General features: G+C 35.0%; 15 protein-coding genes across 38 annotated transcripts in view; 10 read left to right on the forward strand and 5 right to left on the reverse strand.

The window, feature by feature from the left end:
* Positions 1–889: 889 nt before the first annotated feature.
* On the reverse strand, positions 890–11,039 carry LOC140771678 (disease resistance protein RGA2-like). Of its 7 annotated transcripts, none has more exons than XM_073113491.1 (6): positions 6,681–11,038; positions 1,916–1,985; positions 1,772–1,830; positions 1,467–1,538; positions 1,252–1,317; positions 890–1,142 (listed from the first exon to the last, which is right to left on the reverse strand). In XM_073113491.1, exon 1 carries the CDS (start codon positions 10,367–10,369, stop codon positions 6,716–6,718), a length of 3,654 nt encoding a protein of 1,217 aa, XP_072969592.1. In that variant the 5' UTR covers positions 10,370–11,038; the 3' UTR covers positions 890–1,142; positions 1,252–1,317; positions 1,467–1,538; positions 1,772–1,830; positions 1,916–1,985; positions 6,681–6,715. The 7 variants fall into 7 exon arrangements, with proteins under 7 accessions (XP_072969592.1, XP_072969684.1, XP_072969504.1 ...); XM_073113583.1 differs by having other exon boundaries at positions 1,759–1,830; XM_073113403.1 differs by having other exon boundaries at positions 1,636–1,830.
* Positions 11,040–13,220: 2,181 nt separating this feature from the next.
* LOC140765969 (uncharacterized) lies at positions 13,221–20,804 on the forward strand. Of its 2 annotated transcripts, none has more exons than XR_012105252.1 (7): positions 13,221–13,710; positions 14,756–14,942; positions 15,052–15,302; positions 16,397–16,511; positions 18,549–18,641; positions 19,193–19,332; positions 20,332–20,804. XR_012105252.1 is itself a non-coding variant. In XM_073105327.1 (7 exons), the coding sequence occupies exons 1-7, from the start codon at positions 13,367–13,369 to the stop codon at positions 20,446–20,448; spliced, it is 1,251 nt and encodes a 416-aa protein (XP_072961428.1). In that variant the 5' UTR covers positions 13,223–13,366; the 3' UTR covers positions 20,449–20,803. The 2 variants fall into 2 exon arrangements, 1 of the variants encoding a protein (XP_072961428.1); XM_073105327.1 differs by having other exon boundaries at positions 13,223–13,710; positions 19,189–19,332; positions 20,332–20,803.
* A 1,827-nt stretch (positions 20,805–22,631) lies between these two features.
* Positions 22,632–30,058, reverse strand: LOC140766971 (plastoglobule-localized metallopeptidase 48, chloroplastic). Of its 2 annotated transcripts, XM_073106701.1 has the most exons (9): positions 29,805–30,054; positions 29,563–29,620; positions 27,348–27,415; positions 25,479–25,658; positions 24,161–24,257; positions 23,948–24,054; positions 23,298–23,431; positions 23,011–23,204; positions 22,632–22,920 (listed from the first exon to the last, which is right to left on the reverse strand). In XM_073106701.1, the coding sequence occupies exons 1-8, from the start codon at positions 30,021–30,023 to the stop codon at positions 23,087–23,089; spliced, it is 981 nt and encodes a 326-aa protein (XP_072962802.1). In that variant the 5' UTR covers positions 30,024–30,054; the 3' UTR covers positions 22,632–22,920; positions 23,011–23,086. The 2 variants fall into 2 exon arrangements, with proteins under 2 accessions (XP_072962802.1, XP_072962809.1); XM_073106708.1 differs by lacking the exons at positions 22,632–22,920; positions 23,011–23,204 and having other exon boundaries at positions 23,388–23,433; positions 29,805–30,058.
* A 7,057-nt stretch (positions 30,059–37,115) lies between these two features.
* On the forward strand, positions 37,116–39,322 carry LOC140761846 (uncharacterized). Its single transcript, XM_073099330.1, has 2 exons — positions 37,116–37,616; positions 38,344–39,322. The coding sequence occupies exons 1-2, from the start codon at positions 37,160–37,162 to the stop codon at positions 38,421–38,423; spliced, it is 537 nt and encodes a 178-aa protein (XP_072955431.1). The 5' UTR covers positions 37,116–37,159; the 3' UTR covers positions 38,424–39,322.
* An 818-nt stretch (positions 39,323–40,140) lies between these two features.
* On the forward strand, positions 40,141–46,303 carry LOC140760503 (uncharacterized). Of its 11 annotated transcripts, none has more exons than XR_012104404.1 (4): positions 40,141–41,857; positions 42,846–43,568; positions 44,531–44,702; positions 45,565–46,303. XR_012104404.1 is itself a non-coding variant. In XM_073097528.1 (2 exons), the coding sequence occupies exon 1, from the start codon at positions 40,154–40,156 to the stop codon at positions 41,807–41,809; it is 1,656 nt and encodes a 551-aa protein (XP_072953629.1). In that variant the 5' UTR covers positions 40,141–40,153; the 3' UTR covers positions 41,810–41,834; positions 42,704–42,838. The 11 variants fall into 11 exon arrangements, 2 of the variants coding, with proteins under 2 accessions (XP_072953629.1, XP_072953624.1); XR_012104403.1 differs by having other exon boundaries at positions 43,474–43,568; positions 45,565–46,301; XR_012104396.1 differs by having other exon boundaries at positions 40,141–41,834; positions 43,474–43,962; positions 45,565–46,301.
* Positions 46,304–47,621: 1,318 nt separating this feature from the next.
* LOC140764300 (uncharacterized) lies at positions 47,622–54,459 on the forward strand. The gene is made up of 3 exons (XM_073102789.1): positions 47,622–47,842; positions 49,843–51,512; positions 51,641–54,459. The coding sequence occupies exons 2-3, from the start codon at positions 49,847–49,849 to the stop codon at positions 52,006–52,008; spliced, it is 2,034 nt and encodes a 677-aa protein (XP_072958890.1). The 5' UTR covers positions 47,622–47,842; positions 49,843–49,846; the 3' UTR covers positions 52,009–54,459.
* A 1,721-nt stretch (positions 54,460–56,180) lies between these two features.
* On the forward strand, positions 56,181–64,242 carry LOC140780197 (uncharacterized). Its single transcript, XM_073125640.1, has 3 exons — positions 56,181–56,798; positions 60,001–60,438; positions 63,590–64,242. Exons 1-2 carry the CDS (start codon positions 56,410–56,412, stop codon positions 60,266–60,268), a joined length of 657 nt encoding a protein of 218 aa, XP_072981741.1. The 5' UTR covers positions 56,181–56,409; the 3' UTR covers positions 60,269–60,438; positions 63,590–64,242.
* Positions 64,243–65,132: 890 nt separating this feature from the next.
* On the forward strand, positions 65,133–72,361 carry LOC140758474 (phosphoglycolate phosphatase 1A, chloroplastic-like). Its single transcript, XM_073094663.1, has 11 exons — positions 65,133–65,496; positions 65,578–65,645; positions 66,073–66,165; positions 66,245–66,316; positions 67,254–67,325; positions 68,881–68,940; positions 69,074–69,126; positions 70,258–70,355; positions 70,909–71,008; positions 71,802–71,905; positions 71,988–72,361. The coding sequence occupies exons 1-11, from the start codon at positions 65,208–65,210 to the stop codon at positions 72,092–72,094; spliced, it is 1,116 nt and encodes a 371-aa protein (XP_072950764.1). The 5' UTR covers positions 65,133–65,207; the 3' UTR covers positions 72,095–72,361.
* A 701-nt stretch (positions 72,362–73,062) lies between these two features.
* On the reverse strand, positions 73,063–75,998 carry LOC140766955 (uncharacterized). Of its 2 annotated transcripts, none has more exons than XM_073106674.1 (2): positions 75,806–75,998; positions 73,063–75,364 (listed from the first exon to the last, which is right to left on the reverse strand). In XM_073106674.1, the coding sequence occupies exon 2, from the start codon at positions 75,290–75,292 to the stop codon at positions 73,367–73,369; it is 1,926 nt and encodes a 641-aa protein (XP_072962775.1). In that variant the 5' UTR covers positions 75,293–75,364; positions 75,806–75,998; the 3' UTR covers positions 73,063–73,366. The 2 variants fall into 2 exon arrangements, with proteins under 2 accessions (XP_072962775.1, XP_072962783.1); XM_073106682.1 differs by having other exon boundaries at positions 75,785–75,998.
* Positions 75,999–80,819: 4,821 nt separating this feature from the next.
* On the forward strand, positions 80,820–93,272 carry LOC140759780 (CMP-sialic acid transporter 4). 2 transcript variants are annotated; one of them, XM_073096445.1, is made up of 17 exons: positions 80,820–80,938; positions 81,128–81,254; positions 81,813–82,020; positions 82,767–82,883; positions 83,520–83,576; positions 83,753–83,830; positions 83,954–83,998; positions 84,490–84,549; positions 85,380–85,502; positions 86,219–86,296; positions 86,569–86,638; positions 89,100–89,207; positions 89,349–89,482; positions 89,549–89,625; positions 90,048–90,096; positions 90,181–90,244; positions 92,851–93,272. In XM_073096445.1, exons 3-16 carry the CDS (start codon positions 81,850–81,852, stop codon positions 90,229–90,231), a joined length of 1,218 nt encoding a protein of 405 aa, XP_072952546.1. In that variant the 5' UTR covers positions 80,820–80,938; positions 81,128–81,254; positions 81,813–81,849; the 3' UTR covers positions 90,232–90,244; positions 92,851–93,272. The 2 variants fall into 2 exon arrangements, with proteins under 2 accessions (XP_072952546.1, XP_072952537.1); XM_073096436.1 differs by lacking the exon at positions 80,820–80,938 and having other exon boundaries at positions 81,036–81,254.
* Positions 93,273–93,852: 580 nt separating this feature from the next.
* On the reverse strand, positions 93,853–97,957 carry LOC140762904 (PTI1-like tyrosine-protein kinase 3). 2 transcript variants are annotated; one of them, XM_073100886.1, is made up of 8 exons: positions 97,651–97,957; positions 97,412–97,535; positions 96,369–96,622; positions 96,166–96,292; positions 95,774–96,047; positions 94,983–95,115; positions 94,422–94,508; positions 93,853–94,178 (listed from the first exon to the last, which is right to left on the reverse strand). In XM_073100886.1, exons 1-8 carry the CDS (start codon positions 97,675–97,677, stop codon positions 94,044–94,046), a joined length of 1,161 nt encoding a protein of 386 aa, XP_072956987.1. In that variant the 5' UTR covers positions 97,678–97,957; the 3' UTR covers positions 93,853–94,043. The 2 variants fall into 2 exon arrangements, with proteins under 2 accessions (XP_072956987.1, XP_072956996.1); XM_073100895.1 differs by having other exon boundaries at positions 97,412–97,504; positions 97,651–97,751.
* A 6,773-nt stretch (positions 97,958–104,730) lies between these two features.
* On the forward strand, positions 104,731–107,181 carry LOC140763704 (protein FLOWERING LOCUS T-like). The gene is made up of 5 exons (XM_073102014.1): positions 104,731–104,971; positions 105,759–105,820; positions 105,947–105,987; positions 106,377–106,593; positions 106,844–107,181. Exons 1-5 carry the CDS (start codon positions 104,780–104,782, stop codon positions 106,869–106,871), a joined length of 540 nt encoding a protein of 179 aa, XP_072958115.1. The 5' UTR covers positions 104,731–104,779; the 3' UTR covers positions 106,872–107,181.
* Positions 107,182–108,215: 1,034 nt separating this feature from the next.
* LOC140765555 (vesicle transport protein GOT1) lies at positions 108,216–114,680 on the forward strand. 3 transcript variants are annotated; one of them, XM_073104897.1, is made up of 9 exons: positions 108,216–108,321; positions 108,878–108,931; positions 109,096–109,195; positions 111,053–111,144; positions 111,247–111,327; positions 113,354–113,451; positions 113,543–113,618; positions 113,708–113,753; positions 114,445–114,680. In XM_073104897.1, the coding sequence occupies exons 3-8, from the start codon at positions 109,168–109,170 to the stop codon at positions 113,738–113,740; spliced, it is 408 nt and encodes a 135-aa protein (XP_072960998.1). In that variant the 5' UTR covers positions 108,216–108,321; positions 108,878–108,931; positions 109,096–109,167; the 3' UTR covers positions 113,741–113,753; positions 114,445–114,680. The 3 variants fall into 3 exon arrangements, with proteins under 3 accessions (XP_072960998.1, XP_072960840.1, XP_072960916.1); XM_073104739.1 differs by having other exon boundaries at positions 108,218–108,321; positions 109,108–109,195; XM_073104815.1 differs by having other exon boundaries at positions 108,261–108,321; positions 108,890–108,931; positions 109,108–109,195.
* Positions 114,681–121,212: 6,532 nt separating this feature from the next.
* LOC140763981 (uncharacterized) lies at positions 121,213–122,503 on the forward strand. Its single transcript, XM_073102383.1, has 2 exons — positions 121,213–121,787; positions 121,989–122,503. Exons 1-2 carry the CDS (start codon positions 121,506–121,508, stop codon positions 122,340–122,342), a joined length of 636 nt encoding a protein of 211 aa, XP_072958484.1. The 5' UTR covers positions 121,213–121,505; the 3' UTR covers positions 122,343–122,503.
* Positions 122,504–141,360: 18,857 nt separating this feature from the next.
* LOC140760392 (serine/threonine-protein kinase OXI1-like) overlaps positions 141,361–141,410 on the reverse strand; it is a 1,846-nt gene continuing 1,796 nt past the window's right edge. Inside the window, exon 2 of the mRNA XM_073097326.1 lies at positions 141,361–141,410. This exon is cut by the window's right edge and continues 1,039 nt beyond it. The gene's annotated coding sequence lies outside the window, so the exon portion shown is untranslated.

Genomic DNA, 141,410 nt, shown 5'->3' on the forward strand with positions numbered 1-141,410 from the left:
AACCATGTTTTAGGAAAAGTGAGTATAACATGTGAAAACCAAGTTTAAAAAGCAAAACAGTAATTTGAACAATCAAAACGGGCATTAATATTTCTCAACCATGTTTTAGGAAATTCGGATATATCATTTGTAGATCAGGTTTAACGAACAAAATAATAATTTTACCGGTCAAAACAGGTGTTAATATTTCTTACCCATATTTTAGGAAAAACGGGTATAATATGTGAATATTAGGTCTAAAAGGTAATAATTTTAACAATCAAAATGGGTGTTGATATTTCTTAACTATATTTGAAGAAAAATGAGTATAACATGTGAAAGTTTAAAGGACAAAATAGTAATATGGATGGTGTAATTTGAGGGTCCAATAAGTAGCCATTCCAAAACTAAAAATAAAAATATATAGTCAATGGCAAAATAACAGAGAATACATTAAGGGTGAAAACGATTCGTATGCAAATCAGATAGTACTCAACTTACATCAGGATACATATATTTTACTCTGGATATGAATTTGAATACGTATATTAGACCGATAGCAAAATTTAAAACTATATCCTAACTAAACGAATACGAATATTTTTCTAGCATAGATTAAATATTAAACAGATACGAATATGAACCGGATATGAATTGGATATTAAATGATACAAATACAAACCGAATATTAATTAAATCTTAAATGGGTACGTGTACAAACCGGAAAATAATCAAATCTTAATCGGATACGAATACAAAATGAATCTATTACTAGTATCTATACATAAAAGAGGAAAACACACAATATCAACTAATAAATTCACTGCAAAAACATAAGATGCACACTAGCATCCATACATAAGATTTATGATTATGTACTCTACACATCTATTGCACAACATATGTAATATTATGAAGAATATGATATATCAAATAATGAATGCTCATTTGGTAAGATGCAACTTCTACACATCTATTGCAGTCTTACTGTCTTAGAATTAAACTAAAACATTTCATAACATACATGCTTAGACCTTTCAATAAATCCTGTCCAAATACAGTGACATTCAATAAGAATTAGACTTGTACTAGGATGGAAGTAGGAAAGGCCCTCAAAGAGTTGGAGCATATGCAAAACCTGGTGGAACAAGTTTCCTTTGATCCTGCATAGTAAACAAGGATATCAGATAAAGTTTAAGATATGGACATATAGAATAAAGAAAGAAGCAGAGTATTAAGGGAAGGCGTAGTTAAGAAACTACAGAATGTTACCTTAGTTGAGGGATAGACTTGAACTGTTTTAGTACATAACCATTGAAATGATTATTTTCAATGTTTCTGGAAAGATGAAATCAATTAGCATCACAAAGTGCACGAGAGGGATGGAAAATATCCAATTACATTGAACTTTGAATATATGTGGCTTACAGAAGAATAAAAAAAATCAAAGACATGCACACCGAAATAATTCTGCAGATTATGCTTACACAGAATGAAGGTTTGTCAAGGATCTAAATGAACTTGGAAGATCACCAGTAAAGTAATTGAATGACAAGTCCCTGAAATATTACCATGAAGAAACTAAAGAATTAGAAGGAACTAAAAGATCCAAAAGCAAACTTAGGACAACTTGAAATAACTAAGGAATAAAAAAACCTTCAAATTCATAGGTTCTTTTCAAACAGATTTAACAAAACATAAATATATATTTAGGTATGTGAGAACTTTGTCCTTAGAGCTGCACATCACATTCAATGAAATAAAAGCGTGGGATCCCACAATGTTTCTGTACTTTGCATGTCCATGAAAACATTGTCAATTGGTCCAGAGAGGGTGTTGCTGCTGACATTGCTGCACCATAAGAAGAAATTAGATCAACTCTAAGATTAAACTTCTTCCTCAAACCCAAACAGATAATTGCAGCTAATAAACTCACAAATTCTTGAGAAACTTTAACGAAGCCAACGATGGCGGAATGTTGCCCATGAACTTATCTAGCAAATTTTCTACATTCGAAGACCACAAACACCACCATGAGCCAACAACAATACCCAAATTAATACCTAAACAAGTACATAAAAATATAAATTTCAAGTCCTTAGAAGTGAATTCACAGTTCTTTGAAAGAAAAGGAGGATGGAATGTTTGAAGGCAAGAACCCATCAACCCCCAAACCTCTGATATTACTGCACTTGACAAATGAACTTAAATTAGCTATTCCAAAACCATATCTTATGGTGTCAAAGTTGTCGGACAGCTGGATACGGCGGATCATCAATGAGAGTGAAGGAGAGAAATGGGGATAGCATCTCAGTCGTCGGAATCGTCAAAGGACTAACTGGCAAAGTTGTCGCGTAGCTGAAGTGGATGGATCATTGGAGAAAGTGAGGGAGAGAAATAGGGATGGCGTCGAAGAAAGTGAAGGAGAGAAATGGGGATGGCATCAGAATAGTCAGAATCGTCGGAGGACTAACTAGTAGAGCCATTGGACAGCCGAAGTCAACAGATCGTCAAAGAAAGCAAGAGAGAGAAATGGGGATGGGTTTGAGAAGTGGCGGATGGTGATGGTGAAGAGGGCTTGAGAAGTTAGGGTGAGGGGTTTTATCTTAACGGGTCGAGTTGGTTTCTAAGAGTAGGATATTTGTTAATATTGTATAGCATATGAGTAAACGAATATCTGACTGTATCCATATCCAAACAGATAGAGTATACCATATGCAGATCCGGATCTGAATATTTTTATAAATTGCGATCCGTATCCGTATCTCTATCAGGGTCGAGTAAGTTATTTTGACTCGTATCCAACCCAATCCTACTTGGATAGCGGGTCGGATCGGATTAAATCTCCTTTTTCACCCCTATATTGCATACATAGAAGGGTAATATATAATAAATAGAATATCTAGCAAAGTTTTGATGAAGCATTGCATACCAATCAAACATCGCATAGCTACCTTTCCAGTATTGCATACGTAGCAATGATCTCTCTAGCATTGCACACCCAATGGTGACCTCACAAGCATTGGACACTACAGCGACCTCTCAAGCATTACATACCATGCCCTATAAGATATTGCATATATATAAAAGGATAATGCATATATAGAGTGTGATATTTTAGTAGTTCATCTCTCATCAATCTACTTTATATCTACAATTGTTATAAAAGACAACATTTTTTCTCCTTCTTTATCTTCATCTATCCCATTGAGTTCAAATTCATAAAATCGTCATGATTCAAAGAGTCTCCTTTGCACTGCCTACAGGGTCACCATTTTGCAACCATTCAACTAAGCGGACCCAATAATTTAGAAGGGAAAATTCACAGACTACTCATTTGTACACTAAATTAACAATCACCAGCACCATAGTCACAAATCAGTGAGGCAATTTACTCATCTAGATCCATGTGGAACCAAAGTTTTGAAACCATAGAATGTAAGACAATCTATTTAATGGAAGCAATCATATCTCAAAGATACCAATGATGAAATAACTGGAGCTTGTTAGCTTCATCCTAAGATAAATTTTAAGCAGCAAATTATTAAAGACAAAAACAGCAAATGATGCCATAAGCAACAGAAACTGATTGTACCAACCAGAAATAAAAAGCTGACATAAAGAATCACTAAAAAAAATGACATTTTAATGGTATATGCACACCAAGATTGTAACATCACGTTCCAGTTAAAAAAAAAAAAAGCGAGCACACGTGCCCGGCACATGCGCTGCCTTACCCTTTCCCCCTCCCTTTCTTCTTTTCTTTTTTCTTCTTTTCTTTCTCTTCTTTCTCTTCTTCTGTTCCCCCAGCAGCCGCCACTCTCTCCATTTTCTCTTCTCGCGCGCCGGAGCGTCGCTGGAGTTTGCCATCTCCGTGTATTAACTTGTCGATAAATCTCCTTCCAACTCATGAGGTTAATTTGGGTTAATAATTTTGTTAGTGCCTTCTCTCTTCCTTCTTCCTCATTGTCGGCTTCATCGGGTGATTAGTCGGCCAACGTCTTCGTGCCTTCCCGAGCTGGCCCCGACAGCTTCACCTACGCAAGAGGGAGTCATTAGCACCTTGCTTCGAGGCTCTCATAGCCTGGGAAACGGTGTGGACCAACTCCATGGCTACCGGCCATGGAGGAGCCTTTCCTCTCACCACCGGCCACCTTAGCTTGCCACTCGTGCATTCTGCACACTCCCCTCGACCCTTTCATCCTTCTAGCATGGGTCTTTCATTGATTTTTTTAATGACTCGCTGATCCGCTCCCCTCGTCGCCATTGAGCTCTCCCCTCCATGTCAATCATGCTTTCTCCCTGGTCGGCACCTCGTGTGCCTTTTCCCTTGGCCGGAGAGAAAGGCCGGCAAGTGAGTGGCCCGACTGTCGGTGTCGACAATCGCTGACAACCACTCCCTTCCCGACATGCCTAAATTGAGGATAAGAGGTTGGCTGTGAGGTTGGGCTAGGTGCAGCCCAGCCCATCTCAGGCTTGGGTTGGGTGCGGCCCAACCCATGTTGTTTGGGTTGGGCTGTGGCATAGTCCAAGAGGCTTTTAGGCATTACAAGGTTAGTTCCTTTAGGGTCTTGAGCCCAATCTGATGGACTTATATTGGACTCTTGGGCTTTGCAGTAGCCCAAGTAAAGTAATTACTCCCTAATTATTTAAAATTACTTTAGTCATGTTATTTAATTATTGTTGGCAAACTTGAGCCTTAATATTAATTATCAATAAGGAATGGTAATGTTAGATATAGTAATTGCCATTAATTAATATTAATAAATGAGGCAATAGATGAGAGTACTACTACGAATTGGTTTAATGGGAATTTATCTCTAATTGGAGTTTGATAACTATATTAGATGCCGACTATATTCAATAAAGTAAATTAACCCAATGTGGTATATTTTATTTATTTTGAATTGACAGTAACTAGTGAAACAGTAAACATAATGAGAATTATATTAATAACCGTTAATGGTGCATCAGACCGTCATAATTAAAATACCAACACTATTGAATTAATAAAGGTAAGAATTTTTGGATGGACCTACTCAAACCTATATCCGATGTCAGTAGGGTTATTTAATTATTTAGTAGTAGAATTGTTATACTCATGTTTTATTACTTTCATTATCGAGATGGACTCTGTGCTATGCAAGGATGATCCGTAGCGCGGTTGAAGTTGATTAACTTGAAAACTTGTCAGGCAAGTAAATCCTCCGTAGTCTAAGAATAATGTAACATTGATGTGATGTTGACTCTATAAATTCATGATATGCAAATCACATGTGTGCAAATAATTTATTTATTGTTCAACATTATCATATTTACTTTACTGCTTCATAATTATTTACAGATTGTTGGTGCATACCTGAGTATGATAACTTTGATGTACATGACATATAATTGATGATGTGATCATTATATTACTTGCATGTATTACCACGTAGTTAAGTCTGAACTAGGCAGTGCCCCTCACTAACTCAACCCGAGGTTAAGGATAGAGTTCATTGTATAGTGCCTATGAGATAAATAGTCTACGTCTGAGGTCATTAGCCTGAGTGGCATTCAGGCGATCACACTGCCCTGTCAGAGACTAGACACTAATAATATAAAACTATGATTGAGAGGTAGAGATATTAGACCTAACGATACCTGATAACGCAGAATCATGACATCCATTGATGAGCTTGAGGCTCTGGACTATCCTGCTATAGGCGGTGATAATTATAGAGAAGGAGACATGGGCTTACAACTGGAGTCCTTAGTCTGTTGGCCACAGACAACCAGTTATATGCAGCGTCGCCAGGTATGTACAAGCGATAGTACCACAAGATGTCTATCCCTCCTCGATATATGAGATAATTAGTAAGCATGTGTTTATGATGTGATGGATAGCTCGATAAGCATATTATGATGATTTATAACTATGGCTCTATGGAAGCATGAGAGCAAAGATTTGATAGTTTAAACAATACATATCATGTATTCCCTTATTATTATATATGAGTTGTTGATATGGACATGATAGACATATTACATTAATGCATTATTATGATCATGTTGTTATACATGCATATTTTGTAACATCTTTCCTTACACTATTTTTAGACTGTAGAACTGTATACTTGTTGGGCTTTATGCTCACCACCTTCGGTGAAAATGTTTTCAGATTAGTTGATGACCCTGAGTTTGCAAGGAGCTAGTAAAAAGTTGTTCATAATCTCTTTTATCTAGTTCACTGTGATACACAGGTATTTACCATATTTAAGTTATATGGATATGTATTTTGAAGTTTGTTGTGGCTTATGGTATTTTGGATTTCTTTTGTTGTATTATTTATAGAAATGTGAAGTCTTTATTTTGTTATTATGTAGAAACTTAACCAACAGCTCACGTGAAAACCACATGGGTTCCACCCATGTGAGAGGCACATGTATTTGGTGGCGAATGTTTCAAAAATGATCAAAGCTAAATTACCTAACTTGCAGGTTTTGCATATATTGACTCTCCTCTTGATTGTCCCTAGAGATGCGTTTTTAGATTCTTAAAGTATTGTACTAGTTATTTAGAAGTTTATCATATTTTGTGCATGAAATCACTATTTTAACATGTAAAAAAAAAAATTAAAAACTACAGAGAAAGGGATGATGTAAGCTTTCTTATCAGACAACATAAATTGAATTGGGTGAAATACTGGCATCTGGCGGTACCTGTTTAAGCCATCAAAGCAGGATTTCCTCCTAAATTAGTCAGAGATAAATATGGTTGGGATGTGAGCAATGTTATGTCGTTCAGGTCCAGCCTCATGATACTGCTCTTTCAACATAGGATGGCACTTCTCTACACATAGGTATTTGAGACACCGCAAAGACTCATTGCCCAGAAGTGACTGGAAGTTGGGGCAGTTGCTGACTATTAATTCATCAAATGAGAGGTTCTTCAAACATAAAGGCAAGCATTGGAGACTATTGCAACCTCTGAATTTTAGCTTCTTGAGGGATTTGAGGAGATGAAATGCCTCCTCCATATCGTTAGTAAAGGTCGCGAGATCATTTAAACCTTCGACCACCAGAGACCTGAGGGAGCTGAGGCCTTCTCTAGAAAGCAGCATCATGAGCAGCAAGGGGTTGTCAATGGTGAGAGAGTTGAGTGATGACAACCCCACCTCTTCTTCCACTAGCTGTTCAACTTGGTTAGCCACTGAGGTGAGCTTTCCACAACCTGAAACTACTAAAAAGTCAAGGGAGATGAGTGTTCGCAAACCTCCAATGGATCTCAGTTCTCCACAATCAGCAAGAACCACATTGTGAAGTTTAATCAAGTGTTGCATCACGTTGGCCGAGGGAAGGGCTGTAACATGTGGACATAACCTTATGGACAAGTACTGTAGTGAGGACAGGCCATGTAGACACCTGGATAGTTGCAAGTCTACAATACCACTATCATAGATACAGAAATTTACTAGTGATGAAGGCAGGAAGCAATCAAAAGGACAACAACCCATATGTAGTTCTCTCAAGTGCCTTAATTTGTCCTGTTGCTGTATGGACCATTCACTTATATTCTTCAGTTTTGGACACTGTGTGATAGATAGCCGATCTAGTGATAATGATGAAGAAGAAGATGATGATACGGAAGTAGGGAAAAATGCTGGGAGAACGGCCAATCCCACTCTACTGATTACTAGGCATTTGATAGTCGAAGGGAGCGCAGGAAGTTCTGTCAATTTAGAGCAATCTTTAATTTTGAACTTTAAGAGACAAGGAAACAAATGTGTATCCTCAACTGCACACCAATCAGTCAATTCTGGAAAATCTTTGAACACTAATTTCTCCAATGATGGAAATCCTCCACCGAAGAATTCACAGCCGACTCCTTTTATTGCATGCATCCGATATAATTTAAGAACCTTAAGTGACGGGAGTTGTCCAAAAGGTGGAAGCTCCTTCCAATTCCTGCAATCACTGAGCACAAGATGCCCTAGGGTGTCTAAATTAGGTTTTCCGATCAACCAAATTGGGGACAGGACACCATTGTAGCCTGTAACCTCAAGCTCTTTGAGATGGTGATGTGGTTGCAGCCCTTCCAACACTTCCTCCTCTACCTCATTTCTTGTGTTTCTTTCAGTGTTGCACCAAGATAACTTCAACGTAACAAGATCCTCTTTGTCTCTTAACCTCGCTTTTGTGGCATTCTGCTTACTCCCAACATTCTCAAGATTTCGTATCCAAAGGGATCTGACTTCCCTCATAGTCTTCAGCTGGCCATCCGTAAAACCACCCATCTTTTGCACACACAAAATTTTTAATTCCTGGAGACAAGTCAATCTACCTATTCCAGATATCATGGGGATCATTGATCCACTTGGAGCAATATCCCAAGCCCAATAGCAACCAGTTTCTTGATAATCAATGAGATGTCGCAAGTTAATTAGCTTGTTCATACTTGGTGGTAAGCTATTATACTCCAATCCTTGAAGAACCAGCACTTGTAGATGGTAAAGTCTGCACACTGGATCCGACAATGTCTTAATACCAGTATAAGAGAGATTCAAGTAGCGTAGGTGTATTAAATTGCTTATGGACCTAGGTAATGCTCGCATCCGATAATTAACAATATTAAGGACACGTACACTTTTCAGTTGTTCAAATACAACCTGAAGATGAGCTACATTAAGGTCAGCTTTGTGCTTGGAGAGGAGATTTAGGGTCCGCAGTTGCCTTAATACAGATGTGTCCTTCATAAGTCTGGCTACGTTATTAGTCGTCAAAGATAAATGACGAACATAATTTGGAATTTCCCTTGGTTCATCACCTTCAATTCTACAACAGTCATATTTTGAAACAAATTCTGCCACATCATGCAATAAGTCATGTACCCTATATAAGTATATTTTGTACCCAGAATGTGTTTGCAAGTATTTATAACATGGTTGAAAGAATGCCTTTGATATCAAATCATCAAAATATTTTCCTCCAATATTCTCCATTTCCTTCTTCTCATAGCCATGCTGGATAAGACCCTCTGCTACCCACATGTATATCAAATCATCACGTTTGAATTCCCAATCTTTTGGAAATAGGCTACAGTATGCAAAGCACCTCTGCAGGTGTGCAGGAAGATGTTGGTAAGTCAATCTGAGAACTGGCATAATATCATCCTGGCCTTGTTCTAGTTTCCATATATTACTCATCAAAATTTTCTCCCAATGTCCATGACTCAGATCACCTTTCAAGAGCCCGCCCAGGGTTTTTGCAGCCAAAGGTGATCCCTTCAGCTTCTTTGCTATTTCTTTACCTATAGCTACTAAGTTGGAATACTGTTCAGGGTCAGCGCCACCAAATGCGCACATTCTAAAGAAAGACCAATACTCCTCCTCTGGTAATCCCTGCAATCTAATTGGATCCATAGAACCCATTAATTTCGCAACCTTTTCTAGTCTGCTTGTTACAATGATCTTGCTTCCCTCTTTCCCACATAACAAGGGAGCACGGAGCGTCTCCCAGACTGTTCTATTGTTCTCATTCCATATGTCATCGAGGACGAGTAGAAACCTCTGTGAGCTTAACTTCTCTTTGAGAATCATTTGTAACTTATCTAAGTTTTCGATATCAGAAGAACTATAACGAGATTGAGCCTGCCCAAGGATCTCTCTTGTAAGCCTGACCACATCAAAACTATCTGAAACACATACCCACATAATTAGAGAGAAATGTTCTCTCACCCTCTCGTCCTTGCAGATGAGCTGTGCAAGAGTAGTCTTTCCAACTCCTCCAATACCGAGTATCGGAATGACAGACACATTTCCAGCAACATCACCAGATTTTGATTGTAGCAAAAACTTGATGATCTGCTCCTTTTCCTTCTCCCGACCAATAGGTTGGTCTGGCAGCATCGAGCTAGTGATGCGCCTGCTTGTCATCTCAGACATCTTGGAGCTGACGTCAAGCTCTAATGTTTTAAGAAAGTCTCCCATATCAGCAGCAATTCTTTCTAACTTATCGACAACATTGTTCAGCTCATTGACGTCCTCATCACATGAAAAAAAGATCCTGATAACAGTACGAATACGTTTGGCGGTATTGAACAAAGGTGCGGCATGGGAACTCACCTCATATTTGTTGGCTTCCTGTTCAAGAATTCGATAATCAAATGTGTCGAGCACATCGTCAGCCTGGTAGGCTGCGTCTTTTAGCCTCCACAACCATTGGAGCAACAAATAATTATGGATCTCCTGCCCCTCGGCCGCCACGATTGCATTCTTAATCTTAATCAGCAGCTCCTGCAACCTCTCCAGCTTGGCTCTGACATCCTTTTGCATCTTGTACTTGCCGCTCAAGAAGGAGCCGGCTCTGTTGATCATCTCACTGACAAGAGCAGACCCGAACAGCTCCGCCATTTGTTTGGTGCAATCTCTTCCTCCTCGCCAAGCAGGGTAAACTCATAGATAGAGCAAACAAGTTGCAGATAAGAGAGATATGGTCAGAAAAAGTCCTTGTCGGTTGGAAGTTAGAAAACGATGCTGCTAAGTGAAGAGCCAAGAGACAAAAACAAATAAATTTGGTGGTATCCCATCTCATCTTAAAAGAATAATCAAAAATAGACTCAGGGGTTGACTGAGGGCGAGTCGATCTCATCCATAGCGTAGGCGAGGAAATTACATCAAACTATTGCAATCTTCCGGAAAACAACGACGGCCACAAGAATATCCACTCAATTCGTTGCACCAAAAAAATAAAAATAAAAAGTTATATCCATTGGAACAACATGAATTCACAATAGCTAACTTGTTCATGCTTTGTAAAAACCAAGAACAACTCTGTGATAATTTTTCAAGTAAATTTACTTGGCATGGGCAAGATTAATACTCGGCTCTCGGAAGGAAAACAGATTTGATGAAAGCAATTTTAGTTACCCCGAGACATTGGAGACACTCGTACTCAGACAACAGAAGATAGTTTCTAACAAAACTTAAATTTCTATTTCCTCCTCGCAAGATCATTGGTTTCTACGATCGCAGGAGGGTTTCCTTGTGAACAAGAAAAGGAGGAGAAGAGTGGGTGGAGAGAGAGAGAGAGAGAGCGGAAGGGTCAGGTCGGGCCTTGCCTAGAGGGCTGTGATTCAAACCAGAGTCCCGCCTGGGCTTAAACCTCAGGTCTTGAATTTTTCTTCTTTTTAGGTTTTTCAACATAATTCATCCATACTAGGTGAGTGGTTCGGAGAATCTTTTAGATTCGATCCGAATATCCGATTCCTTATCCACTATTCTAAATTCTTTTGGGTTATACCCATATAGGTCTGAATTCGCCTCTCCATTTTCATATCTGAATGCATATCTATGTTCAGATAGTTTAAAATACCATAAAAAGAGTGATATAAAAAAATATATATATTTTTTCTTTTTATATGAAACTCTTGATCTACTTTCTGGATATATTTACCGATTATGATGTAGATTCCAGTAATTTACAAGTTGTTATGGATCCAAAAATTTAAATATCCGATTAATATTTGTACTTGTACTTAGTGGATGTGGTTTATGTTTATGAATCATGAAATTATAGGTTAATCATAACTAGACTAATAAGTTAGCCTTGCATAACATTGATTGGATAACAACATCAATTTTCCACACAAAAAAGATAGAAACTACAAGTTGTCCAAAGAGATAGGTTTAAAGCACTCTAATTAAAAAAAATATTAAATATATTTTGTCTCACTGTACTTATGCACAAAATCACTTTAACCCTCTATATTTCAAAATATCTTAAACCCATCCTTATGATTGAGACCGTCAGTTTTTCTATCAAACTTAGTCGAGCACTACAAATAATCAAAAATATCCTCTCATATTTGTTAGGCAAAACAGATGAGTTCTCATATTAGGTTTTTGTTTAACTCATTTTTGTCTTCTTCGTAACTAAAGAGGCCATGGGTGAAAAAGTAAGAAAAGAAAATGAGAGAACTTGTGGATATTCTTTAAAGGGAAAAAAATATTTATATAAGAGGAAAAATGATATTATTGTAAAAAAATGGATGATCTTACTTTAATTGTAACTCATTAAGTATAGGAATTACTTTTGGACTTTTTAAAGTACATAAAATAAAGTGACTTTAGTTATAACGACAAAGAATAGTATTTGCGTGTTTAAACGCAATTAGGCACGTTTGAAGGCACTACGATGAAAATTATTGGTTTGTTAGTGTTTTAACTTGATTGTTAGGGTTATAAGAGTGAGCCTCTATAAATATGTGGAGAAAACTCTAATTAGAGCTTATTATCTCCCTCTTTCTTGCTCTAGCCATTGGCACCCTCTCTCACCTCATTCATTTCGCCGTCTAAGTCTTTGGTTGGCTTCTTCTAACTCCTAATCCCATCTTCTACAGTAACTTCTCACCATTCACACCAAAAGGGCTCTACTAGCACCTATTTAGCAATTGAAGCACTAATAAACTAGAATTCATCTGACCTTCGATCATTGTTTGGCCAATATCTCCATATCTAGTCATCCAAACCCTGCGATTTTAGGTTCCTTAAAAAGATCTTTTCAAGAGCGACAACATATCTAAAATTCAGAGAGATCCAACGACTAGATCTTTCGCAATTTTCTTCAAAAGTCTTATCTTTAAACTGGTTCAGAACCATTAAGTATTGGAACAAGCCGGTTTATAACAAAATACCACTAAAATCTTTTGATTTTTTCAAAGTAATCATTATTGTTAAAATTAACAAAAACATCCAAATGACTAAAATACCTTGCTATGTTTAAGTTTAGCATGTAAACTATTTATCAATAATTTTTATCTCACATAAAATAAGATATATTTCGTTGTACTATGATATTGAGTATAATAATATGGATAGTTTTTAAATAATTTCTAATAATTTATGCAAAGGCAAAAATAATCTTTTTATCTAAATTTTGTTTTAGTCATGATTATACTAAGTTGACAATAATTTCGATATCAATTATGATATTTTAAAAAAAATTAATAGTAATTATGTAAAAATCTCTTAATTTTTAGGACCAAACATCAAAAAGTTCCTTACAATAACTACTTTATTTCCTCAATTTTTAGCTATCAAACACCCTCTAAATTGAACTCTTAATCTCAATCAATTACTCAGCTACAATTAAGTTCACTAATTTTTATCGTTATTCTTATCAAAAAGAAATGCGGATGCGGATAGGATAGGGTAGGATTTTACTACCACTATCCGTCTATCCGGTACGTTTTCACCCCAGACCCCTAACTGCACAGCTGATGTTCAAAAATCGCAACTTTGGTCTTTGGTTGGGGGGGAGTGGGAGACCTGCAAGAATCCTCGAGCCTTTCTTTGCCCCATTGTAACAACCATCAGAGTTGCGAAGAAGGAGAGGATCTCCGATCCACGATGGCGCCGCACGATATCCGCCGTCCGTTCAAGCGTCCAGCGATCTCCGACCAGCAGCGGCGGCGCGAGGTCGCCCTCCTCCGCCAATCCCAGCACCGCTCAGACTCCCAGAACCGTGCCCGCCACCTCGCATCCTCCCTTCTCTCCTTGCACGGCCCACCTGAACCGGAACACGAACCCGAGTCCGAACCGGACCCCGAACCCGAGTCTGGTTCGCCGGCGAGGGATTTGGACGTGGTCAGGGCCGCGAAGCTTAAGGGATCCGAGGCTCGCAAGTGGTTCGCTCGCCAGCTCATGCTGCCGGAGTGGATGATCGACGTCCCGCCTCATTTGGATCGTGACTGGTTTGTTTCATCCGTTCCGTTTCTCATATAAAGATTCAACTTTTACTTTTGGACTTTCTTCTATGGAACTGGAAGAAAAGCTCAAGTTGAGATGTTGAAAGAGTTTTCCTGAGGTTATCGGTTGAAAGTTTTTACTGGGTTTGAGCTATTACTTTTGATTTAAGTAAATAGGGTATCCTTTGGAATTATCATCATTTTTAGTTAATACGTAAGTTATATGAGTTTAGTGTGATTGATTTTAGAAAAGATATGGCAAAATGCCTTGGGATTTGGTGAAGTTGAAATTTTGGAGAAATAAACTGAGCTTCTAGGTTGAAGTTCTTGGTTCTTATTGAATATGAAGAAAAATATAACCTGAATCATTATCAAGGTAATGTAAGAGAGAATCTGAATAACAAATCTTCATCATTAGGTTAAACTGTTAATGGCATGGAAGATAAGTGTATTGTCACAAAATTATATCAGAAAGCACCTAAATTGAATAGCATATGGCGTGTGGCAAAAGAAATAGTTTATAGAAAGTTGTATTCCTTCTACATTTTGATATATGTTTGTTTGTAAAGTGAAGTGTATTGTCACAAAATTATATCAGAAAACACCTAAATTGAATGGCATATGGCGGCAAAGGAATAGTTTATAGAAAGTTGTATTCCTTCTACATTTTGGTCTATGTTTGTTTGTAAAGTGAATGTGCTACAAAGGAGTGGTTGTTCTGTTTTGCATGATTGGATGAGTTGAAATTGTGCCATGTGTTTGACTATGATTTCACTTGCCTTGAGCTGTTGCTGCACCAATAAAACTATATCCTTTTTCAGTTCCTTTTCTGTTGTAGCATGTTACTTTTCTATATGTATATCATATTGAGATTTAACATAAAATCAACACTTTCACCGCATATCCTTTTCTCTTTTTCTAGTTTGCAGTCCATCTTCTTCTGTTTATCTGGCTTGTGAGAAATGCAATATTGTTGTATTTTTGGAATAGCTTATGTTTCCCAAGTGTATAAAAGTACTGTTTTACAAATAATAAACAGAAATTCATATAGGTATGTCTTTTCAAGGCCAGCCGGGAAGCGATGCTTTGTGGTTTCTTCTAATGGTACAACAGTGAGTAGGCTCCGTAATGGCTCTATTCTGCATCACTTTCCATCTTTATTGCCTAATGGAGCTAGAACGAAAGACAATTCAGGTCCGGCACATTCGTACTCTATTCTTGATTGCATATTTCATGAGGTGAGATTTCCTTTTTGTAAGTTTCTAATTGTTGATGTTGATCATATGTATTATTAGTTTTCAGAACTTTAATTAATTCTATATTTTCTTTTGTTGTGACACCTAGCAGCCAGATGAAACATACTATGTTATAGACATGGTTTGTTGGCGAGGTTATTCACTATATGATTGCAGTGCAGAGTTCAGATTCTTTTGGTTGAATTCTAAGCTTACCGAAACTGGAGCTTGCAATCCTCCATCTGCATACCATAGGTACAGGTTCAGCATCGTCCCAATCTATGACTGCAACCCAATGGGACTGCATGCAGCATATTCAGGTGCTGTGCCATATGCTAAAGATGGTCTATTGTTTTACAACAAGTAAGTTCCAGTCGTCTTCACAATTATATGGAGTATTATTAAATATTGTTCAATAGCTAATGTTACCATATTATTCGTCGTACTGTCTTCTTTTGCCAACTAGCTGTTTCCATCCCTTTTACTGTCACTATGCGTCCATACCTGCAACAACTTGAGGTTGTAACACTTGTAACTAATGATTGCCCTTCATATTGTTCTAGTTTTTGAAAAGAAAAATTGTATGTAAATGCTTTTCGAATTGTATGTTCTTGTTCGTTTTTCAAATTGAAGTTTAAGTTGATCACTTCTGAATCCTGTTTTGATGTTCAGATTTCTTCCTGTATTCTAGAACTCATAATAGTCTTTGTTGACCCACAACCATGTCATGTTCATGTATAAAACTTACCTTTTAAATTGAAAAAGGATCTTAAATAATGATTTTCTATTTTAAATATAAGGCTTTTTGCCAATTATACTTTATATTTTACTTATTTTGTGATTCACATCCTATCTTTGAAGATTTTGTAATCTAACCCTCATTTTTTTCTATAATTCTCATTTAAGACCGTGGATTAACTTAAACAGTATTAGAAAAGGAATATTCTATTATAATAGACAAAATAATTTATAAATACACCTAAATTACTCTTGTCTTCATCATCTTTTTCTCTTCCTAAAGAATAAGAAGAAGTAAAGGAGGAGGAGGAGGAGGAGGAGGAGGAGGGGGAGAGGGGAAGATGAGGAAAGGTGCAGCGGCGGCAATAGCGACGATGACGACGATGGAGGAGGTAGGTGGGGAGGATGGTGGAGGGATATAGAAAATGAGAGGAAATGGTGGAGGTATTTTAGTAACTTGGTCAACATTAGTTAGTCAAAATAACGTTAAGTTGTAAAATAAAAATTATAGGGAAAAAGGAGGGGTGGGGTTACAAAATTATCAAAAACGTGATGTGAATCACAAAATAGGTAAAATGTAAAATGTGATTTATAAAAATCCTTTAAATATAAAATGCTATGTATGATATGAAGTTCACTAACTTCATATTTTTACGTTTTTAACATTTTGAAGTATACGAATTTCCTCTTCATTTGTGGCCTTATTTGCTCCTTCTCAGGCATGCCCATTATCAAACTGGCAACACACCATTAACATTAGTGTGGAAAGATGGAATGTGTAGCCAGTATTTTCTCGACACAGACAGCAAAGGACAAATTCCAACTCTGCAACAGGTACACGTACATTACTCACTCTGTACTCAATGCATTAAAGGAAGAATGCATTGTACATTCTTATTGTTTTCACAAGTTTGAATCCCCAAACTTTATGGAATAACTCTTCTTGCTAGGTATTTGGTTCAGTCAGTGGCAGATGGGCTATCACAGTCTACTCAATCATTCCCTAGAGACTTCTGACATTGATTTGTGCTCTATAGCAAACACAGTATCGCTAAGGCTAAGAAAAAGTCCATTAGTATTTGAATCTAGGATGGATATCACTTGAAGATGGTCCATTGCCATAAATATTGTCATACTTAGCATGTAAGGATTCTTCTCTCATCATTCTTAGAAAAATTCTCTAGCGGCATCTGGTTTTGGGTTTCTTTGAAGTCGGATGGAATTTTGCTACACAATATTGGCATGGTGATCTTCTTAGTGTGTTGGTATTTCTTCTTAGTGCTTTAGTATGAAAATATGTAGTGCAGTAAAGATGATACATAATTGCTATCACTTCATCTTTTGTCCTCCAATGGCTGTTAGAATATGTTTCTTGCAAGTTGCAACAGCTATTGAACCTCAATAAAAGATTAAAAAACATAGTCTCAACTGCTCCAAAGAAAGAGGCAGGTTTTTATCATCGGCAGGCAGCTAAATATTGTCCTCTTCACAGTGGTGCCAAAATGGCTGCCAAAGCAAAGTTGGACAATATGACTTTCCAGAAAAGCTGCAATGACACTCTGTGGGTAGAGAATTCTACCTTTCCGGTTATAGTTTAGGATCACACAATCTAGGAGCAAACGCCCCCAAAAAGCCCTGTAGACATGGAAATAGACTTAGACAAGCAGGTTTGAGTATAGTGGAGCTTGAGGTCTAGCCTAGCTTTGACCAAATGGGGTTGAAAAGTGAAACTAATTTTGAGCCTAAATATTCATGTTCAAGCTTGAACCCATGCCGTGTTTGGACATTGGCATGCTTGTCTACATTTGAATTAGTGTTCAATGAGTTTGCTACCATACATAAAAGACATTAGAGTAGAGGAAAGCAATGGATGGATAAGTAATCAAGACTTTCCCTCTAGTGAAGAACAAGGAGAATTGTGAAGAAGGAAACTTGAAGAGATTATATCTTTCTTCTCTCCTCATCTAATAGACAAGTCATTTGTGAAGTTTTCATTTGTCCCTTGCTCTAGTTTTTGTGAGTAGGAACCTCAATCATTTCTTGAAGAATAGAGAGCAATTCAGCTTGTAAAAGTTTTGTCAAGAAGTTCAAAAGACGAATACAAATGAGACATGCTTAATCTTATCCAATGGTGACATGCCAGTCATGTTCTGATTTATTTCCTTGATTCAAAATTCGATACTGTCATATTATTCATGGCCTGCAGACTTGAACTTTTAGAAAAAGAATGGTGAAAAGTATCAGATCTAAGATAAAGTTGATCTAAGAAGGAAGGAAATATACCACTGAATTTAGTTCAGTGGCATGGATCTTTGCAAATTGGCTAAGGGAAGGGAGGAAAAAGGACGAAGATGATTAGAGGCAAATTAGAGGACAATAGAAAGATGACTACAAAAGTCATTTCATTAATCCAACATTATCTATAGTATTTCACTGAATATAGCTCTCTTTGATGATAAAATCCCAACACTGACAGACCAAGCAAGAAATCTCATACTTTTCTGATTTTAATTTCCTTTCTGAAAATTTGAAAGAGAAGAGTGGAAAATCTAGAGGATTTGGTCGGCTGTTAGAATGGCAACAAAGATTGAGCCATCTTCTAATTTGCCCAATAGAGTACTCTACTAATTTTAAGTCATGTGAGTGTCTTATTGCTACAGTTTAGTCCAAATATTAAGTTATTTCTTTTTGGCTGTTAATGATGTAACTACCATTTACTAAAGCTAAGTTGTAAAAGATTTAGAGAACTTGTATATTATCCTAGATGTTTTGGCTCTTCAGAGCATGTCAATGACATCCGGCCAGCCTTCTGGCTATATGCAGTCCAACTAGTATATTTCTAATATTTCTATTTCCTTGTGTACTAATCAGATTGTCTTGGAGTTGCAAGATGATGGGAAACTAACTACTTCTGATGACCCTCCAGTTGTATTTGGGTGCTTTGATGGAGACATTGTTCAGAAGGTAATTTTAATTTTACAAAGCTTATTTTTCTAATGTACCAGCTGCAGCTTGCTATAATAATTTCATGTTATAGATACACTATTGTGTCTATCATAGTAGGTCCATCATAGAGGTCTCTCCGAGCTCTTAAAATTAAAGTATGTGATAGTTCTTATTATCTTTCTCTCACTCACTCTTCTATCTTATGGATCAAATGCAAAATCCATGCTATATCTGCAATAAGCTAGTGGATAAAGATCTCTTATGATTCGACTACAATTAGTACATTTCATATACTTGACAAAATGTGTCACTAGATCTACTTTTCAGTGCTTGGTTTTAGATTTCTCTGGGTGGGAATGTTAAGTCTGTTACATCTGCTCCAATGAAAGTTATATGATTAAAGGGTTCATTTTTGTATAACTTGATTCTGGGCAGTATGTTTAATGATTACTGTTTAGAGTCCTGAATATTAAATGAACACTCGTCTTTACACAGCATTTTCTTCTATCCATTTTTATGCATATTTTCCTTGAATTATCATAATTTAAGATAGATCTTTATGCAGTCAGGTTTACAGTCAGGAAATCTTCTTCGGTTCGCCATTAATGATGAAACTGTGAGTCTCGTTGAGGGCAAGCTGGAGATCAGTAACCTGCAATTTCTAGGAAAGGCTAATCGTGCACGGGCTTTTGCTGACAGCCACTCCAAGGTTAGAAAGAAAATTTGCTATACTCTGTGTGGCTGCTTTTCTAAAATGTAGATGAAATACATTATAGTACAAATTATTCTACCTCTGAATGGGTTCTTGGTTCAATTTGATGCTCTCGGCCTGATTGTAATTTCATACACAACTTAATCTGACTTGCCAACCAATAGATTAGTCAAATTTGTAGGAAAATTACAAAATTTTGGGGTTTTCCCCCTGAATGCTTAGTAATATGACACCAACTCTTAAAGTAAAGAGTCATTCGTAGGGTAGAGTAGACAGCCGTTTGGATATTCGGGATAGCTATGATGGTTGTGGTGGAAGTGCATGAGATCTCCAACCACACTACTAGCCTTTCATAAGGGGGGCTTCATTAACAAGGTTAGCCTCCGATACCATGAACTATTCCTCTATCATTGAAATTAGATCCTGGTCTCATAAAAGTGTACCACTATAAACAAAATCAAGATGATATTGACCAACCCCTCTTTGTGCACCTGAAAATGCTGAGATAAAATAGGAAGGATGTAAGGGAAAGAAAGGGCAGCTTTAACCCTAAAAGTCATCTTCATCACTCTTAACGGCTATTGATCTTAAGATATGCCACTTCTTTTTACAGGTTTACATGCAAGCAGTTGTAGGTGTATAAGTATGTTGATGGCTTTAATGAATCTAACCTTTCTAATTAATGACAATTACTTTCTATCCTTGATATGGATTTTGTGCCTGCTTAAGTTTCATCGGAGAACGAAAAGAATTAATTGGACAATGGGAGTTCAAGTTTTTAGTAGCTTTGGAAAGTTTGTGTTTATGCTGAATTTATACAAAATTATGCATGATTCTGAGATTTTACACAGAAGGACCTTTCAGGCGTTTAGACCAGTGGATGAAAGAAATACCCTCAAGTTGTTTGCTATGTTGCTGGACAGCTAGTGGATCAAGCTGTCATCAATCTGGTTGATTCATTCTCATCTCCTTTTTCTTTCTTTTTCTGTCATTCAGGTTTTGTTCCAGTATGCTGCTCGTCATTCTCCTCTTCGGATCGAAGATCTATCTGCATCCCTCCAGTCAAATCCTGTTGATGACAGTAAATCCACAGATATTGATATGGCTGGTTGAGAAGTTAGATAATCCAATAGAAAATGGTTGCACATCACTACATAATGACTCAAGATAGCATGTAACAAGTGAGTTGCGCAAGGTTGCAATGGAATATCTATGCCCCTAATATTGTATTCTGGGTGGAAGATCATCTTTGATTTTACTGGCTGAAGTTTTCAATTGGCAGATAAAGATTAAAAGAGAGTTTTATATTTTCTGATTACCGTGAAGTTTCGGTCAGATGGGAGAGCTATGGAGATCACTAGAATGTTGCTTCTTGGTTTTTATTGTAAAAAGATGATCAAGAATTTTATGGAACTTCTATATATATATAAAAAAAAGAATTTTATGGAGCAATTTAATGCAGATAGAAATGACATTTGATCTCTCAATCGTGACTTCTAAAGTATTGGATTGGTAAGTCTTGCATTTTGGTGATATCTTGCAAAAGTGGCCACAATTAAGCATGAGAAGATATTCTTTTTAGCATATAAACTATATTGCTAATGTTGTGAAAAAGGAAAAATCGTGCCTTACAACTCTTTGCAAATTATTTACAGTACTTGTAGAATAGAGGTTATATGAACTTCTATGCAAAATCAGGAAAACAAGGCTATACTATTACAATAATTTCTAGCAGCTTCCTATTGTTGTTCAAAATCCAATTATACCTACTGGATTGCTTTATTTTTTTTTATTTTCTTTTTAAGAAAAGTGGGAACTTAATAATGTTGATAGAATTTAAATTTAAAAACACTCATACAACATGAGTCTCTTTAGCTATCTATATACCACCGCATTGGTGTACATTAATGAGTTATTGTTGTTGTATATAACGATTTCTTATTTATTAGGATTTTATAGATCGGAAAAAATAGGTAATGTTGCGAAATTGAAAACAATTTGGTTTTTGTGCAAATGGCTCCCACTGAATTGAAATAACAGAATTATTTTTTCAAATTTATCCCACATGTGCAAATAAGCAATTTTACAAGAGAATATATGCAAAAAGAAAAGGAAAAAATAGAAAAGGGTTGAGCCTCATTTGCTCATTGCCATCAGCTATGCTAAAGAAACCCTACGGAGACAATGATGCAAAATAAAAGAAAAATCTTTAATTGCATCTTTTCCTTTTCCCCTTCAGACCGGATGGCCTGCCCATTTGGGTGTAAAATAAGAACAAATTAGAGACTTATCATGGGATAAAGCTAATTATGGTGTTTGTTTGAAAAGAGAATGATAAATATAATGATGTACTGAATAAAAATAAGAAATAATAATGATGTTTGATTGTGTTGATCTTACTGCTGTTTTCTTAGTTTAATGTAAATATATATATTTATAATTTTATCTTATAATTATTGTTTCGATAACTTATGGTTATTTTTGAAACTCCTAGCCAAGAAATAATTTTACTAAACTCATCATAATTTATATAAATGTAGATCTCGTCGCAAACTATATCAATACATTTTCGTTACATACATATAACAAAATACTACCAAGTATATTATAATCTTATAGCATTATAAAATGGATCTAACTAACCTTCGAAATGTGGTACAATACATCACTATAAATACTACATAAATTATAAAATCCACTTAAAATAAATAAATATTTGGATAAAGGGGTTTGAGAGGGGCAGAACGGTCATTTGCTAAAATGGGATAACTCGCCCCTTTATCCTAGTTTCCTTGTCCTACCTAAAACCCAGGATAGAAAATGCATGATAAACCCTAGGATTAAACATCCATTTAGTAAAGACTTTTTGGGATAAAGGGGGATTTATTTAGTATAGATATGAGTCAAAGTGAAGGAGGCCACTACCTTTTATTTCTTATCAGGTTTAAGAGGTTTCTCTTTGTGAAAAGATTAAATTCACAATTTAGTTCATAATTTGTATTAGAAAAATAGTATTAAATAGTTAATTTCTTTTTATTTATAGATTGAATTTGCTTATTTATCTAACATCTTACTTAGTAACATACTAAGTAAAAGTACACGAGTTCACTAATATATATATACACATGTATCGTATCGCATTTCTGTATCTTGTATCTATATCCATATTTCATAGGAGGTGTTTATCTCAAGTAACATACCTTTATCTCAGCTTACCAAATGGATAATGTATCCCCAAAAACTGATGACATGAATTTTGACAATTTAATAGTAAATGCACCAAATCAAGCTTAAAAGGCAAAAAGATATATGAATAATTTTCTATATATATATTCCAAACTCAGTAAAACATAACAGCAAACTACATAACATGAAAATGATTCTATTCAAACAATTGTGATTCTATAGGCCTATACAGAAGCCTCTGAAATGGAATATACATAGGCTAAGTATATGTACACTATACAAAGTATAACTTCCTTTATTCTACTTTTTGAATTGTATACCGCTGCGACATTGGTTATCCCTAGTTCTGGTACTTGAGCTGTTCCGTTTCCAGTGCAAATGCAAGAACATTAGAGAGGTCTGCAAAACACTAACCAGCCGTCAGTAACTCCATAAGGTTGGCTCTTATATGGCAACATTTCTGTTAAAGAGCTAAATAGATTGCATCACCTTTATGTATTATTGTACTATGATAGATTTAGATCCTTTGACCACAAAGGGCCATTCACTATACTTTCTGAGCAACTTATAGATGGATTGCCTTTTTCAGTAGAGATTTGAATTCCTGACTCCTTGACCAGTCATCGATTTCACGAGCTCGCAGAACAGGCAAAGGGTGGGATAGCTGTGTATCTTGAGCATTCCTGAACCACAAAGGAGAAAAATCCTCAAATGAGCTCTTATCAAGAGCCTAATGGAATTATCTTGCATTATTTTTTTCCAAAGATGACACCAACCTGATGTACCATCCAACCGGGCTTGAAGAAGCCTTGTCATATGAGCGAGCTTGATCCAAGAAAGCATCGACATTTAGCTGGTCAGAAAGAGATGGACATCCTCCAGCCAGTTTCATCAGAACAGATATGACAACCTCTTGATGGGACATAGAAGAAAGATTATTAGATATAGGATGATTGGTTGTTCTAAAAAGCATAGAGAACCCTGTCATATTTCTGGCTGCTACAAATCATGGAATCGATTAGTGTTAGAATAAAAAAAGGATGCTCTTGTAATTCAATACCCAAATAGGAATTTGCAATTCATATAGAAAAAGTTTCATATAAGTTCCAGTATCTGTACAGATGGATACTGTCCTACATCAGAATCTTCTGACTCATATAGCCCGTTAGCTGAATAAAGAAAATGGATGGCTACAGGATGAAAAGAATTTTCAAGTATAAAAACATGCCTGAATAATAGGGAAATAGATAAGTCACTTCCATGTACAGTTACAGGAGAAGAAATACAACATGATTTCCCTTTCCTTTTCTGTTGTTCACCATGCAGGAATCAAAGGTTTCACTACCACCTTAAAAATTAGAATGAGAGGGAGGAGAGAAATAAGAGTTTGGGTAAAATTTAGTTTTTCTTCAGGATAAAAAAGTACCTTAGAATCTTGAGCTACAAGAAGAGCTGCTCTATCACAAGTCAGCTCAGCAGCTCGGAGCCACCTATATAGCTGTTCTTCCAGAATACGACCAAGAAAACCAAACCCTGAAGGCAGTAAAATTGTGAAACTTTTCAGTACTCATACATTATTTGCAAAATCGGAAGACAGGATATCCCTCATCTGTGCAATTGGAAAATGCATAGGACCTACCAGGTACACTGTATGCTCCCAGTGTTAATATGTTGGCGAAAGTAAGCCATACCCCATGGTCGCACTTTAGGTGGCCCAATTCATGAGCCAAAACAGCCTAATCACAAGATAAACATAGAAAATATGACTATCTCATTTGATCCAAACCAGACTGGTTCTTATAATTCAATTGCAACATCAAGGGTAGGAAATTTCACCAACTTGGCTTACAGTCACAGACTCACTATTGAATATTGAATGTTCAATGATTGTAAGTAGTGGGGATAAGTAGGCATGAACGCATCTATAATTGCTAATGCCTATTGGATATTTCAGTCAGAAGTAAGCACAGTTTGATATACTAAGGATAAAAGTTAAAAAAAAAATAGATATTGGTTGACAAAAGGATATTTCAGAAAGCAGTAAGCAAAGAGAACTTCAGAAATCCAAACTGCAAATTCTGCATTGAGGCTTCCTTTTTAATACTTCTATCATGCATCCTCACTTTCTGATAGCCCTTGTCACGGCACTCATACTACTCAATCAAAGTGCAGAATTCCCATGCCAGGCTACAGTATTTAATGGTAAGCATGATTATACCTTAGTGGCAGCTCTCTAGGTTGGATCGCTATGAAAGATGATGCAAACCTGATAGTGCTGCACCTGTCATAAATCATTCTTTCCTTTTGCCTCAGTAAGGCAATCAACCTCTATATGTTAAGGACTTAAGGTAGTCAGTGCAATTACATGAAGCTTTTTGTCCTCCATTTCTATGAGCTTCAAATTTTCCGAGATGATCATTGTTTACAAGATTTAACATCTTAGTTATCAGTATGATGCTACTTATAGTCACCGATTATGACAAACATGTTGCCTCATATCCAGGAACTCCACTTTTTGTATGCTCCATTAGTTTGCACCTTCTTCTAGACTCTAATACGGACTTGTATGCATCAACATCTTCATTTTTCTCTATCATGATATTTCTTGATTACTGTATCAACTATCAAGATGGTGCAAGACTAACCCAGATGGTCACTGGATGGTGGATCCATGTTCTCCTTCTTCACATACAGTTTTAAGTTTTTAAACCAATAGTAGGCAAACTAGAACTCCGAATGGTTCATCGTTACACTTTGTAAAATCATAGAGAACATCGACCCTTCTATAGAAAAAATGTAAACAATGTTTGACAAAGAAAACTGTATGTAATACCTTGGAAGTCTATACTTGTCCTTGGATTTAAGTAAAAAAATTCTTAAGATGCATCAACCCCATCACAACTATACTAGAGAACAATATATTCTGCAGTTTAGGCAGTGGAAAGAAATTATGATACCTGTAGTTCTCTTCTAGTAAGAAGCTCCACCAGACTTGTATGGACGACGATAAATGGTTTTCTACCTCTGATTGCTAAAGTGTATGCATTTGGAACGGGATTCTGACGGACATAAAGATCAGGAGCCTCAGTGTTCAGTACTTTTGCAGCCTCAACCAGTAAATGATGAAGATCAGATAGCTGTACACAGATAGAGGAAACATAAGTCTTGAATAATAAAACAACCCTGCTAGACTCTGATGTATTAAAGTGGTCTATTGTATTTCTTGGTGGGTTAAAAGAATGAGAGACAATACTTGAAGCACCATGTTTGAGAAGGCTTCATATCAGTAGCCGAGTTGGTGTGGAAGTACAAGCTTGATTAGGGAATGACTCATGATGTGACCAACTCAGAATCTGATGAAACTTGGTATTTTGGCAAGTCCATATGAAAGACAAAAGGATTAGAAGTCATTGTGGCCTGGTCACAATGATGCAAGGACTTTTTTTGGCAAGGAAAGATCAAGGATTCCAGTTTCGACCGATCCCGATCCAGGTCGAAACCACCCGGGGTGTACAGGTGGCTGCAGCAGGCAACTGTCTGCTGACAGCAGTAGAGAGAGAGAGAGGGAGAGAGAGATAAAAAGGAAGAGAGAGAGAGAGAGAGAGAGAGAGTGAGGGAGAGGGAAAGATAAAAAAAAGAGGGTATAAGAGAGAGAGAGGGAAAAAGGAAGAGAGAGTGAGGGAGAGGGAAAGATAAAAAAAAAAGAGGGTGAGAAAGAGAGAGAGAAAAAAAAAAGATAGAAAAAAAGGTGCGTGGGAGAGAATGGATACTTTAGAATAACAGTTAGAGGAATAGAAAAGAAGAGAGGGAGAAAAATATATTTTTACTTTTTAGGCTTTATATGTGAGTAATTATTATTTCTCAACATTTTTAGGCTTTATATGTGAGAGTTTTAGAAATTTCTCAACATTTTTAATAATATTTAGAATTTTATTTAATTAAAATAGTCCGATCCAATACAGGCGGCCGATACGTATCGTTTTTCCAGACGACCGATCCCGATCCTGATACCGATTTTTAGAACCTTAGGAAAGATATGAACACCGTCACAAATGAGAGGAGTAATATATGAAGGTTTAGGGTCTTTAAAAGAGTTAACAGTAACTTATGCTTGGTAGAGGGCTGAATCAAGCCAATGGAGACTTAGAGAAACCCAAGCCTGCCCGAAATCTAACCAGGCCTCAATTACTAAGCCTGGTCCAACCTGTCAAGCCTAAAAAATCATTAACCCGTCCTGAAAACAAATAGAGCTGAGATAGGGGTCCCTTTGGTCAGGTTTGAGGAGCAGATCTATCATGATTATCTGATTCTCTCAATATATTTAATTATTTATCCACCAATGCTCATTTAAGATATGGAGATAATCAACAATGACTGGAGAAACTAGAATGAATTTTCCAGACAATGCTCCGCATCAAGATAAAATGCAGCTGAAGATAATGATTACCTCATTCTCAGAATGTAAAAGAAATGATAAAGAATTCAAGAAAGTGTTAGGACACATATTATATGGTTAGGTAAGCGCTGGGATTAATCCTATTCAATATGTACAAACATAAATTGCTACAGTGTAATTGACCAACTCTTCAGAATCAGGAAAAAGAGGTTTCTCAATCTACCAGCAGAATAAGCACTTTAGATTTGAGATGATACAACACTTGAGGGAGGTTGAGAACAATATTGTGTTCAAGGAATGAAACAGTATGATTTTCAATAATAAAGGCTGCATAGACTATAATAGCTTAGTTGCAAGTTGCAACCCATCTGAATGATTTACTTCTTGACATTTACAATCAAATCATATAAAAAGGAATAAAAGGACCAACCTGATTTTCTGAAACAAGTACTGATGTTCCTATATTCTGAAGAAGCATAACCTGTTCTGTAACTGGTCCTGCAGTAAATATAACAAATAATATGCTGCGTCAGTAAGTATTAGAGAAAAAAGGAAGCAAGGATGTACTTTTACAAAGAGCAGAATTAAGAACTTCAACAAAAAGGTAACTTATTTTGTACATCGACTAATTCTACAATGGTTCATCCCCCTGCTCCCCGACACTCATAATTATATTCATTTCAAACTGAACTCAGTTTAGAATAATGTACCTAGGATGAAAGTATTTAGCACATAGTCAACAAAGTCATGTTCTGAAGCTTCCTTATGGTTCAATAAAAAAATCTTCCTTTACAAAAACTAAGTTGTTTATACTAGACTGACTATATGAGAATTGCAACAGCAGTTAGCAGGTACCTCAAGTCCTCACTTAAAGTGAACTTGGTAAAACAAAAATGTACCTAAAAAGAAGTATTTGGCATGTAGTCAGAAAAGTCATGTTACAAAGCTTTCTATCTGGAGGTTAAGTTCTTCATACTAGACTGAGTAACGATCTAAGAAGAATGCGATATGCAAGAGCTGCTGCCCCAAAAGTGAATCTACGAAATCCCTGAAGTTGATGAAAAATTGTGAACTTCTGCTATAAGTTTACAAATACAGCTTATAAGACAATATATTAATATGTCTAGTAACAAGATATTAGTAAATGTAGCAACTATGTCAGATGGAAATCCACCAGTATATTGTGTATCCATGTGAAATGAGAAAAAAAAGCCAGCAGAATGCAGATTCTGCAACCTTAATACTAGACTACCAAAAGAAGGGCAAGGTTATTGGTCATACCAGTGATAAGTAGTAAGCCTACCTAGTGACTGGTGATGTTTGGTACTGTTGTTTGTAAACTTTTAGTTGGTGTGATAAGTGGTATATAAGATAGTACGTATAATAATAAAGAAGGGATTTAGGTGAATCATAAGGCATGCAAATACGAACTATTATTGAAACTTTAAGATCTAAGAACTGAATTTCAATTTTTATTATACATTGAACCTGTAACCAAAGTCTAGATAACACCAAATACTCATCCTGATAAAAATTAAAGTTGAATATACAAAAGTATAGCCATATCCAAATAAATTAGTTATCAAAGGGTGGACAAGACAGATAGATCCAACATGTCTCAACATGTGCATAGGAACAACGGGCCCCAACATCTGGAGTGTAAGAAATTGAGGCTTATAATCAGAGATTGGTTAAAAAGAAGTCCCAGAAAAATTGTTAGATTACAAAACAAATTCGTTGCCTTGATACCAAGTTGGTAGCATCTTAAATGTAATGCAAACTTGGAAAAGAAATAAAGAAGAAAAAAAAGATCAAAATGAAAAATTGCCTAGCTGGAATCTGATATCCGAGGTTATGCACTTCTATTCCACTAGATTAGATCAGCAACGGATCAAGGCACTACAAATTTCTACTTGTCATACTAAAGTAAGGAAACCCATACAGAAAGACTCTTGAATTTGTGAAAGGGTTAATACAATGATCATCATTTTGACATACTCATGAGCTTTAGACTTCAACATTTGCATCTAGTTGTCGCTCCTCTTAAGTTGTCATTATTTAAGAGAAGCACTTATAACAAATCTCTTTTCATAGGCAAATGTGACAAAGCTAAAATCTCTACCAAAATTGTGGGGAGAAAGAGAGGGAGTTTCCTAGTCTAGATTCTTTCTTTTTTCAAAAAAGGAAATATACCCATATTGTAGAAAGAAGAAGGAAATTAGCATTGGTAATATATGCTAAATAAATTCACAAAAGGCAAAAGTGTCCTATGTTTAAATCAACACAAAATATGGGAGTTCAACTCTTCAATGCATATGTGATATAGCCAGAATATGTGCAAATGATAGCTGACAAGGACCATATAACCATATAAATTTGTTAGCATCATATGGTCCAAAAATTCATTTTTAAAAACATATTGGTATATCCTACCAAATAATAAAGAACAAAAGAAAAAAAAGATCATCTGATCGCACAAGAAAGTCATTTTTTAAAACCATATTACCGTCAGAAAGAACAAAAAGTAAACGAGCTACAAATTTATCCGCCGCACCGATAGCATGATACGATCACACCACCAATTCGTCTCTAACAACATTGCTACAAGGAAAAACAACAAATAAAAAACTTTAATCATGTACTACCTAACAGAGCCTTGCCGATTTCATTAAGCCCAGGAATTGCCCTCAGAAGCAACGTATTCTGTACAATAAATACACCAAAAACACATATAGAAGCAGTGTTAGCATAGACTATTCTTCAAAATCTAACCCAAACTACCAAAATTGGAGATACCCAATTGAAAAAATGGCAATATAACTCAAAAAAGGTCCAAACTTGAAGCAAAAAACAAGAAATTATCGTCGACCCAGAAGTGGATATTTACTTGCTTATCAAGTGGGTGCCTGAAATCATCGGCATCAAGATCACGGAAGACCACCGGAGAGGCGCGGCTAACCGCAACCTGAACTCCATATCTCCTCCGCTTCGTCCTCGATCCAACCTTAACAGCAAGAGTATCCCACCTTCCACCGTTCGACGCATTGGGAACCGCGAAGCAAGGCCTGTGGGAAACGAGGTAGGGAGGAAGGAGAGAAGAAGCCATGCCAAGAGAGAAGAGGCACTCTAACGGTAGCCTCTACTTATTAATAAGTATTATACTAGTAGAAACTACGGCGCTTAATATTTGGTGGAACGAAAACAATATATATTGTACCCAAGATTGTACCCAGAGAGTTCTTTTTATTTGCTAAATTTGAATATAATTTTCCACCCTCGACATATCTTTAATTAGCAAAGTCAACTAGTCAAAACACCAAATTTACTAGACATAAAAAGTAAATACGGCGTTTTTGACCAAACTAGTTCTATTTTAAAATTATTTATCAAAATAGACGGCACATAAACTTAAATACCAAAAAGATTTTATTTTACTGTAAACTCTAACTAAAATGCTTTAAGTGTTAAATATTTTATTTATCTTAAAAATAAAATACTAATAAACATTTTTCTAAGTAGGGGTAGTATAGTAACTTCACTCTTCTAGGATGAGTTTTAAGGAATATATCACCTCTCTGTGTGTAATTTACTAGTATAGTTATTCTAACTTTTTTATACTAGCTTAAGAGAACTTATATCAGTATAAGTATTCTAATGTTTAGTTGTATTCTAATATAATATATAATAATTCAGTAAATAATTAAAATATCACTTACAAAGAGAGCGATTAAAATGATATCTATTCAAGAGTAAAATAGTAATAAATAAATATAAAATTATTATATGAAAGATCAGATGAGTGAGTAACTATTATTATACTAATATAAGCACCGGTTGTTATTTAATTGTTATACCAATATAAGGAGGTTTATATCAGAATAAGTCTATTATTATTTCACAAGTGAACGCGGTGAAATGTCTTCTAACTTTCATTTGTATGTGATCATTGGTTAAAAAAAAATTTAAATTCTATTAAAAGGTGATTGAAGTTAATTAGTCAATAATTACTCTGTTACCTATCTCATGTATGAACCCAAATCATCAACTACATCTTAGGGTACCATGTAGGGCTACCAAAGGATTATTCTTTGTCCCAAATTATTTGATTGGATAGGAGTGAGTTGGAATAAATGGTGAGCAATCTTCCATGAGAGCAATGTAAGCTTCACTATTTTTCAAAGGCAGCATGAGTTGATGAGAGGAGGTCCACAGATGAAGTTATGGTAGAGCTTTGCCCTTACTTCCCTTTCTTTGACTATTAACCTAAATGTAAATACTAGAACTTTTATGATATAATTGCTATATAAAGGATAATCCTATCCCAGTCAAATTAACTTGGATATGAATATGGAATATGTTTATTATCTATTAAATGTATTTGACATAGATAATTAGCTATTTCCAAGACCCAAATATATACATATATAAGATTTGGATACGGACATAGGTTAGTCGATTAGGGCCTGAAAAAGATTGGGCCAGGCCTACCCCAACCTAGTATTTATGATAAACTCACCTATTTATGTATTTAATTTGTCATGATTATCTATTTTAAATAACAAACTCTTTTTATAAATTTATAAGTTTTGATATATTTATACAATAATACACTAAAGATCAACCCTCTCGGTGAGTATACACTAGCGATTCTCAAAAGTAGGCTGAACCACTAGCGCTAATGGTTAAGGTAGTATACCTCTCTAACTAACTCATTTTTATGAGTTGGTTTGCCAACTTAATTATCAGAGAGGGCTACTAAATTCTTAAATTATAAATATATATATTATATGTGAATAAAATATTCATACTACATTGTAGAAAATTCTAAAATAGAGTATTATATCACTAAGAAAATATTCTTAAGCTTTTATTGATGAAGAGTTACGATACAAAAAATTATATGGATCATTCCACACTTAAGATGTATAATCTTGAATAACTAGACTGGCAAGACGATGAATTGCGACGAATAATAATACCTACAGTCTAATTAATATTATCGCTAGTTCTGTCGGATAATAACTCTATATAATTTGGGAAACTCACTTATTAATCCAACAAATTGGAAGAAAAAAAAAGACTTAATTTGTATTAAAAAGTTATTTTGAAATAAAAAAAAAAACAAACAGACAAACGTTCCATTATGCGGAAGAAATTGGTGTAAGCTGTGAACAGGAAACATGGTTTACCTGGTCAATCGGAGGCCCACAAGGTGGGGCCCAAAGTAAGCAGCGAATAAGATGACGCTCTCGATGTTGCGAAAAGGATTTTTATTAGAGTGCTCCAATTGGCTTACTCCATTATTGAGATAGACAGCCACGTGGGTAGGTGACAAGTGCTTGTCTTTATTTTGTCCTCCAACTGCTGCTTGTCCTACGTGGACTCCATTTGTTGCATCGCTATGCCACATATGACATACCACATGCCTTTTATCCATACCATCCCATCCCCCCATGCATGATGATTGATGCATGTCATCACATCCATGGGAGACGTACGCCGCCAAAGCGGGATCCAGAGTTCAAACGGAAGCCGCCAACCTGATGCTTCTCGGATCCGGATATGCTCACTGCCCGGTGAGCTTTATGCTGGAAAAGTACAGTTTTACCCCCCTTGTTCTCGTCAAGCTTAAATTCAATTTGTCTCTCTTTATATAAAAAGACTTAAATGCCCTTTTGATGTAGAACAATTGGTTGGGGAATTTATTTATTTATTTATTCTAAAAATCCTTACGCCTTATGCATTTTCACTTTAGATCCTCCTATTTCTATATTTTTAGACATTATAAATCCTTCGAATGGATAGAAGATAAAGATAAAATGATCTAAAGGTTAATAATTTTAATAAAAATTATTTTTACCATCGTCTCTCGAATAAAAAAACTAACAGTTTCATATATGGATAAAAGTTGTAAAAGATTAAGCATCACGAACGTAAGTTGAGAGGGGTACTTGAATTTTAACCTAACGTGAAAGTTAGGTGATTACTATTTTATCTTAAACAAATCTTATAAGGTCGGATAGAGGTAAAAATTATACATGTTTATTCGCCTCTTCCTTCGGTGCACTAAAATATAGTAGATTTGATAAGATTAGTTGTTTAATATGAATAAAGATTTATTAAACGATAATAAATATGATATTACTCATATCAAAGTATAATCATTTATATATATGTATGCAAAATCAATTTATAGATTCATATAAAAGTTAACATTTTAATATATGATTACATGTATATGAATTTTTTATAATTATCTTTTATCTTTATTCATCTTTGTGGAGAAAAAAAAAACTATCCAAATGTGGGTATGAATAGACATTTTTGCCCCTGAGGAGCTTAGTAGGATAAGGATTATATATATATATATATATGAGATGTGTGGGGTTACATGAGGGTTAGGTGTCCTCATGAGATTTAATTCATCATTTCATTATAATAAACTCACTATTACTTCTTCATCCACACTCATTGAAATTATTCCATAATTAATCTATTTAACTTCAATGGTAGGTTTCTTTCCTGTTTGGAAAGCCAAGTTTCTGCTAGACTTTTAATAAAGTTAGTGGCCATATGGCCATAGCCTTATCTTGTGGGCTAGAAAGTAGAGATCCTCAAAAGGGCATTGGATTGAGCTACACCATGGAACATTCTCAAAGTATGCAAATAAAAACAATGATATGATATACTATGCACATTCTTTTGACATAATCAAAGGGTTTTAGCAATGTGTAAAGATACTAACATGCCCTTTTTTCTTTTTTCTAAACTATCAAGTGGACTTCTTGAATTAAAAATCTATCAAGTAGACAATGGAGTTTACAGTATGAGAAACAGCCAAATGCCTCTCTTCTTTCTTTCTTTCTTTTTTCCTTTTATTTTTTGGTCTGAAGATATGAAAGGTTAAGTATGAACAAACCAAAGTTGACATTCCATTTGTCAAATGGCATACATGTTACACATGCCTAATGAGTTTGCAAGGAATAGTAGCAATCTCATTGCATTGACTCAATTTTTCAAATGTAATATATATATATATATATATATTATAGTTGACATTTGTGCTTATTTCTTAATAACTGAGTGTGGAAGACAATAATATTATTTTAATTATCTTCTGAGAGTAAATTATAGCCTCTTTTGGGCTGTTGTTTTCTTGGTTTCAACTTATTTTCTATATTTTTGAACCTAAGCAATTTAACCCTATATGATATAACTAAATCGTAACGATTAGATTAATTGCTAAATTATCAAGCAGACTATTTCTGTAAGATAATTAAGTCTTTTTATATCTTTGTTAACGGTCGACTAATGATTGTAACTTAGTGTAGAATATATAGAGTGTAACAAATGCTTAAATTTAAAATACATATGAGTACTTTAAAATTGAGTCAAATCATAGAGGATAAACTATAATTTACCTTAATTTTTCTTTTACACCTTTGAGCTCTACTGGATCTCCATATAATCCTCTCTTATGTAGGGTCATTGTTTTGTCCTTCAAGAATTCAATGCTATTTCTACTCTTCTGAATCTTAAATTATGAAAGGAAGCATAAGAGAATATCACAGCAAATATGAGCTGGAGAGTACTTTCTAGAGATTACTGCTGATGTTAAAAATGTATTTTCTTTTTAATTTTTCTATGTAGTACTTGTGAAATATAAGTACATGTTGTGATTTAATTAATCTGTGCCAATTAGCTCAGGTATAAACTCATGTGTTCATATGATGGCAAAGGATTAATAATTGCCTATATATATTATATATATATATGGACTTCTAAAGAAGTATCCTTCTAAGTTTTTTTTGTTTAGTCCCTTTGATTAGTCTAAGGTATTCTAATGACAGTCATCTTTTACTAATTAGCAAAAAAGAAAACAAATAAGTAAAGGGATTTATATGCATGCTAAATAATAGAATGTTCGGCATAAAATATTATTCCATCAGGTTTTGGGTGTTGTCTTAAAGACTTACAACCAGAGGTAAACATCGGTTTAGATAGAAAAGAAGTAGTAATAAAATTTAAACGAAAATGTTTACGCAAAAAATTTACCGCAAAACAACCATCAATTCATGCATAATTGACAGAAAATCTTCCAATATACACATCAAACTGGGAGAAGTGAAAAAGAAAAATCATCATAAACTCATGATATCAAAGATACAAGTAGCAACTTCACCCACTTTTAATATGATATCCTATCTCCAACTCCATCACCAAAAGGAGTCTCCAAAAGTGTGGAATAAGCAAAGCAAAGATAGATAGACATGGATCTCCAGATGGCTACCACCTTCAAAGTTAATTATTTACATCCATCATTCCAAGTACTGTCTACCTTCAGATCTGATTAGCTTCAGCTAGCATTCATCTTATACAATTAAGCAATTGCATGCTTGCCAGCCGGAAAAGTGGCCCAAAAACGAAAAAGAAAAAGAAACTAGTGAGGCAAGTACATGAGCCTCAAAGATTACAGCTGATAAAAAGAAAGACTTTGCAAAGATGCACCACCCTTTACAACCCTACAATTGTTGTTTCTCTTGCCAAGCTATTCCTTAAAATATGAATCAAAACATTTGAGTTTGGTTAATCTCTGTTGGCTTTTTCCTTGACAGTTGAAGCTTTTTTCTCCAGTAGGAACACCAAAATCGGCTTTTAGTTATACTGTCAACATAAAGAGGAGACAATCCTGGGGTGGGGGATGGGAGGGAATTAGAATACATAGATAAGATTAGTTGTAGAAGATTGTCTTCTGCTTAACAAAGATTTTCTATGAATATTCTCTAATCCTATTCTAACTAAATAATAAACTTTCGAAGATCGTTAGAAGTTTTTAGAGACTATATATAAGTTCAAATCTCGTCAGCGTGCGGCGGTCTTCATATCTTGTGCAGTATTAGTAGCTGTTCGGAGAGGTAAAAACTTAAACTTTTGAATCAACTAGTTATACAAACGGTCGATATAAGTAATTCTTTCTTGTTTAGCTTTTTTCTAATTAGATTTTCTATTAAATCAATTACTCTCGGATTTGATAAATTTATATGGTCAATGACCTAATAATAATTTATTATGTAGTTGTTTAAGGAGCTAAGCTGTATTCTTTAGATGGCTTCCAGTTCCATCACATCTTCACTTGACTTTTATGGTGCTCCAAGAGTATAAAACTCTACTAATGATTGGTAGAAGAAGGGTTATTAATTCTAATCACCCATTTGTTGGTCAAAAGCTGCTTAGCTAACTATCCACCTCTATTTTCCCTTAGTTTGATCAACAAAATGAATACAAACTAAAATGGATGACATAGCTGGCACATTCAAGTTAAATGGGTTGACTTTGTTAAAACGATAAACACCAACATGAACCGGCTAGGAATCCTATTAAGCAAGTCAACTCATATATAATCCAAAGTCTTTGAATTTCTGATTGAGATTTGGTGCAGAAGATCTCATGCAGATCAATTAGGGTGCACTGTTAAATACATACTAATACACCGATCATGCGCTATCTTATCGTCAAGATCATGTTCACTTTGATTCTACGAACTCCTGTATTCAATTTTGAACTAGAGTATAACTCTGAACCAATACTTAATACATATCCGACTGTCCTTTTGAATCAACCTGCACAAAATCATCTGCGGTCGTACTAAATCCCAACCCTTGAATTTGTGTCGAATTATTGTCGGGTGACCCTTAGTTAGGCTCATCGTCTTCCTCCTCTCTAATAATCAGGGTTACGACTTAGAACTCCTGCTCTGATACTATGCTTAAGCTTTTAGAGCCGATGGTAAATTGAAACTTAGGGTGTCTTACGTTAGTCAGGGCAATAACAAAGCCGCTGATGCTATTAGCCGTTTAACCATTTAAGATTACTTATGTAAAGAATGTAATTAACCATTTTAATCCCATTTAATTGAAATACATGTCTGCGGACTTTTTTTTAATAAAAAGGGGCCCAAAATCCAGAGTCGCCTCCTTCCGATGCCGTCCACGTCACGTTCCTACTCACCCATTATCATCAATGCATCATCCCATTCCATTCCACCTCTCCATCATGACATGCACATATCATACCATACCATACACCATACACCATACACCATCCCCATGGTCATTAACTCGTTACCCCCATTCCCCATTTAAATTCCGCTGTACTACACCACGAGAATAACACCCAGACCTCTTAGATAGAAAGAGAAAGAGAGAGAGAGAGAGAGAGAGAGAGAGAGAGAGAGAGAGAGAGATGTGGAGCTCTTCCTGTGAGGCAGACTCCCCTGTTTCTTTACCAAATTCTGACCCAAACCCCTTCTTCGCGGCGAAGAGAACCAAGAAGGCAAAGAGAACAAAGCAAAGGAGAAGCGAGGAGGAGGAGGCGTGGCCGAGGAAGGCCAGCGGCGGAGCCGGAGGCGGCGGCGTGATGCTCGAGGGATACGTGGCGGGCGCGTCGGACGGGGCGGAACAGGTACCGGACGGTAGAGAAGGCAGCGTGGCGAGGACGAAGAGCCTCACGGACGACGATTTGGAGGACCTCAAGGGGTGCCTCGACTTAGGGTTTGGTGGGTTCAGCTACGACGAGATCCCCGAGCTCTGCAACACGCTTCCGGCTCTCGAGCTCTGCTACTCCATGAGCCAAAGGTTCTCGGACGAGACGGAGACGAGTTCTTCGCCTTCCGTTGCCAATTGGAGGATATCTAGTCCAGGTAAACAACCTTAATTCTTCGATTGGTTTGTAGTTTCTATTCGAATCTGAGTGTCTGGATTTGGATCTGAGCGAAAGATTTCATTTTGGACTAGCGCTTGCTTTTCTTCAAAGCTTTGGTGGAACAATTGGTGGGTTGAAGTTTTGATTTCTCGTAAGGTGGTTGATTTACTTGTAGCTGAAGATAGAGATTTGGGCGACCTCAGATTGTAGATAGAACTTGTTTTGCGAAAAATTGATATATATTGGATTTGGATAAGATTTGGAGTAATGTTTCCTTTGTGTGCCTGTTTTTTAGGCTAGTTAGTATGTATGATTAGCTTTTGGCGAGATTTGCATCATATCTTTGACCTCTCATCCTTTTTCATCTCTCTTTGATCCTTACTGTTTCAGTTGAATGGAATCCTATATTTGCTTTTACTTATATTTGTAGTCTCTTTGTTCCTCAGGGTTTTTGCTGTGAGCTCAAGGTTAATGTCTGATCAACTCTAATACTTTTACTAGCTAACAAGATACTTTCAGCTAATGCTTTGCTATGGGAACAAATTTTCTTTAAGAATCTTTTTCTTTTGAATTTGATATCAATGAATCATCAATCTGTCGATCTAGTTATGACTCTCTTTTTTTCCCTGTCAAAAGATTTCCTTTACTTATTTAGTAGATTATATCAGCAACCACACTGCAGATGAAGATTGTTTATCTGAATCTTCCTTTTTCTTTGCTTTCAGGGGACAATCCTGAGGAAGTTAAAGCAAGACTAAAATATTGGGCGCAAGCCGTCGCATGTACTGTAAGATTGTGCAGCTGACAAAACACATTGGCAGTATTATCGAGAAGCAATTCTTTGATGAGTGAGAGCCGACAACGCAGGCTTTATACTCTACTGATCCTTGCTGCTTAATGCCATCCAGAATGCTGTGCATACTGCTCAGTGCCATCTGATGCGGATGATCAAATAGATAACATTGAGATGGAAGAAATTGAGAAATTTGATTTGATAATGGAGATTATGCATTAGTCTAATCTCCATTACGTATTCACAATTCTGAATATATTGTTTGATTTAATTGATCAAAAATGAATAAAAGCATTGCTTTCTTGATCTGAACAAATACTTTTTGTTCCATGGTATGATGGTTCTTATATCCTGAGAATTATCGCGTCAGCTAATGGTCCTCTAAATTAGTTTCCACTTTTATGATTTGTGCTATGGATGTGAAGCTCTCTAACTATACAGGATGAGTTGCACTGGATATCTAAGCAGTAGATAACTTGTTGCAGAGTTTCGGGCGCTGGAATAGATATCAGATCATATGATTCCCTACAACATGTTTTGATATATCATACAAAGGAAACCATCTGGATCTCAATGCCCACATTCTTGGCAATTCAGGCTACTTGATCATGGTCCTCACACAAGCAGGTCTTTGGAGGTGATACCTTGAGTTTGCTACAAGCTGGTGTGACTAATATGAGATGTTCAGCTGATTAAGATGGGTCTTTCTGAATCTGGGACCATAAACCTTTGTCCACTGAAGACAACTTTCCTGTGATTCTCTATTGGATTCTGTTGTTTTCCTCCCCTTTTGGCAAATGTCTATTCATGTACTCCAACGCAAGCATTTCTTTTGTTGTTAAGCTCTGGGGATCTTAGTGCACTTACCAGAAGAGCTGTGATGAACACAAACAGTGCATAACTGATTGCTTTTTATTCTGTTACTGGCATAAAAATTGTTTCAGCTGTTAGCCTCCTTGCAAGCTATTCCTTTAAATATCACTGGAAAGCACTGCCATGTCATACAATGCAGGATATTTGCTGTGAATTTCCTTTATGTGACCATGAAAGGAGATGTCTTTTAGATGTATCCATGTAAAATTTCTTCTTTCCTAGGATTTGTCATTAGCACAGGTAACACACATAAGGAGTGTCAAGGGATCAATATTTATAGGGAATCAAGCGAAATCGCCGTAGGTTTCAATGAAATGAGGCGCTACGACCTGTAAATAAAGAAAAGAAAAGAAGCGAAATCACTATAGGAGTAGGTGATTAAAAATGTTATTAAGATAGAAACAATAAATTCTACTACTAATCATCAGAATATGTTTATCTTCTTGTAGTCTTTCTCTAGAAGAAAATTGCAATTATATTATTTGCAGAATTATTTTTGAGTAATGTGAGCTTAATTAACATATATAATCCTCGCGGTTAAGAAGTAAGGTTGGCAATGTAAACAAACTGATTGCAATTGGCGGGCAGTGGCAAACTTGTAATTCACATGAAAGACTGATAGCAATAGGAGAGAGGAATTTATATTTTTAATTTTATTATATCAATGTCAGCATATCAACATAAGCAAAATTATAGATTTCCTTATTAGGAAATTATACTCTCTCAAAATTATGCCTCTTGCCCGTTGGACCGTTAGCGGGCTTAACCGCTGTAACTGAAAAATCCGAACCGCATCGAACGCCCGGTTCGTCTTTTCATGGCTTCACCTCTTTCGTTCTCTCGTCTCTTCACAATCCTCTCCATTTCAGATGCTCACGAGGCCTAAACCTTTCTCCCCTCCCCTCCTCTCCCTCGCCCTTCGTCTCCTCCACTCTTCCAAAACCCTAATCCCAAGAGCTCCTCGAACGCTTAAATCCCGCGCCACCGCCCGCCCCTCCGCCGTCGAATCCATCTGCTCTCTGCTCTCAAGTTCCTCCGACCCTTCCCAAACCCTAGACGATCTCCTTAAGGATTTCAAGCCCAAACTCACTTCCGACCTTGTCTTGGACATCCTCAGGAGTCACCGCCAGTTGGGTCGATCGAGAACCCTACAGTTCTTTTCCTGGGCTGGGTCTCACCTCGGTTTCCGCTTCGACGACGCCGTAGTTGAGTACGTGGCGGGATTCCTCGCACAAAGGGAACCTTTTGATGATCTCAAGCGGCTTCTCAAGACCGTGGCAGCGAACAATGGTCGGGTCTCGACTCGGACTGTTCTGATATGTATTTGGTCCCTTGGGAGGCAGGGGAGGGTTCTAGAGGCGCTTGCAATTTTCGAGATGATGGAATTGGAGTTGAATTGTTATCCAGATAACTTGGTGTTCAATAGTGTGCTCTATTTGCTTTGCAAGACGGAGTGTTCTGGTGGTATGATTGATGTCGCGCTGACTATATTTCGTAGGATTGGGCAGCCTGATGCGAACTCTTATAGTAGTATTATTGTTGGATTGTGTGTGTCTGGGAGGTTGGAGAATGCTCTTCAGATGTTCGACGAAATGCAACGGTGTAATCTGGCACCTAGGATAAGTGTAGCTAATGCTCTTATTGGGCAATTGTGTGAGATTGGGGGTAGGAAGGAGCTAGTTGATAAAGTCCAGGTTAAGGATTGGCGGAGGCCATTTGATATCTTGGTTCCTAATATTGCAACTAAGAGTGCCACAGAGACCGCCTTTGAGGTTTTTCGGGTGGTTACTAAGTTGGGTTTGTTGCCAAGCTCACATGTTGTGACTAAGGTTATTCTGGAGCTTTGCCGCTGGGGGAAGATTGATGAAGCAATTGAAATCCTGAATGTGTTGGAGAGTAGAAAGCCATTGTCTATTAATGTAAGCTACGCTATTGTGATAAGGGCACTCTGTGGTGTCCGCCGTATAGATGAAGCTTGTAATTTGTTTGGGAGGATGATACATCTGGGTTTAAAGCCGAAGCTTACAGTTTACAATGCAATAATATGTGCACTTTGTAAGTTAGGAAATGTAGTTGACGCGCAAAGCTACTTTGAAACTATGAATAAGATGAAGTGCGAACCAGATGGTGCGACATATACTATGCTCATCCATGCCTACTGCAAGGTTCAGGATTTGGATACTGCTTATAGGTTAATGATGGAGATGGTCGGATTGGGTTTGAAGCCACATTATAATACCTCCAGTTTGGTGGATGGTCTTCTAAGAAAAAACTGCAGGATTGATTTGTCACTGAAGTTGGAAAGGAAAATGGAGGTTCAAATTTTACATCTTTATTGCAAAGAAGGTAGATTTGAGGCTGCATATGACAAGTTAAACTCAATGATTGCAAAAGGTTTCTATCCGCCGGTCTATGCAAGAGATGCATTTGAACGTGCATTTCAGGGATCTTCCAGGTGGAAGATAGCCAAAGATCTGCTTGCGAAAATGGATGATAACGTTATCCAGAAAATTGCTCAAGCTTAAGGGATCAAGTTGCCTAATACTCAAGGTTTGGTGACTATTTATTTATTGGTAATGATTTCACTTGCTTGCATTTTTCTTCTTTGATTCTTACTTCAAACTTCTTGTTATTTAGACCTTAGACCCCTTACATAAGACATCTGCAAATCATAGATCCAAGATAGATAGGAAAGTTGGCTATATAAGGTTTGTGTATTGGACGACATATTTATCCACGTGATACAATGAGAAGATAATTTACGTATTTTTGCTTATAAAGTCAGCTTGATGCATGGAAGAATGCATTACTCTCATCTGTTGGCCTCATGTAAGAATATTCTTTCATAATATCTGAATCAGAGAGATTATGATCTTTATGAAGATTTAAAAAAGAATATTCCATATATACAGACTGGAATAAAAGGAAATGCACTCAAATTTAGTACTTAACAAGTGACTGGTAATGGGAAAAGAGTAAAATACAAACACATTGCAAATTAGCTCTTAACTGTAACACCTTTTCCGATTCATTGGATTATGTATTCGGTTAAATATGTTGGATCATGCCCTCCTAACCAAGTGTACATAATATGAACTTAGTTGATGTTTCTAAATCCCTTGATTGACTGATACCTGGGATAGTTTTGCTTCTCTTTTCTTTTTTTTTTTCAAATCATTGCTGTTTAGTTTAATTGCTACTTTCATGATACAGAACAGTAGGAGTTATGTGGATATTTTCTGATGGTTGAAGACTTGAAGTAAAGGCATAGATAATTTTCCACTATGGTTGCCCCATGATAGCATTGCTATGTTATGCGCATTGAGTAATGTGGTTTATTGACTTTATCAAGTACAAGATTTTTATCTTCATGTAATTGCATTAATTGCAAGACTGTTCCTTTTCTCTTTTTTGTACAGGATGTTCTGTGGGACCCAGCTTCAGGGTTGTCTATATTATTGTTTGAACTAGTCATGCCGGTTAATGTTATTGCTTATTATTGTAGGCTGTCATTTCTCGAAGGAAAGTAACACAATTTTCTTGATTCATCTACTTTCTCAGAGACCTCGTTACAGATATTATATGAAAAACAGAAACAACTGCCTTGCATGATTCCTCAAGTCATATATTTCATGTTGGATGTCCATTCATACAAACACGTGCAATTTTCAATGTGACTGCCAGTTCATTAAAAACTACATTCGAGTTCACCAACCTCCATAATGAGCTAAGTAGCACTGAATATTCTAGATTACTTTCATCCTCCTCCGTACATAATTTTTCATAATTGCTGTTGTGCTTGTACTGCTAAACAACTGCTTAATCTTGTCCATAATGGGATTAATCCCCAGCATCATACGTAATCTATTAGATTTATGGAATTTATCCTTTTCCAGTCTACAGAAGTACCCTTCAACTATTGTCCAAATACATTTTGCTCTTCTTCTGATAAAATTCTGGTCTCATTTTCTCATTATACTGATCTATATGGGTGCTAGTAGTGAATTTAGTGATTTCCAAGATCTATATGAAATCTGACAGCCTAAGGCGTTGGTATGAGAACAGTCTGACCAGAGTGTTGGATCCTCTTTGTTTTGCAAGTGTTGCTTTATCATGGCGAAATTTAGCTTGCTTATCACATTGAAACTTGTTTTTATTTGAGATTCTGGACTTCTCTTATCTTCTCCAGGAGGCATGACATCAAGACTCAGGATTGCAAAGCAAGAAGTTGAAGCTCAATCACAGTCATCAACTGACAGGAATGGGAAAAAGGCCAACTTTATAGTAAGCATATGTTCGGCCCCTTAGCAGGAGATGATTTTCCACCTCTTGAGGCTTTGGCTGGTCAAGATTTGTCATTGTCATCTCCTATATAACGAGAACTTGAATGAATTAGTCCATGGATTCTTGTCTTTGGATTGAAGAGGAGAACCATTAGCAGGAAATCGTCTGAAAGGGGGAGGGTGGAAGTTTATCTGTGGCACTATGACAAATTGTGGGCTTCACAGATTAATAGGAGTACCCATTTGGCAAAAGTGTCATGAGGAATCAGAGCTGAGTTCTTCCTCTATTGTAAGAATCCTCTCTGAGATGGCAAGTATGTCGGTAGGATTGTCTATCTAGGCAGTGGCCCCTTCTTCATGGGTGGGTCCATTTAGATGGGAGTTTCAAACACTTGGTAACTAAGTTCTTTACCCTCTTCTGCAGTTTCAATTTCATGACCATTGGAGTAGACTTAGGTTTGTTAGAAATGTCTTACTTTTCTTCTTTTCCCTTTGAATGTTAGGGTTTAAAATGCTTAAGTTTTCCATTGGATAGTTGCTTGAGGAAATGAAAATCCATACGTGGGAAGGGAAAAGAAGGGAACTTATAATGAATATAGATATTCACCTATAACTATATATTTACTTATACATCTGAAGTACATATACACGACATATATACACAAACACAAGTATCAACTAGCACAAACCCTTGGCTTTGAATGGAAGGTGCAAGAAGTTTATTGTCCTTGTCTTCTGCACACCTCATGTCGATTTCTGGAACAAGAGATTGGATCAGTTTTTTAGTTTCCAAGACTGACAACTGCAGACATGTCCTTTTTTTCCAATTCAATTAGGTCTATTAGTCGGCTTATGAATTTTCTAACAGGAACTCATTGAGGTTTCCATTGAAATGACTACAGAATCTTTGTTAACTGAAAATATCTGTTCAGAACACGCTCACATACATTATTTGTCCCACAGCTTGGAAATACTGCTGCATCTTTACTTCAACTGAAAGCCGTAAGAAAGTTCCCGGATGGATTCGTCTACCTTTATAGAGAGTTTCCGAAGGATCACGGATTGATGCTCATACTTTCTCAACTGAGGCCGACTCTGCATAATCTACTGTTGCAGTGCGTTCTTCATCACCTTGGTATATTTAACAAGACCCTTTAAGAAATGCTTTTATTTGCGTGAGCTCTTTAGTGAATTATTAGAGTATGCAGTATTGTTGTTAGTAAACTGATTAGGCAGATCTTTAAGCGTGACTGTTATTTTAACATTTAGATACTACTTCCAAGTCAAAAACCATGTTTTTGATCAAAGAGAAGATGTTAATTGTTCAGGATAATATGTGGTTGAAGGTCACCAATATCTGTTGCATTGCCCTTTGTATGTAGTTAGTTAATAAGGGTACTTTTTCTATAGTTTCTTGCAACTTTTAACCAGCCATTGTTCCAGTATCAACTCTTTGTAGTTTCTTGTAAAGTTATATTTTATCCTCTTGTAATTAGGCCTAAATTTATTTCACTATTTTATAGTTTTATTTGTATCATTTTTAGTCCAATGTGATTATATTCAAATTGAAACTCCGAAACTGTTACTTTCCATCATATTTGATTAATTTACGGCTTGAATTTGAAAATACTCGTTAGAGACAAAATTTTAGATAATTGGATAAAATTTTCAGCATAATTAAATTAATACTAATTATATTTCAAATGATAAAAACATACATATGTTCAATATATTTGTCATATCTTTATCATTTAAAATCTAATAGGTATTATTTCTTATGCATTAAAAAGGTTGTCCAATTATTTATGACTTTGTCACTAATGAATATATTCATATTTGATTTATAAATTAGTCAAATATGATTGAAAAGTAATAGTTTTATTTTAAATATAATTGTAAGAGTAAAGTGACAGAAATAAACTAGGGGGGTGAAGTGAATTTAGGCCTAACCCCTTCAGTATATTACAATTGATATTTAATGTGCATCTTCATTACAGGGCTCACCTTGCAAGCACTCGCTCATAGGCCACTGATAATAATATAAGATAAAGTTGACTCCATTGATGACTGGCTGCACGGGTTAAAAAAGTTTATGATCGGCAATACACGGGACGAGAGTTGTGCTTGTGAACAGTTGCAGTAGCTCCAGTCCGTATACCCCTTGAACCCTAGACCAATACACCACTCACCTGAGATTATCATCTGGCAACGTTGATGGACAATCAAATAAATGTTACAATGCTTTCAGATTCTGTCATACAGTAGTACATGGGCATTTTGCACCGCTGCTTCTGGTGGAGGCTGCATGCTTTCTTCACCTGGTGGCATTGCTGTGAGAGCTTTCATGGCATGTGGATTTAGAACAATGAAGGCTTCGATGCTGGAAGAGTGAATATGTCTTTATCAGTCCCAATATCAGTCCCAACAGCATTGCTTGTGGTAGCTCCCGTTTTTCCTGTTCATATTACATGTGAGCCTTATCATGAATACCTTGGTTTTATAGAAATAACCTTATCATTAATTAGAAGCTTCTCTTCTCTTATTATGATATTGCTGAGCAGTGATTTAACAATCATTTATTACAATGCTGTGTTCCAGATCTAATTTTGTATTTACTTGTAGATACTCAAGTCGTCTAGATTGGTTTTTTCAGGGCAATTTTTTTTGAAGTGTGAGATGTAGATTTCTTTCTGAACATCTTAACATAGTAATGACTACTGAGCAAGGATCGCTATGTTGTGCCATTAGAGATTTAAAGCTTATCAAAATCTATGTCTAAAGCTATCATGATCTCTGATGACTGGAGATGGTTTTGCAGAAATATTTATGCAACAAATACTTGTGTTCGGTGATGGGGCTTTTGCAATATAATTGAAGTTATTTTTTAAATTTAGCATATAAAATTGAGTATATATCTTTTCTATAGCTGATGTATATTTAATCATAATAGAGTGCATACAATTTATATAGATACTACATACTAAAATCTATTATTATAAGTTGAAAAATTAAATATAATTAAATGATGCTGCTATAAGCCTTCCTGAGTGAACAATCTTTAATTGTGGATGCAAAATGGTTCTTGATTTATTAATTTGATTTATGGCTGATCTGTTAATAGAATTTTTGCTCTATAGATACAATACCTTCTAATTTTCTTTTTGTTTGAGGAAAAACAGGTACCAGCACTGTACTCAAACCACTAAACCTGAGGAGGATTCATTAGAGTTTAATGGCCAGATAACAAAATTACTACAACTTTTAAGCTACTAGTTGTTCTCGTGCCAAATTTTCATCGGCTTACAAATGAGAATTATATTTTATATAACCATGTCTGATAGGAATAGTAGACTTTAAGTGAATTTCTTAAGCAGGCTGATGGTATTACATCATAAATAAGCTGTTGAGTTTTTTATAGTTTATATTTTAACAGGAGAAATTATTCTCTCCCATGGTTAAGTTTAAATTCTCTTCAATCTGTTACAATTTCATTTGTAACTTTTCTTACATATTTTGACAAATTTATAGGTTAAATTTAAAGATATTCATTAAAGACAAAGTTATATATAATTAAATAAATTCTATAATGCATCTAAAATAATACCAATTAAATTTTAAATGATAAAGATATAATAAAATAAGACATATCTTTAATATTCTTATCATCTAAAATTATCTACTATTTTGTCTTTAACGAGTATCTTCAAATTAAATACGTAGATTAGTCAAATATGATAGAAAAAATTATGTTATAGTTTAAATATAATTATAAGGGGATAAGGATATATAAATAAAAATATAAATGAGCTCAGGAGGTTGAATTGAATTTAAGCTAACTACACAGCCAAAATCTAGTTTACCCATTCCAATATGGCAAATTATAGTTTATATTCTTAGCTAAATAATGATAAATCTCAGTACATAGTAGCAAAGCCCTTGGAAAAGAAAAAAATAAATAAAAGAACTAAAGAATAAATCACAGCCGTCGATCAATTGTTGGCATCAATCCTACGACCAAGATTTACCAATCTCCACCTTCTTCTCCGTCACACTCCTTTTCCACTCCTCTCTTCCCCCATTCCCACCTCCTCTCTCTCTCTCCTTTCCCAAAGCCCTCGCCTGCCACCGCATCGGGCGCTGCCGCCGCCGCCGCGGCCGCCGCAGGAAAGAGCTCCGCCTCTTCGTCGCCTGCTATATTTATTCATCTCTCTCTATATATCTATCTAGCTATCTCGCTGTCTTTACATCTCGTTCCCCGTCTTCCACCAGTCCGAGGTGACAATCATTCACATTTATTGGAATTCCATTTTTTTTTTTCCTTTCTATCTTCTTTCCGGTAGTTCTTATGGTGCTCAACCCGGCTAATGGACGACCGTCGGTTGTAGTTTAGTGGTGAACTTTATTTATTTATTTTTGCTTCTCTATTAGGGGTTGAATTCTGTGCCGATTCGTTTGTTCTGTTTCAGAAGTTGAGAGCTTTGGTCTCATGATCGATCGATCTGGATGACCTTTTCTTTAAGTTAGCTCTTTCTTCAGTGTTAATTGTAACTTTCTGATAGATGTAGGATGTTGGGGAAGAAATTTTGATAGCTTTGAGTTGTTGGAGGATACAAGGTCTCAATGTTTATAGGCTCAACTCTTTGTGCAAGGAGCCAAGGACACAGATATGAGCGTTGGGTTAGTTATAATGTCTGTGCCTAACTCAATGGAGGGAAAGGAAAACAAACATTTTGTACTAGAACAGCAGAGAAGTCATTTTGCAGGGCACTGGAATAGTAGAAAACTCCTTTTGACTAAGTCATGTTATATTTTTTTCAAGTCGTGCATCATCATCATTATCTCCAACTCTTTTACTAAAGGTTATACCGGAGGACTATTTGTAGTAGAGGAGGGATTGGCAAAATTTCTGACAGCTTATTATCCTAATTCGTTCTACTTTTTTACTATAAGATAAAGTCGAGCAAGAGAAGGAATTGATAGTCAATTGCAGGTAGTGGTATGTCTGTCAATCCTTGTGAGTTCAATTCCTAACAATATTTATCTTGAATGAGAATATTTTGTAGTAACCTGAAGTGTCAGATATGCATCTAGTTGTTACTATGTGCCCAAGACTTCCTTTGGCATCAGTGTGAAGTTTATCTAATATTAGGATTAGGTCTGGGCGTCTGGCTGTAACTGTGTTGAGTCCATGTCATATTCCAAAGAGGTTCATTTTTTGACCTGACTGGTTAATGATCCTTATCAGTAGCTTGCGTGGTTAAAGGACCTCCATAACAACTACTATTGTGCTTTCCTGGTTATAGGATAATATTGCTGACTTAATTGAGATAAAAACTCATTGACACCTTAGCCTTACTATCACATTTAGTGATGTCCTCTTGAAAAAGGAGTCGGAGTGCATGAGGCTCCTGCCAATTCGAGGTCTAAACAGGCAAGATGTATTCTACCTTAACCTCATTATTGAAGAGGTTGTTTCCTTCAATGAACTCATGACCGCTTGCCTGTGGATTGGTGGAATTTTCTGAGAACGGAGAACCTATTCTTGCATTACACTATTTCGCAACAACTGGTCATGATCTCAGCGACGGGGTTTCGAAAATTGTTATGAAGCTTGATTCTTTGGATTCTTGAAGTTTGAACATGATTCTTGGATCATCTTATACTCACTACCTTTGAGTTGATTAATTTGTTTCCATAAGAAAAGGTCACACCTGAAAATGGAATTTGGAGAGCATTCTTAAGATCAAAAGTTAACTGCTATGTGGGTTAGTTAGTAGGTGGTTTCATTGTTGAGAATAATCTTGTGATGTGATGAATCTTCATTTAGAGAACCTTAACCTAGTGGTGCTTCAGTGATGGCATCCTTTCTGAGTTCAATCTTTGGAATTTTGGTAGTCATTTTTGGGTCAATTTTTAATTCCTCACTCCTCAGCCACCTAATTCTTGAACTCGTTTCTGGATTTCTTCTTGTGTAGCCTTACATGTCATGCTTTTTGTTGAACTTGCAATCAAAACCACACCCTTGTGGCTGGGTGCAGCATATGATCGACTATATAATATAATTTGATGTATTTAATCTCTTTGGTAGGTGGTTACTAAGGTAATGTTTGTCGTTCAATCTATTATTTCTGTATTTTCAACTTTTGGAGAGTTACATCTTATTTAAACTTTTCATTAGATCTAGTTGTTCATATCTGTCTCCTGCTTACTGATGTTCCAAATTTCCAGATTTTGGGTTTTTCCTGAACACCTGCACCTAATTAGGTTAAATGCAGGCTGATGGTGAGAGGACGGGATGCTTGCTGGGAGCACTGTGTCTTGGTTGATGCAACAAGACAAAAAGTTAGATGTAATTATTGCCGTCGTGAGTTCAGTGGTGGGGTTTATAGGATGAAATTCCATCTGGCTCAGATAAAGAATAAGGACATTGTACCATGCAGTGAAGTTCCAGATGATGTGAGAGATTTAATTCACAGCATCTTAAGCACTCCTAAAAGACAGAAAGCTCCCAAGAAGCCTAAGATAGATCAGGTACTCAATGGTCTTCAAAATAGTTCCTCTGCCAGCAGCGGTTTCAATGCCAATAATGCTGGATCTAGTGGGCAGCACGGCAGCACATGTCCGTCTTTGTTATTACCCCACCCTTCGACAAGTGCACAACCAACTATAGATGATGCTCAAAAGGAAAAGCATGATAATGCCAATAAAAAAGTTGCCCTATTCTTTTTTCATAATTCTATTCCTTTCAGTGCAACTAAATCTAGCCATTATCAAGCTATGGTTGATGCTATTGCAGAATGTGGAGCAGGCTATAAAGCACCCACTTATGATATGTTGAGATCAGATCTTTTGGAAAAAGTTAAAGGAGAAGTAGGTGAAAGATACAGAGTTCTTAAGGATGAGTGGAAAGAAACAGGTTGCACCATTTTGTCAGATAGTTGGTCAGATGGAAGTTCCAGATCACTTTTAGTTTTTTCAGTTGCATCACCCAAAGGAATACATTTTATAAAATCAGTAGATATATCATCTCGTGCAGATGATGCATACTATCTGTTTGAGTTGCTCGACTCTATTATAATTGAAGTTGGCATGGAGAATGTGGTGCAAATCGTTACAGATAGTGCAACCAATTATAATTGTGCAGCAGGGCTCCTCCTAAAGAAGTATCCGTCAGTATTTTGGTCTCCATGTTCTTCATACTGTATTGAGAAGATGTTGGAGGATATGAGTAAGCAGGAGTGGCTAAGCTCAGTTTTAGAGGAGGCCAGGACCATTGCAAGGTATATATACAGCAACCCATGGATACTAAATATTGTGAGAAAATTTACTGGAGGAAAAGAGCTGATTCGACCAAAATTGACGAGATTTGTGACCCACTTCCTCACTTTGAGGTCTATTGTAATTCAAGAAGAGAATTTGAAGCACATGCTTTCCCATGCTGATTGGCTATCATCTGTATACAGCAGAACACCTGATGGGCAAGCACTTAAGTCATTGCTGTTTCTTGAGAGATTCTGGAAATCAGCACATGAAGCTGTTAGTATATCTGAACCACTTCTGAAAATCTTGAGAGTGGTTGATGGTGGTATGCCTGCAATGGGTTACATATATGAGGGTATAGAAAGAGCAAAACTGGCAATTAAGGTACTCTATAAAGGGTGTGAAGAGAAATGTGTGCCAATCTTAGAAATTATTGAGAGGAGATGGAGCATGCAACTTTATCATCTACATGCAGCTGCCGCTTTCCTCAATCCCTCGATCTTTTACAACCCGAATTTTAAGCTAGACGCTAACATGAGAAATGGCTTCCATGCGGCCATGTGGAAAATGTTTCCCGATGAGAAAGACAAGATTGCACTTACCAAGGAACAACCTGTCTACTTAAATGCACAAGGTGCTCTAGGTAGTGAATTTGCTGTAATGGGGAGGACATTGAATGCACCTGGTATGGACCTAAGTTTTTGCAAATCAATATATGTTGAGCTTTAGATGACCAAGCTAAAGATTTTATTAGATTTATTGAAGCAGTAATTGGTTAGACAATCTAATCTCTTCTTTTCTCTCAATTGTTAGGTGATTGGTGGGCTGCATATGGTTATGAGATTCCAATCTTGCAGAGGGCAGCAATGCGGATTCTTAGCCAGCCATGTAGTTCGTACTGGTTCAAATGGAATTGGAGCACTTTTGAGAATGTGTTTATGAAGAAATATAGCAAGATGGAACTAGAAAAGCTCAGCGATTTAGTTTATGTGCACTGCAATCTCCGTTTACAGGCTATAAGCCAAAACAGAGCTGGAAATTGTAGACCAGTTGTATATGATGAAATAGATGTAAGTTGTGAGTGGCCAACGGAGTCTGAATCTTCATCACTAATTTTAGATGATTCATGGTTAGACAATCTTCCTTTTGGATGCAGAAGTAGCCCTTCAGCTTACGAATAATTGATCATAACAGCGAGCAAGAAGTATTTGCAAGCGTTGTACATGCATGACAATTTATTACTAATTCATAGAAATTACATATTAAGTAGTTATTCAAGTTAATATCTAACTTCTTTTCTGTGCTTTTACTTACAGATTAGTACCATGAGTCCATGACCATATATTTTTGAGCCATGTTCAAGTAGGCTCCCCACAAGTTAATTAATTATTCCTTTCTGGGTTTTTTTAATTTCATGTTTTATAGAAGATCTTCGTGATATTGTATGGAGTATGGACATATTTTCTTTTATCACTGTTGGCGCTTCAACATGCCACTTGCATGCGGTGGTCATGGGATCAAATTACGGACTGACAATTGGGGGTAAGGCTGCATACCTTGTATCCTCCCTGAGCCCAATTTAGTTTGAGCCTTGTGCTCTGCAATTTCTTAGATTGCTGATTTTTCAAAGGAAGTACTAGTAGCAGTTCTTCCTGAGTATTGATAATGCCTTCGTAAAAAAAAAAAAGATCAGCTTTGGTTTTTCAGTTAAGTTTGCGAGATACTATACCTTCACTTGCTTTCTAGAGGTTACTCTCAGGTGATTCCATTATGCTGAACTTGAGATGTTCGTCTGAAACCTCAGGTTATTTTATCTGTTTGGCTTGTAGATGATGTCAACCTTTTAGAACTTCTGTTTCCTTTTAGTTGTTATTTGAAGGAAAAGTCGATACTTATTTGGTGGTTTGATTTTCCTTCTTCTTGTCAAACTACTTAGTAACAAAAGAACCACTTTATCTTAGAATTGTTCAGCTTGTATTGCACATTACAAGATTACCTGAGATCCTCTTTTTCCTTATCCATCTCTTTTCCATTTTATCCTAGTTCTTGTTAACAGGTTGAAGGTTGTTGGTTTGCAGCAGATGCCTTTCTGTAGTATGATGTGCACTTCAGCATATGTGAGGTTAATTTTTTGGTAATTTCTGTACTGTTTCTTATCACATGCTATAGCATTTTTTTGTCAGGATTTCGTGGTGTTTCTTCTCATTTTAGTACGACATACATTTCCAAATCAGCATTCCTGAACCTGTAACTTTAATCGTCAATATTGTCCTTGTAATATTTCAGCTCTTCTTCTCATACACACTCAGTAGTTTGTATTGTAGGTTTCTTTTTAATTCTTTAGAGTCTGAAGATGTACAAAAAAGGTTTGTAACTTTGATGTCTTTTAAGTTTTCATTTGAATACTCTCATTTTCTAAAGCATCCCATACAAGACTTCCCTTTGTTGTGCTTGATGAGCTGCTTTTTAGTTATTGACTTATTTCTATATTGTATCTTCTCGCCTGTTATCCTAGAGTTCATTTCTCATAGGGCTTATGTGAATTTCTTAATTTGTAGGATTCATGTTTGCTATTCTTTGTTCTGCATTATGATTGTCAGATAAACCCTGCAATGCATCACTTAAGACCCAAAAGAAAGCATTCCTGCCTGTGACTTTTGGATGCTTCGCCTTGATAGCGATCATGTCTTTCGAATTTTTAGTTGGTTATCTGAACCATTATTTAGCATTATATGCTATTACTTGGAAATTTTTGAGGTGGATATTTTTTGCCAAACAAATTGTGGATACATGATTGCACAACTGCTGAAATATAAGTGAAATGTACACCGAAATTTTGTGGTGAATTCTCTTTAACACTGATTGCCCAAAGTTCAGATATGGGGCATAACAATATCAGTGATTTCCGGCAGAATTATATGCTCTTCTACTCAATTTAGGTTGACAACTTATGACATCTTGAAGAATAATCCACTCTCAGATCTTTTCAGAAGGCTGGGGGACTTCTAACTGACTTGTATCCTGAACCAGGTAACTGGGTTTTCAGTACTATGCATTCTTGTTAAGCATCAACTGCTAGGGAATTCATATTCTTCACTTCTCAGAAGTTGGCAGATGTTTCTACTAAGTTTTGATTCACTTTACTGTCTCTAGTTTCCAGCTCAAAGGTTAGAAGAGAAAGTAGTAGCAATACAGTCGCTCAAAGGAAGAAAAAGAGAGGCTCTTTAGAGAGCTCCCTTATGAAGACAGCTTACCTTTCCTATTAACAATTAAAACTTGAGAAGGAACAAACAAGGCCAAGTATGGAATCTTGCTTTGCCTCTTAAAGTAGCTCCAATATTTCCTATCTTACATGATAATGAAAAGTTGGTGATGCAGAACACTCAGACAGTGAGGTGGCCAACTTTTTATAATTGGTACATGGTCTCTCTCAGACTCATTATCAGGTTGCAGTTCCTTTTGTGCATGATCAATAGCACTGTGTCTCAATGAAAGAGTAGTGCCATGCTTACATATGCCAATGGGATAATGCTTAAATGGTTAAAGGGATATGAGTGATCTCGGGTCTGAACCCAGCAACAATGGTTTTAACTGGATACTATTAAGTTTTCACTTCTCTCTCTCTCTCTCAAAAAAAAAAATGCTTATAGATATTTTCTGTTAGGAATATTTTCTGTAGGAATAATTACAATATTTAAAGAATGTAATGATAATTATGATATATTGAAATTTTCAATTGCAATTATGTAAAAATCTCTGGATAATAATAACCATCGCTTCTTATTGTATAACACTTAGTAATATTCTCTACCTTTATATGTATTACACTTACATTCTGTCTTGATGGAGAAATGATAAGAGGATAGAAAATATTCTCTCCTTTTTATTTGGATATATGGGAGAAGGAATAAAAAACTAACAAATCTTTCTCTTTGAATAGAGAAAGCAAAAAATGATCATTAGTGACATATAGTAATAACCTATTATATAATACAAATATTATTTATTAAAATTACATCTTATATCACAAACTAATCTAATTATTAATTTATTCTTCATATCTATCCTATAAATCTGCTTTATATCAACTTAAAAAGTATTTATGATAATTTCATAAAAAATAAAACATATTTTTCTCATCTTTTTTTAATTTTATATCACATCAAAATTAATTACCATACTCTATTTGCAAATACAAGTAAGCATAAGAATAATTATTTCTACAATAAATACCTTATTTTGAAATAACAAAAAACATACTTATTTTATAATTAATCTTATTCATAAAGTAAATAAGACCACCTTTGTTTGTGTGACAAACATAAATGAGCATTTTGATCATTTGGGGTGAGAGATTAAAACTCTAATAGTATTACATTAGTAGTAACTATAAAGATTGATTTAGTACAAATAATTGTAGAGGGCAAAGTAATTTAAACTTATTTTCTCTTTTTATTTTATCCATCCAAAGTGTTACTCTTGTTATAGGAGATATCTTACTTATTAGTTGCATTTATAAAACACAACAAATGATCATTTAAAATTTAATTAAAAAACTTTAGCAAGGCAAGAAATCCTACAACAAGAGTAGTGCTATATGTCTGATGAGTATGAAATCCTACATGGTAACAATAAAAATATAATATACTAAAAAATAATAGTTATTATTTAAACTAAATAATTCAATAACAAATCTCATGCAGAATATCCTACATTTATAAGAACACTACAAATAAGGCATTTCCACTCCAAAAGAATAGCTATATTTAATTATATATGCCCATTTGAGGTAGGATTTAAACAGTGGTGATTTAAAATTAAAAAAAAAAAGAAGAAAAAAGTAAAAGAATGTACACATTAGCAAGAGGTATATAATATGCAACCGGTTCCTAATTTAATCCCCCAATTATCATCTCTCTCATGACCTCCTGCAAAACCTAGAACAGCAAACATCCATCCAGCCTGCTCTAGAAGTCAAAACGTGGCATGCACCGACTCCCGAGCCTATTAGGACGCGTCGTGTGGCCCACGTGGATTACTTGGAAAGCAAGCCCCCGACACGATTCCCGCTCCGAGGAAAAAACCATCACCAACTCCCGAGACACAATAATTCAAACAAAGCTATTAAAAAAGATTGAGGTATTTTGCATCTCGCCCCTCGTAATTTTGCCTTATTGCTGAAATCTTTCTTTTCATATAGGTGGGAAAATTGAATGTACCGAGTGGTTTTGCCTTATGAACTAGCGGTAGCGTATATAATTATAAACATAGAGGGGAGTTGTTTGTGATAATATTAGATTGAAGGTTCCAAATGAAAGAAAGCCAAAAAGAAAAAAGAAAATAAAAGAGAGTAACAGTCCCGCCTTTCCGTATAAAGCCACTGGCCATCTCGACCGTCCATCCTCTGGTAGTCTGCTTCCTTAGTCCGAATCCTCTTCCATGGTAGAAGACTTTCTCCAACAGCACGAAGTCTGAAGAGAGAAGACGGAGAGAGAGAGAGAGAGAGAAGAGAGACTTCAACCCACCACCCTTCTCCTACTTCCTTATTGGACCGAAACCCTAACCCTAGCACTAGAAGAGGGATGGAGGGGGAGGGAGCGGAGGAGGACGAGGCGCTGCGGGGCGCGGCGGCGCTGAGCCGGGAGGAGGTGCTCCGGCGAAGGGCGAGGCGGGTGCGGGAATTGGCGAGGTGCTATCGTCGGCAGTATTGGGCTCTCGCGGAGGAGGTAAGGGTAAAGCACCGGGATTACTACTGGGAGAACGGGAAGAGCCCCTTGGAGGAGGAGGAGGAGGGGGAGGGGGAGGAGAAGGAGGATGAGAGGCTAGGGTTAGGGGAGAAGGGGGAGAGGAAGAGGTGCGCGTTATCTGGGTGTAAGTCGAAGGCGATGCCGTTGACGAGGTTCTGCCATCCGCATATACTGTCGGATCCGAGGCAGACACTATATAAGGCTTGCAATTTTGTGATTAAGAGGTATTTCTTCTAATCTTTAGATGATACTTCAGTCAAAAAAATAAAACTTTAGATGATACTGTTTAGATCCTGGAGTTTTTCGACTTTTAGGTGTTTTTTGATGGCTTGCATTGCATTAGGTAGGTGTTTAAGGTGGGATTAGTTGGGTTAAGGAATTTATTTCATTTTTCTACCAATTTGTTATAACTTTTCTCTAGATGAGGTGGTCCTCTGGAATTATGGTGATTAGTTTTTTTTAATGTTGTTCTTAGATAGTAGTTGGATTTGGTCAAACTTGGCAGGGCAGCTCATGGTTTGACTTCATATTCGGATCTGGGTTACCTTATTAATTTGTGAAGGTCGTTGACATCCCCTATAGTCTATAGGCCCAATTTGTGCCTTAAGTGCATGATAGATAATTAGTAGGGGTGTAACTTAATTGGTTTCTGTCAGATACGTACAAAAGATTGGATCACATCTATTTAAATTTGTCGGATTTGGATTGGATTTTAATTGGATAGATAATTGTAATATTTATATCTGATCTATGTATTATCGGATCATGCTGGACTCAAATCGGATTCAAATTCAATCCGATAATATATCAGATTCGGATTCCTCATGAATAATTATACCATGATATAAAGAATACAATAATCTTATTCTAAAGCAACAAATCACAATTTTTGACACTCAATTATGATAGTTGAGTAGCTAAAAGTTAGAGCACGATATTTTAATTATCTCACTAAAAATGACGTAAGCTTACAATATTAAGCAAACATAATAGAAGTATGAATGTTATCTTTTGAGAGACCCAAAATTATTCATACTATGTAAGAATTAGAGTAATCTAAGAATTTAATTTACATAATTTAAGTATTGGACTACATAACCATTGTCTACAAACTTGAAAAAAATAAAAATAAATAAAAAACTCAAATATCCATCAGAGCTCCAATGGATATTGAGTCAAGATCTGATCCGGTAGGATCTGACAATATTCGACTTGAATCTCATTTATTACATGGATTGGAAAAATAAGATCCAAATTAGAGTTAATCAGATTTGGAGTGGATTCGTTAACGGATATTTTGAATCCAGTTACATCCATAATAACTAGAAAAGCAAAGATTAGGAGAATGGTAATCTATGAGATAATATGTGACCTGTGATGCTTTATAAACTCGTACTCATCTAGTATCCATTAGAAGAATAAAGGGTGAACCAAAACCACTAGAAGTTATTCAGTTCCTTTCATATGATTCAAATGTGACAGGAAGAGAACTTATTGCCTTTGCAGTGAGTCAGTGACAAACTTTTAGCGGTCGCCGCAACAAGATCTTCCTTCCAAAGTCCACCCTAACTTGATCATCAGGAGAAGAATAATAAATAATCATTTATTGCTCATTGGGTCCAATCTCGTCAAAGGTTTCTTAGCACTTGTTGATCATGTCAAGCTACCCTCTAAAACCAACCTTTCCCCTTAAGGTTGAAATTATTATCTAGAACTTTATAATGGAAAATTTGGATGCTTGAACCTAGCTCATGGTATGGTCACACTGCAGAGATTCTCAGCCAAGCAATACAATAAGACATGGACCTTACATTATTATATCTCATTGCTTTGCTACTCATCTGCCAGTAGGAGCAACACATGGTCAAACTATTGAAGCGGTTGCGAATGATTTTTTCTTGTGTCAATTGCAGTCAGTTGATTTATTACACATATTGTTGGATCCATGTTATCAATGATATGGGTAAACATATCAACGAGGTCTTGTGATGGTTAATTAAATATCTTGGTGTTCTTTTCCTTCATATGGATTTGTGATCTTGGGACTCTCCTAATTTGTTTCTTGATTAGAGAAATTTTCAGTTGTTTTCCTTTAAACAATAAACTCTCAGGTTGCTGCACTTAGAATCATATTGCAAAAAATCTCAGATCAATAGTCTATTTTATTTTGTTGAAACTCGAAACCACTTTTTAATCCTTGATGCTTTGGATTCTGAGATCAGTTTCAGATAAAGTAGACTTTCCTTTTGCTGTAAAGTTAAGTTGATGATTGCGTTCATCATAATCTAGGAAACATGGATACTTCAAAACTCTATTCCAATCATATCGGACACAATACTTGTTGGATACTTCATACATATGTATTAGAAACTCTGATACTTACTTTATTTATCCAATTTAATACCTCACATGCATAACCAAGTCGTGATTTATAGATTAAATATTATTTGCTCTCTATATAATTGTCTAATAGTTTATTTTTAAAGATTAACTGTCTTGATGAAGAATAAGTTAAAGATAGGCTTAACATACTGCCACAACTTATACAATAATAATCTTAATTTAATAAAACACAAATATACTCAAATATTTCTTTTTGTTTGCTGATATATCCCTATGTTGCTTTCAAATAGAAGAGCAATAGCAATCTACTCAAGTTAATTTTTTTATAATAAGGTTAAACTGATGGCAACATACATAATTATAGGTTTATATATTTTAATGGCACTTTTGAATGGAAGAGAATTAGCAAAACAATTAGCTGAGATTTCCTCAAAACTATTATCAATTTATGTGAAATAAGAATGTCTTTTCAATTGTGGTCTTATTATGGGCTTAAAGTTTAATTAGCAATTGTGTTTGAGGTAACAAGAATCAAGGAGCACTTCTTGCTCCTGACAATTTGTTTTTTACTGGGATACAGCATCCTGTACTTGGAAATTCCTCTCACTTACCTTTCCTATTTTCTTGATGTACTATCAATATTGTCTAGTGTATGATATCATCTGATTTTGAAAAAGATAACTGGGCAGAGGTGTGTGTTGGAAATGGTTGCAAAACTTGCACTATTTGTTATTGGGAGTGATTTGGATCTCTCACTTGTCTCGTCTTTATTAAAGTTTTATTTCTTGGATTTTATTCCCTTTGCTAATGTCTTCTACCCTTTCTGGCATCATTTGTGACAGACTGACTGACTGCTGAACAACTGACCTCCTGGCACAGAAAAAAAAATTGCATCAGTAACCACCATTGAAAAGAAATTGCAAGTTATATAAATCTGAGAAGCTTATTAATGCAAACTAAGTGGACTAACATCTCAATTAGGATCAGTTATGCAGTAGATCGAACAGCATGCTTTTTTTTTTTTAATCTTCTATTGTTACCCACCTAATTTACAAATATTGACACTATCTGGTTGAATTGCAGTAGTGCACAGAGTGGCCTAATTATTTGCGGAAAGCCTGTCCTGAGAGCTGCAATGCCATCATTCTGCCACGTACACTTTCAGAGGGCTCAGAAAAACTTTACACAAGCTTTGAAAAAGGCAGGCGTTAATATGCCGTCTTCAAGCAAGACTGTTCCAAAATTCAGTGCCCTAATTGCTGAATGTGTGCGCCAAATTCAAACCAAAAGGATTGAAACATTGAGTGATCCGGTAGAGAAAATGGCTAGTACAGATGCAAAAGCTGGTTGAGCTTCATATGTTCAGCAATGTGCTTTACAATTTCGATCACTGTCCCAACCTTTTGGCCTTGGACATTGATCAGATAGAGCTGGAATCAACTTGTTTGATGCAAACAACTGCAAAACAAGGATTTATAATGTCTATAAGGCTCGCAGAGAAATTTCACGCTATTATATGAGGTAAGATTGGAATAATTGTACTGTGATCCTGTTTAACTGTTGTCTCCTTATGTTTGACACAAATTCCCTTGCATTTCATCATGTCCTTAAATTTTGAGCTGTATATTATCCTGTATTCTGTAGTAAGTTACTTTTTAAGAGTTTATATCATAATTTTCCAGCTCTTGTTGAAGATTATATTAGTTACTTCTTCCTGCATAAGTCGAATTATTAACCCAATAGCAACTGGTCTTTCTAGATGTAAGAAAGCTTGCATGTTTTTTTAACAATCGATGATCCTAGTGACTGCTGAGTTCTCTTATTACAGTTTCTTGATGTCTTAGGAAGAAACTGATTCCAGATCCCATTGATTATGTTTCTCAGTATAATTCGAGCTATCAATCTTCCTTTGGTTACTATACTTTTATCTTTTGTTGGATTATTCAATGAGAATTATCTTTTGATTAAGGTATGTGTGGGCTGCAACCATGAGTTAGTCTTTGCACCGTATTGGGGAAGCATGTTCTCTCATTCCATCAATACCCATCTCCAATTTTCCACCTGTCACAAAGGATTACTTTTAATTTGCCTTTCATCTTGCAACACTAAGGTTTCTACCTTAACTTTGATGTTTTGCAAATTTTGAAGGAAGAAGAACCAGACCTGCCATTATTAATTTTGTTCTGCATGAGTAGGCAAGGAGGGGGAATATAGAATGCCTAATGTAAATAAATTTTTTCAATATTTTGAAAGGTGACCGGGGGTGGCGAGCAGTCACCTCACCACCTAACACCTAGGCAGAAGGCGGGCAATAAGGCGAGTGACAAGACGGTCTAGCATTTTTAATATAAATAAATAAACATATATAATACAGATTAATAGATAATTACTGATATACTTCAATTAATTTCTTCAACAAATAATTACTTTAATGAATTATTTCAATAGATAATTACTTCAATAGATATTGACCAATTTCAATTAGGAAATTAGAAGTTAAGAACTAACATATTAAGAGAGAATTGATCTATGGAAAATAAAAAATAAAAAAATCATTCGGTGTGAGAGACTGATAAAGTGAGATTGTGAGAGAGGGGGTGAGAGAGAGAGTGAGTGGGAGAGAGAGAGAAGCAATAGAGTACCATCCATTATGGGAGAGAGATTGAGAGAGAGTGGGAGAGATCGCCGCCCGATGCCGCCAACTGCTCACGACTTTGCTATGGGAGAGACTGGCCATCGCCCTTGCTATCGCCAGCTGTGGAAAGGATTTTTTTTATGGTTCGTCGGTGTGCTAGAGAGATAGAAAGAGAGAGAGGAGTGATCGTATTGGGTTTTTTTATATATAGGTTAGTTATTAATTCGATCCGCTAAAAAACTCGACCGACTATACTATTTGCTTAAATTATTGGCAGGCTGAAGCATCGGCCCACCTTCTTGGGCTGCCTTTTCCACCATTCAATACACTGATGTTTTTTAGGAGGTTCTTGAAATCAAATTGGAGTTGCCGGAATTTAAGATCTCATCCTTTAAACATGATCAAGTTGAGTTCCTTCAGGAAATGTTTTAGCTAATTAGAGTTGCCCTTCTAAGGTTTAACTGATAATTATGATTCTTAAAGGGAGGGAAACATTTGGGATTATTAGATTTTCAGACTTAATTAGTCTTAAATTGTTGCGATAGGCTCCTTAGTAATCTGTTGATGCTATTCTGTCCTGCACCATCCTAGTAGTTGATCTGTAACATTAATTTATAGTCTGTACCATTGATAAAAGACCTAGCAAACTACTGCTAAACTGACTTAAAGTTATATTTAGAACTACTTTTTCATAATTTCTAGTCTGTCAGACTTCAGCTAGTTTTTATAGGCTATCACAGTTCTTTCTAAATTGTCAATTCAAGTCTACTGGCAGAATTTACTGATTTACGCATGCCTAGCTTAACCAAAAGCTGTAAGAGCATCATAAATCTGTGCTGTATCTGGAAAATGAAAACTTCTTAAGTGAGAGGGCATTTTAGATAAAACATCCAGTAACAATAGCGATCAATTTTCTACCAATGAATGTGTTTATTAACATCTGTACGCCATTTAGTTTGTTTGTTAGCATTCTTTGTCATTCAGTTTGCAAGTCAACTCTTTCAGAAGTCATTATCTTCTCATTGTAAATAGTGCCTTTTTTTCAGAAGTCATTATCTTCTGTTTTTTCAGAAGTTGATGGTTTAACATAGTACTAAAGTAGGAGATCATGGGTTACTATTTATCATTTAAAACACAAACTTTTCTTCATTTAATTCAAATTCATTTCTCTGGCTTATTAAAATGTCTCAAGCCTAAAAGTGGGGTGAATGTTAAAACATAAAATATTTAAACTACTATCCTCTAACAACTTAAACTTTTTAAGTAATTGGTAAGTTAGCAGAATGAATTGGATATGGTTTTCTAGAAATATAGCTGAAAGTGATGATAATGTCAAATGGCAAATATGCTGATAAAAGGAGGTTTTGAAAGTAAGACTAAAATGTTTCTGGTAATGTGCAAGGGATATTATAATAGGGTGTAAAGGGTAAATGTGATATGGCTATCTTTATAGTGACATTTTTTATACTACTAAATAGTTTTGATGGTCAAAATGATATTATGAAGACTATGAGAGTAAACGTGATATTTTATGATATTTATGGAAAAGTATCAATGATTTTAAGGTTCTATGTGATTTTTGAAGAATGTAGAGGTAATTATGATATTTTTAAACTTCTTAATAACAATTATGTGAAAGGCTTTTTTTTACTGTCCCATCTCTTCTCTCGAGTAAGTACATTCTAGAATCTCTGGAATTTCAGCTGTTTCAAGAGTTACATGGTAATGTTGTCATCTTGGAAGTCAATGGATGCTCCAATAAGTCATCAATTTGCTCACCTAGGAAACAACTAGCTAGCCAGACAGTTCCATTAGTTATAATCTTCTATTTGTTTGGTGTTACACATGATTCACTTGCCCTTTATCCACGTCCTTTCTTTTGCATATGTTTCCTCATGGCATCTGTTTTCTGTTGTAACATCGCTATGGTGCGCTATCTATTGTTGGATGGTTCTCAATTTCTGAAATCCATGATGACCTTGTTAGACTAACTACATTATGTTGATGGCTAATTTGTTTTGCTAATGCATGATGCAGGTTTATCAAAGAACCAAATAATTATACACATTGATGGCCTTGCTTGTTGGAAGATGATCTATCCACTGCATGGCCATGTATTATAGGATGGTCAATGCTTTTCAAGCAATTGCTGTTATGGTGCAGTAGAAGAATTTTCTGGCTGCTATTCACAATTATATTCAGGCGACAGGGATAGCAAGATCAAAATGAAGGAAAGAGTGATTTCTACCACCAAATTCTGCTACTTCTGTATGGTTAACTATACTATGATGCCCGCTTGAGCACCCATTCGATGATTCTTTCCTCCAAAAACACTTTATTCTGAAGCACTTATGTATATTTTGATCTACGCTTTGTTGGAAGCCCAAAGCTCTATAGCAGGCGATCTTCATTGGTTATAATGCTGTAAAGAACCAAGGCAAAGTTGCTGGATGGAACTTCTCAACACTCGAATGTGTAAAATACAGATAGGTGAAATACTGTGGATACTGATCTTGTTACTGTATTGGATGAGAAATTGTACATGGCAATGTCGATAATTGTAAATTGATGACTGGATAATTTTATTTGTAGCAAATACAAGTGTTTATCAGTAATTTTATACTACCGCAACAGTGAAATTCTGATTATTTATTTATTTATTATTGTATATCTTTGAGAATTTTAGATCCAGTGTATTCACAGGTTTGTGGTGGATGTGTTATTCTGTGAACAAGTTCTTTATTACATTTTGCTAACGCTACTATTGTACATTGTTTTGAGATAAGAAACTAATTGTTTAAAGTTATTAACTGTCGCAAGTCTGCATACAAAAAAGATATGAAGACTACATGGGTATTTTAGCATATCTACATGGGTCACTTGTACACTTTTAGTCAGCAAAAAAGGGTAAAAGCTGCTAAGTTCTGCATTGATTTTTTGTTTAGGTATTGTCTATTACGGTACATACGTGGATTAATAGTAACCTGTTTTTCTCGATATAATTTTACTTCTTCTCTTCTTATTTTTTTAAAATTCATGAGTCCGAAAAATAGATATAAGTTGAATAAAGACCCAATCACTTTTAGATACAGAGACATTTAAATTTTATCAAAAATTTAGTTAATATAATAAATTATTTAGTCCAGACTTGGTATATCTAATAACAGTTGGATCAATAATAATAGTAGAGTTGGTAGGTTGTATTAATAATAACCTACTATGGTATTAAATTTTGCAACTCAATAATTTAGGCTAATTTTTTGTGCAAGACACCTATAGTGGTAAAAATCTCCTACTACTCTACAAGCATACAACGAAATGAGGAATTATAGTATGACATGTGGCCTTCCTCACCAATGAGGTGGGACTCTCAAATGACCTCGACCCCCCCTCTCTCACCTCCTCCTCCTCCTAATCCACTACACCCAAACTAGTAGCAGGAGCCACGTCTTCCACTCAAATTCTCCCACAAAAAAGGACTAAGAAATGTACAAAGATATAATCCATCCATCATTCATCCACACAAACTCATTTAAAACCACCAAACTCTCCTTTATAAACCCACTTGTTTAAAAACTCTCTCTCTCTCTCTCTCTCTCTCTCTCTCTCTCTCTCTCTTCCCCTTTTATAAGAACAGAGCAGAGGAGAGCTGAAGATGCTAATCACGAGAGTCTCCAACTCCTTCCTCTTCCTCCCCTCCGCCTCCTCTTCTCCTTCCTGCTGCAAAACCCTAATCTCCCCTCTTCTCCTCAATAAGAGGAGGCTCCTGTCGAGCCTCCGCCCGTCTCCCTTCTCCTCCTCGGTATATTCTTCCGTCAGTAGAAGGCTCGGAAGAAGGAAATCGTCCATGGCTTCGGACTTGGCGACACGAGCGTCCGCTCAGAGGCTCGAGAACGTTGACGAGCTCATAGATTCTGTGGAAACCTTCATCTTTGACTGTGATGGTAGATGAAATTGGTGTTGTTCTCAATTCGTTGTTCGGGAATTTTGTTGGGTTTTCTTTGAGTATTGTTGTTTTGGTGCAGGGGTTATATGGAAAGGAGATAGCTTGATCGATGGGGTGCCAGAAACTCTCGATATGCTGAGATCAAAGGTGAGGCCTTTTTAATGCTATTTTATCATCTTCTCTTTTTCGCTGGCAAAAACAGAGCTATTTCTGAAATTGACAAACTACCCCTAGGATTTATATTGGGCAGGGCAATCCAAACTGGCTAAAACAATGCTGTGGTTATTATTATTATTATTATTTGAAAAGCCTGTGTTTGATCTATCATAATATTTAGAGAACAAAAGACACTAAATACAGAGCAATTATTTAGCTTGACAAAAGTACCCCTCTACGAAGAAGCTTGAGTGCAGAATTTTGAAGGGATAAAGCAATATAACTGTTATGTAATTTAGAATAACTTGTGCTTTCTCTGTCAATTCTACCTTGTGGTTAAAATTTGTGTTTGGCTCTCTGGAGTGTTTTTCTTTTTCATCTTTGATGTGGATTGTTTTTTATGTTTGCAAATGTACAGGGAAAGCGATTAGTTTTTGTCACCAATAATTCGACGAAATCAAGGAAGCAATATGGGAAGAAATTTGAGACACTTGGTCTAAGTGTCAGTGAGGTGTGTTGATGTTTTATAGAATATATTTGCTCCTTATTTTGGTTTTTTATGCTATCTAATTGTCGTTTAATTCTTGCAGGATGAGATATTTGCGTCGTCTTTTGCTGCTGCTGCTTATTTGAAGTCTATAGACTTTCCTAAAGACAAAAAGGTATTGTTAACAATGAACTGACAATAAATACCCATTCAGCCATTCCTGTTGTCATTATATGTTATTCTAACTATTGATGGTAGAAAGCAGAAAATGCCCATCTAAATATTCAACTTCATACAGAGTAGATTCGAGAACTTTTCCTTCAGCTACCATTTGCTATTTGTTTAAACAACTTTCGTTGGTTTTGTGATATTTGGACTGCGAGATAGTGAGTACCTTACAATAATTAGGTAGGATGTGCTGTAGTCGTTTACGTCCATAAAATATCAAACAGTGCCATGAAAATTTGGAGTTAAATAAATTTGGAGAATGTGTGTTAATTTTGCAATTTTGCTTGTCTCCATCCTATATTTGTTTATCTTGATGTGGCCTAGATGTCTTTTTTTTATCTCATTGATATTTTGTTCATCATACCATTTTATTTACATTAAGAATTAAAAATCAGTATTTGTTTGTAGTGATCCTTGCAGTCAGTCTCTTCACTTTTTTTCTCTGTTTACTGTTCAAATCTTTTTCCTACCACTCTTTTCAAACTAATCATTCTAAGTATCACCTCGCTTTTAGCCCAGTACTGCATACAAACACCTTGACACAATGTTGTTGGACATTGTGTTATTGTAATATCTATGTTATTCACTGATAGCCTACTGCCAAGAGGCAGATCACTCATCATATGCTTTGGTTTAGTTGTGTTAGTTGTGGTCGTCTTTGATCTTTCTGTATAATAGATCAACCTACTCATGAACTTGTTGTTTGGTTTAAAAAAGAGTAATACATTTTTTTATTTTTCAAGATGTGCTGCTTGTATGAATAATGTTTGGTTTTATGTAGTTTCATTTTTCTGTAAACTCGGAGTTCAGTTTCCCCTGAATGAGAAGTACAGTTACCATGTGAAACGTAGATTAATTTGTCTGAAGTACCTCTTTAATTTCAGGTATATGTGATAGGTGAGGATGGAATTCTAAAGGAGCTAGAGCTTGCAGGGTTTCAATATCTTGGTGGTCCGGTATGTTTTAACCTGTTGGAGTATGAATATAAATAGTACGTCTTTAATGGATTAAATTAAAGAGTTAGAATTATCTGTCATCTAAATATCCACATCCTTGTCTCTTAATATGTAGAAATATATAAAGCTTCTTCTAACCTATCCACTGTCTTATGTTGCTTATGATGCCAGTATGATGAATTTCGTCCACTTTTCTTGTTCCTTCATATTCTCTGCATTATCTCTAGATTCTCTCTAGACTTGAGAAGATATCTTCAGATTTCTGATCTTTATAGATAGTAGGAAGAAAAATAATGGTCATTTCTTAGAGAATGTGTTATATTTGTTGTGACTTTGAGTAGATAGGATATTTAATGTGATATTGGGACTTGTTACTGATGGTCTAAATAAATGGAAGGAGTTTCACTGATCATGAGTGTAGACCATTGTACGCATTAGGGATGACAGCTTAATCATTGACATAGAGATTCTCTTACATGAGAGTTGAAGATATATTTAGTATTTGTCCACTCCTAATGTAAGCCTTGGCAGTTGTGAACCTCCTACGCCATACTATTAGTCTTGTCTGTCTCTTATGATTTCCTATCTTGTGGTAGGTAGAAGGGTAAGTTGAAAGTCATTTTTAACTCCAATCTGTTTATGGACTATAGGCTATAGATAAACTATGTTTTCACAGGCTTCCTATACATATAACATATAAGCATGGTTCCCTTACATTCTTTCTAATGATGTTTCCTGAGGAGTTCTGGTATAATTATTAGCCGTTGTTTAAGATTTTAGCAGTTTCCATGTTCTGTTATTGGGAGACACTTGACTATTTAGCAGTCTTGCCAAGTCCAGGTAACAATACAGTGGATATAAGTCAGGTGAAGATTAGCTTTCATAAGAAGCAACAGGAGACTTCGACCAGTGCAGTCTATGACAATGATCACGCATCTTGCTACATAGTTGGTTGACTACTTTCTTGATTCTTCATTTATATCTATCACATATGATGCACTATTTACTAGGGCCTTGTTTGGTTGGTGTATAAATCTTAAACACAAATAAAAGGTTTATGCGCATTTTGGTAAGGAAAAGGGTGTGATAACTTTATCACACCCCCTCACCTGAGAAAGAAAAGCATGCATAACTTAAAATTATGCACATTGATTATACTTAAGCATACTTTTAGGAAGAGAGTGTGTTTGGTGTGTTATTTACAAATAAGGGGGAGTTAATTCGCAAATAAGGGAGGGTTATGCATCAACCATATACTGCCTAAGTTTTCTTCAGGCGGTTAAGAGTTCACTTAGACATCACACTCAGTTGATCACTGTTGTACTTGCATTATGTCTCTAATTCATAGTTTGACATGTAGTCATGCTGACTTGATTTACATCAGTTAATAAGGAAACCTTGAGAGTGGTATACTTCACATGTCACTTCAGATTTACTTGATTCTTGAGATGCTAGTTTCATTTCATTCTTATACTATTCTGGTGATATTTATAGCCTCGGTGTGTTTGGAGCAACTGTGTAGGATCTTTCTAACCTTAACTGTACTTGTGCTCAGGAAGATGGTGATAAAAAGATAGAATTGAAGCCTGGTTATCTTATGGAGCATGATGAGAGTGTATAGTTCTACTCTTTCCAATGTCCTATTTTGCATTTATGACTCACTAATTTTCCTTCTATAGAACCCGGGGTGAGGATTTTTTTTTCTTCATCTGTAACATTTTAATGTATATGATCTTATTTAATGTTAGGTTGGAGCTGTGGTGGTTGGATTTGATCGTTATTTTAATTACTACAAAGTCCAGTAAGTTTCTGGCTTTTTTTCTCTGTTAAAAAGATCATCAATAAAGCACTATTTGTATATCATTTGGCAAATTATTCATTCCCTGAGATGTTCACTTGAAAATTTATCCTTGTTGTTTTCTCCTTGTTCCAAACCCTGTGCTATTTCCACGTAAATCTAACTTACTAATTTTCAGGTGTTATTTCTTAATAATTGTTCTCACCATTGAGTATTTTTCCTACTTTTGTTCTGCACCATAAGTTTCATTTTTTTTTCTGTCAGATATCTCCAAGCAGAGCTTCCTTGTCTAGACTACTTAATCTGCTATCATCTAGTTTGCATCAAAGGATCTATATTTTTTGGGCTAACAAGGGCTCTTTTTTTGTCATTTTATTATCCATGTTCATTGTTTTTGTTCTCTAGTTGCCTTGCATTTTTTAAACAACAGATAAAATATGCTGGCATTACTTATCTTTAAGAAAGATGGTTGATGCAGAAAATAAATTGTATCACTAGTGTCAAATAAATGTCCGGTAAACAATTGGTAATGGAAGTTTTTATTTAACAGAAAAAGAAAGAATAGAAAAGATACCAGAAGAGTCCTAAGTATGTACAGATGTTTTAAATATTTGACATAATTGTTTGATTCATTTGTTGTGTCACCCAACTAAATAAAATAGCCTGATGAAACATGTTATAAGGCTTCATATACTTTGTCCTGGCAGCTGATATGAGATAAAAGAGGCATAACACATGGGTGGGAACCCAGACATTGCTTAGTTATGCCTCCTTTAGTGGTTGAGTTATGACAGATGTAGAAGGTTACCTCATATAAGGTGTCCTGGGATTAATCATTGTGATGGTATTGTTGTTCGGTATTCTTTTCTTGAGCACTCTTTATAAAATGGTAGGTATCATTATATTATGAAGCTGTTGTCTCAATTCTTCAACTCATCAAAATGGTAGAAGGGTTCCAACTTGTTTTCTCTTGTTCATTTTTGGGAAGTTGCAATATATGGTAATAGTAAATGATTTTAATTGAAGTTCTTGCTTATTGATATCTGTCCAGTTTCTATAAAGACATTACATTATCCATGCTTTAGTGACCTTTCTCTATGTTCTGGACTTTACTTTTCCTTATTATTTTTAAAGGTATGGAACTCTCTGCATACGCGAAAATCCTGGGTGTCTCTTTATTGCAACAAATCGCGACGCTGTTACGCATCTTACAGATGCTCAAGAATGGGCAGGTTTGCCAGGCTTTATTGTCGTTAAAGCGACACTAGCTTTCATAATTATATGCCAAAGTTGTATTCCACAACCTAAATTCAAAGTTTTTATTATCTCGAATGGTTTATCCTGCTTGTATTTAGTTTTACTACATGTTCACCATTGTTTAGTAACTCCACTTCCAATTGATGGATATTATATAGCCAACTTCATGGGGGAAACTTGTTAGGATGTAATTCGTAAACTCTGTTCTTTTGAGTTTATTTTACAAAATTGATATGCATTACTTGTACTGCAAAGTGAAGGATGTACTGCAATGGGGGTGTATACTATGTTTTCTCTCTGTTCTTTAATGTTCATAAGATTCAGATATGCTATAGATTCTGTTCTAGTTTCACAAATCTGGCAGTCATACTAAATATTTGCATTACTCAAATCACTATTTCTGTATTTAGGATACTAGAGGCAATCAAAATTCAGTGACAACAAAAAAAGTATTCATAATTAGTGCATGATGATTGCTGCTCTTCTGAGTTAAAGGGCGTCGCTTCATGAATTGTTTCCTTGCTTCAGGTGGCGGTTCGATGGTTGGTGCTCTACATGGTTCAACCCAACAAGAGCCGCTTGTTGTAGGAAAGCCGTCTACTTTCATGATGGACTATGTATCAAATAAGTAAGATAATGACATTATTTCTTCCTTTTCCTTGATCTTGCCCATCACATGAAGATAAGAGAAAAATCATCAAACTTATTCTCAAAAAGCCTGTTATGAAAACAAATCACAAGAAAGAAAGAAATGAAATAGTACTTAAATCTGAACCAACACTCTTTATTCTCTTTTTGCAATTTGTTGGGGCCCTTCTCAGTCTTGTATTGGCAATCTGAACCAACACTTTCTTCTGGAAACGCCAGAAAGGATATGTGATGAAGAATAATAGTCTAGAAAATCAATTCTGTCGATATGAGAATGTCCACTTGTATCTACAGTAAATTCAGACAAAAGACAAAAGGAGGCCCATAATTTATATATGAGGAATCAAATAAACAACTAGAAACACTAAAATATAATTGGAAAAAAAGCTTGCCATGCTGGAAGTCCAACTGACCAACTTATTGTCAAGATTAGATTAAAATTTTCACATGAATTCACTGGAATATAGATTTGTATGTTAAACAAGGAAATAGGACTGACTAATCAGTACACCAAGTTAGAATTCCAGTGTGCTTCAGTGCACTCACACAATGCCAAAAGGGGTGCCTCTACATACACTTCTTTCGCCTTTTAGTTGGGCTGCTAAGATCAGTGATTTGTTCATCATGAATAGTTCTTATCTGTCTTATTTCCCTGTACTTTGGTTGCCAATTTGAGATTCAAACTACTAAAATTTCCAAGCTCTCTCTCATCATAAGGTACAGACTTGTATATATACATATGTCTGTGTAATGCTTACATAGGATTATTACAGGTTTGGCATTCTCAAATCGCAAATATGCATGGTGGGGGATCGTTTGGATACTGATATTCTGTTCGGCCAAAATGGCGGCTGCAAAACACTTCTTGTTCTTTCAGGTAACTCAAATCATAACTACTCACATTTAAATAACTTGTTACCAGTATGTCCATGATCATGGAGCTTGCTCCACTCTCACAGGTGTGACATCTCTGCAAATGCTTCAAAGCCCAGAAAACTCTATTCAGCCAGATTTTTACACAAGCAAAGTCTCAGATCTAGTCACTCTTAAAGCGGCTACAGTCTGAAATTATGAATATATTTTTCATATTTGATTTCTGGGAAGGCTTCCCTGCTAACTGTTCAGAGGCTTCCAAGATTGCAGCCATTTTTTAATAAAATAAATTATTCTCAGAAGAACATTACTTTGGCATGGTCCATGCGGGAGTCATATGATTGTGAAATTAGCAGTCAAGGGAATAAGCATCTATTTGAGCAGCAAATTTGCATTCATGTCGGCATTCATTGAATCTTGAATCTAACTGTAAAATTGATCGATTCTGAATTAGCCTGAAGGTTCAGATCTAGTGGATGCATGAGTCTTGCAAGAAGAGGAATTATCCTACTTTTAGTCATTGCACTTTAGGGCCTAAAGAATCAAGTGTGTGTTGTTTGTTGTGCAGATGTGATAACACCTCATAATTTCTACATTGGAAGTTTAGTCATAGACATTTACATTGTTTCGAATTTATATTCAACAAATATTAGGATGTCTTGGCTAATGAGATAATGCTCACATGGTTAAAGAGGCTTTCTGTATATGAGTGTTTTCGGATTTGAATCCCAACGGCATCGAGGTTAACTGAGACATAATTAAATTTCCACTTCTCTTAAAAGAACAAAAAATAGTATTAGGACATCTTGACGTCAGAAATTAGCAAATTTTGAGTTTCAATACATAGAGGTAGTTGCAGTGATCAATGCAATTTGCAATAGTATTCATTCTTCAAGATCTCCATACTCAAATGTCATGAATCAATGCTAGCCATGCCAGGTTCCCTTGCAAAATGACAGGCTTGATCTCATCATGCTCTAGCTAGGAGACTTAATAGTTACTAGTGAACCATCTGCTGAAAAAGTTGGAGAGCAAAGCATAACTGAGTTTCAGAAGAGAGTTGATATTTCCAGAACATCTAGAAAAAAGAAAGGAAACAAGAAAACTTATTGATAATGCAAATATTCTGATGATTGGTTAGGGAGAAACTGAAAAAAAGTGGGACAAATCAGCTACTTCATCTGAACTATGATATTATCACTATTAACAAAATGAACAGTAGGCAACTCAAAGAACCAAAAGGTAAATTGGTACTTGCTGGCTTGGAATAGCCATCCACTGATAAGTCATCGACATCAGTAACTTATCAACTTCATCTTCACCCATATGTACAAAAACATTAGCATATAAACAATCTAATAAACCTCATACAGTTATTAAACTTGAGAGACAAGGTGCATTAAATGAAGCTCTAAAGAATAGAGCCCAGGAAGACTTCTCATATTCACAAGGCAGATGTCAAACATTATTGAACTTTCATTTTCTTCAAGCTGTACATCAATGACTGCAAAGATTCTTGAATTTTTGTACCATTCATCTGCTTCACTTCTTGAGATGTGTGGTGCAAGCTCTGGAGACCACGACCTAAAGAGGCAATCATGGGAACTGAAGGCACGGACTCAGCTGCACATTCAATCCCATCTCCATGCATCAGAAGGCTGGAGCATGCAGCCATACTACAGCCAAATGTGAACCAAGGTGCAAACCTAACAGATTGGGTACGTCTCCTCTGCATTATCTCATAGAATGCTGTCCGCATAGCCAACAAGCTAGTTTTCTCAGCGGAAGCTATCACATGGTGAGTCACTGTACGAATTTTCTCTGCTGAAGCTGTGAACTTCATAGTGGATGTCTTTGCCCCAACATTAGCAATCCCATGAGAAAGAATTTTGGGCGGGGTAAGGATCTTAGTTAGCCCTATGGCAGCTGTTCTTTGTAATTGTGCTAAACCATATTTGAGGGCCACAGGAACCTTGTAAGTAGCAAGCTTAAAGAAAGTAGATGCATGAACAGCTTTTGATAGAGAAGATGCACCCAGAATTGCAGTTGCTCCTGCACCAACAGCAACCACAGGTTTATCAGTCCATAGCCCCTTCTGGTCCATGTTGTCCATTGATATTTCTTCATCAACATCGATGTCATCATTGTCCTCATAATGCGAGAAACACTGATCAGCTAAAGCTGCAACCTTTGGCGGAACAGGTGTGTTCCAGTGCCTTCTAATACCAGCTAAACAACTAGCATCAACTATAGCCACCACAGATCCAAACTTTCTGGCTTGACTTCTAATTGCTTCTGCAAATAGAACATGGGACTTCTCTTCAGAAGGAAGCTCAAAGAACTCCACATTTGTCAATTTAACATTCTCTGTCCTGTCAATGCGACATCGAGCAGCATTGTTCAAAGCTATTCTAAGACCCTCAATTGCAATTCTGAAGATGTAGACATCAGATAAAATTTGGCCATCAACTGGTTCACCTTCATGAATACGACGAAGCAACTTCTGTACTGAAACTAGTGCTTTTCCGATTGACGATAGGTCAGAAAATATATCATACAAATCAGCAAGTAAAGGGTAAAAAGATTTTGCAAAGGATGGAGCTTGGTAGCTAGTCAGTGATTTCCATTCCTCTGGTTCTGGTTCTGAAGCAGAATCTGAAAGACTTGCTTTCGATGTCAATATACCAAGAGATGGAGTCAGTGACATCACCATTTGTGATTGGAGAGCATTGGTGAGGCAAAACCTCCTAGTATTGGAGTAAATAGCTGAAGTGACTTTTCCGGGAACCAAGCAACTTGTCTGTAGGTGCAACCCTGGGTTTTCATCCCCACTTTTAGGATTACCTAGTGGCAATGTATTGAAAGCATTGTCATACGGAGATTCAAGTAATAAGAAACAAGAACCAATCTGCTCTGCCGCATTTTTGGCAGCCAAAAAATGACCGTAAAATCCAATCCCGAAAATCTCCTGCAAGACCTGGCATCCAGCTAGTTTCTCATACTGATCTTTATTCATCTTTTCCATGAAACACCTTTTGAGCACTGCGAGAGGTGAAGTTGGCACACTATTTGCTTGATCATTTTTTAAGTACTTCTCCTCAGCTCGGATATCAGCTAGTGCCGACGGGGCAACCTGAGCTACTACAGCTTTAGGCTGCACTTCTTTGATCAGATACTCAGCATCTAAGGCAGACAACTCTGACAAGTTCTGAGCAGCTAAAATGTATACCACAACATGAGAATCGGGTTCACGGGCAGCAAAAACAAACTGCTTCGTCTGGTCTGGGATTGAAAGCCTCTGAACCAGTTGTGTCGAAATCTTCAAGTCATCGTGTTTGAAAACGGAAAATGGCCACAGGTTTTGCAGGTGGGAGAAAATTGCAAATGCCATGGGTATGACATAATACAATAATAGGATGCTCCACCATGAAAAACCAGAAGCTATCTACATCCTTCTCAAGTTCTGCAAACATGAAATGCTACATCACTTTACAAGTACATACCATCCAATGGGCTTAAGATGAAACATGACCCAAACACTTAAGAAGTTGGTTGGACAATAAAATAACAACCGTGGTCTCCTCTCATTTACTATGTCCCAGTGTTTGGTGCAATTCATGGAAAGAGAAAGGAAAAAACCAAGCAACGTTGTTTCGCAATTCACATAAGAGCAGATCATCACAGAAACGAATCGATGCTGTTTCCACAATTCACATAAATATTCTTGAGAAAAAAAGGTGGAATTTTTGAACCACTATATTTCGATCTCTAACAAAACAAACATTCAATTTTGGAACAAATAAATCATGCATAATAACCTACTTGGTTCTCAAATTCTAATGAAAACCTATCAAGAGAAACTAATAACGCAACCAAAGATGACCTTTTCGAAAAGAAAACGTACTGGTACTGCGAGGGCCGAGCGAGATCACGATGAGACGGAGGTTACGGATAGAAGCAATCCGATTACGAACGAACGACGCAAACAAAAAGGGAGGGATGCGATCGGAGAGGATGGAGGAAAGAGGGGGAGATAAGGGTTCTGGCGCACTGGAAAATATTGCTGCTTACTCTTCTCTTCTTCTGTAGGAGAAGCTACGAGGAGCCCGTCGTTTCGGATCCGTATCCATTTAGAACGGCATAGAGTCAGCGCCGACTTTCACGTCTTATTATATAGCCGCCGACTTACCTCTAATGCCGACATCATGGTGTTTAATGACCATAGCAAATCAATTATAATAATTAAAGTCAACTTCTTCCTCTCCAATTATAATAATTAAATTTACAATGCAAAGTGGTAAATTGCTTCTTTTTTTTTTAGTAAGAACTCCTTAATTATTTTTTTGATAAGTATATATAAAAATCTAAACCATTTAGTAGATGAAATGACAAATATATTCTTCCTTTGAAAGTAATGTAAGAAAAAAAACACATTAATTTTTTATAATTATTTTGCTATTAAATATATTAAAATTTAGTTGTTATTAACTCTTTCGAATAAAGTCTTATCTATAAATATTTTCATCTTGTTTAGTTTGAGGTAAGCCCTGGACTCGATTAGTTAGTCTCACTTTTTAGTCTTAATTTTTTTAAAGAGTAAATTTGATTAGAAATAAAAATGATAAAAAATATTTTATTACTGAACCAGTTTAGAGGCGTCCTTAAACTCAAGCAGACAAGCCTTTAAAAATATTCTATAAATTGTACCACATACGAATTGATGAAGATGACATCTTATAAAGTGAAGAATTTGTGAATTGTTTGGAAGCATAATATTACTTAGGTTTTAAATTAGCTTCTCTTTTATGTGTCTATGGACCTTTTTTTAATTTTAGAATTATAATCAGTATGTAATTAGTAATTAAAAAAAATTTAAAACTCAAACATTACAAAACTTTTAATAGATTTATAATGGGCTGAATAAATTTAGGGGTTATAAGTGTTTGGATAAATTTAAAAGCCTCAAGCATCTATATATACACCTATTTGCTTATAAAAAATTAACAACAACGACAATAACATCAAAATATTTTTACTTCTCTCCTTTAGTTTTTTTTTTCTTTTTTCCCCTCTATATATATTATTTTGATCGGACCAAAGAATTGCAACTATCATAGAAAAATGAACTTCTGATAGCGTCACTTTCCTTTAAAGCAGTTACACTTCGACATATCTCACAAGTTAGAGTTTCTAAATTTTACTATTATTTATATAAAATAATATTTTAATTTTCTATTTTTCTAAATATAACTAGATTTACTCAGTTACATATGTTACATAAATATTATATGCTAAATTTTAAAAATAAAGCTAACAAGTTATAAGTCATATAAATAAACCAATTCTATTTGATATATGGGTTGAACAACTAAGTCAACCATCCTAAGAAATGAACCACAACAAATTTAAATCATACACATATAACACTTTGATTAGAAATTCACCAAATATCAACTCTAAATCTCAATACCCATAAAGAGAAATCAAACCCCTACCCTGAACTCCGAGCATTTCAAGAATAAAAGCGAGAGAAAGTGCAACGAAGATGCGAACTAGAAAAACCACACCAACCTAACCAGGTTGCCTTGGCCCATGATTGTCTATAATACATCATCAAACCAATGCTTTTTTTATTATTATTCCATAACACTAAACGTTGATACTGACTCCTAGTTAGTAAAATAAGCTTAATTCAACCAGTCCTCATCTATACCATTCATTGACAAGTGTGAATTTTGACTGTTTCAATGGAATGGAAACAATTAGGGAACTGGAAGGGATTTTCTGCAGCCCCTACTGCAGGAATTAAAATCTTAGTTTATATTTCTTTATAGATGTTAATACTCAATGTTTCCTTACTTACATTGGGAGATTCCTTCCTTCAAAGTTGGCAATGCAGGTGCAACATCACTTAGCTTCCACGATTGCATAATGGCACTAAAGGGCCAGGAAAAGACCTTCTAAAGTACATACAAAACGTCCTACGTCTTTTTTAATTGACAGGGATGTGAGCTTTGTTTGTCTTGGTGTTTTTGTTTGACTTACTTTATTAACACATGCACAAGGAATTCATTGTAATTTTCTTTTGACTAAGCTAGTCCCTTTCTTTTTATTAAAATTAATTTAGTATTTTTATTTTTAAATAATTTATTAAAGTTACAGTAAATTAGATCACATTTAGTAATAAGTTTTAATATATCAATATGACACGGCTCTCCATGAAGACTTTATCTTCAAGATGATGATAATATGTCACGTGTTGGCATATTATGAACCATTATATAGTTGTAGGCATGTAGGTATACATACATTTAACTTATTAGATGCGAAAGTGATGCTCCCAATCTTGTACTTTTATTTTAGAGTTAACAATTTTGTACTTTGGTAGGCCCTTAGTTATAAGTGCTTATGGAATGGAAAAATAAATGCAAAGATGCATGCACTTGATAACCAAGAAATATCTTCTTTTTTTAAAAAAAAAAATTATAATGAAAAAGGGAAATCAATATATTATTTCAAGCATGATTGGAAGTTTTGATTTTAATATTTTGACTTTTTTGGCTTTATTAAAAAGAATAATAATAATATAATAATAATATGTAAGCTAGCAACAGCGGTGGCAAAACTTGATCCGACCCGATAACCCGACACGATAACCCGACTGTTAATCGGGTTTGGGTTTAGATTAATCAGGTTCGGGTCATAAACGGGTCAACCCGCCTAACCCGATTATTAATTGGGTCGTGTTCGGGTTTATGCCTCTAACCCGCTTGACCCGTTTAACCCGTTTAAGTAAACGGGTCGGACAGGTCGGGCGGGTCGGGCGGGTCGGGTGGGTCGGGTGACCCGTTTAACCCGTTTAATTTTAATATTGTATGAATTATTAGGATTGTATTTGTGTAATACACCATTTATATATAATAAATCAGTAAATATTAAATTTTATATATAATTTGTATTAAACGGGTTAGACGTGTCGTGTTATTAACACGACCCATTTAAGTATACAGGTTAGACGGGTTGTGTTAGCGTGTCGTGTTAATTTGACCCGTTTATTAAACGGGTTAGGCGGGTCGTGTTCGTGTTTACTAAATGCAACCCATTTATTAATCGGGTTGTGTTCGTGTCAAGATAATGTTGACCCGACCCGAATCTGATCCGACCCTAACCCGCTTAACCCGACCCGATTGTCACCCCTAGCTAGCAATGAGTAATATGCAAGTCAAATTTAGTAGAAAAAATTGTTACTAGAATTATTTCAATTTGCAATCATGGTATCCCGAGATATAGGTGACATATAATTTCAAAAGGAATAAGTCACATGCTATTACATGGCACCAACCTAGAGGGTGAAAATTGATCGGATTAATTCTAATCCGACTAGCTATCTGATTTTATTCTGATCAGATTTGGATAGAATTTTTTTAAAAAATTTGGATACGGATTTGAGTACGGGTTGGATATATTTTTCGGATTTAAATACAGATATTGGATATCCATTTATCCATATATTTTTTTGAATGATTTACGGTTTTTAATTTACTTATTTAAATAATAAATATTAATATTGTTACTCATAATATGTTATATATTATTTATAGAGATTAATTTCTCTAATTTTATATATTTGACATACAAAAAATTTATTTGTTGTAAAACTCTTAATATTTTTGTATTAATTATATCTAAAGAAAATATTATAATTCTTTTAAATTTAACCGATACCCGTTTAAGATCTAATTCTATATTCGTTTACTTAGGATATAGTTTTAAATTTTACTATCCATCAAATATCCATATCCGAATTTGTATTCGGACTAAAAATATGGATCCGGATATGGGTTGAGCACTATCCGATTGGTACGCGTTCCACGTTCCATTTTCACCCGTACACCAACCTCTTATAAAAATAAGAGAAGGCCAATATAGTTAACACATAGGCATATATATTTCAATTTGAGCACATGGAAGAGTTCTATAAATTCGAATCATACAGTGATCTTCCAAGCCAGGTGTATTTAAAATCACAAAAGAAAGAAAAAAATTTATAGCTCATCCAAATTTTACTTTAAAATTTTCTTAATTTCTTTGATAAAAAACATTATATCTTTAGCGTATAAACATATAATATATTTTAAAAAAAATTTAACTAAAAATAAAATACTGAACTAGGGCTACAATAATAAATAAAATAATATATATAAAAAAGTACTAGTTTGGTAAAAAAAAAGAACTCTGTAGGCTGTAGTATCATCCTAAAACGGAAAGAGGGGTAATTCCACCCAACTCCTTCCTAATCATGAAAAAGAACCGACACGTCGACGTCCAAGATGTCCGGCCAATTTCGCCTTTCAATCCGCTCTTTCCGGGAGCAGATCCCCTGCATCCCAGGCTGCAGGGATTTCATCCGGTACTTATTAAAAGTAAAGCGAGGAATTTTCATTTCACACCCTGCATTGTTATCTTTTCTGATTCCGAGACCTACTCTCTGTTATTTTGAGTCCTTTTAGATCACAAAATGTGTCCAAATAATTATTAAACCATCCCTGGTTCATTCAGGGTCACATCAAGCCCTTAAGAGGAGAGAGAAAAAAAGAGTCTACTATATTTTTCTAAATTAATATATCTGTTGTCATTATCAGCTTCATATATTTTATAAGAGAATTCATGATTGGGAGATTAATTTTATAATTTATAATTTATAATTTATAATTTATAATTCGCTTTTTTATATGAGTGATTTATTATAGTGTGTAGACTATAAATAGAAGGATAATAAATATTAGGAGAATAGTAGATAGTTCAAAATCTCCATTTCACCTTCCTTCAAACTTGCCAGCCAATAATATGCTGCCAAGTAGGGAGTACCCCAACTAGCTTACTTTCTGCAGCAATGGTTGGAGACAATCCGCCTCCCGGAGAGAGGAGAGAAGAGGAGGAGAGACGAAACCAGCGCGCACGATTTTCCAAGCAAAAGCCTTCTCAGAAAAAAAAAAAGATTTTCCAAGCAACAGCGACGCGGCACCAATTCCATTCGGTGAGTTAAAAAGAATTAAAATTGAAAATATATAATCCCCCTCCTTCCACTACTCTCACCTCACCTCCCGCTTCTCTTCTCCTCTCCTCTTTTGAGAGGATATTCTCCCCCCCCCCCCCTCTCTCTCTAGTTTCTCTCTCCTCCATTTGGTCTCTTATTTGAATCCGGATCTCGACAACCCTTCTTTAGATCTGGATCCGTCTCGTAGATGCGGCGGCGCAAGTCTAACCCTTGAGGATCGGAACGCGTGATCCCGAAGCGGAGTTTTTGGTTTGGATTAGATCTGGTCTGGAGAGTTGAATTCTGCATCCCCGAGGTAAAGATCTATGATCTAGATCTGTATTTTACTCAGATTTAAGTTATTTTCTTCGTTTTTTCGGTTAATTTGATTCTTTTCTTGAAACCATCGATCTTGCCAGTTGAGATGGAAGATCTGAATAATCTTTTGATGCTAATCTAGATCAGCCTTGGAGCAAGAATATGGGAGTCATATATTACCGGCACTTTCGTTTCCACTTTGTTCCCGTTAAATTTATTTTTACTTCATTATTTAAATCTTTGTTTTAACGGGAAAATCTGAATTTACGTGAAAATATGCATATCTTTCTTTGTTTTATTACTTTCATCTTCTGTCTCTTATTAGCATTTTATTGAGTCAGATTGGAATTCCAGTATGGTTTTCAACTTTTCACAACAACGTATTGCTACTAAGAGAACTAGCTTCATAGTATATATGGAAGCAGAAAATCTCTTAACAAATTTTGATCCCTTGAACTATAAGCAAGTTCTAATGTAATTTCTTCGGGGTTTGATTTGCTAATGGTTTCCTCTGATGTCATACCTGCACCTTGAACTTGGACTTTCATTGCTGTAGTTAAAAGTGTTCTACTTGGTGAACGCTTTCTTTCAAGATGCAAAGAAACGGGGTGTTGGAATGCAGTGTGTGCCACTCCAAACTACATGCCCCAAGCCCCAGAACAGTGTCAAAGGCATATGATAGGCATAGGAGCAAGATATCAGCTAAGTATCGGGCTCTCAACTTCCTTTTGGTGGTAGGAGATTGCATGTTGGTTGGTCTTCAGGTAATCTACATGAAATTTCATGATCTTAAGTGCACTGAAAAGTGAATAGCAACTTTTGTGTATCTTACCATCTAAATATGATGGTCTGTTCTTATCTTTAAGTAATATTTGAAATTTCTCCTGTCCTTTTTCCCTTATTTGTACTTTTGTAAGGGTACAATAGTTTTTTTATGATACCATTCTGAAATTTTTTCTCATTGTTAATTATCTATGGCAACTATTGATTCAATCTCAAAATTTAATACACTGGCCACATTTTAAAAATTTTCTTATTTCGTAAACTAAGCTATTCTGCTTTGCTACTCAAGGACCTCAGGAGAATGAAATATAAGGCTAGCTCCCTAGTGGCAAAGATGTAAATGGCACATCTTTGTGTCCAAATATAGAAACTATCTTCAGTCCATCAATTATACTACTTCAATGGTATACCTTTTTCTTAGAAAAGGACTTTGGTTCTCCTCTCATCAATCTTTCCCTCCCTTCCTTCCCCCCTCCCCCGAACATTTAATCATGCTTTATTATTAGAAGGATTCTTACAATGATCCAATATGTTGATGATGAACTCTTTAAAGTGTGATGTTTTTCGGTTTTCCAAATTCTCCATTGTGTCCAAGCACTGTCATAAATCAACGATAGCCCCTTCCCTTATCTTCTTTTTTCTTCTTTTTTTAAGATAAATTTCTAATCTTACTGAAGAGAGTATTACTTTAAGGATTTCAATTGACATGCTTTAATATTTGTTGCAGCCTATTTTGGTATATATGTCTAAGGTGGATGGCAAGTTCCAATTTAGTCCTATCAGCGTAAACTTTCTGACGGAGGTTGCAAAAGTTATCTTTGCTATAGTTATGCTAATATTCCAGGTTTGTTCTAAAGTTATTGTATTGCTTTTTCACTTAGATATATTTTGCAGGTCCTCTTGGAGATGCTTATTTATTCATATGCCTCTAAAATATAATATTTGTACTATGTTTCCATGCTTGCATGAGCCCTGCATGCGTGTCTCCTTCCATAGTTCTTATGCTTGCATAGTTGCATCTGTACTCGTACAAAAGTAGATAAACTGGCAAACAAACTCCTTTAAAACTTCTGTGTCCCTGGGTGGTGCATGGTGTAGATGTGCATCTCCAAACTTCTTACATTCCCATGTGTATTAATATTGCTTGCATACTCCTGTAAATTCAAAATTTTCGTGTTTGCTCCCAGTACTGTCAGTAATTTATGTAGCTCAGAAGTGTGTACAGAAGAGAAGTTTTGAGGGGAGTTCATGCAAAAGAAGATTTTTATATATAAGTGATTGATTATGATATGAGAAACTGCAAACAAATCCTTTTAGAAACTGCTGTACCTGGGTGGTGCATGTTGCGCATATGTGTCTCCAAACACCACCAGATCATGACTGAGCACTGGGATTTGTTTCTGCTGTCCCATTGCCGACTTTTTATTATTCTTTATATAAGGTGGGATTGGTGGTAATAACGACTTTTATTATTCGACAGGCTAGAAATCAAAAGGTTGGGGAGAAACCTCTTCTATCTGTTTCTACGTTTGTACAGGTAAACTATATGGTTGACCAACAAATAATATCCTGGCATTGTGATTTCTATATTGTTTGCATATTGTTGATTGACCTCTATCATTTATATTTATTCTGATACATATAATAGTTTTCACTTTCCGTGGTTATATCTGCTACCGTCTGATTGTCAGGTTATCCAAAATTTTCTTTCAGGCAGCTCGTAATAATGTCCTTCTTGCTGTTCCTGCTCTTCTGTATGCCATCAACAACTACCTAAAATTTACCATGCAGGTATTTAATTCTTTACATAGCTGTTAAGTCTATATTACGCGATAATGTTTCTTAGACCACAATGATTGGTATAGTTGGAGCTTTATGTTATAGTATCTTACTTTCTGTTATTTGTTAATGCAGTTATACTTCAATCCTGCAACAGTGAAAATGTTGAGCAATTTGAAGGTACACTCTTACATTACTATCAAAATCTGGTTTATTCTGAGATACAATGATCTTGTCTATTTTACTTGGATGAGCTTGGTGGTCATTTGATGCTTCTTGAGGCATTACAAATGATGAACTTTATATCTGACTCAACCTTGTGAAAAGTGTCTGCAGTATGCGGGCAGTCAAGACACCACATAACTCATATGCAATTGGAGGGAATTACTTTCCCTTCCTTTCTCTTCTTTTCTCTTGTCGATCCAAAGATTACTAACAGTATGAGAGTAAATTATTTTCTCTTCTCTTCCTTTCTCTTTTTCTCTCTCCTTTTATGTTCTCTTTTCCTCTCTCTTGCTCTCTCCATCCTAGCCTAGTGTAAAGGTCTAGACCCTGTAAAAGATGCATCATATCCTTTTTCCTTTTTCACTTTTCTTTTTCTCATACTATTATGGTTCAAACATTGCAAATACCAAGTGTGACAATTTTTCATGTTCTGTGATTCTCTGCAGGTATTGGTAATAGCTATCCTCTTAAAGATTATAATGAGAAGGCGGTTCTCGATAATTCAAGTAAGTTTGAGTTTCAAATATTCATTGGATACATTTTCCAATATTTAATTTGTTAACTATTCTAGAAGCTTAAGCTGTTAGAGAATCGGTGATTTTTATCATTTATAATCTAACATTTCTTCTCATTTATGGGCTTAATTTTGATGCGGATGGATAGAGGTTTTTCTATATAACTGGAGAATGGTGATTTTCATCTTTTACATTCTAACATTTTTTTATTAATATTTAAAATGTTATAATGATTCTTTAATGTTTGAAATATGTATGTGGTCATTTCTGGATCACTCTTGTTTGAGATGAACTTTCACATCTGGTAAGGATGGGTTATCTGTGGGAAAAATTTGGCAACAGATAGCTTGTTCTACTTATTGTTTGTTTGATTCCAAAAATCATGACATCTGAAACTCTGAATTAGGAAGATGTTTGGCTGCTGTTGCGTTTATCTATTTTTTTTCAATTATTATTCTTCTGATTTTCATATTTGGAAGTCGGAATTTGTTGGAACTGAGGAAAACTTGATTCTGTTAGGTGCAGAAGTAATTTTGATAGGGTTTTGATGCCTCCTCCCTCTTATTTTCCCCAAGTAAAAGACTGATCAAGGATGCATTATATTTTCATAAAAGTAGAAGTAATACAAGACATGTCCTCACATGGAAATGACATTGAAATCAAATGGCATCATCTTACAATAAAAATTCATACAAAGGTTTTAAAAAACCAACTTGATTCCAAACAGGCTGAATTAATACCTGTTATTATATGGATGCGCTTTCTTTGACCTTCTATTTCGTCTAATATATTTTATTGTTCATTCTTTTGTTGATGGGCAGTGGGAGGCTCTTGCTCTCTTGCTTATCGGAATCAGTGTCAATCAACTCCGATCCCTACCTGAGGGCTCTACTGCAGTTGGTGTTCCAATTGCAACAGTTGCATACATATATACATTAATTTTTGTAAGTCTTTTAGCTAGAGATTTGTCCATTTAATTTTCTGACTCATTTTCTTTCTGTTGTACTTTATTAGATAATCCAGTGACTTTGTGAATGCCTTACCTTTTCTCTTGTAGTTACTAGCAAATACCTGACACATTACTTAATGTATTACTTTGTGAGCTACATGGTCACCCCTACACTTCTTATGAGTGCATAGATGTAAATAGAAAATTATTTGCATTAAAATGTCTGCTTAGAATGTTATTTGACTTATTTCTGTCCAAGCATAAACTTATATTTGCCCATTCATCCTGGAATCTTTCTGAGTCAGTATGCTTCTCTAAAGTTTATTGGTATTTCTGTTTGCTTTAGAAATTTGAAATTTCCATGTCAAGATTAATAGATATCTTTTATTTACTCTCGAAACTAGAAATTGGAACTATTGAACATATATTCTTGATACTTGAAGCATAATAGAATAATTTAGAAGGAAACTCAAACTGAGAAATAATTTTTGGTATTTATTGGAGTGCAATATGCTGGATGACAAAAATTATGTAATCATTATTTAAATTTCTCTCACACAATTCTAAAAGACACGCATAAGTAACTGGTTTATGTGATTTGCAAGTTACAAGCTAGTTAATTTGGTTTGAATTGGAGGTTGTTGGCCTTCCGACAAATTTTATTGATGTTCATGTGCCACAATATGTTTATGTTATGCCATGAAAATGCAGGTAACTGTTCCATCCATGGCCTCAGTTTTCAACGAGTATGCTTTGAAAAGCCAGTTTGAGACAAGCATTTATCTTCAGGTGACTATTTAGTATGTCCCCCGCTCTCTTATGAGGATTATTGGAGATTGATTTACATTCAAACCTTTTATCTTCTCCTTCCATTATCAGTGGGATAAGGGTTAAAACTTTGGGATTAGTGTTTTACAATCCAAAGGCACAACCAATGGCTCAATATGTGTTAGAACTTTATCGGAAGTTCTAATGTAAAGTTTATAGTCTACCTCTTATATATATACAAATATATATGTATGCATATTTATTTTACACATTTTCCTAAATGTCATTTGCAGAATTTATTTTTGTATGGTTATGGTGCAATATTCAATTTCCTTGGTATACTCGGGACTGTGATATATAAAGGTATGATATCTTCTATGAAAATTCAACTTTTCTTATGAAATTTTGCTGCTTAGACCATTTGCAACAAAATAATTGTATGCATGGTGATTTGACATCTATGAACTATTATCTTTTTGCTGCTTTCATGTGTGATGCTTCGACCATTCATGATTTATGGTGGATGCATAGACTTCTACATAGTTATATTCGTATTATGATAAAAGCCTTATTCTAGTGTTTGTATAGAAGTTAATTGTTCTATGGCACTCACATCCCAACGTAATATGTGGTCATCTTGCTGAGTTTTTTAAAGAATATTATCCTTTATTTTCTCTTGCCACATGCAATTTTGAAGGATATGATTTTTTGAGATGTCTGGTAAATATTGGGCCACAGTACTCTAGGCTGGATTTGAGTTGTTTGGACTTTGGAGGATACTAGATCTCAATGTTTTATAGGCTCAACTCTTTGTGCAAGAGCCAAGGACGCAGATATAAGTGTCAGATTAGTTATAATGTCTGCCTAACTCAAAGGAGGGAAGGAAAACAAACATTTGCTACTAGAACAGTAGAGAAGTCATTTTGTGTGGTACTGGAATAGTAGAAAAGCCATTTTGACTAAGTCATGCTATACTTTTTTTTTCCAAGTTGTGCATTATCATCATCTCCAACTCTTTCACTTCAGGTTCTGCTAGAGGACCATTTGTAGAAGAGGAGGAATTGACAAAATTTCTGACTGCCTATTATCCTTAATTTTGATGCTCTACGGAATTTGTTCTACTATTTTACTATAAGATAAAATTGAGTAAGAGGACTTGATTGTCTGTTGCAGGTAGTGGTATCCTTACAATCCTTTTGAGTTTGATTCCTAACAATATTAATCTTGAATGAGAAAGTAACCTGAAGTGTCAGATGTGTATCTAGTTTTTTACTTTTTACGATGTTTCAAAGACTTCCTTGGCATCAGTGTGAAGTTTATCTAATAGTAGGACTATATCTGTCTTTAGCTGTGTTGACTCCATGTCATATTCCAAAGATTTTCATGTTTGACCTGACTAATTAACAATCCTTACCCATAGCTTGAGTGGTTAAAGGACCTCAATTACAACTACTATAATGCTTTTAGTTGAGATAAAACCTCATTGACACCTTGGCCTTACTATCACACTTAGTGATGTCCTTCCAAAAAAGGATTTAGAGTGCATGAGGCTCCTGCCAATTCTAGGTCTAGGGAAGGCAAGATGTATACTGCCTTAATCCCATTATCGAAGAGGCTGTTTCCTTTTCCAAACTCATGACCGCTTGGTATATATGATCTAGACCTATTACATGCATTCTGTTTTTCCTTCCTCAGCTACCTCAATGAAATTTCTGTGCTGAGCTATTGCCTGTTGTCTTGATTTCTCCTTCGGGGAAAAGAAATTGATGATGTCATGCCACTATTTGTATAAGCAGAGGTACTGTTAGTCTATTAACGAAAAGATTGAGTAAAATGGACCTCCCCCTCCCTAATATCATTAGATTAGGGAAGACTTAATTGTGAACTTACAGCCGATTGTAAATTGGTGGCCTTGATGGTGAGCAGCAGTACAGTGTAGGCAGTAACTATTGGTATAGGGTTTAAGGTCTATTGAGTTGTATTTCGTCTTGAAATTCCTTAGTTTGAGGCAAATTGGTGTCAGAGTTACTAAGGTCAACCCAACAGAATCAACATATTCTGGGTAGCCCCCCTCTTTTCTGTTTGCACACAGGCACAACATATGGGCATGCCACAGGTTAGCATAGGTATTGCATGGCAATCAATTAAAAAATATACCATGTGATATTAAAGGTTGTAACTAGTCACAAGCATTGTTAATTATCTGGGGAGTCTTCTCAATACTGAGTTATTCTTCTCGCAATCCATATATTTCGGAAACTACTTGTATGGTGATAGGAGACTCTAAATTCTAAATGTTCATTAACTTTTGTCCACTTTGGTCAAGGCGCCTCATTTCCAGGTAGCATGAATTTGGTTCTGCCTTATCTCAGTAAGTTGTCCAAAACTGTCAGCAGATGTCCAGATAATACTTAATTAAAAGTTTTTTTTTTATAAACATATCTTGCTACCTCCTCACTTTCTTTTTATACTTCAAATTAACTATTGTAACAAGGTGAAGAAGGTGCTAGTATCTCTCGGGTCTGGTTTTGTGGATTAATTTTGAAATGGTAGTCTGCAACTGTTATCCACTCCGTTCCTCAGGAATAACTTCATTTTGCTGTTCTCTTCATTTTGAAATATGTTAACTCTACTCCACACCATGTCTTAGATGAAATAGTTAAATATATTGGTAGTGACCATAGATCTTAAAGCAACTAATAGAACCTGCACATCTTTTTCACCAGTACAATTTTCTTTTGGCCTTTCAATTGTTATGCTTCTTTTACTCATGTCTTTTCTTATATGCTGTTGTAAGTAATATCTGGCTTCTTGACTGTTTTAGGGCCTGGCAGTTTTGACATCCTTCAAGGACATTCCAAGGCTACAATGTTTTTGATTTGCAATAATGCAGCACAGGGCATTCTTTCTTCATTCTTTTTCAAATATGCAGGTAAATTAATGTTTTAGTGTTTTGAGTTATTTCTCATTTCCTTTTGTTGCTAAGAAGCAGTTCTTATAGAAAGATCTCTAGCCACTAGACAGTATTTTTAGTTTCTGATCTAATTTTGATTATTTTTAATTACATCAACAGACACAATTTTGAAGAAATATTCATCAACTGTTGCCACTATCTTTACTGGCTTAGCATCTGCTGCATTATTTGGTCATACTTTGACCATGAACTTTATCCTGGGGATCTCTATAGTGTTTATATCGATGCACCAGGTAACTGCTGCATTTTTGCTTTGCCTCTTCCCTTCCTTGGAATTGCTGACATTCATTTCTTTTCAGTTCTTTTCTCCTCTTGCAAAAGTCAAAGATGACAAGCAAACGGGAACTTTAGAAATGCTGGATGCTCAAAATCACAGGTGAGTATCTTTTTGTTGGTGCGCCTTTCCTTTTTGTCATCATCTGATTTAGCAACTTTATCATATTGATATAAGCTTCTATTGCAGTTCTGCTTGTTAATATGTTTTTGCTATGCACTGGTGCTTTAGGTTATTAAACTAAGGCCTCGTTCTGTCCTATCCCCTTGACTCGAAAGAAAACTCTACTCCTTGCCCAGGAAACTTAATAGCCTCTTTTGAGAAATTATGCCTTCTCTCATGCTTCATACAATCTACTTTGATCTATCTACTCAATTGCACTTATAGTAAAGCTAGTCAGACTCTGTATGGAAGAGATCCCTGATATCTCATCATAAATCAAATTTTCGAAATGTTACCATGGTTTGTTGTCCTTCAAAATTTTAATTCTTTCATTGTTCCTTACTATGTTTTCTGTTTTACAGGTCAAAAGAATCTTCTTTCATAAATATGACTGCTGGTGCAGCTGATGATGTAATAGACACTATCAATTTTTGTTTCTGTAGAACTACTTGAACCTTTTCAGATGATAACCCTCAGAAGTTTTTCATTTTCCAGGCTAGCCACCGTGTTGAACCTGATGAGAGACAACCTCTTCTGCCGACCTGATTCACTTTACAAGGCATGACTCTTAATCCTTAATATCTTGTTGGGCCAAGAATGAACTGGTTTTTAATTATTAAGAAATTATTTTAGTTCAAATTTTTTTAAATGTTTATTTAGCATAAACTTTATATTTGGGAGATAACACTAACACCTATGTCATACTTCTTTCTAGTTTCTGCATTAAAAGTTTACTAATAAAAAAGAATAAAAGCCACTTGCAAATGAGCAAAGTGAGATGGATACGGAAGACCTTCTGGAAACTTCTGATTGAAAAATCTTCAGCTAAAGCCCCTTAAAAGTTAGAACTTAGCAGATCAAAGACATATAAGATAACCTTGACATAATTTTTCTTCTTTTCCTCAAATTCGCTGCCCTCATTGCCTCATTGGTGAATACAGATGGAACTTTTGTACCTTGCCCTATCTAAATCAGGATATTTTATTTTTTTACCTTTTCTATTCTATAGATCCATTAATATAAGAATAGTTATCTGGCTGTCTAAATTTGATGGCAGAAGACTTGTTTTGTTAGACGCGAATGATAAAACTAAAAGAAGCACACTAGACACTTTAGTGACATCGACATTGTATCTCTGGAAGCTATAAGGTTTGATCTGTTATGGGGTTCTAGAGATGTTTGAATCATGTAGAAAGTCCTGTAATTGTACTTATTATTCATGTCAGCATAACTGAACTTTTTTATCCTTGCCCTTGCAAATTTTTTATTGAAGTATATTTCACTGAACTAGGAAGCATTCTGTTAGCAGGTTTCTAGAATCAGTCTGAACCATATGTAGAAGGTCCTGTAGCTGAAGATTTAAGTCTTTCTAGTTGGCATAATGTACCTGTTGCTCTTAATGCATATGTTCTTCATTTGTCACGACAAAACCATCACAGCACATGTTACTTCATTTCCATGATAGAACAGATCATATTAAGATTGAAGTATTGAACTAAATTACTTTATACTGGTAATTTGATATAACATATATTAAGAGACAGGATTCCTAAAAATATTGTTGACTAAGGGATGGATATGAGACGTTTTTGTCAAGCAATTAATGAAAAATATAGGAAGAAGCATGGATATGGACACTACGATACAGAAGATTTTTAAAAAATATGACACAACATGTTTTAAGACATGGCAAAATTAATCAATAAAAACATTATAGATATATGTAATTAAATATAGTTACATATATTATTGATACATCTAAAGAATTATTTTGCTAACTCATAATGCATATTGAGTTATATACCGGTATGCATATATCTATTCATGAGAGAAAAATAAAGTGTGGACTATACCACAAAGATATCTTAACAAGTCACATATGATAATGATAATATGGGTCTTGAGATTGTGAAAGAGTTCAATGAAATCGGAATTTATTTTATATTCTTTTAAATATTGGGTACTTCTTAGAAGTGTGACACATATCAAAGGAGTGCTGGACAAATGTCGGTGTTCGACAAGTGTGGGAATGGACACAGGATGCTATTGCCTTGAAGCTTTCATGCTTTCTAGCATGCAGGGTTTGAATATTAAATACTCATATGCTAAAATATTAATGATTATAGAAGAAGAATATAGGTTTTTCATAAATTTTCCAAGATTATTTATACTTAAATACCTCTTCTCCTTCGTAATACTGGCTCTCAACTAAACTTTGGAAGGCATAGAGTAATGGGAAACTGCAATTTATATCCATGTGATTAGGCCAGATATATGCAACTGCCAGACTTCTATTTTAATATAGAAAGACTAAAATGTCCTCTTTATTGTACAACTATTATCTTTTTGTGAAAATCATTTTTCCTTCTGCTTCTTTCATCTCATCTTTTCGATTTTTACATTTTATACATTGAGAATGCAATTATTCCAAAAGAAAATAATATAAAGGGCAAACTGGTAAAAGTTTTAATAATTTAAATAGAAATTTGTCTTCACTGTTAGTGTTAAACTAATGGTTTCACATATATTAGAATTATAAGTGGATTAAGTAATACAAATGGAAGTTCAGGAAGTCACTTTGGAATTTGTCCCGACTACAAGAAGATAAAATATATTGTCCTTTGAAATAATCATTGATTATTACAAAATACACTATTTAGTATTTACTAGTTCTATCTTGATGTTCAAATCCAAGTCCAACATTGTGTCCCATAAGAGAAGAATCAAGCAAAACACCTTCTTAGAGAAGATGATTAGTACAAGGATGATTAGAAGAGGCTAGGAGCACATTGTGCTAATGTCCTTGGAAGTAAAACTGTTTTCTTATACTAAAAATGGCTTCTTGCAGTGCTTATTTCATATGTATGCTTGATGTGAGCCCAAGTTAGGATATTTGCTCTATTTTAAAAGACAGTTATTTTGTAACCTCTGGAGATGTTTCTTGCTGGCTTCAGCATGGTGGAAGATTGGAATGCGATTAATTTTTGTAATCTGAGTAACCTGGTAGACTACTTTGGATGATCTAACAGCATGATTGTGTTTCAGCCTCATGATTCAATTATTTCTCATGCATCTTTTTTCTCCAACCTTTATTTATTGTAATATAAACTAGTTTTCTTTGACTTGATAGCTTTTCCTTATTTTGCTCTCTTTTATGTGCCACAGGTACTTTAGAGGAGATTTTTTTTATTGAGATTGCTACAGAGAGCCAATTATATATAGAAAAAGTAATTGAACCCTCTGTGAAGGCAACAAAAAAGCAAGTGTCTATACTTTTTGAGCCTAATTACAGCGACACTGTTCTCTTGTATCTCTTCCCGAGGAAGGATGAAGTGTAGTAGGTTGATCCGGGATCATATATCTTATATAACTAGGGTATTCAAAGGAAAGCAGATGAGCTATTCTTTATTTACTTCTTAGATTCAACTTTTTCCTCTTCTATCCAAATGGCTTCTGGTTCTCAATCTATCTGAATTTCTAGCTCTTTTAAATTCACTTTTCATTATGTAAAAAATTGGAGGCACATAACATTACCTCTATTCTTTTATATGATCAAAAGAAACTTGGATATTCATTTATTCTATTAAGACCCTTGCTACTTCGTCGCATCTTCTCTGTAAATCTCTTGTGGACTTCCAGTTTGAGTGTTTGATCATATCTGGACTGGGATCTCTAGTCCAAACATGAAATGGGGAGGATCTTTTGCAACAACATACGGTGACATTAATCTCAAATTAAATATGATGTTAAAGAGTTGAGCTGCATTCTTAGAGGTTCTTTAATTACCTGTTGTCTGTCAGTGAACTATGATGTGAAGGTCACGTGAAAGCCAGCTTTATGCTTACATTGTAACCTTCTCCTGCCCCCTGTGATATGAAATGCTTTTGGATGTGGTGATATGATTTGCTGCGACATAAAGATATCTGTCTTTCTGATTACATCGCATTTTTTTATAACATCTAATACTCATCTCTCAATGAAACAGAAGCATAATCAATCTCAAAAGTTGGAACTTCCAATCCTTGATAATCTGCGATAGTATATACATAACTTTTTTTTACTTCAGATGCATTCTTCCTCATGCTTAGTGGACAAACTTTGGAAGAAGGTATTGAGTAGTAAGATCCAGAAAGAAAATGAAGGAATTAAGATAAGCATTTGCTCTCCTCTAATCCAAACAATCCAATTCAATTCACTCTTTACATAGTCATGTAAAGCATACATTTGTGCTACATGCAAAGATAAAAATTAATTAATAGTATAAAATCGTTGAATAAATTACATTCTTTTCATTACACTGGATGAAATATATTAACAGAGAAACATAAAAATATAAGAAAAGATGTCAACATATATGCTCATGCATCAATATTAGGGAGAGTATCAAGAGTTGGAGGATCCTGCAGTAAAGATTCTAGTGCTCTGACTACTCTGCTCATTCTTGGCCTGAACTCAGATTCATATTGCAAACATTGGGCTGCTACTTTCGCAAGCTGCAGGAACAAAAGGGCTTATTTCTTTCAAAGCATAACAGTCACATAAGTTTGGTGGTGAAATATGAGATGCATTTGGGTGTGGAAAGCTATAATTAATTGCCGCTCACAAAGAAAAAAAAAATTGCATAGAAGCATGATCACCTTCCATGTATACTTGTACTAAACTGAAAGTGATCAAAGGCAAACACATGGGTAGAGAGAGAGAGAGAGAGAGAGAGAGAGAGAGAGAGAGAGAGAGACCTTAAGAGCTCCTTTTGCTGGATATTCGCCTTGCAATCTTGGATCTACAATCTCTGAAACCAAATCCTCTGCCACCTTTGCAGTTGCCTATATTCATTCATAAAAGCATAAAGGTGGTGATTAATATTAAATTGTATAATGTCACCCATATAAACTTTCCTTATATAGGCTTTTAATGAAGCATATGGGGATGATATAGGAATACAAGGGATTGTAAACCATGCTTCTTATTCGAATTTTGAAATGTCTTCTCATAGTTTTCATTCATTTATTAGGATTTCCTTAAAGAAAAACGCACTAGCGGTAATATTAAGTTTGAAGAGAAAAAATTCAAGTCTGATAAAAGAGAAGAATAGCAACTGCTTTAGCTGGAAGTAAGAGATTGCTTGTGTGAACTATGAATCAAATAAATTTTGCAAGAACACCTTATATCATTCAGTAGATTGTGGATTGGAGCAACAGAAATGATCTGCGAGTACTTTCCAGTTGTTCACTTCCCTCTGATTCTTCTTAATGCAGCTCATAGGAAATGCAGAAGGAAAAAGGATAATAGCTACCCACCCAGATAACCAGACTCTGGTTGCCTTTAGGCTTTGTCTGATCAATTGGCTTCCTTCCTGTTAGAAGCTCCAAAATGACAACGCCGAAGCTATATACGTCGCTTTTCTGAGTCATACTGAATGTCATAGCATACCTACAATAATTTTTTTTGATAAATTATGATCATTTAGATCACGAAAAAAAGTTTTAACTTTGAGAAATTCTCTGCCAAAAAAGATACTTTCTTTACATCTAAGATTCTTTTGATAAATTCATAGATGAAAACAGACATATTTAACTCTCCTATAACATGTTTAAACTATTTATATTCATGATTCATGCTATTGATGATAGAAAATGATTTATGATACTTAACAGTACTTGTCCAAACAAATATATCAGCATTTGTCAAACCTGATCCTGCCTATCTTCATTGACAATCAAACAAGAATAGATTATGGATTGCGAATTGCAATATAAGTAGGAACAGATGGAACTATGAAGAGATAATACAGAGATCGAAGCAGAAATATATTCTTGATGAACAAGATCACTTAACACATGAAAGTAGAGTCCTTTTCTCTCCAGCTAATATCATTATGCATTTATCATATTTAAGCTCATATTTTTCGACATTTTGGGCACCAGAATAATCAGTTTGCAATAGTGCACTATTAGTACATTAAACACAGCAAACGAAAATTACAAAGACTTTTGACACTAGAATTGTTCGTAAAACGCATGCATATTTATAAACAAGAAGAAAAAAAAAAATCTGATTTAGAAGCATTCAAGGTAGACATTGAAATTACTCTGGTGCCTGATAACCGAAGGTTCCCAAGATGCGGGTAGATTGAAGACGAGCTGCCATATCAGGGGACTGATTGAAAAGATTAAAGTCAGCAATCTTCGCGCTGAAGTCCTCAAATATAAGAACATTGCTAGATCTGATGTCCTTGTGTATTATAGATGGTTGAATCTTCTCATGGAGATACTCCAAGCCCTTTGCTGCATCTAGTGCAATTCTCACTCGCTGCCTCCAATTAAGCACAGGCCCAGGTTGTGAGTTTTGTACACCTTTTCTCCCTGTAGTTGCATGAAAAGGAAAATTCTCATATATATATATATATATACATTTTTCTCCTAGTATCAAACACAAAAGATGCTAGAGGGAAGAAAAAATATCAAAATTCTAGCTTCATACCATGCAAAATGTCATGTAAAGAACCACTACTAGCGTACTCATACGCCAACAGCAGTAGATCCCCTTTCACATGATACCCCAACATCTCAACAAAATTTTCATGCTTTAGTCTTGATATAATTGATATCTGATATCACAAAATAACATGTTAGCTTGCAAATTACCAAAAATTTCAAGATCAATAGACAATCATAATAATGTACCTGGGTCATAATGCTGGTACTGTTTGCGCGCTTCAGTGGCTTGTCAATTTTTTTTACAACAACTTGCTTCTTATTTTCCAGAATGGCATAGTATACTCTTGCATATGGTCCTTGCCCAATTAAAGACTTTGAGCCAAAATTGCTAGTCTTCTCTACCAGTTCTTCGAATGACAATTCTGGTACTTCGATAAGGAGTGGCGACTTCTCCTGGTCACTTCTGGACATGGGAGAAACTTCTGAGCCTTCTATATTCACTGATATAGTAGAAAAAAAGGAAATTGGTGATTATGGGGTATGAGAAATATTTCATCCGAAAAAGTTAGGGAAGCCATTTAGTACAAATAGTGTTTGAAGGAATACCATAAGAATCAACATGAAAATCATTTACTACCATGGCATCTAGTGTCGCATAAGGGATGATGCTGATATAACATATGATTCAGAGTTTTCTTATTTAAAATTGCAGCTGAAATAAAGTTAAAATACTTCATTTGTGGTTTAAATTTGATTGTATAGCAGTAGAGCCATTTCTGATGAGACTAATCAACAAGTTGCTTTCAGTTTCAGTTATGTTTTGAATCTATCATGTTAATTATAAGTTTCTGGTCTGAAACTAACCACTGAAAAGGTTCGAGGAGAATGAAAACATGATAAAATGAAGCTTTCTGATGCCATTTCTAAATTAAAGTCTCATTCACCTACGGCAGTTTTTGCCGCAGAGTGGTGCTGAAGGTCCTCGCAAATTGTAAAAGTCATTGAAAAGCACTAAACTTCTTCTAACACAAGAATAAAAGTTAGTACATGAATCATGCATTATAAGGCACATAATTCTGGATGCTGAGATAATTTATCCAACTCTTTCTGAATCATTAAGTTGACTTAATTGCTTCATTATTCTGCATGGGAATGCTACAGACAAATAGCAATAAAATGTTCCAGGAATTTCCTTGATCCAAATATTCCATTACTGCAACTACTAAAGGCATGAAAGGAAATCTGATTAAAAGTAAATTAGGAATTAAAGAACTATAAAATAAATATACCATCTCCATTCTCATTGGGCTTCTCAGGCTTCTCCACCTTGAATTTTCTACTCTTTCTCGATCTTTTGTACAACCCTCTCAATCTCTCCCAAACTGTAATCAGAGGTTGGAAGGTCAAATGAACCTACAAATAAAATCCACAAACATTATAACAACATGAAGAGAACAAGACAAAGGATTAAATATAAACACTGTTTATGATCACTGATTAAAAGAAGTCGAAAAGAAGCTACGATTACCTTAAAGCCATGTAGTTTATCCTCCATCAAGACAAAGGATAGCTTAGCGATTAAGCAAAGAAGAAGATGAACTCTTCGAACTTAAAATGAGAGGAATAAAAAAAGGGAGATTGAGTGGAAGAATTAGGGGTCAATTAATGCAAAACTGTGAGAATTCCGCCAGGTTTCGAAACTAAGTTTAGCGGGCAACGACGACACGAGGAAGTGGGTTCCACTAATTGACCAATAGCTTCTTGACATGACCGAATCAAAGCAATTTTTTTAATACGTCATAAGATTTTGTCAAACTTAATCCGAAGCAATGAAACTTGCGACCAGTTCATCTCTCTCTCTCTCTCTCTCTCTCTGTTCTTTTTTTCTTTTTGGGTAAATAAGACTAGTTCATCTTAAAAAAATAAAAGCTATGGCCTATGGATGGAGAGAATTGGAAAAGGAAATTAAAATAAATAAGATTTATCTTTTACTGTTTAGATATTAGGATAAGAAGAGATTCATTCATGTATGTCACCACTAGACCTCAGCATGAGAAACCCACCAACCTGTTAAAAAAGTTTTATTTGACCCAATGGGTTTGGCTATCTATGTAAACAAAAGTTTAACCTCAGTTAAACTTTGACTCGGGCCGGACTTCATCGTATTTTGCTACATCCTACATCTTTACTAATTACAAATCGACCTATAATTTTGCTAATATATGCAGAGAACACTCTGCTGTTAGATCTGTTAGTTAAACCTAACTAAACCTCTGAGTATAAGTTAACTATACTAAAAAGTAGGAAAATACTAAGGGCATTTTAGTCATTTAAAGAATATATGTATTTTAGTCATTTTAGAAATAAAATAACTTTACTTAATAAAATATTCTCATGATGTTAGTTCTTTATCGAGTCGGGCTTTCTAATATTCCAATGGGTCGGGCTTCGGCGGGAAGTAATTAAAATTACATCAGATCTAGGCCTCATAAATTGTATGCATATGTCTTGTTACCTCCCAAAATAGTGTTAATTATACCCTAAAAAGTATTAAACTATTACCTATTTTCACATAGATCCTCTTTTGTTTTTTTGATGTTAAAATAAAAAAAATATCAAATGATTATCTTTCTCTTCAACTTCTCTCATTCTTAAGAGTATCTAAAATTAATCACATGATGGTCACTAAATAAATATTTCTAGGAGTAGCACAAAGATGGGGGTTAATCATAAAACCAGTAAAATATAGAGTGTTATTGGAAAATTCCCGGAGAAATAAAAGGAGATTAAAACTTAAGTACGAGTAGTAGGACTACTCACTCAAGCTAAGGTGGACTTAACTCGAGCCCAAGCATTTAGCCCGGCTCAGGTTGGGCTTACATGGGTCTAACCATTGGAAATTACCAACTTAATTCCCTATAAATATTGTAATTAGTTGTGTTTGGACTTTGGATCATATTCTAAGTTTTTTTTATTGGAATTATTATTTACAGAGCAATTTAAATCTTATTGTCTATAATGACTCTTCACCCTAATAATTTGGAAACATGTTGGCATAAAATAAAAATTTGAATAACAAAAAATACCTTGTAAATATTAATGGTAACCAATTAAGGGGGTGGGATTTGAACTTAGGAGTATTCATATATTATGAGCAATTTTAATTATCTGAGTATAATTTCATTGGCCATATTCTAACCTTGTATTACTTATGGTATTTTTCTCTTTTTTCTTTGCATATATATTGTTATAATATCTTCTTCTTCTTTTTTGTGTGTATATATACCCTTTAAAACTCTTTATATTTTTTTAGATACCCCTTAAAGTTAATTAGCTATTAAAGTTTAAACCATTTAAATATAAAAAGATAAAACTATTCTTATTTTAGTTTTTATACATTATTATTAGTTAAGCCTATATATATATATATATAAAGAATACAATTTCTAGTATTCATATCCATCTTACTGTAATCCATTTCAGATTATTAATTGAATACTCTAGATCATATTATCCAATACCACAATAATTATCAACAAATAATACATAATTAATTAAATGCATCTGTGTTTCTAGCCTTCTAGCTATTACAACAAAACATCACTTCTAGATATCATTGGACTTCTTTTTGTGAATTAATTTTGTTTTCAAAACTTATTAAATATTTTATAAGTCTATTCAAGATATATAATTCAACCAAAAAAAGAAAGAAGAAAAGAAGATAAATAAATCAACAAGAGCATATCCATTTAGGTCATGACCACCTAATCTTAATGACATCTACAAAACACCAGACCAATCTAATGCACAACATGGTACGGAAGATGTCACAAGAGTCTTCCAAGGAGAATATATAAATCCTTAAAAATCCGTGCAAGATGAATAATGTAGATCACCTTTTATCCACAAAACAGTATCTGAACAAAGAATAGTCATTGAGGAATACTTTTGTAGTAACCTTTTGTCAAAAGCATATTTAGGCTGTGTGGATAGCTATCCATCCACTTCCTTTCCCTTTGACAACACTGCATTGCACATTGCAGAATTCAAAAGACACAACAGAGAATCAATTAATGGTGAAGAAAAAAAAGAAGTTATCATGAATTTTGTGCGATATCGTAAGCTTTGCTTTCGACTGCTAGGTGCTAAGTGTTGTCGACTATCGAGCGTCGTTAGGATTTGAGCCTGCAAATACTTGATCCTGTCGACAAATACAAGATAAACTCATTAGAAACCTACGACGAGATTTGAGTTCTAGATCAAGCTACATACTAAGGTATGATAAAAGGATGCTGTATCGAAACATATAGATGCTGTAACAAGAATTCAGAATCATTTTGCTTGAGGAAAAATTGGCCTATAATTCAGGAGGCATTCGTCAACCATAAACTATGTACGTAGCAGGTCTAAAGAGATTCCACATCTTTACATGCACCTATGTGACAATCTTTTCATAGCCTACCACAAGGAGTTGGCATCCAGTTACATGCAATTTGTCATGGGGTTTGGTGCAAAGAACCACTACAAAGTCATAGTATCTTTTCTTTATAGACCTTTGCCTTCTCTTTATAGTATTTTATAAACATTAGATCTATCTAACAAATGGTATCCCATCTAACAACTTAGGAAGGCCTTCATATTTACCTATCATAAAAGATATTTGAAGATGTAACAAAAATGGGTTCACTTTGGAAATCATAAATGCCCAAAGGAAGGTAGCTGGCCCAAATTATCACATTTGTCCCTGGAGTACTTCTACTATATAACTTGTTAGAATTTAAGATTTATAATAGGGTCTGGGTGACACTCTATATCTTTTAGTAGTTCTAGGAATTGAAAAGTGAGTATGATATTTTAAAAAACATGGAGTGCTAAATTGATGCTTAGTATTTCTTTTTAACAGAATTAATAGATATTCAAAGCTATAGGAGAGAATGTAATCTTTTGAAAATGTAAATATGATATTGTAAGACTTTTTAAGTGGAAGATATTAAAAACTCCCATAAAAGATTGATAAAAAGAACATTACAATGTGATCAAGCCAGAACAACTTCCTATGGATTGCTTAACTTGTGAGATGTGATAACTGCTCCCTACGAAATAAAAACATGTTTGGATTTCATAAGCTATTCTTCTACTCAGAGATTGTCTTCTTTCACACACACACACACACACACACACACACACAAAAGAGGGATTGTGAGAGTAATATTTACTTTCATTCCCAACCATTTTCTATTAAAGATCTTAAAGTTAGCATCGGTTTTGTCCTTCTCCTTTCCAGAGCAAGAGAGAGTTTAGAGGCCAATATAGAATTGCCGCCCTCTCTACAATCAAAATTCAGACATGAGGTTATCTATTCCTGTTTATAAATTGAAAAAGAAACACTAGCAGACATATATTCATATTCTTCTCACTTTCAAAACAAATTAAAGGCAGCTTGACCAAGTATCATTACAAAATAAGAAATAACAATGCAGGCAAAACACAACTATAATACTTTTATATATGTATGAGTTGGAATGTAAATCTAGGATTTATCCTACTATTCAGGCAATCTTTAATCACACCAACTTGATTTAGCTTATTGCCGAGAACTATGGCTTATGACGTGTTAACTTGTTTCCTCAGTGTAATCAATAGAAGGCTAGAAGCTAAACTGAATCTCAAATATAAGATTTGATTTTTTGGGCCCTAGTTTATCTTTAAGTTTAGATTGTTTTCAAGGACTGGATCATCAAAAAGATGGTTGCACTAAAACTCAGGTTAGATTAATCATTAATAATAAACAGTGAATCAGATCTGAGAATAGCTTCGGTTAATCATTCATATCTTAAAACTTCTAGAGTCGTAAGGCATCCCTTGATTATGGGCTTTAAGTTTTATATGCAGATTTAATCACCGAATTGTTTTAGGCTATGTATGATGGAGGCAATTTAATATTTGGATTAGTGGAAGCCATTGGAAAATATATTGGTAAGGAATGATTCTTGAAGGCCATTTAAGAATAATATAGGCAAGGAATTATTCTAGAAGGCCTACATGCACATTTACCTACTACTCATTTAGATTACCTCCATCCACGTCCTAGGGAAACAATAAAAAAGGGCAGGAGAATCCATGGCCATTTCAAATTTAAGAATAGGGCAGCAACCAGAAAATATTAAAGATATAGGTCTACATTGTGAATGTACAGACCTCAATTTCACTGGCTTGGAGATACTTTAGTATTGCTTCCCTTTTTGATGCATCACTTCTCTTTCCATGTCCTTCAAAGCAGCCTAAGTATGTAATTGACACATCAGTGATGGGGTATTCTGTGCTTCAAAAAGTTGACGTCATTGATTGCTAGTAGCATCTAATCTTTAGTACATTTGGAGGTAATTCATATCATATCTGTAAGGATGGAGTAAAGCACAATCTAAATATACCAATTCACCATGGGAATAAAGCAGCAGACTGAGTCAGCAAATTCTAAGATGCAGTAAGATGCTTGTTTGAAGGTATATTGCTAGACATATTGATAAATATATAAGGGGAATATACCGCGAGTATTACACAAATGAAAAGAGAGTCCATTACAAGTAGGTCAACTTGAAGTGATTTTTCACAATTAATCAATAAGAGAGGTGGTGATTTGGGAAAAGCTCATGAAAAGAGGAAGAAACAGATTAACCTAAAGATTTAAAACCATTAAACATACAGAAATTTTGAAGGCTTCAACAACTTTGCTAGCGAAGTACTCTAGGAGACATACAAGCAGATATACTAACTATTTTACTTACACTAAGAAAATTGCGCAACTTCAGATGAAACTGAAGAATTATGGAAAGTTTCGGGAGAACTAATAGACCGAGATGTAAAATAGTAGCTTCATTATATGATATTACATGCAAAACAAGATTATGAACTTCACATATAAATTTGGAAAATTTCCAAAATTTGATCATGGATATCTTATAATTGTGGCTAGATGATTACTGAATACAACTCATCGAATAATCACTGATCACATAAGAAGTAAAAGATTAATGCATTGAACATAATAGGAATATTAAATAATGCCACTATTGACTTTTATGCAGATAGGTTACTGAACTGCTCAAATACCCCTGATATCTGGATGTAGATCAAATAACAAATACAAGTTTATGTTTCATTCCATCAATTTCGTTTGATAATTAGCTCCAATGATAGGCTCAAGTATGCTACTACACTTTCCAATAGAGTAACAAGAACAATGTTTCTTTCATTAATTACTTACAGTAGTTAGCTCCGAGTTACTCGTTAAATATTTCAGCTTTGACTAGGCCTTCTAGTTTGGAAGAGGGAAGACTAGACTAAATCACCAGCTACGGTTGAGCTGAGGGACCAATAATGAAAATATTTAACTCCTATTGTGACTTCTTGGATCAGTGAAGGATGTCACTTAGTGTGTGACATTAACACTTGCACCATGCAAAGGTGTCAGCTCAAATTAAGCAAACAATATCTCCAATAATAGGGATAAGACATCACATGTCTTGCCCTTTCTGGGCCTTGTGATGGCAGGTGTCTGCTAGAACATTTTTTTTTTTTCACTCTTAAAGTAGATGGAAGTTACTTCGAAGCAATACTTGAAGCATTGAGTGTTGGAGTGGATAACTTAGCAGTCCAAAGAACAAAGTAACAACAAAAAGAAAGGAACCAAAAGTGATGTATCAGAATGTCATCATCCTATAACTAGTAATTCCCTTCAGTGGCTTTTGCCAGCTGAATATAACTCCCTAGATGTTGAATTCTAGAAGTCGGAGTAAAAGCCATACACCTGTCTTAGATGATCACATGATGCACCACTTAGGGGAGACAAAATTGTGTTGTATCTTGGGACAAATCACTCACAACCCTACACTTGTCTTAATCATCAAAATAATTCACCACAATCTTTTCAATTGCACTTCTCCATGAATTCTTTTCATCTCACAACTCCTTGTAACTCATTTGGTACTACACAATGTTTCATCCTCTCTGCAACACCATTCTTCGCAAGTCACATTCCACTGCTTCTATCTTTGAAGCAAGTGCGGCAATTATATCCTGATTCCATACGAAATTAAAGAGGAAGGAGAATGTTTTGCTAGAACTGAAATCAAGGTTCTGATATGACAAACTCAAAACTTGGTCTAAAGAATCTTCATGAGGAAAAGCCTCTATTATGCTTACTTGCCCCATGAGACTAAAACTCCCTTTTCAAGAGAAAGAAAGCACGGGGATAAATGGATAGACTGCCCTTATAGTCAAAAGGTAGCCCACTTTTTACTACTGAACCTATCATGCCTTCATGGGTTACAAGATTTGGAGAATAAGTGGAGGTGGGGGTACAGTAGATTTTATTCACATGTGGAATTGGTATGCCCACTACCATTTGTGGAGGCCCTTAGGGTGGAGAGATACACACATCTCCAGTGATAGCGACCAAATCATTCTCTAAACAGAAAGTAGATTCAAAGGCCTCTGGAAAATTAAGTCATGACATTTTCACTGGATGCCTCATCATTCAGGTTGTGCAATATAAATAGAGTTCCCTTCCCCCTACTATTTCACCAAGTTCACACACAAAGCCATTCGAACTACTCACTTACTCTAGTATTCTTGTCCATACAATCATCATACTGACAATGTCAAGGGATCCACTTGTCGTTGGCAATGTTGTTGGTGACATATTGGATCCTTTTAACAGGTCAGCATTGTTGAGGGTGATATACAACAATAAAGAACTAACCAACGGATCTGAGCTCAAGCCGTCGCAAGTTGTGAATGAGCCAAGGATTGAGATTGGAGGGCGTGACATGAGGAACCTTTACACACTTGTAAGTTATAATCACTTAGTTACTTCACTAGCTTAGCTTAGATCAAGCTATGGTCTAAATAACCCAAGTTCCATGAACCCGAATCCTACTCACTATAATTGTAGAACAGATAAGCCAAGCACAACCATGGCCCATTATCTTGCAGATTCTTATTTCTATGACAAATCACTTTTTTTACGGAACAATGGCATCAAGAATAGGATTTTGATGCTTTATTTGAATTCCTCTTCAAATATCCTGGACTAATAAGGCTGTTGTTCAAGTATGTTTGTCATATGTCTGGATAAAAATCTGTAAACTTCTTCTGTTGTCACCATCAACTCCATATGATTTACTGGCCGTACCATCCAAATGGTTGCATTTTATTAAAAAAAATCTAGCGATTCCCTAATGATGATCTGGTGACAACTTCAAAGGAAATATGGAAGAACTGTAGGCATGTCTAAGTTGATCAGTAATAAAAAAGTTTGACCAGTTCAGCTCATTTTAGGTGTCCTCAGATGAGATACTGAATTGATCGCAATGCTAATTATTGAAACTAGTATTTCTGTTTTTTAATTACTGAAGATACTTCTTAGACTCTGTCTCAATCAAATGAGATTGTGCTTTCAGCTTTATAGCTTGTGGAGAACATGCATTGCTATCTTCGATGCAATATTTCACCATGCGTACTATGATTTACAGTAATACCATCTTTAGTTACTTGATTTATAATGGTTGTGGTTGGAGCTGTTCTTTGATTCTTTCTATTGTTGGAGAAAAAAAGACATGATTATCTTCTCATTAGGTGATGGTGGACCCTGACTCACCAAGTCCAAGCAATCCAACTAACAGAGAGTACCTTCACTGGTAATCCCAAACATTCTATTTTCATAATATTTGGGAACTTACTTTTGTTCACAATTCTTTAAGGGTTGTTGCCTACTCCTGAGAATGGGAAATCCGACGTCCACTAAACTTCTTTATTTCATGTAGGTTGGTGACAGACATCCCAGAAACAACTAATGCCAATTTTGGTGAGTGAAGTACATTTAGATCACTTAGTGAAGCATGTGTCCATACAAATTAATGATAATCATACTCCTTTTTTCGATGTAGAAATTTATTCATAATTTGACTGTATCCACCACAGCTAGCATGTAGAAAATGCTTAAATTTCTCATTACACTGGAACAGAGCATGGGTTGTTCAACTTCCTAATGGTGAGGTAACTGATGTTTCATATGTTACACATAAATCTACAAAATATTTGATGAAAAAGGGCTTTGAAGATGATTAAAATGCACTACCTAGTTCATGCATAAGCATATTATGTGAATCTTTAATAGCATTTATAAACTGAAAGTGCGAAGGTTTTGTATAAATAGATACCTTTTAATTTTGTTGCGTATTTACCATGGTTTAGGAAATGAAGTCGTCTGCTATGAGAATCCTCGTCCAATAGCTGGAATACATCGCTTTGTCTTTGTACTTTTCCGTCAGTCAGTCCGGCAAACTATCTACGCACCAGGATGGAGACAAAATTTCAACAGTAGAGACTTCACAGCACTTTATAACCTTGGGCCACCCGTTGCTGCTGTATTCTTCAATTGCCAGAGGGAGGGTGGCTGTGGAGGTAGAAGGTATAAGAGACAATAAATAGAATAAATTATCTTATCTTGTTCCTGCATAGGCAAGAAGCAGTAATGCAACAGGAAAGATACACCCATGCCAGTACATGGATTGCTATACATAACAATAAAACTCCAAATGTAGCTCAACCAGACTGAAGCTCATAATACTTGCCAAAGATTTAAATGTTCTAAATGTGTTAGAAAAGTTATAAATTTACAGATTTTGTGTAAAGACTGAAGAAGGTTTGTTGGATGAAAGGTACCAAGCTGTCAGAGGATGGACCTAATGATCAGTTTAGACACAAGATTTTAGAGGATGGTTATACATATACTGGAAGTGCAAAGAACAAAAGCATCGCAAAGAGTCTGGATTACGGGGTTATTTATCACATGACATTAAAAAGTGTTTATAATTAATTGTTCTCTAATTTTGTTTTTAAAGGTGTGCAAGTTGCCCTCTTCTCTGAAGTGAGTTTATCTGTAGAAGTTTCTTGCACTCCTCCCCCCTATAATGAAGGAAGTGAAGAAATTGTATCCCAGTTGTTAAATCTGTTTCCTGTTTTAAATTTTTAATACATGCCAATTGAATATTGGTCAGATATCCCATTGATTTTAGATTGAGATTGGATTTATCTTGAATAATTGTAAACAAAAAGAAGAGGGCAAAAAGATCTCCAAATGGCTCACGAACCAAAGTGGTCTAAAATTTAAATTTGGTTGTCAGGTGAGATTTATCCCAACGTCTCTAAATGAGCTAGGGGCTGATCCCAACATTTTTTTTTATCAATATGAGCATGAAGGCTAGATTTAGGCTGGATAAAGGACTAATCCTTTCTAGATACAGAAGTACTTAGGCTCCATCAAGTTTTTAGCTACTTAGTCTAGACTTTAAGCTATATGCGTTGCCGAATAATTGTTTCGAACCAAACACCGCCTAGACCTACTTCAAGCCGTTGCGTTGCCAAGCTGTTCTTCGAAGTTAACCGCATTACCGAACCATCAACTAAATCAAGTCAAGCTACTAAACCACCGACCACCAAATAATTTCTCTATGATATTTATTTAGAATTAGAGTTGGTGGGCAAGATACATACTAACTCTACTAGAGTTGTTTAGTCTTATCCCAACATTTTTAAGAAGGCCGAAGAAGCCATATATCTATAATTTGACTCCTTTTTCAAATATATCTATGGATAAGTTACAAACTATCCTCATATATTTATGCCTAAATATCAAACTATCCACCTAATAAATAAAATTATTATTCTCTCCATTGAAACTTAAACAAAATTAATAAATTTGTTTAGAAAATTTTCTTAAAAGATATTTTCCCACCGAAATGGACATAAAAAAAGATCACAGTTGTCCTCATTCCATTAAATTTATCACCATATCTCATCTTTCAAATTTATAACAAAATGCATTTTCTCCTTTTTTTTTTTTTATCCTCTCTTACTAATATTTCAAGGTTCAAATTTTAGTTATTATTTCTCTACCACTATGTAGCTCCTTTAAATAGGTCACCATAGAATTAAAATTAGCTCAATCATCTTTAAAATATGGGCTCCGGATCCGGGTCCAGCTCGAACACCACCCGTGTGTGGACTCCGGATCCGCCGCACAAACGCAGGCAATTAGCTAGTTGCATCTTGCGTCGGGAGTTGTGAGTTGTGCCCAAATTGGCGAATTCCAGAAGCCTTCCGAATCCATCCCAAGTTCCCTCGCGATTGTTGTGAGGTATATGGCCCCAATCTTTTCCTGTTTACAAATTTCTGTTTGGTTTCTACTGTCCAGTGTTATCGATCTTAAATTTGGAACCTTGTTTTGGGTACTTCTAGTTGAACTTCTTGTGCATGAGTTATTGAATCAACGGTTGGTTTGGCTTTGATGTGTGACTGAGTTTAATTTCCCAGTTTGGATCTAAATTGAAAGACACATTCATCTCCTTCTGGTTTATCTCGGTAATTTCGTGTGCTTCTAGTTGGTAGAACCGTAGAATCTGTTGGGAGATAAAAGAAAAAGATGGTTTAGGAATGTTGGGACGAATTCCTTTGCTGTGGATGTAAGGACGATTGAAAGATCCCGGGGAGTTATACGTTTCTGTAGTGACTAGTGATAATAGAGAAAAATGATTAGAGTTGAAAATACTTGTAATATGTAAGCGGCCACTTATTCGTAAACTTGTATTATTTTCTATGCAGGTGCATATGAGGTAATGAATATTGTACATAAATTTTTCATAGTGACAAACTTGTTTTTTGGACTGCTATTTCAAATGAAGTTTGTTCGACAGATCAATTGACAGAGACGAAGTGTATCTCTTCTTCAAGCTATCTATTGGAGAAAGGTTAGTCTTCAAATTCAAGCTATTGATCTGACTTATGTAAGCAGTCACTTCTTTCTCTCTCATTGCGCCTTTTGTGCGGGTCGGAACTTACCCGACAAGGAACTTCACTATTATAATTTATTTGCCACTCCATGTAATTTCTTGGAGTCTTGATGTTTATGCAGTATGTTTTACAGGTTATATAGGCGCAGGAGTTGGCCTGAATTGTATGAGCTTGCTTAAAAGTTGGTGGCACAATGGTCTACGAGATTAGTGAAACTAAAAGTGAGTCCTCTGTTATGTATTCAAAAGCTCATTTAAGCCTGTTATCTTTCTTCTCCTTTTGCCAAAGAACCTTCTTTTTGGTACTCTTTCTTAAGGAAATATGAAGAAATCTATTTTCTGGGTCCTGCTATTCTTATTTCGCTAAACATCAGTGTTAACATGGATCTTAGATTGATATGGTTTTGCATCTTTGTGCAAATAATCAATGTCTTGTTTTGTAATTATTAAGTGGAATTATATATTTTTTATTTGTGAAGGAAAAAGAATGTCACGTACTTTAGTAGTTGGACTAGTGCATAAAATGGAGTGCTTTTGATCATATTTCTTGCTCCAAGCTTCATTTGTAATATTTGACAACTACGTGAGATATGCAAGTTGCAATGCTTTCTTTAAACAGATAAAATAGTTGACAAGCGGATGATGAAGTTAGATGCATTTGATAGGATTAAATGTAACCTGTCTTATTACCCATTTGACATATGTTATGACCAAGCATTTTTCTTCATTCACAGCAATAATAGAAGTCCATCAATTATTTTCCTTTAGGGAATACTTGTACCATTTGCTTAGACAGGTATATAGAATACATCATTCCTTTTCCATAATTTGAGCATGTATGAACATAATATTGTAATATATCATTTTGTTCATCTTTCTCAAAACCTTCTTTCTTTTATTCATGAACAATTCCCTAATGATGGAAAAGGAAACTAGCAAAATGTTTCTTCATACAAGTATTAAGTCCTTTCATTTTAAATCTTTACCATGAACAAGGTTTCCACATATCAAGACATTTATTTAGAGCATTGTCACATCTTGTGAATTTGAGATTGCATAAGGATGGTGATATAAGGAATAATATTTATTGTTGCAAAAGATACCTCATAAATGTTCCTTTTGGAACAATATGCAAGGAATAATTTTATTGTTGCAAATAGATACCTCGTAAATGTTCCTTTTGGAACAATGTGGTCCAGTTAGAATATTTTTTTTTCTTTTACAATAGTATCTTAGTGAACAATTCTACCTAAATTTAACATGTCTACCGATTGAAAGAAACAATAGGCTCAAATAGTACAGATGCAGATGTACATATCTTACAAGCTACCGGAGATGGTGAAACTGCTGCTTAATTTTTGAGAGAGCATGTGCCAGTATGTTGGTGGAAGTTTCCTCTTGTTATGTATTTATACAGATGTACGTATCTTATAAAACTACTAGAAGTCTGAGATGATTCTTGGAACATGCTTATGGTGTTGATAAAGTATAGTGCAGTCTTAAATATTGAAGTAACTGAAAGGTCCTTTGGAAAGGCTAATTTTCTTCAACTTCTTACATAGCTTTGGTCCTTGTATATCTTACAAGTCTTTAATTCAATAATCAATATCTTGAAGCCCATGAGAGGTGGTCGGATAGACTGGAAGTTATAGATTCCACATCAAATTAATTAGATGTAGTTGTTGGACATGTTTCATACAACGTTAGTTATTTTAAATGGACCTTGAAATATGGGATCTTTAGGGCAGTTATAGTGAAAACGAGTGTACAAAGAATAATTATTAATATTGACTATTGTTGATAACAGGCTATCTTTAGATTCTTCTTTCAATATCCAGTTCATTATATGATGAGTATGTACATACTTGAGGAATATCTTTATCCAAAGGTGTCCCAAATCCTAAGTACTGACACTGAATGCATATCAATGAATGAAATTTAGATGATTCAGAAGAAAACATCTCGTTTTATTTTCTCTATTTTCTCTATTTGTTTATTTCTCCTTTATCACTAACATTCTAAATCTTTTGCATTTGACATTGTGTCTTTGAATTTTGCTAAGAAGGTTTTGTAATGCAGAAATTGGCATTGGTCTAATAGGGTTTGCCATCCTCTTCTCATTCCTTGGTGTCATTCTCTTTTTTGATAGGGGCTTGCTTGCTCTGGGTAATGTAAGATGTCATGTTCTTCTTTCTTATATATGTTTTGTTTATGTCCTTTTCCTTAGGGCAATCATAGTAGGCATATCATTATGGCATACTTTGTTTTGGCAGCTATTTTTCTTGTCTGGAGTAGGCATTCTGCTTGGTTGGCAGTCTACATGGCAGCTTTTCACAAAGAAATTATATCTTAAGGTAAATCCAATAGATGGTTCTGGAATATATGGCTACTTGGCTGTATTTCTGCTTTTTGTCATGTATTTTAATTAAATTACTCACTGTGTTTCCTGCAAGATTATCATTATGGAAGTGTTATATTGACCTTTCCTTGGGTATTTCAGTTTTTGCTTTTCTTATCCTTTCTCCCTGAAAAAAGCTCCAGTGCCCCACGATGTATGCAAGACCAAATGTTGGAGTTAACTTAGTCTGCTTGATTTTTCTAAGACGGGGTTAGTGCATACTATCTTGGACATGAGAGTGATGGCACAACTCTTTCATCGTGAGATGCTCATTGTGCTTCCTACAAGAGCATCATTCAAGTGAAATTTTATTTACTTTTTCTCCTGTGTTTCACTTTACTTATTTTTTTCTTTTTCTTTTTCTCTTCCCTTCTCTGTGCATGGAGTTCTCTGATGCACATAAGACCATTTGTCGGAGTTAACATGGTGGGTTGGACATTTCTAGAATGGGCTAGTACATATTATCTTGGATTATAAGAGCAATGTTAGAACAGTTTTATTTTGAGGTGCTTACTTATTTAGCTATATATGTACATTCTTTTCTTTTTTTTCTTGCTCAAATGATTCTAATTTTGAGGTGCTTATTCGTAAGGTATACATATAAGTTCATCTTGCTGTTTATATTTGCAGCACATCTATGCCATATGGTTCTCTTTAGTGCATTTTATGATCATCTGTCTGACTGGTCTGACTGGCCTTTTAAGGTGAACCATTTACATCCATTTGTTATTTAGATGATTCAATGCACTTGTATACATATACCATCTAAATTGATGGGTGAAAGAGCAAGGATACATAATCTGGTAAGAGGATGCTGTACTGTGAAGAAGGTGAAATTGGGAGGTTCGTAGGAGATAAGCACACGGTAGAGTTATATCTGTCATTAACCATCAGAAATGATGGAGACTTGATAGATAAGAAAGTAAAAGAGAGTGAACGGTAATTGGAGAGGAGATTGTTAACTGAACTGATTGTCGGATACAAGTTAAAATGATGAAGGGAGAAGATGGGAGAGGAGAAGTGGGAGATAACAAGAAAGAGATGGGAGGTGTTACTTGGTGAGATGGTAAGGTTCACCTGTTGAATCCAAGAGGTCATAATTCAAATCTTGGAAGTCTCTTGGGAAATATGGATAATGTTGCCTACATCTTCCCTCCCTAGCCCCTCATAGGCAAGAGCCTGGTGCGCTTGGACACCCTTTTTATATGTAAAATGCTAAAGATTTTAATATATATGTTACTATCTCAGATGTTATACATACATATATATTTGAGAGTTTTGTGCAGTAGACCAGTGTACTTCTGATCCTGTTACTAATCTAAAGGACTTTAACCTTTCCTCTGCCTCTGTCCAAATTCCATTATCCATTTTCAGTTGTAATGGCTCTTTTTCGAATTCAGTCAACTTATTTACTCATGTCTTGAGAGGAGGGGAATACCGAAAGTGAACTGGGAGGAAGTAGTAGGAAAAGACACTGCCACATTTAATTTAATAAAGAACCTTCACTAAATAGAGCTGAATGGAGACTGGTCCATATAACTGACTACAAAAAGTTGCATCTAAAGGTTATACTTGCTTTTCTCACTGCTATCACCACTTCTTAACTTCCTAGGCTACCCTGTCTTTTCCTGCAGGGTCGTGCTTATATATTTTCTCCTTGTACTTTCCTTTAAACCACGAAAAAGATCTCCTTAATGTTTGTTAGGCACCATTCATACTATGTTGCCCTTTGCTCAAGCATCTCGCCGTCAATTACCACAAGTTCAACTTTGGAGTGTTATAACTGTGTGCCAAAACTGCCACATTCTTGATTAGCTCATCTGACATCTTTTTTTGCAAGATTCACCTTTTGTCTGCATGGTTGCATCCTTTTCTAATTGGGATAAGCATCCTGCTCTTCTCAATGTGTTAGTAGGAGCTTCCCTTAGAATGTTTCATGGTTTTACTATTGGTTTACTGATATTTTGCTTGTCCTACTGCAGGGTTCTATACCTTTTTTTGTTGGACTGTTTCTGATATTTGTTCGTTGGCCTATTGTTGGCATCATTCTGGAAATATATGGTGCTATAGTTCTCTTCAGGTTATTTATGCTTGTTATCAGCTTATTCTTAATTAAATGCTTAATAGGTTCTATGATTCTAACTTTTTCTTTCCTTTATAAACTCAAGCAGTGGCTTTGGGCCTTCCATTAAGGTTTTTCTTTCTCACATACCGGTAGTTGGATGGCTTTTGCAGTACCCATTTCAAGTAATCTGGCTGTTACTTGTGTAACTTTTTTTTTCTTGTACACTTAATTCAACCATATGGATTGCATCCTCACTCTAAAATTCTCGCAGTTGTTTGATCACCTGAGGCGTCTGATTGGTTGAAGGCTTATACAAGGTAACCTTTTGTAGCCTTTTCTTTGCCAAATAAAGTTTGTTTTGTGATGTTGAAGAATCTCTTATCTCATATTTATTACAAAGAATTTTTGAAATAATTGTCTAGGTATAGAGTTTGTATCTTTGTGTAAATTTAAGTCGTACCATGTTTTTATCAATCATTAGGAGATTGTATCAGATGCTGGATAGCACCATGATTGCAGATTTCTGAATTTTAGCCTTTGTGGTGCGAAGAACTAAGGATTAATTAGTTCCAGTATCATTCCTCTTCTAAATAGATGTTACAGAATATAAAATTTGACTTGTCTTTTCATGGTCTTGCATTGGTAATGTCATATGCCTTGTCACTAGGTTGCAGCCTAAATCATGAAGTCAATGGCTGTACAGTCCAGCCAATGCGCTTTACGACCATTAGCTCATGCCACTATGTCATGCCATAAGAACTGTTCCTGAAGTAATTCTGCAAATGTGTTCCTCATATTTGTTTTTGTAAAAGGATTTCTTAAATGCTTCTTGGAAGTTGGCACTTACATGCTGTTGTCCAATGAGCATTTGCTTTCGGCCAGTTCTGGTTTATTTGATAACTAGAAACATGGCAGTGCAAAGGGATTATTTGAAGGTTTTTTTTGCAATTTTGCTCCTAAAACATGCATCTATATATTGTATAAGAGAGTTTAATTGCCTTCTTGCAGGGAAAATTGAAGGATTTCACTTTTGCTTCACTCAAGCATATTGGAGTTGTAATCATTCTGATAGAAGAAGTAGAACTGTTGTTTTGTCATCATGACATTGTGAGGTTTCTTTATATGGATTGCTAGATGTAATTATTTTTTCCCCTTCATATTTCAGCTCTTGCTATATTGTACTTTTTTGCAAGTTACAAACATCCTTGTTGGATAAATTTAAACCTGACCATTGTGTGCTTCAATATTTTCATTTTTCCTCTTCTAGAGGCTCTTATTCCTATTTTACCTCACATAGGCTAAATACCTTCCATGGATACAACATTTCTGGTAATGGGGTTAAATAATGCTTCACACATCTCTCTTCCACACAACCTTCCACTTCTGGGAGCCTTCTGCACTGGGACACCTTCATATATAGGTAGACTGTGCAATTGTTATTCTACTAGGTCATCTAACCGTAATGCTCATTATGCGAAGACAATATTACATAATGCCAAAGGTTGTCGTCATTACCAACTTAGTGTCATACTGTCAGGATTTGAAGTAGATGAGTAGTTTATGATGGTAAGACCAATGCGTCGCACCTACGATGTTTGTTTTAGCATACTTTTTGGCAGCTTCTTCCGGTGTAATGGTCAGATCTCACACTCTTAGCTCTTTCTCTGCTAATAAGTGCTGGTGTATAGATCCAAACTAGATTTTAAAAAACATAGATAATGTATACTAATGATTACCATACTATTGGGTTTTAGGACTTAAGATTCAGGCTGGAATTTTTTGCTACATCAAGATAAACAAATGGTTATTCCACTTCAGTGTATGAGTTTCTATTTAATATGTTTCTTCTTTTACAATCATAATGCATGCTACTATCCTTTATTAGTTATAATTTCCAACACAATTCTTAAAATTTCACTTGCTCATCAAGTTAGAACTTAGAAGGCGCTCCATTATGCTGATTTCAGTTTAATGCTCTAAGAAGCTGTTCTTTTCAAGTCAATGAGTCATAAATATCCATGTAATAGTTACTACTTTAAACATTCTTCTAGGAACATTGGGAACTTATGTTATTTTTTAGTATTCGGCTCTCGAACCATAGCTGTGTTCAGCCAAAATAGTAAACATTACTATGAACAGCATCAGGTACCTAAAGGCTCCAAGGCCATGCACCATTCCCTTGAGTCATCCAAATTCCATCCCAATGTGCCACACTGTTAGCTTTTTGGATATATTCACTTTGTCGGTGTGATCTTTTCTCCTCGATTCCAATGGATGTTAATGTTCCAACCAAGCAGTTCATAAGAGAGCATACACTAAAAATATGTCCTATTGGCCTCAAACCTTGCTGACTGAATGGGAACTAGTGCAAGAAAATAGTTCTGTGGTCGTTTCTGTAGGATTTTATCAGTTCTCTCAACACTAGATATGGCTTTTCCTTTCCTGCAAATTTGACAGCACTTTCCTATTACTGCAGTACTATAAGTAGTTTATTTTCCTGCTGAAAGCTATTTACTCCTTGAATTGTCGAAAGATTGTTTACTATTGACGTATAGGTTTATGCAAACCAAGTAGATACTAATATGGGCATGTTCTCGCTGTAATATGATAGTTCCTGGTTCCATGACCTCAAATTCACAGGGTCATTTGATATGTTCACTTTTTTCCTTCCATAACTAATTATCATTTGCTTGCAGCTCTATGATGATACTTATGTCTTAATGTGGATGGCCCTATATACTTAGGACTTTGTGACAACCTCATATATTCCATTTTTGAAATCAGTTGTTCTTATATGACTGTTTGAGTTTATAAGTTGAAATTTCCATAGTTCCTGTGGCAGAGAAGTTCAGGTAATAAACCTCAGCGGGGAGGTCTGTTAAGGTTCTTAAATGATTCCATTATTGTTGCCTGATTTAAGCAGCTCAGTTGGGCAATTACTACTGTAACTTTTTAAGGTATGACTTCCCATCCCACATGTGATTTTGTGGTCTGCAGGAATGAAATAGACAAGTATTGACTCATCTTTGCACAGGTAGTGGTGAATAAATGCTGCATTTAAAATGAGGGTGCCTCTAATGTGAATTTTTTTTTTTTCATTTCTGCTGTTTGGCTGATTGATGCATATAATAAGATAGGTGTTGAATTAAATGCAGTAGAAGTGCATGCAACCAAGTAGGATTGTAGTAGGTTTGTTTTCAATGCTCTGTTCATTTCCTGGTAGCTGAAGAGTTTTGATGAGGATCATGGAGTAGTAAAGGAGAAAGCCTTTATTCAATTCAGTGATCACCATCACTCTTGAGTCAGCTTATTTCTTGGGAAGCATTCATTCATTGCTTCATAACCATGAATCACCTTGGTATTTTTTTTTAAAGTGGAATTTATAGTGACCCTCATAATTTCGATGGTTTTATATATCCACAATTAGTAAGGTGCATGACAAACTTAGGGAGTTATCTACTAAGAGTTTCAGATCTGTAGGAAGACCAAATTCTTTCAAGTGACATCTTAGAAAATATTGTGTAGAAGAATATATGAAAACACCTCTGTTGAGTTCCTTGGAGCACCTTTTGTGCCAGTACTGTTCTGCTTATTTATGAACTGAAATCTGAATCTAGAGTAGATTTTGCAGCCACAAGTGGAATAACTTATCTATGGATTAAACAGAAGAAGATTGTACTAGAAAGGCATCCCATCAGATCATGCCTAAGGTGAAATGGTTTAATGTTATGCTATTACTATGGGTTGTCTTTCTTGTTGATGATTTTAATGTACAGATGGAGAATCCTTAAATTTCAACGAGAAACATGTGGAACAATAATTTTTAGTCTAAATTGCTCTTAGATCCCTTAAAAGTATGATCCTGTATTACTTATATAAGGAAAAAAGAAAAAGAAAACATGACACTAAGACCTCATAAACTATTATAATCCCCATGGGATTTTACAAAATTGTGTTCTATTCTTGTGTGCATTTGAATTGGAGAGGATGGGAGGGAGAGAGATTGGAAGATGTCGAGAGGTAGAAGAGAAATTGAAAGAGATATCAAGATAGAGCGTGCAATTGTGAGGGGGAAATTTGGGGAAAGGGGATAGGAGAGATTGATGAAGATAGAGGGAGGGAGAGAAGTTGAAGAGAGATTTGAGAGTCTTTGAGAGTTTTAAGGAAAAGAGAATGATAGGAACCATCTCACAATGGAGGTTGCTATGAAGAGAGATAAATGCGAAGGGAAAGAGAGGATAACAAAAAGAAAAAAGAAAAGAAAGCAAAATACAATCATATAAGAATTTTACAAATCATACTATATTGTACTTATTTTGTGGTTAATATCTCATCTCTAAATATATTTTAATTTAATCTTTCTTTTTTCTCAATAATCTTTTTTATTTAACATTCTGATATTATTTTGACTAACTAATATTAATCAAATTATTAAAATACTATCACAGTCCCCTTCTCTCCTCATCTTCCCCTGTCCTTCTCTTGGTCAAGGGTTTGCCAAAGAAGATGGAGCTAGTTAGTTGAGCATCTCAACTAACTCTGATCTAGAGATTAAAACTTTTGGCGTAGGATGGAGACGTAGATAATTTATAAATTATTTAGTATATTATAATAGAATATTTCTTTGCTAGTGCTATTCAAGATAACCCGCTGTGTTATATAAAAATTATAAAATTTCCTTTTTTTGTTTTTCTTTAGAGGGTATAAATGTTAAAGTGGGAGAAGGAAGATGAGGATAATTTCTCTGAGTGTAATTTAGCCTAGTTCTTATATAAGTGGGATAACATAATGCAGTCAGACATGATTGTCACCCCTAACCGAATGATTGAATCATTTTTGGCTCATTCTCCAGCCAACTAATCTACCTGTATTAAATTGAAGAGTGGGGTGGGGTAAGAACTTGAATTATAAATAATGAGATATAATATCAAACATTAAATGGGTTCATGTTCCAACAACCAAATGGAGAGGTGGATCCATTGAATGATGCTGGTGGCACTGGTGAGTTGGAGAAGGCTCCATTTATTCTCTTCTATTGCCATTGGCCCAGTATACTGATGGATAATTTGAGGTTGCTCTTGTTATTAAATTCTAGGGAAATTTATCCAAAACATCTTTATCTTTTGGTTTTATTATCATTCACATTGTGTTGTGTCATATTTATTATATAATTTTAATGCCTTAAAATTGCTCAGATTTAATTTTACCTAATAATAACCACTAATAAAATAGAGAATAGTATGTTACTTTTAAAAATTAAAAAATGAGATATCTAAAATACCTCTCATTTGAGTTTAGAGTTTAATCCTCTCTTTAATTTTATCTTAATAAAAAAAACTTATTTTATAAGAGTGTTAAAATTATCTTTTAACTCATCTAAATTGATAGGGTGTTCTGAAGACATTTTAAGTAAAATATATATAGGCTAAATTATAAATGACTATACTGCAGTGTGAATAATAATAAAAACATAACATACATAAATTTTCATAATTTCTAGGTAAGCCTTCTCTTCATCTTTATGAGAATCTACTAGAGATTTGACCATGGTCATGAATGCCCATCCACAAAGAACAGTACCATGATTTGATGGTAATAAATAATGGAGGCTTCAATGATGGTATCATGGCGTCTCAAAGATTTTAAGACACGAGGGTGTTTCATGTGACATGACAAAATTCGTTTATTTATTACTATGACTTTTTGCGTGTAGTACATTTTTACCCTTATATATCAGTATTCTAAGTAAATTTAGAATTTTCACTATTGAGGAATTTATATAAAAAAAAAGAAATTCAAATTCCACATGATTTTCTACATTCTTTAGGTTTCCAAACTTTTAACTCTATGGACAATTTTTTTAGGTCTACTTGAACACACTCGACTTAGTATACATTACCCTTTCCACCTTTGTATTTACTCCTAATCTTAGTAGGGATTTTTCTTTCCTACCCTCCTTGCACATAACACTGCCGAGAGTGGCATCAACAGCTCTTTTCTTTTCTCCCATTTCCTAGCCACTCGGATTAGGAGATGGGAGGAGCCTTTCTTCCTCTCAGTGCTAGTTTTCTCTCCCTTTCCGTCTTCTTCAATCTTCTTTGATCTTGCTGCTGAATGGGATGATCTTATTTGTCTTTGATGAGGCGTAGAGTAATAGAACTTGCTCTTGTCTAGTTTCTTCACTTTTGCTCGTCTCTTATTAGAGTCGTTACGAGGCCTCTCACTAGCGTCAAGTGTTGAGGCCTCTCACGGACATCATATAAGAAGAGTTGGAGCTAATAGAAGCTCGCACTCCTCTCTTCACTGTCCTATTCTATTTAGCTTGGCTAGTTTGCTCAATGAAAGTGGATGTCGGACTTTTTGTGGTCTCTCAGTTTGTGCAGAATTGGTTCTTACAGAGAGGAGGGTGCCTTTCTTTCCCTTCTCCATCGACGTGCCACAATAGTAGTCTCCATTCCATGTCGGGGTTTACAATCGAAAAAGGATGTTATCCAAACGCATTTCAAGTAGTTGTAATAAAACCTAACCTGTTGACCCTTTGGCTTTTTCAGCGATATGTACATATCTAAGTAATTGTCGCTCTGTCAGACCATAATGAAAACGCAATTCTGTTTTTCTTCTAATTTTTTACTTTTTTGTTTATTAGTTTCTCTAGCATTTTTTGGTAGTGCTACAAGGCTTTGCATCAGCATGTGATCTCACGGAGCCATATGATCAATCATTTTTGTGTTTGTATTCTCACCTAGGACAGCTTTCTTGAAGATCTTTGGGCTTTTCAAGCCTCTTGTCATGTTCTCTTTGTAATGCTGCCGACGATGCCAAGTTGAAAGCTTGTTTCCAAGGTGGCCGTCCTATTTTTTTAGCTCTTATTTGTTATATGAGTGCTTGTAATTGTTATTATTCGTTTGATACTATATCTTACTATTGTTCAATATGTCTTTAGTCAATTATGAGACTTGTGTTCAAGGTCATCGTCTTGTCTCTTCTCTCTCTACTTGTGTATCAAGTTGTAACTGAACATTGAAATTAAAAAGAAGGGACGAAAAAAAACCTCCTACTCCATGTGATAACATATGTGCAAACAAAAGTGTCCATCACTTGCATATGTACTCTTGTAGGTATTGTTTTTTTGGTCATTAGCAGCCACTTTACCAACAATTCAGTCAGAGGGAAATTTTATCCCCTAATTTTACTTGTACTCCTCAAATCAATTTATTTCTGATATTCTCAAACAGGGCATGATTGGAAGACTAAGTGAAGAAATAGGGGACCAAAAAATATCTATGCTTATTGAAACTTCCCATTCTATTTGTTGCCAAACTTGTCAATATAGCTTGTGTGATATTATTTATAGTTTTTCTCTTTTCGCAAACGGGGTTCCTTCTATACTAATATTTTAGATTTTTAGACTCACTGTTATTCATTTTTCGATTTTGCTAATTCATCATGTACATAATGTGCATAACATTTTAAAAAATAAAATAAAGGGTGTCTCAGTGCACGAGACTCATGTATATACAAGATATGATACCTGAAGATATACAGTCTTAAATCTCATTTCTGAGAAAGCTATTTCTAAGACTTATTCATAACCTTTTGAAAAGAAAATGAAAATCCTATTAGATGTAATGTATTGCAAGTAGTAGTTTTCTAAAGAAAAACCTATTAGTTGTCATTTATTAGTTTACACTTCAAAGTGTAGGGTAAATGCCCTTGGCCTTGACATTAATAGTTGAGTCTTGTGGGGGGAAGTATCTTAAATAGACTTTAGTAGAGGAGGGATTTGAGGCATTTAAAGCCATTCTACTTGTCAAGATTTAATGCTTGGCCTGCCCTCCTCTTTAATGGGGTTGGATGGAGGCCATTTAAGAACACCCTCTTTAGTATCCACGCCCTCTTCTGCATGACTCCATCAATCAAAAAGGATGACAACCTCTCAATCTCCACTCTCTACTCACAAGCCCCAAATATAGCTCACCATCTCGCCTCATTTCCTAGTAGTCTTTTGCTTGTGCTCATCTCACTTGTCTTTCTTTAGGTGCTCATACAACATATCATAATTCTAGAGGATGATCAAGGAATTCCTACAGAGAAAGGTAGATTTCGATCTGCGATCACAAGGCAAAGAAATCCGGAAGGCGAAGTATATGAGTGTGATGGATCAACCAGAGCTATCTCTCGGCCCTGCCTTCGCTCTCACCAGTGCGAATTGCTCCTCGCAGTCGGAGTTGGATAACAATTCTAGCAAGAAGAGGAAGCATACTTGGGATGACCCAATCACTCAGTATAGCATTGAGCTCCATCTTAATGATCCACTGCCATTGGACTGGGAACAATGCCTAGACCTACAAGTAATCACCTCTCTCTCTCTCTCTCTCTCTCTCTCTTTCTCTCTGGCTTTATATATATATATATAATATAGTGATGTCTTTATTGCAGGACGTAGTATAGTTTTTTCTTTTTTTTTCTCTTGAAGATGTTAGTAATGATTGGTTTCATCATTAGGGAATTAGATATGTCTTTTAACCTGACTTTTGTTAACTTGTGGGCAGTCCGGGAGGATGTACTACTTGAATAGGAAAACCCTGAAGAAGAGTTGGACAAGGCCCAAGGAGAAGAACCTAAACTTAGACCTCAACATCTCAACCTTCCCAAGCTCACAAGGAAATATTGGAAGCTCCACAACTCCAGAAGAGCTCTCAAAGAAGCAGCACAACACTTCAAGTGGTGCCATGGTCGCCGTCGTCTGCGCCAACTGCCATCTCCTCGTCGTGATTTCTAAGTCCTCTCCGTCGTGCCCGAACTGCCGTTACATGAATTCTTCGCCGCCGACGACAGCGCTGCGAACGCCTTCTATGGAGATAGATGCTGTGAAGCCCTTGGAAACCCTAAGCCTTCTCCATTAGTCAGCAGGCAAAACATATTTGTAAAAGAAACAAAAAGAAGAAGAAGAAGATGAAGAAGAAGAAGAAGTATATATAGTACAAGCTAAGTAGGTAAATTATGTATATGTTCAATGCTAAGGACTTTGATGAGGTAGAATGAAGAGTTCAATCTTCTCATTTAAGGAAGAGGAGTTTCCTGCACCATTAAAGCTTTGACCATGCATGCATTCTAGCTAACTTGCACCTGGACATACATGGTAGTTTGATGAGTTGAAGTGAAGGGCATGAATAACGCCAACCACACTCATTCCCTTTCTGTTCTCCTTTCTATTACTACATCTGGGGGATTAAACTTTAAAAAAAAAAAGAAGGTGGCCCAAGAGAGTTCATAATTTGAGCCAGAAGAAAGTGACATTCACTGCTAAGCAAATAGCAATGTTGTGGAGGATCCCAGGTGTGGGAATATGTATACATCTCTATTACCATTATATAGAGTTTGGAACAAATCCCTATGCTGATACCTAGTTGAGGAGATAGTGCACTTCCTCCACACAAGGGGCTTCTTAATTGCCCCAAAAATGATCAACACAGACCAAGCTAAAAAGAAGGTTTAGAATGTTAATATGATTTTAGTATGTTAAGATGTCATATGCATTACTATAATTTAGGGAAATTAATCAAAAATACTTGTATTATTTTACTATCATTTACATCTTACCTTATACCTTATGACCCATTTATCCGTTGCATATATTTTGAGTTTAATTATAAAAACACCCCAACATTAATTTTTTTTAATTGAAGATAATCATACACATTAGTTAAGGAAAAAAGATAGGACACGACGGGGTGTTTTTAATGAGGGGTAATTTAGGTATTTATAATTTTTTATTTTTAAAAGTTGACATAGGGTCCCATTAGGTTAAATAAACGTAGGGTGTCTTATGCAAATGATAAAGACCGACAAGATAAGGTAGAATGTAATTGATACTAATTAAAAGTGAAATGTAGAGTGTTCTCGATTCAATTTGTCCATAATCTATAATCCAATTAAAATTTTAGAGGGTATTGAGTTCAAATCTGACTGTACTTTATAATCTATTTGTCTGATCCTTATATATATTATTTATTAGTAACAAACCCTTAAAGAGGCTTTTGGCCTATTCAGTAATTATCTAACACCACTTCATATGGTCTGAATGGTAATACAAGTACTAAATATTCTGAAGTTTGGTAGTATAATTGTCTTATCTGGTTCAGAAATTTTCAAGATAACTACTATTTGATGATTAAATGATCACATAAAATATTACAGTATCTTTATAGGATTGCACTTTATTTTTAACCATATATGTCTTTACTCCATGATTACAAGAATATTTCAACCATCTTTTCAGTCTCAACAAAAGTAGCAATTGACTGCTTTCTTCAAATTAGGCATGTCTAGTGATAGTTGTTCTTCATTCAGTAGAACCATAAGCAACTAGATGATCATTGATTTGAGGGGAAATTTATCAAACATTGCGCTATATTTTACCGTTATTATTATTTACATCCGATCATTATTTGACTTGGTGTTTCGTTTTTAATACCTCAAAAATATCTTGAGTTAATTTTAACCTAACAACAGTCGATGAAATAGTAAGTATTCTATTATTTTTAAAAATGAAAAATAAAAATACTTAAAATACCTCTCCTTTGACTTTAAAATTCAGTTCCACTTTTATTTTTATTTTAGCCTTATGAAACTTATTCTTAATGTTAATTGGTAAAGCTTCAGCAAATAGAAGGTGCTGTAGATTAATGACAGTACATATAAGGTTATAAATTCAAATTAGAACATTACAGTAGGCTTTAATTTTCTTAAAAGTTGAATGCCAAAAGTTATTTGAAACTTAACTCTATTAAATATAGGGATATTTTTTGCCACAAAAAAGCTCAGTGGAAATTTCAACCCACTTCTAGAGAGCTGCAAGCAGAAGTGTTAATTTCACATTAATAGCCTGTATGTCCTACAAAAGCTCATCTCTTAATTCCACTTTCACAGGTATATTTGGTGATATAAAATATTAAAATAATGAATTTTTTTTAAAAATTCACCATATTATAATATTTGGATGAAGAAAATAAAGTAAATTCTCCACTTTTTTATTTTTATATAGAGAGTGAAATCTTCTCACTTTTTATATACCGAATGTCATCATTTTTAACTTATGTCTTTAGTTTATTTTACCAAACACTAATGAGTTAGCGTACCTTTTTTCTTTAACTTCTCGTTAACTAAATTAACACACTCGATTTCACGATACTTCAAACTTAAGCACTTAACTTCTATGTGCACTACTATGTCTCATTGCAAACGTTAGTATCTTTATCCATATTATGGATGCAAATGCTGCCGTATAAAAAATTACTAAATGATAGATTTACCCCTATTATTTTAAAATTAGATTGTATTTGCTAAGGAGTAACTAAATCTTTCCACATAGTTGATTACAATTTGGTAGGGACAATAAAAGAATAAGTGCTTAAGTTTAAAAGTGCATAATAGTAGATTAAAATAGGATCAAACCATAGAGAGGTAAACTGCAATTTATCCTTAAAATTAATCATCTAATCTATTTGCCAAGAATAACATAAATCCAGGTAATTATGCCCCCCTCCATTTCTACCAATCATCAACCACTGTGGTCTAAGGAACACATCTTGCTCAAGCAATCTACCAAACACTCCCCTTGGACTTTTCAGAAGATTCCTAGCTATGATACTCTTGTGTGTAAGACACCTATATTAATTAATGCAGTCTTGCAGTGTGTGGAAACCTAGTCTAGCAAACAATTTTAGGAACTCACCTATTCCATCAATATGATAGTGTAATAGACATTTTTTGAGCCAATTCAGACAGATGAGTGATGCTTTGCTTGGATACTTGCAATGTGTGTTATTCACCCACAAATAGCAACAAGTTAAAAGTCCATGGTGCTATGCAAGAAACATCACTTTTATAGGAATATTGTTAAGAAAAACATAAAGGTTTTAATTAGAGTTTAATCTCATCAAAGACTCAACATCTTACCGTTTGGAATTGCTTAAATACCAATGTCTATGGACATTTGTTCTAAAAAACAAAGTGTACAAAATTAATAATTAGATCTTCTGTTAACCGGTCATTAGGATGTAAATTTATTCATGTTTATTATCCTCGTCTATTTTTTCTCCTCTGTTAGTCTTCTATGTACATTCATACACTTTCTGAATAATATTTTTTTCTTAGTTTAAAAAAGTATATGAGTAATAATAATAAAAAAGTATCAGAAAGTGTATATAAAGAACGGTGGTAGTAGTTCAAGAGACCTAAATAAACTTTTCCTTTTCTCAATTTGAAGTCAAAAGCCTTTGTTTTTAAGCTTTAGGTCATGTGCTTCCTTTATTTAGTTTATTAATTTTCAAAGGTGATTTATTTCAAAATACTTTAGAAAAATAAAAGAGGATAACCCTCGTGCCATATTTAGGAGGAGGAATCTAGCTTGTTTTGAGGAGAATAGACATCTTGCTATTTAGCTTTTATTCCCTTATCCTGTGATAAATAGTTTCACTAAATCATTCCCCCAATTTATCCCAATTATTCCTGAGGTTTGACCAATCAAAACAAAATCGAACAAGCAGCTAGGGATTTGATCTGGATGGACTAATTGATTTGCGTATACGACAACGTAGATCGTTGCGTAAGGAGAAGAAGATTACAAAGTTTTTGGGTTATCCCGGCTTGCAACTCAATCTGCAACTCGATTTTCTTCTCTAAAGATATGGAATAATTTGAATGCTCCGGGCCAAAAGTAGGTGTCAATAGCGAACGAGATTATAAAGTTCTTGCGGAAACACCTAAGCAAGCCCCAAGATGTAAATAAGGGAGATAGCCTCACCCTAGTTCGCAGCTCAGTCAGTGCCCTGATTCACTTTCCTAAAAATAAAAGAAAACTTAACCTCTACAATTATCTTCCGTAGGCACTCAACCTTTTTGCATAGGATTTAGACTAAGGCCATAGAGTCTAGCTCTGCTTTTTATCTGAGACAATCTTAAGAGCGAGCAAGACAAAGACCAAAGACCTAGCCCACGCTTCGATAACCAAAGCGGAGTCTCCCGACGTTGCTCCCATGAATCCATGATATGAAATAATTCTTATTGTCTGATCAAATTAGTAAAAGATTCATATAAGATCATTCGGATAAAATCCGCACTCGATTTGAATAATCAACCTCTTGGTTAGTCCGAGTGACTTTTGACTACGTGACCTAATAATTGACAGTAATGTTGAGTTATAATTAGGAGAGTCAAAGTGTAATTAGCCAGGGATAAATTTGTAAAACTATACTAATAGAAAACTCATCTGTACTTAGTCATGCTGAGCTCACTAATTACCCTATTACCCAATCATATCACCTGCCACTAAATCATACATCTCTACCCTCCTCCTCTCTCCTCTCCTCTCCTCTCCACTCCTCCCCTCTCTTTTTTTCTCTCTCCATTTCCATCTTTCCTTTCGTCTTCCACTTTTCTTTTCTTTTTTTTTCCTTTTTTTTTGAACTCTGCAAGGTAAACAATCTCAAACACTAATTAATCGGATCTTTGCTTCATCTTTTTTTTTTTTTTTTTTTTTGTTTCATTCTTGTATCTCTAGTGATTCCTGGGCGCAGCGGTTTATCGATCTCTTCTTGGCCTTGTTGCTTTTTTTTGTGGGTTTGGGGAAGTTGTTACGATGCGTTTCGATCGAGAGAGTGGAGGAAGGATTTGAGTGGGTACAAAGCGGGAATCGATCGATAAACCTCTGCATCCGGCTTTCACATTTCTGCTTGTTTCGAATTTTGCATCTGATATGCTGGATAAAAGTAGAATGGGAAATTGTTGACGAGGAAAAAAAGTGATCTTTTATATGGGTTTTGATCTAAGTTTGTTCTTGTGGCCAAAAGATTTGTTTGTGTTTTTTTTTTTTTTTTTGCACTAGTAGTTGTTGGTTTGATACATTGGCTACTTATTGATCCCAGGAAATGAAGATTATGAACAATATGGCACAAACTTTCCCCTTGGGATGCCTTTTCCTAGAAATATCTTGCTAATAGAGTCGTTTTTCTTTGTTATGATTCACATATGTAGTTTGTAAGATGTAGTACTAACAAAAGTATACGCAATGTATTTGGTAATTTAGATTGTATGCGATCTGTGGTGGCTATTACTTGGTTTCACTTTTCCAAGAATTTTTATGCAAGTCTGTGGCATCTTGCTATTGCAAATCTGATTGAAGTGCATCATATGGCTGTACTTCATGCACATTAGGGTACTTTTGTTCTTCGAGTTGATGATTGGTTAGCACATCAAGGTTGATTGATTGGAATATGTTCTCTGCTGACCGAAGCTTAGGACATGACGAGAATATGTGGAGAAAAAAAATTAGTGAAGAAGTGTACAGGGCGTTCATTTCCTATCGCAGAATATTTTCAAGTGATTGGAGGGGTGAAGTACTTGATTCCTGTGGTTACATATTATTTCCACCTAGTATGATATGCTCAAAATATTTCCACCTAGTATGATATGCTCAAAATATTTCATGCTTAAACATAGTTGTTGAGCTCAAATTTACCAAATTGCCTGAGGAGTGCATTTTTATATTGTCGTTGCGCTTGCTAAGCAAATGGAATATTCTTTTTTGCCTTTCCTTGTGTCAAGTTTTAGATTCTATCCAGTATTTCATTTTACATATATATGACTTGCTTGAGTAATTCTCATGAAGAACACTCAAATATTGGCATACGTCTTTGGGAGTGCATGATTATGTTTTTGTGTGTATCACTGAGCCCATCAATAAAAGAAAAAAATTCATACATAAATCCTTGAACATCTCATATTGATTGTGTATATACAGATATACATATTTCCAAGAAAACTCGTGTTGTTTTCTAAAACTGGATTCTGAAAGGAATATTCTGGCATGTCTAGAGATGCCTATTGCCTAGAGTATGAAAATGCCATTCTTCTTAAGAAATTGGCTACTTGTCTTCCACTACTTTACACAATTCTTGATTGTTGCTGCTAAACAAAACAATGATTCAGGCAATTCATATATCATAGTTTTCCTTCTTACATTTGGTGTTTGTCATATTTTTCTTGAGAAACTTTTTCTGCTATTCTAACTCCTGAGTTTGTTGACTTTGAAAACAGTATTGTACCTTTATATTTTGGAAATTTGCCATTGCCATCTTAGAAGAATTGATTTGTGTTTTTAAGGTTAATATAATACATCATGTGATGACTACTATATCTGTTTTACCACTTTACAAGTTTACATTAGTCACTTGAAACATTTCTTTTGCTGGCATGTGAGCTATAATGATGCTATTCTAATTCAATTGCCTGAACTTAAGTTCAACTATAACTTTTCATGATTCTATCTTCTTTATATGCTTGTAATTCAAAGTATTTCATACTTATTTTTAGATGGTGACTTCTGTTTAGTTTGTTAGGCGGTAGCTTATTTGTATTTAACTCTATTTCCATGGACATTTACCTGAATAAGCATTCACGCTATAACGAATTTTTCTCTTCTTTCTTTGTAGTGCATATTTGTGTAGGTTCTAATTTAGTATAAATGGAATAGTAGAAAATTATAAATTACTAAGATTCATTTCAGAAACTCCTAGTGTCCTATATAGTTCTTTGCAAAATAATTTTTTTCTTTTTGAAAAGTTGGAAATGTCTCATGGGTCTAATTTCCAAAAGTTTAGGCTGCAATTTGGTATAAAGGGGATCAATCAATTAACCTCTGTTCATCCTGGAAGTTCTGGTAGAATGAAAAGAAGAAATGAGAAATGAAGAGGTCTTCTTTCCCATGTGTAGGCTCTCTGATTTCTATTTCCCCCTTCCTTGTCTCGCTATATTTCTCTTTAGCTCTATCTCACATTTTATATCTTAATATTCTTTATTTTATGTTTGTGATTTGCTGGAATTTCTCTCTCACACATCTTCCATATGCATTACTTGACCATGTCCTGATACTTTAAATTGAGGCATAAATATATATCATTAATTCCTGCTCTTAGTTTCTTCAAATAAATTGCTAACCTTATGATTATTGAAGTACATGCTTTTGTTCTTCTGGTGAAAAGGAGCACAGGGAAGAGCCTCAAATGGATTCCTCAGTCAAAAAAGTAGTATAAAATGGCTTACATACTATTAAGTTGCTCTAGTCCTCCTCAGTGTCTTTGAACATTATGCTATAAATTTCTCTAGTACATGTTCTTCTTTCTAATGAGACATGGGTGGGCATCTGTTGGTTTTGGTGCATTACCAAAATTTTCATACACATTTTAGTCATTGTAAAGCTGCTTGTATGGGTTGTTTTGGTGAAGTTTAATCCTATACATTGGGGATTTAGGATGGCACCCTAAATTTTGGTTGCAATGATCATTCTATGCCCACCCACCCACTCCCCACCAGGCATCAATCAAGTCCCATCTATGCCAAGCTCTCTCCAGGACTGCCATTGTCTTGGTTGTGGATGCCAAGCACACAAGGTTAGCTATTACTGCATACCAGTCTCAGGCAGACAAACTTGTCATCGTTCCTTTTGATCATCCACCTACACTCATTATTAGAGGCAGTCCTTTTTGTTGTAGAGATGGAGGAATTCAAAACCTAGTAAAAGAGAATTTGATACGCATTGGAATCCATATCCAACTCAGAAGCTAAACCGACTAAGTTTGGGGACATTAATCTATGTGCATTAATGCTTCCATCTTTTTTTTTTTAATTTATTTATTTATTTTAGGTTGAGGGGCAGGCATACTGAATTCACAAGAGAATTAAATATAAAAAAAATTCACATGAATGCATGAAAATTCAAACACACAATAAAAGTTTTTTTTTGTATTTTTGAGAGATCCACAAAAATAAAAGGCAGCATCTTTCCATGGTTTTTATTTTTCTTGATAGATCATGAGTATGCAATGTTCTTGTGAAAAATTCATCAAATATTAGCCCCGATGTTCAGGGGGCACTTGAACTCACGACTTCTATTATGGGCTGATAGGATCTGATCTCCGGCTACAATAATCGGATGTCTTTCTCTCTCTCTTCAAAATTTAGGGTATTAGTGCACTACAATTTATTTTGAGAAATTTTATGTTATTATGTTTTCACCGTTTGTAAATCAAGCCCTACTGATAGCCTAGCATCAGGGTGTATATTATGCTCATTTTGTAGAAAAATAGAGAGTGCAATTTTTTAAATAGTAGAAAAAGAAACGAGGTCCAAAAATATACATATAGTTAAACATAGGGTGCTCTATACATATTTCTCCTATTATATTTCCATTAATCTTTATTGATCCCTCTATGCCAACAAAAATAATAGCAATTTTGCTAATTAGCCCTTTCTTTTTACAAATTTGGTATTTATATGTAGAACTCTCTAATTGTCTCCTATAGTGTGAAAGACAGGAAATTTTTTTGTCAATAATCTTTGACTTAATGCTCAATTCTTTCTCTCCAAGTCCCATTCATCTTTTTATCCTGCATTTTAGTCCTTAATTAATGCAAAGAAACAAAAGGAAAGAGATGGGTTTTTTTTTAATATAAAAAAGGCTCTACTAATTGCCACCTAAGCATTAGGTTAATATTTAATAGATTTTTTTATTTTTAATATCGAGATGCATATCAGCATGATATAAGTTCATTGTATCTCATTTTTCTTATGAGAGCTAGCCTGGCCTAATTATTCAATTTATATATTAATAAGGAGTAACTCTTTTGTCTAACCTCATAGTTTATGAGTAAGTTATTGATTAAAATATAATTAGATGACCAAGACCTTGTAATAGTTTATGTTACTAGGCCCCTCCACTTTGCAATATTCTAATCCACAAATTAATGTGGACTTATTGTTAAAGCCAAATAGGTACTTCCTATGACTATTATATGTCACCCACTCACATTAGTGGAATAATAGCCACATATTAAGTTACACAAAGTATAGTTGGTCCACCATAATAATTGTTTTAATTATATATTATGACTCAATGTTAGATCGTAGCCCTGATAAATAGAAGCATATTGAATTTCAGGTTGTATAACTAGCAGTGGTCTAGATTTTAAGTATGATCATTAACACAAGTTTGATGAGTTTCTTAGTGAAATATTGGATTTCAAGTTATGGTTCTGGCACTACGATAGTTTTGGGTTCAAAGTCATTTGACAGAAAAAAAAAAATTAATATGAAGGGCAAATTGTATGTTTTATCTTTAATAAGAGTGTTGTGTTATATTACATCATAATATCGTAATAAGAAATGCAATTAAACTTTATAATTTAACTGGTATTGTTTGGCTCAAGGTTAAGTAGACTATTGAGCTAATTTATGCTCAAGATTAGTGCTATTCTTATTTTCTATTCTCGTTTTAGAGGGTACCTATCCTTATTCTCGTATTCAGTGTTTAATTGAAATATTAGTATGTTTATAAACATAAGTAAGGAGGGGTAGTGGATTGTGAATAGTAATTAAACATGTACAGAGGAACAGGGTTATACTAAATTTATATGTTTAGTTACAAAAACTATAAATAAGAGATACAGGTGCTCTGGAAAGCAAAATCAGAAGTTAAGGGGATGTAAGAGAATGGATAGAATGCAAAAAAGAACAGTTGCTTAAATGAGGTGGATATTTTAGAGCAAAGTAGGAGATTAAGTAGGAAAGAGCTAACCACTAGAACTGAGGAAATAGTTGCTCTGGATCAACTGCACAGGGAGGAGAAAATTAGATGGCAGTGGAGGTCTAGAATGATTTGTCTTTAAGGAGGGGGATCAACACACATCCTTATGAAGGTTGAAAGCAGTGCCAGTGCTGGATTCAGTGGATTATGCATGCTGTCTCAGATATTTCAGATGTAGAAAAAACCTTAGCCAAGGGGATGATCAGTAAGGCAAAGGAATTAGATTAGCTCACTAGTTTGGTAGAAGAAGATATTATTTCTAATAGGATGACAAATTTACAATAAGCAGATGATACTCTTATTTTGGGACTACTTCTAATATGAGGATTAATTTTAACAAGAGTTCTTTAATATACTTGGGCAATCAGATTGATAAAGATGTGTTTTTCTGGCAAATATTCTTAACTGTAATGTTGAAAAGTTGCTGATTAAGTATCTTGGATTATCTTTACATGATGGGAAGCTTAGTAAGTAAGAGTGGTAAGTGGTACCCTTTCATTGAGAAAGTGGAGAGAAGACTGGTAGGGTTGAAGGAGAAGATGCTATCTTTATTTTGGAGGAATAGGGATTATAAACTTACACGATATGAATATGGCTTTACTGGCAAAATAGCGGCGGTGACCGGTAGATATTATATGAAATATCGTCAAAAACTTTTAAACTAAAGATTTCTTATCATATTTCCCCTTTTTGGAGAGGACTAGTGTAAATTGGATTGCACATATGGGAGATAAAGTTAAGTTTTGAAAGGTTTATTTGGAAGGGTAAATACAGTTTGGCAACAATCTTTACAGAATTGTTTGGCATGAAAGGTATATGTGAATCAGGTTTGGAATGGAAGAGATTAGTTAGGGAGGAGCTTCTTATTAGCATGGTGCAGAACATTGCCACCAGGAGATTCAATGGCAATGGGTTATATACTTTGAGATTCTGATACAAGTATCTCAATAATGGAGGGCAAATCATTTTTGTGAAAATGAAAGCTTCTCTGCTGTTAGTTTGCAATAATAGAATTCTCACAAGAGATAGTTTGATAAATTAGTTTCTTTTTAGTAAGTGAGAGATCTATTTTATAATGTTAAAGAAGAAAATCAAGAAAGAAGGAAGACTGCAGTGGAAGATGGTGATGATCTACAGCATCTGGATTGAAGGAAATAGAAGAATTCTTTTGCTGGGCAGGTACTCTTAAGGTGAGGAGAAAAGCTCCAGGAGTAAGAAGCTGATGCCCAGGCAGGTAGAGATCAGCTAAAGCAGTGTTACTGGATGATGAGCTAATCTTTTTGGTGGCTTCTGCTTGTTACTTTGTCTGTTGAAATGGTTGGTCTTTATTTTGGAGTTTATTTGGATGTGATGTTGGTTTGTAATTTTTTGGGGAGTGTCGTTCAATTATTTGTCTTCTGCTGGTGGTTTAAGTGGTAGTTGTTTTGTTTTGATTGTATAAAGTTGTAGTAGTAGTAGTAGTAGTTAGAGAGTATTCATTCTTTCTAACATTGACTGATTTAATAGGTGTCTTGTTTGTTTTAGGGGTGGAACTATTGTGATTTTGCTCACAGGTTGTGCTTCCGCAGCCTTTTGGTTTTAAAAAGAACAACTGAAATTTATGTTCAGTATTTTTACTATTTATAAATTGAGTCAGATAATTTAGCGAATACGTACAGAAAATAATCAGAGTTAGATTTGATTCGTATAGGTCAAGTAAGTATAATTTAACTGAGAGTATTTTGGTAATCTCTTAGTATAGTTAGTTTAAGGTTCCGTTAAATTTAACTAACGGATATGTTCCGCAAATATTTGCTTAATCATAGAGCTCGATTTGTAAATCATAATTTCATTGAAAAAAAATTTATTTAATTCATGAATAGGACTCACTTATCGTTCAAATCAGACGATGCCTTTAAGGTTTTCAAATTGATCGATCTCGATTGCGAAATTGATTTGATTTGGTTAGACTTTAGACTCAATTAAGCTCGTCTAATCACACATCACTCTCTTCAGGGTTGACAAAAATTAAAATCAAAATTAAAATCCTCCCTTTTGTAGTGGTCCTGGGGCCTTAGGGTCTGGTCTAGCCTCACCTAATTTTGTTGAAAAGGAACAGCTCAAAAGATTACGAAATTTAATGTTGATGTTGATGAGATTAATTGTTGTCCACCATATATTTCGGTGCCTTCTTTTTTAATGCCAATGAGACTAATTACAAGAGATAAAGGCTATCGTTATCACATGGCGTGCGCTTTAAAATTCGCGAATGAGGCATTAATTATCATCGGTACGTGTCAGTTGTAGGCATTAAATATTCTCATCTATATGTCTTGGAGAGTTGCATCCAACTAATTGTGCGGCTGTGGAGACCGATGAAAAGCTTAGCTTGATTAGATTTTCTTTTCTTTTTTTTAACCATAAATTAGGTTATGAACCATTTAATTCTTAAGGTTGACGTGTCTTTTTATATCTTATTAGTTCAGGCTTGATTCAATCAAGCTTTGAAATAAGGCACCTTATTCAATGATGAAGGTATAAAAACTGATATAGTAGATCTGAAGGTTCATATTAGTCAAATATTCTAGAGAAAATCCATAGATTAATGGTTCGTTCAATATGGTATATACTAATTAATCTTACACTCGGCGACTAACGAAAAAGTATAGTATCAAGTCATCCATAACACAAGCAATCTTATAAGGGAACGAAGAGATAGGACAACTGTCCTAAAAATATGCCTCTTGTTTGACTAACACTAGCACCACCATAAATAGAAGCAATAAAAAGCTTGAGAGGATAACACAAGCAAAGGCGATTCAGTGTCTTATAATATAAACGACACCGTAAGATACCTGAAAGGCAAACCTACAATATAAGTTACTAAACCTACAAAAGAAATAAAAGAAAGAAGACGTTGGCAATGCCAGAGCATCATAGGAACAACCTATCGTACTAAACAGATCCCCACAACAAGCATTGCTTCACAAAAAAACCGATCAACAAACAAAAAAAAAGCAAGCTCAACAAAAATGAAAGCAACTCACACCGACAAGCCAAAAAGGAACCACAATAGAGACTGTGATTATAGACAATAGAGAGGGGAACGAGGATGATGGTAGTGGCAGCTATTAGTGGAGCAAGGTGGGTCGCAATGATAATAGCAGCTAAAGTAGAGACCAAGGCCAAGGATGTTAGAAGGGATAGCCAACGCGAGCCTCTTATGGCCGTTGAAGGAGGAGGGAGGCCTCTCAATTAGGGTTTGACATGATGAAAAGGGCCAGCTCTAGCGAGGCCAACGACTAAGGCCAACTAATAGCAATAATAAGATCTCAGGAGTTCAAAGAGAGTGCCAATAACCAGTGAAGGGCTTCGAGATGACTGAGAAGGAAAAAGGAGAGAGGAGAAGGGAGACCAATCAAGAGAGGGGAGGAAGGGAAGAGCTCCTCCCCTACGCCTAATCGGAAGGCCAGGGGAGAGAGGGGAAAGGAGATGCTGACGAGAGGCCGATAGGAGAAGCCCTCAACGAAGGAGGAAAAGAAATAACACTAGACCTAATTTGGGCTGGCAGACGAAAAACTCCTCCCCTCTGCCTAACCGAATGGCTAAGAGAGGAGGAGTTCGGTAACGATCGACTAAGGAGACCCTCTATGAAGTGGGGGTTGAATCGCCTAACCTTAGTAGAGAACTACTAGGACCGACGCAGAATATATTAGTCGAATATATTATATATTATATACTACTAAACATTATATTATTAATTTTAAGCCTTATCAAGCAGAATTTAATCCTGCTGGCTCATGATCAAGCTCAGCTTGAAATTAATTTGGACAGAGAAAAAATCTTTTATATCCTCTGTGATTTTAAAGTGCATTTAATGAAAAAGAAATATATGACCCCTTCCCTACTCATGGGACACAATAACAGAACTACACATCTATCCAGGTAACGAGGTATATTCAAATATACAACTTGGGCCAATAAATAAAGCCCCTGTTCTCTTGTGCTCATGATGCCCTACCATTTTGTTTTCTTCTTCTTTCTAGTACCCCAGAGAGGGGTTATGGCCCCCACCAAGTTGGCCTATCCTCCAGCCCCACATAAATTTATCCCAAATTGGGACACATGAATGAGAATGTAGGGCAACTTGTTCCACATTTTAATTTTAATTATTTCTTTTTTCATCTTTGATATCAACATAATTGTGATAAGCTTCTTATTCTTAGTCTCCAATGCCCCACTGACATTCTTCTAAATCAACTAAATTTGAACATAATTATCATAATATTCTCTAAAATATCATAATTATTTCTGAATCGCTGAGCTCTGAAATTAATTTTCCCATTTTATAAATTACTTGAAATGGTTTTAAAATTATCTAATATTACTTGATATCATGGTATAAGAAAAAAAAATCATATTTATTTTGCTACAAAGAAGTACTATTAATAAACATTTAACTTTTAAAAAGAAGGGTATTAGTCATTTATATGTATTTATTAATCTTGGCGATCATATCTTAAGAATTGTGACGGCACTTTTGCTATATTATTTTAAAAATAAAGATCATGACTCGTTTATATAAATAAACCGAGTCTAAGTTAAATACAAACTCAAAAATTATTATTTAATTTATATATTATGTATATGCATATTTATAATTATTAGATCTTGTTGTATATTAAAAATTTTAAAATTTATATGATGTCTATTTTTATCTTAATAATTTGATGTCTACCGGTGTATTGTTTTTATAAATTTATCCCCTAAATGTTAAATTTTAATTTTCCAACTTTATTCGGCTCATTTAAGATTTTTTGTGCTCCGTAGAAAGCTTTAACTCAACTCGAGCTAGCCACGTCTCGGTTTGATTTGCTCGCTAAAGCTCGACTAGTTTTCGAATCTATCTAGGACCACTAATATCTCTTTTTATCTACTCTAGGGTTTTTACGATATAAGACAATTAAACGGGCGTCACATGAAAAAGCCCTAATTTGGATAGATCTGAATAAAATAGCATAAGTCTTATGATGTTTTAATTATTAAAAAAATATTACAAATGACGGCCTATATTTTTTTTACTATAATAATAAATAAAACTCTTTTATTTTATTATTTATAAATAGAGCCTCATGTTTGTTAAACAGAGTACCAAAACACACCATACCATTTAATCCATAAGTATAATTAAATTCAGCCAATAGATTAACTTAATTATAAAACTAAACTATTAAGCCTCCCAAATATTGAAGACAAATTTAAACACTATTTTCAATATAATATAATCAAATTATGTTTTTAAAATATTAAAATTATATCTAAACTCCAATTTAGAAGGCATAGAAATACTATTTGAAATGGATAAAATATTTGATTTCTTTTCATTTCATTTGGACAAGTGCTTTGTTAAATTAAACTTAACTCAGAAGAGTGCTTCTCAGCAATAAGAGGTTCTATTTGTATGTAATAAAAGGTGAATTAGTAAATTAGTAAGATTACATTTAATTAATAATCCATGGAGACAAAATACCGTTATTGTAGACTTGTTGAGGTCCCCTTTAACAGCTCAAGTTGTCCACATCTTGCTTTCAAGACAATAAGAACTTATATTAATTGGTCGTCTAAGTTGGTATATATATATATATATAGGTTAATTGCATTTTATCCTTTCATAATTTGGTTTAATTTTACAAATTCTATATATATTTTCAACTTAACTACTTAACTCCTATGTGATTTTGACCAAAATATAATCATTATTATTTTTATTATATTTGATCAAACTAGAGCTTTCCAATATATTTAAAATAATATTAACTAAAATTTATATTATCAAAATATAATAAAAATATATATATCTGTTCAATATATTTATCATATTTTTGTCGTTTGAAATTCGACCGGTATTATTTTAGATGTATTAGAAAGCTTATCCAATTCTTTCCATCTTTCTCTTATCAGATCTTTAAATTTGATATCTAATTTCATTAAATATAATAAAAAACTTTAATTACACGTGAGTTTTTATATAATTGAGCCAAACTACAAGAGAATAAACTATAATTTTTCCTCTATATATATATATATTATAATGAAAATCCTATGGTATATATATTATTCTATCCTTGTATTTTTGCTTTTATTACTTCAAACATAGTCTGCTAACAAAATAAAGAAGTCGAATTATACGTACCCATATGAATAATTAAAGCGTTTATGATAGTTTCCATAGGTATTTTTTTTAAATTTAATTTAATTTTTCTCTTGCTAACTATGTGAGACTAATAATATGAAGGGCAACATTTAGTGTGATGGTGAAAGCTTGCCTCCTGGCATTCAACTGCTCATTAACTCATCTGACTAAGTAAACATTTTGACATAAAGTTAATTATGAGATGAAAAAAATCTTCCTTGGTGGCATTATTATCATACTTCTTCTTATAAGAAACTTTAATAATTATCAATTATATATATAGATATATATATATATACACACACAAGAAAATATGAGACATTAAATCTTATATTAGAATATAAACCAGAAGATGTGGAGTAGCTATGATTCGTAATCGCAATTAAATTCTTGGGTTAGATGCTGCATGGACTTTGAATGTTACGGATAATATAATTTTAATTGCAAATATCTCAACGACCTTCGAATAAATTTTTAATATATATATATATATAATTGGTGTTTAGTTAGATGGAACCATTATGGAAGGGTTGGGATTCTAACTTCAATTTAATTGTAGGGAAAAATAAAATAATTATTCTTAATTATAGTTTGTCAAAAATTTAAGGATTAATTATATTTTGCCTCTCTTTACTTTGACTATATATCACTTTGTCCCCGTACTATAAAAACGTACAAATGCCCTTTTAGATTTTTTTGAAATACTACAACTAAACCTATCCGTTAGCCTTTTGTGAGTTAGCCAAACACATGAACACTATATTATTTTCAGATAGACTAAACGTTAATACTAAAAACATAATTTTTAGATAATTTTGCTCTCATTTTCTTCCTTATGCTTCCCCTCTTCTTTCCCATATTATTTTCTTCCTAAAAGTGGCAGATTAAGGAGGAAGAAGAAAGGAAGAAGAAGAGAAGAAGATGGGTTCTCTTGTTCTCTCTTATCTCAACCGACAATGTGGATTGGTAATAGGTAAAGATAGATAGATAAATTTATATTTTTCAGCTAATAAATACTAATATTTTCCTCCAACTATAAAATGATAAAAAAAAGTAATTCCAGGACTTCTGTTAATAGAGTCTAATAGGTCGTAGCATTTTAAAAATCTAGAGAGGTATTTGTACGTTTTTATAATATATGGAAATAAAGTGATAAAGAGTTAAAGTATAAGGGAGCAAAGTATAATTAAGTCAAAATTTTAGTAGTCCTCCTAATTTTTATTTGTGATATTTAACTTAATTATAGATTTAGTTTCAAAAGATTTCTTAGATGTCTTCATTATCATAAGCTATTATACCCGCACTCTTATCTCTTTATACTCCACCCTGTTAAATCATATTAAAATATTTTTATAACTTTAAAAAGATGGCTATGTCCATAATATATATATATTTTAATTATTTATGAGTCCGAAGACTAGATATGAGCCGACAAAGAATCAGTTCTCTATAGATACAGAGGCACTTAGGCCTCACCAAGCTTTTAGCCAATATAATAAGTTGTCTAGTCTTGACTTTAAACCATATGCATAGTCGAATAATTGCTCCAAACTAAACGCCGCTAAGATCTACTCCAAATTAATCGTACTATCAAGCCGTCAAGTAAGTCGAGCTAAGCCACCAAATAATTTCTCTATATTATTTAAGATTAGAGTGGAACCTATGACCTTCTTTCTCCTAAATATAAAACTACTCTAAAACAATGAAACCTAGGATGGTAGGAAGTCTTATTTTTTACTTGATGAAGGATGGTTGGAAGTCTCATTTTTACTTGATGACCCCAGTAGTATGTCATCCTTACGTAGGAATGCCCTTGCATGCAATAACTCTTTTGAGTTCATCTTCTACCTTTCTTTGCACTTAATTCTTTTTATTCTTATTTTATGTCAAAGTGGATCTATCACCCTAATTAGGAACATCAATCTTGGCCCTTTCTTTCATACATTATTAATTGTTTAGTAGACTCTCCACCTTTGTTAGCAATCTATGAGCTTCAGTGGTTATGAGTACTTATGACCCCCCCCTTCTTTTATCACCATCATAGCACAAGAGTAGTGCAATATTAGTTTATTTAGTATTTGAAAGAATTTAGTGCTATACTAGTAAACAACTTAATATATAGTTTTTATTTTATTTTAGAGTGAATAAAATTCTAGAAAAACTTAACCCTTCCTTTTGAATATTTTATTTTTATAGTCCTAAAAATAAGTTAAAATACAACTTGGTAAAGTTGGTACCAAAGAAGCTAATGACATTATTGCAGAGGTGATTAGTTGACTTAAGCGAATGTATTATGATAATGACGTGTATATTATATATATATATGTATGTATTATGGGAATCACAATATTCCATCATGGTGAGGTTACTTTGATAGTACGTTCCGTCTTTGACCATCTAACAAACGTTGTTTAATTCGATTATGAACTTGGAATTGGATATGCCAAATCTTATAAAGCAAGGGTGACAGGAGTCTACGATGATTACGAGTTGGTCCGAAAGCATATCTGAAAGCTAAGCTAATGAGATGTGAGGTTGAAGTAAAGCCTATGAAACTTTGGTTGGTGAAACACTGTTACTGTTTGACTTGGGATTTGGGTTGTCGGCCAATCATTTGTACCATAGTTAACTCTGCAATTCAATTAACAATCAACTGATTAAATTCATTCAGCTATATATATATATATATTTCTCTCTTTTTTCCTAGTGAGTTGATATGGCATCTTTCTTTTACTATTCTTTGTGCATTTTTAGTCATCCTCTCTGATCTAAATTTTAGTGGGAGTCGACTCGATCACGGGGTAGATAGTTTGTGAGATGGTAAGAGATTCAGTGCAGATCGACCTGTCTAGATTGGGTACAGATGCACCGTTAAATTGTTCTTAGTTATGTTTGAAATTAGTATAAAAAGTCTTTGGATTAGACTAAGTATAATTAAAATTGTCAGAAATAATCAACAATGTGCCTGACTAACTTGGGAATAGCTCACCACCAAATTCCAATGGTTGAATGAGCTTTAAATAAAAAGGACTTTTTACCTACTAAAAGCAGCTGCATTTCTATTTTGACTTCCTTGTTTAAAGTGAGAGAATTAGTTTACAAACTCAAAAACCAGAATAATTATTTATAAACTTCAACTTGTAATCAAAATTACTATGC

Source organism: Typha angustifolia, chromosome 1 (assembly GCF_048772165.1).
Source record: "Typha angustifolia cultivar Huaian chromosome 1, ASM4877216v1, whole genome shotgun sequence".
Lineage (NCBI taxonomy): Eukaryota > Viridiplantae > Streptophyta > Magnoliopsida > Poales > Typhaceae > Typha > Typha angustifolia.

Excerpts from the sequence above, each read along its gene's own strand:
- LOC140763981 (XM_073102383.1), top strand. The coding sequence starts at position 121,506 with ATGATCAAGGAATTCCTACAGAGAAAGGTAGATTTCGATCTGCGATCA. Across the intron at positions 121,788-121,988 it reads AACAATGCCTAGACCTACAA|TCCGGGAGGATGTACTACTT; the intron begins GTAATCACCTCT and ends ACTTGTGGGCAG.
- LOC140762904 (XM_073100886.1), bottom strand. The coding sequence starts at position 97,677 with ATGGAGGATAAACTACATGGCTTTAAG. Across the intron at positions 97,536-97,650 it reads ATAAACTACATGGCTTTAAG|GTTCATTTGACCTTCCAACC; the intron begins GTAATCGTAGCT and ends TTTTATTTGTAG. Across the intron at positions 96,293-96,368 it reads GTACCAGCATTATGACCCAG|ATATCAATTATATCAAGACT; the intron begins GTACATTATTAT and ends TTGTGATATCAG.
- LOC140766971 (XM_073106701.1), bottom strand. The coding sequence starts at position 30,023 with ATGGCTTCTTCTCTCCTTCCTCCCTACCTCGTTTCCCACAGGCCTTGC. Across the intron at positions 27,416-29,562 it reads AATCGGCAAGGCTCTGTTAG|GACCAGTTACAGAACAGGTT; the intron begins GTAGTACATGAT and ends TATTTACTGCAG. Across the intron at positions 23,205-23,297 it reads CCGGTTGGATGGTACATCAG|GAATGCTCAAGATACACAGC; the intron begins GTTGGTGTCATC and ends TTTGTGGTTCAG.
- LOC140759780 (XM_073096445.1), top strand. The coding sequence starts at position 81,850 with ATGCAAAGAAACGGGGTGTTGGAATGCAGTGTGTGCCACTCCAAACTA. Across the intron at positions 82,021-82,766 it reads GCATGTTGGTTGGTCTTCAG|CCTATTTTGGTATATATGTC; the intron begins GTAATCTACATG and ends TATTTGTTGCAG. Across the intron at positions 86,297-86,568 it reads AGACAAGCATTTATCTTCAG|AATTTATTTTTGTATGGTTA; the intron begins GTGACTATTTAG and ends TGTCATTTGCAG.
- LOC140780197 (XM_073125640.1), top strand. The coding sequence starts at position 56,410 with ATGGAGGGGGAGGGAGCGGAGGAGGACGAGGCGCTGCGGGGCGCGGCG. Across the intron at positions 56,799-60,000 it reads TGCAATTTTGTGATTAAGAG|TAGTGCACAGAGTGGCCTAA; the intron begins GTATTTCTTCTA and ends GTTGAATTGCAG.
- LOC140765969 (XM_073105327.1), top strand. The coding sequence starts at position 13,367 with ATGGCGCCGCACGATATCCGCCGTCCGTTCAAGCGTCCAGCGATCTCC. Across the intron at positions 14,943-15,051 it reads TTGATTGCATATTTCATGAG|CCAGATGAAACATACTATGT; the intron begins GTGAGATTTCCT and ends GACACCTAGCAG. Across the intron at positions 16,512-18,548 it reads AAATTCCAACTCTGCAACAG|ATTGTCTTGGAGTTGCAAGA; the intron begins GTACACGTACAT and ends TGTACTAATCAG.
- LOC140760503 (XM_073097528.1), top strand. The coding sequence starts at position 40,154 with ATGCTCACGAGGCCTAAACCTTTCTCCCCTCCCCTCCTCTCCCTCGCC.
- LOC140766955 (XM_073106674.1), bottom strand. The coding sequence starts at position 75,292 with ATGGCATTTGCAATTTTCTCCCACCTGCAAAACCTGTGGCCATTTTCC.
- LOC140765555 (XM_073104897.1), top strand. The coding sequence starts at position 109,168 with ATGGTCTACGAGATTAGTGAAACTAAAA. Across the intron at positions 109,196-111,052 it reads CGAGATTAGTGAAACTAAAA|AAATTGGCATTGGTCTAATA; the intron begins GTGAGTCCTCTG and ends TTTGTAATGCAG. Across the intron at positions 111,145-111,246 it reads GCTTGCTTGCTCTGGGTAAT|CTATTTTTCTTGTCTGGAGT; the intron begins GTAAGATGTCAT and ends TTGTTTTGGCAG.
- LOC140758474 (XM_073094663.1), top strand. The coding sequence starts at position 65,208 with ATGCTAATCACGAGAGTCTCCAACTCCTTCCTCTTCCTCCCCTCCGCC. Across the intron at positions 65,646-66,072 it reads TCGATATGCTGAGATCAAAG|GGAAAGCGATTAGTTTTTGT; the intron begins GTGAGGCCTTTT and ends GCAAATGTACAG. Across the intron at positions 68,941-69,073 it reads TTATGGAGCATGATGAGAGT|GTTGGAGCTGTGGTGGTTGG; the intron begins GTATAGTTCTAC and ends ATTTAATGTTAG.
- LOC140761846 (XM_073099330.1), top strand. The coding sequence starts at position 37,160 with ATGTGGAGCTCTTCCTGTGAGGCAGACTCCCCTGTTTCTTTACCAAAT. Across the intron at positions 37,617-38,343 it reads TTGGAGGATATCTAGTCCAG|GGGACAATCCTGAGGAAGTT; the intron begins GTAAACAACCTT and ends CTTTGCTTTCAG.
- LOC140764300 (XM_073102789.1), top strand. The coding sequence starts at position 49,847 with ATGGTGAGAGGACGGGATGCTTGCTGGGAGCACTGTGTCTTGGTTGAT. Across the intron at positions 51,513-51,640 it reads GAGGACATTGAATGCACCTG|GTGATTGGTGGGCTGCATAT; the intron begins GTATGGACCTAA and ends CTCAATTGTTAG.
- LOC140763704 (XM_073102014.1), top strand. The coding sequence starts at position 104,780 with ATGTCAAGGGATCCACTTGTCGTTGGCAATGTTGTTGGTGACATATTG. Across the intron at positions 105,821-105,946 it reads AACAGAGAGTACCTTCACTG|GTTGGTGACAGACATCCCAG; the intron begins GTAATCCCAAAC and ends TATTTCATGTAG. Across the intron at positions 105,988-106,376 it reads AACAACTAATGCCAATTTTG|GAAATGAAGTCGTCTGCTAT; the intron begins GTGAGTGAAGTA and ends ACCATGGTTTAG.
- LOC140771678 (XM_073113824.1), bottom strand. The coding sequence starts at position 10,369 with ATGGCGGAGCTGTTCGGGTCTGCTCTTGTCAGTGAGATGATCAACAGA.